This window comes from Elephas maximus, chromosome 4 (genome assembly GCF_024166365.1).
Source record: "Elephas maximus indicus isolate mEleMax1 chromosome 4, mEleMax1 primary haplotype, whole genome shotgun sequence".
Classification (NCBI taxonomy): Eukaryota; Metazoa; Chordata; class Mammalia; order Proboscidea; family Elephantidae; genus Elephas; species Elephas maximus.
This window is the reverse complement of record NC_064822.1, coordinates 52,647,844-52,771,381: the sequence shown is the minus strand read 5'-3', so window position 1 is coordinate 52,771,381 and position 123,538 is coordinate 52,647,844. Positions and strand designations below refer to the sequence as shown.

Sequence of the window (123,538 nt, the reverse complement as noted above, 5' to 3'; positions counted from 1 at the left end):
GTGCTCTTCTCAGTTTAAACTATTTCTCAAGATCTTATAATAGTGGTCTTATACAATATTTGTCCTTTTGCAACCAACTAATTTTTCTCAGCATGATGCCTTCCAGGTTTCTCCATGTTATGAAATGTTTCACAAATTCATCACTGTTCTTTATCGATGCATGGTATTCCATTATGTAAATATACCATAATTTATTTATCCATTCATCCTTTGATGGGCACCTTGGTTGGTTCCATCTTTTTTTCTATTGTAAACAGTGCTACAGTAAACATGCATGTGCATATATCTGTTTGTGTAAAGGCTCTTATTTCTCTAGGATATATTCCAAGGAGTGGGATTGCTGGATCGTATGGTAGTTCTATTTCTAACTTTTTAAGGAAGCGCCAAATCGATTTCCAAAGTGGTTGTACCATTTTACATTCCCACCAGCAGTGTATACGTGTTCCAATCTCTCCACAGCCTCTCCAACATTTATTATTTTGTGTTTTTTGGATTAATGTCAGCCTTGTTGGAGTGAGATGGAATCTCATTGTAGTTTTGATTTCCATTTCTCTAATGGCTAATGATCGAGAGGATTTCCTCATGTATCTGTTAGCCGCCTGAATGTCTTCCTTAGTGAAGTGTCTGTTCATATCCTCTGCCCATTTTTTAATTTGATTGTTTGTCTTTTTGTGGTTGACTTTTAGGACAGTAATACTACTCTGTTATGATCCTTTTTATTTCAGTTGGGTCCATTGTAATGTTCCCCATTTCATTTCTTATTAGGGTTGTTTGCATCCTCTTCTGTTTCTGTTTTGTCACGTTGTCCAAAGGTTTGTTAATATTGTTGATCCTTTCAAAGAACCAACTTTTGGTTTTGTTAATTCTATTGTTTTTCTATTCTCTATTTCATTTATTTCTGCCCTGATCTTTTTATTTCCTTTTTTCTGGTGGCTGTGGGCTTCTTTTGCTGTTCTCTTTCTATTTGTTTGAATTGTATAGCTAATGTTTTGATTTTATCACCATTCTTTTACTTTTAACTTTATTGTATCTTTGTGTTTAAAGTGGGTTTCTTGTAGTGAGACTATAGTTGGGTCTTGCTTTTTAAATCCAATCTGACAATCTCTGTCTGTTAATTGGGGTGTTTAGACAATTCATATTTAATGTGACTACTGATACGCCTGAGTTTAAAACCATCTTGCTATTTGTTTTTAATTTGTCCCATCTGTTCTTTGTTCCCTTTTCTTTTCTACGTTCTGTCAGGTTGAATATTTTTTATAATTTCTTTGTTGGTTTGTTAGCTATAACTCTTTGTTGTATTACTTTTAGTAGGTTGCCTGAGGGTTTTTACTATACATCCTTAAGTTATCATAATCTACCTTCAAGTGATATTATAACACTTCATGTATAATACGTTGTTGTTAGCTGCTGACAAGCCACCCCCAGCTCAAGGAGACCCCACGTAGAACGGAACCAAATGCTGCCTGGCCCTGTGCCACCCCATGATCAGTTGTGGATCTCACAATGTTTCTCCGTAGGGTTTTCAATGGCCGGTTTTTGGAAGTAGGCCACCAGAGCCTTCCTCCTAGTCCATCTTAGTCCGGAAGCTCCACTGAAACCTGGTCCGCATCATAGCAACGCGCAAGCCTCCACTAATAGACCGATGGTGGCTGCACGTGAAGTGCATTGGCTGGGAGTCAATTCTGGGTCTCCTGCATGTATAGTAAAAGGACTCTAAACTAGTATACTTCTGTTTTTCCCTCCCAGCCTTTGTCTTAGTGTTGTCATACATTTTATCTCTGCATATGTTATAGACCATCCTTTACATTATTATTATTTTCATTTAAATAGTCAGTTATCTTTTAAATAGCAAGAAAAAAACAATAATTTTACTCAAGTAATTACCATTTCCGCTGTTCTTCATTTTTTTTTTTTCATTCCTTTGTGAGATCTATTTTTTCTGGTACCACTTTCCTTCTGCAAGTTGTCAACTGAAGAACATCAAAGAAATCTTTCCATAACCTTAAAAATTCCTATATGCTAGTCCTAACCATTCTGTTGTCCACATTTTGTATCCTATTCACTTGAATGAGCTTTGACTTAATTCTTTCTAAGCTTTATAATAGTATTATTGATGTGAAGATTTAGGGTATTTCTCATAAAATAACACTTGTGTACAGGCTGTAAAGAAAAGTATGGTTGCTTCCCCCAACATCCATTCTCCTTCTCTTGGTAATGACCTAATTTTCATTTTTTCTGCCCCCCTCCCAAGTAGCCAATGAGGGAGGGTGATTCCACTCTTAGTTCTAGGGGTGGGGTATGTGGCTCAGGCCAAAGGAATAAATATCATCTCATCCTCTGTCCACAGTGCAGGAGTAGACATGAGACCTAATTTGACCCAGTAAGACTAGAGAAGACGTTTGCAGGGAGCTCCTGGGGGAGAAGCTGTTTCTATTTCTAGATGTGATGATCTGATAAAAATTCTAGAATATTTACAGCCTATTTGCCACCCTGAGGTTCTTTGAATATACCTGATATCACTGGAGGCAGAAAGGAAAGAGGAAAAAACAAAAGCCAGGTTCTTGGCAAGGTTGTTGAGCCATGAATGAAACCACCAATGAAAGCTACCTGGGTACATGAAACAGTTTGATTGGATTTTCTGTTGTTTGTTACTTAGAGTGCAAAGTGATACATTTGGTAATATGTCACTCAATAACTCTATTATCTTGTGATCTCGGATTTCTTCTCAAACCAACCCTCATATCAGTAGGATAGCTCAAAAAATATGTTTCTCAATACTGTAGACAAAGAGGACATGTGTTTGGCACTGCACTTCTTAAAAGGAGGAATGAAAATAACAAGGACTGGCTTTGAAAATCTCAGCAGCTCTCCCTTTCTCATTTCTGACTTAGCCAGAAAGTGCCATCTGATAAGAACATCTCCATGTGAGCCAACATTTTTGTAAAGCCTTCAGGAATATTGCGAATTGATTGCAATCATTCTTTGAGGATGAGTAAGACAGTAGTCAAATTAGTAAAGTCATTTATCTTGTATACTTATTTACCTCCTGGAGGGAACTTTTTTTGAAGATAATATTTATAGGACAGTAAAACATGTATTTATTTGAAAGTCTGTTAAGGTTGAATGCTTATTCTTGGTCCTATTTTCCACTGGAAAATGTTTTGATACTAATTTGACTGTATAAGCAAAATTGGGTGATGTATATGTATGGGGTTGGAATTAATTTAATAATGTATATATATATATATGATATCAGTAGTGGTGTTGATGAGTGTTATACAGTAAAACCTATGAGAGCTGGAATCTGTGTCAGGTGGAAGACTGTCAGAGAAGGAAAACTCAAATATTTTCCACTAAAATGAGTGATAATGAGACTGCACCCTGTCCAAGGTGGAAATCTTTTGAGATCCAGAAAAACAAGGTAGTCTCTTCGAGCTCTGGCTCTGACAAGTTTCACTGTAGTTAGAGTATTGGTTCAACTTCTCTAACACGGGCGAAAATCAGAGTGGCCTAAAGGGTTGTTTTTGTTAGTTGCTGTGGAGTGACTTTATGGATAAGAGAATGAACTGTTGCCCTGTCCTGTGTCATCTTCATGATCTTTGATATGTTTGAACCCATTTTTGAGGTTTTTGCTTCTATGAGTTATATGTAATGATACTTACAACATTTAGAAATTAAAACAGAAATTTAAAAAATATTATTTATTAATTCTTTAAAAATAACAGTAAATAAACTCACTATATATTAACACCAGAGCAATGGCATCATCACTTATCATGTAGCCCCTGGAAAGCTCCACAGTACACAGAGAAAGTGAAAAAGGTAAATAACGTCTTAATATTATTATGACAATAATTTTGATCTCACAGGCCCCCTTTCCCCCAAAATAGTAATGATAATTCAATTCAATTCAATTTTGTTCAAGTAAGATTTGTTTTTAAAATTTATGTCTGGTCTGAGATTCCTTTTAACTGTAGTTTACCCAGAAAGCATATATTTGGATGGGTGCAAGGGGTGTGGACAAGACAGTCTAGACTGACCTTGGCTGGTCACAGAAAAGAGAGCAAATGGTTCTTTAGTCTGGATCTGGACCCTGTATTAATCCCCTTAATCAAGTGATTTTATGAAAGTAGAACATCTGAGTTAACTTATTTGGGAAGAGAAATCTTTTTTGCAAGAGACCGAATAAACACCTGGAACTGAAGGTGTTCAGTAGAAAGTTGAGGATGTGGGTGGAGAAGGTATAATCCAGTGGTTCTCAAAGTGTGGTCTCAGACCAGCTGCGTCAGCATCACCTGGGAATGCATTAGAAATGCAAGTTCTCAGGCTCCCTACCAGACCTACAGATTCAAATGCTTTGTGGATGGGCCCAGCAGTGTGTTTTAACAAGCCCTCCAGGTGGTTCTGATTTGCTAACTTTTTTGCTAATGTTTGAGAACCGTTTTTATGACATTTTCCATAGTTACGTTCTGTCAGAATGATCTCCCTCCTCTGTCCCACGTCACTTCCTCCCTCTTTCTTTCCTTCCACAAACATTGAATGCATTGATGTCTTTTCGGTGTTTTTATGACACTTATCTGGAAATGTACACATGTGCACATCACGTGTCTATCTGTAAGCCTCACATTAGTGCAGCCCAAATTCAATGTATCAGGAATGTACAGGTAAAGACATTTTATGTATAATTCATTGCCTGATAGTTGATTTATCCTTTTGTTCCCAGCATTAACTCTAGGAAAACCCTTTCAAATGTTGAAGCTCTACAGTTCCAAGGGCTTGCCTGCCCTGTGTTAAGGGCTGCCCAAAGATCATTTTCCATGGTTATTGTATTTTAAAAATTCTAAATTAAAAGTTCAATAGAAGAGGGCTAGTTTAGAGGATTGAACTCAGGACAAAAAGATTCATAGTCACTAGTCCAGCGTTCTTAAAGGACATTCATTAGGAACGTGATCAGAAGAATGGGCTGGCCCACCAGAGGCTGGAGAAGGATTCTTATGGAACAAGGGACAAGGTCCACTTACATAGAATAGGAAGTGTGTGTGTCTATTTACATTAGTGCAAGGGCTTTACCTGGGGCAGAAGTGGTGATGAAATTAACATAAAGCTACTTCTTTTATTCTCTGTATAGTGTGGAGAGGGTTCCATGCCATTTATGCTTTTATGAACACATTACATATACACGAAAATAACACAGAGAGTTGTGTTTGTTCTTCTCTTTTCCTTCAATGGCCTTGGCATTGGAAGCAGGTAGATCTCACTCATTGACACTACAGAGCTGACTTAGAGATGGGGTTGCAGCTGCCTGTTGTTCTGTGATACAATTTCAGAGCTTTCCAAAACCCAAGGGATAGCAAGAAGTGCTTCTTGGATGAGTGTTTAAGTTCTTTGATTTTGTCTTGTGCTCCATGACTTCTATCGGCGTTCTTGGCTTCTCACCACTCTTGGTTTTCTAGATTGTTCTTCTACTCTTCCCCCTGTAAAGATATAATGAAGTCATAGCTGTATGTGTAATACTGCACCAAGAAAAATGTGGTTCCCACCCTAAACCAATGTGGTTAGAGCAGCCAACGTTACCCAATCGAACTGTTAACTTTAATTTCTACCCCAGGAGACTGTTACCTTCCCACATGTTAAAATGTGACCTCAAGGCTTCTCCATTCCTCCAGGGGCCAAGACTGACTGCCCCATCTTAGCCTCTGCTCTGTGGTTCTCACAGCATGATAATTCAAAGTGCAATAAGTGGATCTGAGAAAGAGCCTATGAAAGTCTGCCCATTTCCCTGTCAACTCAGGGCTGGATGGTTATAGATGTGAAGCTGAGGGACTGAATTATAGGATGTGCTCTGCTTTGCGGTTAATCACCAAAATAAGTTGCCGTTGAGTCTATTTCAACTCATGGCAACCCCACATGTGCAGAGTAGAACTGTGCTCCATAGGGTTTTCAGTGGTTGATTTTTTTGGAAGTAGCTCTTTGAGGCACCTCTGGATGGACTCGAACCTCCAACCATTTGGTTAGCAGCTGAGCACATTAACCATTTGTATCAATATTACTTGAGATCCTCACTTTAAGTTTCATTCTAGGATATAGTTACCACAGGGTCCCACTATCACACACATATTAAAACCTGGGAGGTATCTGTGACTCATCTCTCTTCCTTAACCCTCACTTCCAATCGGCCACCAAATTCTGCTAATTTTACCTTCTTTATATATTTCTTGATTTCTCCCCTCCTTTCTAACTTCTGTCCACTGACCTAGTTCAGGCTTTCGCTGTATCATGTGTGGAGTTATTCCATTGCAATGTAATCAAGCTGCCATCACTATTAAAAACCAAACCCATTGCCATCGAGTTGATTCTGACTCATGGCGACGCCATGTGTGACAGAGTAGAAGTACTCCATAGAGTTTTCTTGGCTATAATCTTTATGGAAGAAGCCCTGGTTGCATAGTGGTTAAGAGCTACAACTACTAACCAAAATGTTGGCAGTTTGAATCCACCAGGTGCTCCTTGGAAACTCTATGGGGAAGTTCTACTCTGTTCTATAGGGTCGCTATGAGTTGGAATTGACTTGATGACAACGGGTTTGGTTTTTTCGGTTTAATCTTTACGGAAGCAGTTTGCCAGGCCTTTCTTCTACAGTGCCGCTGGATGGGTTCAAACCACCAGCCTTTAGGTTAGTTGTTGAGTATAAAATGTTTGTACCACCCAGGGAGCTACCACTATTACTCACCTTAAACCCAGCCTCTATACTGCAGCCAGACCATCCAAACAGCCAATGTCACCATTTGCCTCATAAATAAAGAGTTCTGTGCGTCTCCATTGCCCTCAGGATAAAGTCTAAACTCCTCAGCCAGGCTGATCCTTGATGACTTGGCCACTGTCCACCCCTGCAGAATCATTGTCCCCACTGCTTCCATGCACTTCACCCCCTAGTTGTTTAGAACTGCTTGACTTTTCCCCAGTGGAGCATCACACTGGCTCAGGACTCCTTACCTGTCCTCACGCTTTTCCCTCTGCCTGGAAACCATTTCCTGCCCTTCTTTATCTGGCTGCAGGCATTTCAGGCACTATCTCCTCTAAAAGCTTTCTTTAGATCCTAAGTAGGGTTAAGTGTTCTTTCTCTTCTCTCCTATAACACCTTGATCTTACAGTCTCATTTTTTCTCTTTCTCCCCCACTAGTCTGTAAGCTCCTGAGAACAGGGGCTATGTTGTATTCATCTTTGGGCCACTAGCACAGTGCCTGCTACACAAGAGATGTTCTATAAATGTGTTTTGATCTGTGTAGAGGACACTAGCTGCAGAGCAAGAATAATAATAGCAACTAACTGTGCTGACTGTTTTTCATGTACCAGGAAAGTTCCTACCATCTCTGTCCTATAGACCTCTCTGCAGTGACGGGGATGTTTTTTTATCTGTGTTGTCCAATAAGGTAGCCACTCCCACCTGTAGCTACAGAACACTTGAAATGTAGCTGGTGCAACCAAGGAACTGAATTTTTGATTGTGTTTAATTTATTTAGACTTAAATTTAAATAGCCCATGTGGCTAGCTGCTACCGTATTGAACAGTACAGCCCTTTACTTTTCCCAGTGCTTATTTAGAGCACAGGATCATCTAGTTACTTCCTACCTTGTTCAGAGGTCCCATAGTACAGGGCTCCAAGCCGTAGTGTGTCGGCAAATGTTTAACAACCAGCTCTCTGAAAGAGTTCGCCTATTTCCATGGTGTAAATGCTCCCACCATGGCCCTTTTCAAGCTACAAATCACTGAACGCAGAGTTGGGAAGAGATGTACCATTGTAGAGCATTACCACTGTACGGACACAATAGATGTAAGTAACACTGAGAACAAAGATAATAGCAAATGTAGTAAAATCATTAGGAAGTGATTAGTTCTGAGTATTACATTTGTTTTTAATATAATTTACTTTGTTGTAAGTTTATATAATTTAATTTTTAATAATGGCTGTGTTTAACCACCATCTCACAGAATTTCTGAAAATTTCACACTTGGCTGTCGTGAGCCAGTGCGAACCTGCTCCAGCACATCATTGGCTCTTAATAGTTGCTGAAAAAAAATCTTAGGATACGGTGATCATTCAGGAATTCAAATGCAGGATTTCTGTTTGGCCACAGGAGGGCACCATCCGACGAAATTATATGCTAGCGGCAATTTTGGACAAACAGAGGGCTCATTCTGAGATTTATGTTCGAGTCTTGCGAAGATTGTAGTTCTGGGAGTCCTCGCGGGAGCGCCTATAGTTTCAAGCAGTTCTTTGTTTCACAACATAAACTCCAAACCGTTAAAAAAAAAAAAAAAAAACCGAACCCATCCCTGTCAAATCGATTCAGACGCATAGCGACTATATAGGCCAGAGTAGAACTGCCCCACAGGGTTTCCAAGGCCGTAAACCTTTACAGAAGCAGACTGCCACATCTTTTTCCTGTGGAGCGACTGGTGGGTTTGAACTGCCTACCTTTCTGTTAGCAGCCTAGTGCTTGACCACTGCACCACCACAGCTCCTTTTTCCAAACCATTACCGCTGCCCAATAGCTTAGTTCATCCCTTTGTGTCTGAAGGCCTTCAAGCTACCAAAACAAAGGATCTTTGATGGTATTTATTAAGCCTTGTCAGCTAGGGATGGAGAGGATCTAACAAGTATGGAGCACCTACAATGTCAGGCATTTTACCAACTTAATCTCATGTCATCCTAACATAACACTTTAGGAATCGGCTAACACCTTAGAAAAATTGGAAGACGGTCAGGCATGTGCATAATTTCTAATACAGTAACCCTGAAAGGCTCATCATTTCCATTGAAACAATTTGTACTTCTTAATTCACATGAGGAAAGTTAGAAGTATATTGTATTCCTAATGATAAATATAAGAACGGAAGATTTTTTCTCTCTTTTCTCTGCGGCTGGGCTAAATATAGCCGTATGTGGCTAGTTGCTATCCTATTGGACAGTGCAGTCCTAGACTTTTCCCACCCTTACTTAGCACACAGGAAAATCTGGTTACTTCCTACCTTGCTCAGAGCTCCCCTAGGGCACAGCTCCAAACGGTGGTGTTTTTGATGGGTGTGGATCTATGTTTTCTCAGAGTCTTACTGGAGGGTTTACACCAGGGTTGACCAGAGCACACTCTGGCAGAGGTAGGGCACCCTATGTAGTCAAGACAGTGACGTGGTAGGTCTCTGTAATTCTCTACAGGGTGGGAGAAATTCCAACTTTTCTTAATAAACCATGGCTTTCGTGAGATATTTTCACTCTCTTTTCTTGCTAATACTATTAGTCTACTGCAGTGGCTCTCAGAATTTAGTCCCTTGACTAGCAGCTTCAGTATCACTTGGGAATTTGTTAGGCATGCAAATTATTGTGCCCCACTCAAGACCTGCTGAATCAGGAACTCTGGGGATGGGGCACAGCCATCTGCGCTTTAATAAGCCTTCCTGGCGATTCTCATGTACACTGAAATTTAAGAACCTGGCCTAACGCAGAGTTGTGAAACCTAGCTACATATTAGACACCTCTGAGGAATTTTTAAAAAGTAGTGATGTTTGGGCCCCACTCCATAGATTCTAACTGGAGTCCAAGGGTTAGTACCTTAAAAAGTCTCTCCTGATTGTTCTACTATGCAGCCAGGACTGAGAACCCTAGTCAATGCCAATCAGGCCACACATGGGCTATGTTCCTGGTCAAAGGGGCTTTGACGGAAGTGTCTGCAGAGGTGGAGTGGGGAGCACAGGATAGGAAAAGCTCAGTAGAGGTGCTGCCTTTGGTTTCCTTCTAGCAAGGCGGAGGGCAGAAAGATCTTGGGATCTAGAGAACAATAGCAGTTTCAGCCTCTACTATATAATCTTGGTCAAGGTGCTTAATCTCTCAAAGGTATAGCTATTCTAAAGGTTATTGGGAACATAAATTGAAATAACGTACAGAAGATAAGCATTGAGCTTAGCACATAGACACTCAACAAATGTTAGTTTCCTTTGCTTTCCATTTCGCTGCTGTTTTAACTCTCTTTGAGAGACTCTGGTAATACATCGAGGGCTGGTTCTTTCTCTACTAATCCCCAAACAGCTAGTGGTTAGTAAGAGAATGGGGTGGACTGGGGGAAAGTTAGACCTGGTTCTTGCAGGTACTTTTCCTACATGTTCTTTGATGAAGTGCTGCACTCACAAGATTGGGCAAGTGCTTCTTTGAAGTAGCATTGGACTCACCATTTTCGTTGCCAGGTGAACACACTGAGAAGCAGGATACTGATCAGCAGGAAAACACAGCTGGCCACTGTCGACAGAGAGATTAACTCAGCAAAGAAGGGCCCTGGCCTTGGTGTTGAGGGTAGCAGGAATCTAGGTCCCCAATGCAGGCTGAGAAAATCCCCCAGATGGGCAAGGTTTTCCTGAAGGGGTGGGACTCTGCAGTATCTGCTTTCCTTTCTGAGAGTACAAGTCCCCCACAGAACTTCTTAGGAGACTTGCTCTGTCTTGAAGTAACTAGAGCTAGCATGGGGTGGGGTGTGGAGAGAGAGCCTTTGATTAAGAAAAAGGGGATGATGCCTTTCCTCAAGAGTCACTGTTCTTTCTGAGGGAGCAAACTGATGGGAGCTCTTCAGAAAAGTTCAGAGGCCTGGCCTCATTTAAAGAGGCAGTGTGTAATTCCTGGATCCGGTAAAAAAAAATTGAAACATAAAAATAAATGATAAACACATTAACATCTCTTAAAAGTGTTCATATTTCCCAAATTCTGCTTTCCAGTGGTACTAGAAAAAAAAAAAAATTTTTTTTTTTTTTTTGGAGATGTTGCCCAAAAGCCTGGTCTATCCCCCTACCAGGAAACAATTGCAGTGTTTATGGAATGTTATTTCTTTCTTTCCCAGGTTATACTGCATCCCTCCCTCTCTTGCCTCACCCCGTGCAACACACAGACATAGGGGTATTGTTCTTTAAGATCATTTCAGGAGAAACTGGTTGGGGCTGGTTTGAAATTTGGCTCACAACTTTCTAGAACTAAATTCTGTGATTTGGAGTTATGTTAACATCTGAATCAGTTCTTTACTCTTGTAAACATTATGTAGCATAAGGAGGGGGCCATTTTAAGTCAATCCGCCAACCAGCAAATATGTTCCACAGTCTCTGATGTACATTTTGCCAACAAAGAAAGTGACTCTGACCCACCTGCAATCTGATACTCTGTAGTAAATATAAACGTCTCTGTGGTTGTAACTGCTTCTGTATATTTTTGAGAAACTGTGAAAAAGAGAGAGCGGAAGAAGCTCAGTTATGTTAACTATAGGACATCACAAGGCTGGAGAGAGTTAGGGCACTTCAATGAATCAGAAACTCAGGAGACTGAAAGAAGGGGTGTGAAAGAGAAGCAGAGGCAAGTGGCAAACTTTATATTCTCCATCTTGAGATTTCCGTCCTCATTCTAGTCAATTCTTTTTCTTCTCTCTGAAACTTGACTCAGGCTATGCAGGTTTCTAAGAGTGAGGCTCCTGTTTTGGAGGAGATGGGAAGCTGTGGTGGTTGGTTTTTCTTCCCCCTTACTGCTTTTTTACATGTTGGAGGAGTGGTGGCCTGGTGAGTGATGTCTTTAACATTACAGATCAATTCTGGTGCATGTGCTAGAGAGCCTTACTTCGGACAATCGTTGTTCCTTTCTTGCATTGTGATTTAATGACCAAGCTTTTGTTTTCATAGAAACCCTAGCCATACCTGTTGTTACTGAGGGACAGGAAGCTTCACTCTCAGGAAGAGTGTCAGTGCTTGATTCAGCCTCTTCTTTACCTGGAGGAGAGAGTAAGCCATGCTTGTGAAACTTAAAGACTGAGTGCTCACATCTTTCCCCTCTCCCTCATCAGTTGGCCACAGAAACACTGTGTGAAACTTGAATCTTGGTTCTGGGAATATCTCACATGGTTCTACATCAAGGTCACAGGGAAGCGCTTACGTGGCCTCAGCAAAGCAGAGTGAGACTGAGTTCTACCCTGACCTTGACTTCCCGTGAAACTCCTAACAACTATTTCTCCCCATGGTTGCTACATGGCCCTGGTTTCCATCTGTCGAATAGGTAGCATCTTCTGAAACCAAAAAGTCAGAGAAAATGGGTCATAATAATAGAAATATGACTGAACCAACAAATGAAGTAAAAATGTATACGTATTAAAAAAAAAAAGAAGAAAAGTAGGTGATGAGGCTGCTTATGTACAGCCAAAAACCTCATGGGATTTGGTTCCTTGGTTTGGAGGTTTAGGGTCATGGTTTCATGTAACATCCCAGTTAATAGGCCTGATAACAGGTTTAGTGCTTCTCTTCTACCTCCTAGTTCATTGAGTAGTGCCTGGGACCTTAGAAGTTTGCAAGCAGTCATCCAAGGCACAACATTAGGTCGCTATTCACCTACAGCAACAGAGGAAGAAGGAGACTCAGGAATTAGGAGGAAGGTATGTGATATGTGGCCAGTTGCCTCCACGAACAACTGACTCTTTTGCAATAGGACCAGAAAAACTGAGTAGTGCCCAGCTACCATTACTGAACATTTTGATCAGAGATTCCATAGAAGAATTCTGATCAAAAGGGGGGAAATGCAGAACAGAATTTAAAATTCTCATGGACTCCAGACTTCCTGGAGTCATGAAGTTTGGATGGACCTCTGAAACTATTGCCCTGAGATAATCTTTAAACCTAAAACCAAAAATATTCCCTGAAGCCTTCTTAAAACCAAACAATAGTTTAATAAGTAAAAAAATGTCTGCCTTGAACATTATGTTCACTTAAGAATTATGTATATGGCATCAAATTGACAACAGCAACTTGAAAGATTAGATAGGAACCTTAGGGGGCAGTGAATTTATGTTGATGGGGAAAGAACAACTCAGAAAAGAAGGACGAGAATGGCTGCACAACTCGAAGAATGTCATCAAAGTCACTAAGTGATACATGTAGAAACTGTTGAATTGGTGCATGTTTTGCTGTGTATATTCTCAACAACAACAACATAAATGAAATTTTTTAAAAAATCATAAAAAAGTAGAGATGCACAAAATAATAGCCTAGTCTTATTATGTCTGTGTGTTAACACCTCCAGGATGCCTTTTAGCTGGCCTACCTTGGGGATCCTACTAGTTGGCTAGTGGTAGGAATGGTATTAGGATGGCACCTAATCTAGTTAGACGTTTTGCAGGAAGACAGTAGATTTAGGATGTCATCAATGTTCTGTTTTTCACTTTTGTGCAAAAAGTCCACTCAAAACTGGATTAGTATTTTGTTTTGATCGGAGCATTTTATGATTAGAAGAGTAAGAATCAATATTAAAAAAGATTTATACATCCTATTCCCCCTAAAAGAATTTCAGGGATTGGCTAAAATTTGAGGACTAAACATGCATCTGCTTCTCCCTGCCCCATCAAAACCCTAGCAATAACAGGAGAAAAATGTATTAATAAGAGAATAAATTCATAAGAGCACCCAAAAGCAAGAAACCGTGCCATCAGTAGATGAGAAATTTTGAGGATACCTTGAAAAAAGATATAACCAGATGGAGGAGGAAAACCACAGACCAAAATACAGGGTGGAGAAGAATGTTGGAAAAAGTGGCAATTATTTTAGGGGTACTCCAAGCTCAAAGGAAATAGATTCAAGGAACAGTAAAGACCATATGGAGTCCCTGGTGTGAATGATTAACGTGTTTGGCTGGTAACTGAAAGGTTGTCAGTTCAAGTTCACACAGAGGCACCTCTGAAGGAAGTCCTGGTGATCTATTTCTGAAAAATCAGTCACTGAAAACCCTACGGGGCACAGTTCTACTCTCAGGCACATGGGGTTGCCATGAGTCGAGGTCAATTCAAAGGTAACTGGTAGAGATGTAGGGAAATTCCTTGGCGAATGACATTGAGAGGAGCCAAGTGGTTTTCCCCACTTTGGGCCAAGCAGCAGGGGCATTTACCTCCAGCCTAGAGCAGTAACTGTGGCCACTTGAGCTGAAGAGGCAGGGCAGTGCCCTGGGTGACTGGCAACCCCTAGGAGGAATGGGGAACCTATGACAAAAGAAAATCTACTGACACACCCTGGCAATCAGCATGTCTTGTTTTTTCCTCACACTCACTGAAGGCAGGCTTTGGGAAAGAAACACAGTATTCCCAAAGAATCCAAGAGGAAGACAGGGGATATGAGAATTGGTGGTGATCAAACCAATAAGACTTACTGTTAAATGTAAGTAATTTTGATTGTAGAAATATATGTAAGGATCTTAGAATGAAAATGCCAGAATATCTCAACATGTGTGGGTTGTATGTATGCGTGGGTTGTATGTATGCATGAATGAGTGAGTGAGTGAGTGTTTGTGTGTGTGCTTGAGTAAGTAAAGAGAAAGAAAGTAAATGCATGCTGAAGTTTTTGTCCTGTTAGGTGAGGGATTATTGTGATTAACTCTGTATGTTGACACAAAATACATATTTAACTGTGTGTTTTTAAAATATAAGGGGAATCACTGGAAGAATAAAAATAGGATTATTAATTTCCAAGCCATTAGAGAAAAGAACTAAAACAAAGAAAACTCAATCCAATAAAAGGCAGAAAAAAAAAGTTGAAAAAGAAAGAATGATAAATAGAACACATACTATAAGGTGTCAAGAGTTAGTCTAATCACATTAGTTATTACAATAAACATGAATAATTTAAATTCCATTATTAAAAGACAGAAATTCTAAGATTGAGTTAACAAAGCATAACAAATTCCAGCTATAAGCTGTTTATGAGACACATCTAAAAAATGACATTTTTGTTGTTGTTAGTTGCAGTCAAGTCAATTACAATTCACAAAGAAAATTAAAAAAAAAAAACCATGGATCTTTAGGTACTTAACAGTGTAGACTTGAACTATGTAAAGCAAAACAGTGCTTAGAATTTCAAGGAGAAATTGACAAATATTCAATCCTTGTGGGACATTTTAGACTCTTTTAGACATTGACAAACCAAAATGAGATCTCTATCTATACCTACATATATCTATATATTATACATACAATATATACATGACAAAGAGTGAGAGAAAGTAAGGGAAAGAGAAAGGTATCACCATTATGTGCCCTTCACCTAGAACATTCACTGGTGTATACTTGTCACAGACTGTTTTTAATATTCATGAATGAATGAATAAAAAAGCATTCTCCTTCAGAAAGGATGCTGGGCGGTCAGGAGTAGACCCTGGTTTCCTCCTATTTATCTATTCCAGACACTGCCTCTTCCTACCTTCCTTCTAAAGCCTACTTTTCTGTCTCTTCCCTGCACATTTGCACTTTTATCAGGGATCCAAAACTCAAAACCAAACCTGTTGCCATGGAGTCGATTCTGACTTATGATGACCCCGTGTATTACAGAGTAGAACTGCTCCTTAGAGTTTTCTTGGCTGTAATCTTTATGGAAACAGTTTGACAGGCTTTTTTTTTTTCTGCAGTGCTACTGGGTGGATTTGAAATGCCAATCTTCAGGTTAGTAGTCAAGCGCAAACAGTTTGTGCTACCCAGGGACTTTTTTTTTTTTAATCAGAGGTCAGGTAGGGAAATTACACAAGAGGAAGGAGCCTACTAACAATGGAGCACTATACAAATAACGTATTTACGTTATATGTGAGTAAAAGTAGAAACCGTGTGTGGGGAGAATGGACTTTCCCTTTTGAACTAGAGGAAGCCTTGGTATCGGAGAGAATGAAGTGGAATTTCAGGATCTGCTAGAAAAGCATTATCCCCAGTGAGGCAGCACTTGAAAGAACTGTGCTCTTCTTTGGTATCTTACTCTTTATCCTCTGCCAGGGTATAGAGGGACCTTTGGGGGAGGAGACCTTCGAATTCACCTAGTCTATTTTGTGGAATGTGAAAAAACTGAGGCCCAGGGAGATTAAGTGGCTGTCCGAGGTCACATAGCTGGTGGAGTTAGGAATTTCACCCTGCTTGACCTGATGGAGGAAAGCAGTGTAGTGGACCCAAGAAGGGTGCCACAATACCTGGAAACAATACCTGGAATCACTTCATTTGTGCACGTGAGCCGGGGCTGTGTCCACCTCGTTTCCCCACAGATCACTCTGCAGGTGCTTTCGGCACGGCCTTTCCTTTGGGCCCTGTATCCCTTGATGCACTGGTATTGAACTGTCTGCCCCACCACAAAATGATACTTTCTCTCCATAGCTTCATGTTCCCATGGTGGAGGCTCCCTGCAGTGACCTGGAAGAGGAAAGAAAATTCTGAAGGTAAGTTGGGAAATGCACTGTGAGTGAATCCAAAGAGACTTATTCTTTTGTTCCTTCATCCATTCATTCATTTTTTTCATTCAGCAAGTACATATTGAGAACTTTGCTAGGCGATATGGCACAAAGACCAAAGACTCAGCCACTCCCGTAAGGAGCTGACATTCAGTTGGGTAAGAAAGACATATGGAGGCAGAACGTGGTGAGCGTTATCACTGAGGAGCAGATTCTTGCTATGGGAACACAGAGGAATGAATGATTAATTTTGATTGGTGGTACCCTGAAACAGAAAGCATTGATCTGGCCCTTGAAAGATGATGAGGTACTTCATGGGTGGACAGGAGTGGGAAGTGTGGTCTAAGCTGAGGAAGAAGGGTGGGTCCAAGTCTGTTTGGGCCAATGATATGTGAAGAGCACCTGGGGTTTCCACTGGATAAGCGGGGAAGCACGTTCTCCATTTGTGGCTGGTGGCCATCTTATAATCAAGGGAGAAGGACTAGGGTCAAAGCTAAAGCCCTGAAAAGGGAAGAGCTGAGAGAATCTCAGAGAAACGGAGCCTGATCTTTGAGCAAGCCAAGCCTGAAGCTTGACCCACATGAGCCCTGTCAAAGCCTCTGAAAATTCTCCATGCCCATTAACTTTCCATTCACCCTACTAAAACACCAGAGACCATGTCCTGCTCTGATTTAATCTCAGAATTTGCTCCGTCCTTGCATTTGCAACATCTGTACTCATGAAACTGCAACACCCTCTGACCCCAGACATGTGCAACTGCATGTACGCTCTGACTTTCCACAACCCTAGTACCCAAAGACCCTATGTAACCTCCCTGCCCCGGCCGGGGGCTGAGCAGTCCTGATATGACTATCTCCTGTACTGTCAAGCCAAGTCGGTTGCCGTGGAGTCAATTCCGACTCCTACTGACCCTATAGGACAGAGCAGAACTGCCCCATACAGTTTCCAAGGTGGATTTGAACTATCAACCTTTTGGTTAGCAGCCAAACTCTTAAACACTATGCCACCAGAACTCCAGAAGCTTCCTAGACATATCCAAACACCTTGAGGGATCGAGTTACTGGGGCTGAGGGCTGAGAACCATGGTCTTGGGGGACATCTACGTCAACTGGCATAACATAGTTCATAAGGAAAATGTTCTACATCCTTCTTTGATGAGTAGCATCTTGGATTCTAAAAGCTTGCAAGAAGCCATCTAAGATACATCTGTTAGTCCTATCCCATCCAGAGCAAAGAATAATGAAGAAAACCAAAGATACAAGGAAAATATTAGCCTGAAGAACTAAGGGACCACATGGACCATAGCCTCCACCAGCCTTAGCCTAGAAGAACTAGATGGTGCCGAGCTACTATCATCGAAGACTCTGACAGGGATCATAATAGAGGGTCTCAGACACAGCGGGAGAAAAATATAGAACAAAATTCAAATTCCTCACACACAAAAAAACAAACAAACCCAGACTTATTGGTCTGACAGAAACTGGAGGAGCCCCCGAGACTATGCCCCCTGACATTTTGCTAACTCAGAACTGAAGCCACTCCTGAAGTCACCTTTCAGCCAAAGATTACCATAAAATTAGACAGGCCTATAAAACAAACAATAACACACATGAGGAACGTGCTTCTTAGTTCAATCCAGTATGTGAGACCAAATGGGCAACATCTGTCCAAAAGCAAAGCCGAGAAGGCATAAAGAGACAGGAAAACTGGACTAATGGACATGGGGAACCCGGGGTGGAAAGAGGGAGGGTACTGACACAATACGAGGATTGCAACCAATGTCGCAAAATAATTTGTGTATAAATATTTGAATAAGAAACTAATATTCACTGTAAACTTTCACCTAAAACCAATGAAATATTTTTAAAAAGTACTGGATTATAAATCAAAGTATGAAATATATACCCATGTGTCCATACTGATAAAAATGATTGAATAAATAAATAACGGCAATAGACATGAAGAAGAATTCATGCATAAGAATCCAAATAATTTCAGTAGCTACTTTACCCTCAGTGACATGGAGCATAACTCCTCACTTCTTAAATGTGGGCTGCACATAAGGACTTTCTTCGCAAGAGCACAGTATGGAAAGGGGGTGTGGGGAAGATAACTTTACAGTGGAGAAATCTGATAAACACTACTTCAAACCAGGTAATAAGGTTAACATCCACAGTGATAAACCGTATTGACAGTATGTACCCTTGAAATCTACCACCTATCTGTGGGTTTGTTCTACTGTGGTGGCTTGAGTGTTGCTGTGATGCTGGAAGCTATGCCACTGGTATTTCAAAAACCAGCAGGGTCACCCATGATGATGGATTGGTTTTAGCCGTGCTTCAAGGCTAAGACCAACTAGGAAGAAAAACCGGCAATCTAATTCTAAAAATTAACAGATGAAAACACTATGGGTCACAGAACATTGTTTGAGACTTCAACTCGCTTTCTTTGGATATCTCATAGGGAGGGACCAATCACTGGAGAAGGGCATCATGTTTGGTAAAGTGGAGTGCCAGCAAAGTCGAGGAAAACCCTCAATGAGATGGATTGACACACTGGCTGCAAGAATGTGCTCAAACATGCCAATGATCATGAAGATGGTGCAAGACCAGCAAAGTTACGTTCTGTTATGTATGGGGTCGCTATGAACCAGAGCTGATGCAATGGTGACTAATAACAACAACATCTTTGAAATGATGTGATGAAAATTGCATTTTACCTCTGTGGTCTTCCCCCGGAAAAACAAAACAAAACTTTACCCCATTCTTATTGTGAGAACAACATCAGACAAATCCCACTGAGGGACATGCTATGAAACACCTGACTAGTACTCCTTAAAATTGTCAAAGTCAACAAAAGCAAGGAATATCTAAGAAACTGTCACAACCAAGAGGAGCCTAAGGAGATGTATTCATCTCCTGGAACAAAAAAAAAAGGACAATAAGGAAAAGCTGAGAATATTCAAATGAAGTAAGGACCTCAGTTAATTAAAAAAAAAAAATGCTATGGAGCACAGTTCTACTGTGATGCACATAGGGCCACGTGACTCGAAGACAACTGTTTTTTGTTTGTTTGTTTTGGAGGTGTTATTCCTGTTCTATTATGTGAGCTTAGCCAAGTCTTGTAACTTCTTCGTGTCACAGTTTCTTCATCAGTAAATGGGAATAGTATTTCCTGCTCCCTGACTCATTGGGTTGTGAGGCTCAAATGAGAGTATCTATGATAAGATAATGCTCTTTGTTAAGTTACAAAATTAGCATAGGGCTGTAGGGTCTCAGGAGCCCTGGTTGCACAGTGGTTAATAGCTTTGGCTGCTAAACAAAAGGTTGGCAGATCAAATCCACCAGCTGCTTCTTGGAAACCCTATGGGGCAATTCTACTCTGTCCTATAGGTTCGCTATGAGTTGGATTTGACTTGATGGCTATGAGTTTCGGGTTTTGCTTTCTTTTTTTGGCTACAGGGTCTCTTAAGGGTTGCTGGTCCCCAAAAAGCTCAGGTTTTCCTAACAGGCTGTCTTACTCCCTGACATTAGGACTTAAACATTAGTCATTTTGGAGAGGAGTGGGCAGGCCAGGTGGTAGTCACAGTGCTCACTCTTGCACAGCGCATTAGCTAGGAGCTATTTGTCTGCAGTTTTTCAGAATCCCCAGCACAGCACAATTTACAATCAGGACCTGAAAGAAACACCTGAAAGAAATTGTTCTGCTTGCAGTTCATTGTCTTGTACTTAGGGAAAAATACAGAGGGTTTCCTTGAGGGAAAGGACTGTTGTTCTATTCCTATTTGTATCTTCTGTCTACAGTGCCTGGCATGCAGTTAGTCCCAACACAAGCTTTTTGAATGGAATTGAGTTGAATTCTACTCGGCCAGCTCCCAAAGCTATGAAGTATGCAATACCTTCAGGAAAAAGAAGCCCTGAGCCCAAGTTGGCTGCCGTGAGAGTGGTTTGAGATGCTGAGAAAATAGCCAGCAGACACTCTCGAATAGATCTTGTCTACCTGATAGCCTTAGAAAATGACTTTCCTCCTTTGGGAAACACTATGACACACATGCAAGAGAAGGGTCAGTTCTGAGGAGTCAGGCAAAGGACAGTTTGAAATCCATGTCTTACCTAGAAGCTTTACTTGGTCCAGGAGCTGCATCTGACTTTGCATTTCCGAGCTTTTTCTTTCCTCTTGTTGTTCAGGTTTAGATGTAACTTGTTTCTCTGTGTACCAAGGGGCTAGAGAATATGTGTAGAATGAAGCAAATAACTTCACAAACGTTAAAAATAAAAAACACTGTTCATTCATTTATTCACTCAAAAAGAGTGTCTATCTAGTATCTGGGAAGTGCCAGGCAATGTCTGGGTGCTGGTTACAAAGATGAGCCATGCCCTAGGGGTGCTCTCAGTGGGGCCTGCTCCCACCCAGCTCAGCACTGGCCTCTTGATATTCATGTGCATAATTGCAATGCCTACAATATGTTTCAGAAAGAATGAACGCTTTTCTGGTAGAAGTGTGTGTGTGTGTCCCCAAAAAGAACTCTGTTCTTTTTTCATCAATTCTGTCAATATTGTGCATGGGTATGTGGCTGATGGCAATTAGGAGTGGTCTGGTTCAATGACCCACTGGCTCCTTTGCTCCCCTAAAGCAGTTCAGAACTTAAAAAGTTAGAGAGATACAGTCTTAAAGCAATGACAAGAAAACTTATCCTGTAACATGTCTCTATTGTGGTATTTGGCAAAGGAGTTGGATATTGGCACCACAGTGAAATGGAGATCAGAATTCCAACTTAGTGTGAGAGAGGGGACCTGCTAGCAAAGAGTGATAATGCAATGCTTCAAATTTTGCAGTCCATACACGGTTTGGAAACCCTGGTAGCATAGTGTTAAGTGCTACGGCTGCTAACCAAAATGTTGGCAATTCAAATCCACCAGGTGCTCCTCGGAAACTCTGTGGGGCAGTTCTACTCTGTCCTATAGGGTTGCTATAAGTCAGAATTGATTTGGCAGCAACGGGTTTGGTTTGGTTTTTACATGGTTTGGGTAGGACAAAGATACCAAGGCTCACTGACATCGTCTTACAAAATAAAAAGACGGATGAATTTACCACTGTTCACTACATTCTAATACCACACAATGAATAAGAGACCTAGTGGGGAAATGGAACTTATGTCACAGAGCTTCTGGGATTAAAGGAAGAAGGCTCAACAGCAAATCATGGTATCAGATAAACTTAGATTTAGAAGGTGTCTTTAGAAGGGGTCATTCAAGGGAGGAAACATACCTACACTATTTGAATACGTGATCCCGCCATCTCTGCTTGCCTTTACCAGCAACCATGATGTTTGGGGTTCTTAGTGTTGGCAGCCACTAAGCTGTCCTTTAGTCCTTTCATATGCGCTAGTTCTGCCTTCTCCCCTGTCTGTAAACTCCTTGAGGGCAGATATCAAGACAAATGTCTAACATTTTTATCTACCATAATATTGGGCATGGAGACAGACATATAGCAGGTGCTGGATGCTTGTTGTTTATTTACTTGGGAAACACCATCTGAAGCAGTGATTTGCAACCTTGACAAAGCATTGGAATCTCTGATGGGGCTACTTGTGCCCTAACCCTAGGAATTCTGATTCGTCAGGTCAGGATTAATCCTTGGACAGGTGTACTTTAAAAAATCTCCACTGACGATTCCAATTACATCCAGCATTGAGGACCATGGTCTAAGGCTCTTAAGCTATGTTTTGATGTCCATAAATAAATAAAAGTTAACCACCTTTTCTGCTTTGCTGTTTTCCTCCTGCTGATTTGGAGCCCAAATAGCAGTTTGATCTGCCTGTGGGCTTGTCGCTTCCCTCTCTGTCCTCCCAAATCTCACCTTCGCTCCCTCCCTCCAGCACCCAAAGGATTCCTGCTGGACTGGAACAATAAGCAGCAGCCTTTTTGGGGATATAGGGTATTTGGATATATTCCTCATGCTCCGGAAAGCCAGTTTCTGACATGGGGCTGGGGAAAGTCCTGCACTGACAATACTTGACAATGCTTTCTCCTGGACAGTACATTTTTTTCCCCAAAGAAATCCCTGAAAGGTGTCACAGAACCAGAGTGAAAAATATTGGTAATAGATAAACCAAAACCAAACCCATTGCTGTCGAGTCGATTCCAACTCATAGCAACCCAATAGGGCAGAGTAGAACTGCCCCATAGGGTTTCCAAGGAAAGGCTGGTAGATTTGAATTGCCAACATTTGGTTAGCAACCAAGCTCTTAACCACTGTGCCACCAGGGCTCCATGGTAATAGATAAGACCTCAGAATTTAGAAGAATGATCTTTTCCTCTCTTTATACTCATTAAGGGAGAAAATGCCTCTCTCATTGCCTCCTTCTTTCTACCCAGAACTTATTCCATAGTTCAGAGATGGTTATTGAAAAGGGGATGGGTGGAGGGGGAGAATGGGAAATTCTTAGGAATTCACACTGTCATGCTGTTCAGGGATAGAGCTGGGATATAAATGGTATGATGTGTGAGCTTTGAAAACCAAAAAATAAAAAAGTTAACTCAGCCTTATAGGTCAGTATTTTTCACTAGAACTATTTTCAAATTGTTTTGTAATTTTTAGTGTGATGTCTTTCCCCTGGCCCCTGAAATGTAAACTTCTTGAGGGCTATCCCTATTGTATCTCCAGGTCCTAGAACAGTCCTTGGGAACTAATAAACAAAACCCATTGCTGTTGAGTTGATTCTGACTCATAGCAACCCTGTAGGACTGAGTATAGAACTGTCCCACAGGAACAAATAAATGCTCATTAAATATTTGTTTAATGACTAAATATTCCAGGAAGTACTAAAATTAGTTATCATCTGTGTGTAGAGTATAATGTTAACTTTTCTGAGGGAGAGTGAACAAGCCAATTTTTGTCTATGGGGCTGAGTCAACAAAAGCTGAAGCAGTATCTGTGTGTTACAGTTCTCCTTCCCTGGGTAGTTACAAAAGGAATCACTTACAATTACTCATGCATTGACATTTGTTTTCCCAGGAAACATGACTAGAATTTCCTGTACAAAGAATATACGGTGATCCATGTCTTATTCTGCGAAAACCTCTCTTGCATTCACAGTTGAGTATGGTGCCATTCTTGTATGTGTGGGCTTTGAAAGTGGCATATCTGATCTCTGGTGGACCGTCGTAACAAAACTCTGCAAAGGAAAAAAAAAAACTTATTAGGAGTTCAGAAGGTTCCCATCAAACACTCACAGATCTACTCATGTAATTATTTAATCACATATTTCTTCCCTGTATTTAAAATATTTATATATAACCTACCATCTCCTAGAAGGGAACTAAGGCTATTACCACTGTTCTTTAGAAGCCTTTGTACCATAGATAGTTCAAAAGTTAACCAAAATAAAGAGAGAAAATGAAGAATAGAAGGATAAAAGAGCAGAGGTCTCAATTAGGAAACAGGTATCTACAAGGTAGACCTAGATCCAACCATATCAATAGTTACCTTAAATGTAAATGGACAAGGCACATAATTTAAAAGGTAGAGATTTTCAGACTAGATAAAGCAGCAGGACCCAACTATATGCTCCCTACAAGAGAATACACTTTAAATGCAAAGAAAATGCTAGGTTAAAGTAAAAGGATAGAAAAAAGATATATCATGTAAAAGTAAACATAAAAAACCTGTGTTGCTATATTGATGTCGGAAAGCAGCTTTAAGATAAAAAGTACTAAAAAGGATAAAGAGGAACATTTCATTATAAAAGTCTCAACTCACCAGGAAGCAAAACAATCCTAAATGTCTGTGCATCTTAATAATAGAGTTTCAAAGTTCATAAAGGAAAAAATTGACAGGATTAAAGGGAAACAGATAAATCCACATTGGTAAAAAATTTTAACACGATTCTCTCAATAATTGACACACCAACTAAATAAAAATCAGTAAGCTATAGATTTAATCATTATTAACCAACTTAAAAAAATCTTTTAACCAACTTTATTAATTTCCATTTATAAAATATTGTATCCAAAAAATGCAGAATATCTTTCTTTTCAAGTGCACATGGGACATCTACTAAGATAACTAAATGGTGGCCCTTAAAATGTCTAAATAAATTTCAAAAGATTGAAATCTTAGAGAGTATGTCCTTTGACCAGAGTGAATAAAATTTAAAATAAACAAGATATCTAGAATATACCAAATATTTGAAAATTTAAAAATACAATTTTAAATAACCCCTTAGGTCAGAGAATAAGTCACAAAGAAAAGTAGAAGATGGTTCCAAATGAATTATAATGAAAATACAACACATCAAAATTTGTTGGATGTAGCTAAAGCAGGGCTTAGAGAGAAATTTATAATTTTAAATAATTTTGAATGTTTATATTAGAAAAAATGAATCAGTGATCTATGCTTTGATGTTAAGAAGCTGGAAAATATAAGCAAATTAAACTCAGAGTAGTAGAAAGAAGAAAATAAAAAGGAAATTAATAAAATATAAAACAGGCAAACAATAGAGAAAACTAACAAAGCCAAGAGTTGGTTCTTCGAAATGATTAATAAAATTGATAAACTCTTCGCAAAACTGAAGAGGGAAGGAGGAAAGGAGGAAGAGTAGGGGGAGAGAGAGAAACAGAGAGAACAAATAACCAATATCAGGAATGAAAAGAACATCACTATAGAGTCTAGAGATATGAAAAGATAAGGCAATACTATGAGCATATGTATGTAAATAAATTTGACAACTTAGATGAAATGAACAAATTCAATGAAAAGTAATATTTCCCAAAATGACACAAAAAGAATTAGAAAACAATAACAGCATTGTATCTATTAAAGTAATTGAATTCATAACCAAAAACATTCCCACGAAGAAAATTACATGTCCAAATGATTTCACTGATTAATTCTACCAAATATTTAAGAAATAAATAGTGTCACTCTTATGCAAACTTCTTCAGGAAATAGAGGGGAAGTGGACACTTGCTAACTAATTTTATGAAGCCAGTAAAATTCTGATATCAAAACTTGACTCAGACATTGCAAGAAAAAAAATTACTGATCACTATTCTTTATGAACATAGATGCAAAATTCATTAAAAAGTATTTGCAAATCATACATAAAACAAAAACCCAGTGCCGTCGAGTTTCACTACAGAGTTCTACCAAACTTTCAGAGATGAGTTAACACCACTACTACTAAAGGTATTTCAGAGCATAGAAAAGGATGGAATACTCCCAAACCCATTTTATGAAGCCAGCATATCACTGTTACTAAAACCAGGTAAAGACTACAAAAAAACAAAATTACAGACCTATATCCCTGATGAACTTAGATGCAATAATCTTCAACAAAATTCTAGCCAATAGAAATCAACAAGATATCAAAAAAAATAATTCACCATGACACAGTGGGTTTCATACCAGGTGTGCAGGGATGGTTCAACATTAGAAAAACAATCATTGCAATCCATCATTTAAATAAAACAAAAGACAAGAACCACATGATTTGATCAATCGATGCAGAAAAGGCATTTTACAAAGTTCAACACCTATTCGTGATAAAAACTCTCAGCAAAATAGGAATAGAAGGAAAATTCCTCAACATAGTAAGGGGCATTTACACAAAAACAACAGCCAACATCACCCTCAATGGAAAGAGCCTGAAAGCATTCCCCTTGAGATCAGGAACCAGACAAGGATGCCCTTTATCACCACTCTTATTCAACATTGTGCTTGAGGTCCTAGCCAGAGCAATTAGGCTAGATAAAGAAATAAAGGGCATCCAGATTGGTAAGGAAGAAGTAAAAGTATCTCTATTTGCAGATGACATGATTTTATACACAGAAAACCCTAAGGAATCCTCAAGAAAACTACTGAAACTAATAGAGGAGTTCAGCAGAGTATCGGGATACAAGACAAACATACAAAAATCAGTTGGATTCCTCTACACCAACAAGAAGAACATCGAAGAGGAAATCACAGAATAAATACCATTTACGGTAGCTCCCAAGAAGATAAAATATTTAGGAATAAATCTTACCAGAGACGTAAAAGATGTATACAAAGAAAACTACAAGACACTACTGCAAGAAACCAAAAGAGGCTTACATAATCGGAAAAACATATCTTATTCATGGATAGGAAGGCCTAACATTGTAAAAATGTCTATTCTACAAAAAGCCATCTATAGATACAATGCAATTCCCATCGAAATTCCAAAGACATTTTTTAATGAGATGGAGAAACAAATCACCAACTTCATACAGAAGGGAAAGAGGCCCCGGGTAAGTAAAGCATTACTGAAAAAGAAGAACAAAGTGGGAGGCCTCACTCTACCTGGTTTTAGAACCTAATATACTGCCACAGTAGTCAAAACAGCCTGGTACTGGTACAACAACAGATACATAGACCAATGGAACAGAATTGAGAATCCAGACATAAATCCATCCACATATAAGCTGCTGATATTTGACAAAGGCCCAAAAATCAGTTAAATGGGAAAAGACAGTCTTTTTAACAAATGGTGCTGGCATAACTAGATATCCATCTGAAAAAAAAATGAAACAAGATCCATACCTCACACCATGCACAAAAACTAACTCAAAATAGATCAAAGACCTAAATATAAAATCTAAATTGATAAAGATCGTGGAAGAAAAAATGGGGACAGAGCTAGGAGCCCTAACACTTGACATAAACAGTATACGAAACATTACTAACAATGCAGAAGAGAAACTAGATAACCGGGAGCTCCTAACAATCAAACACCTGCGCTCACCCAAAGACTTCACCAAAAGCGTGAAAAGATTACCTACAGACTGGGAAAAAGTTTTTAGCTATGACGTTTCCGATCAGCATCTGATCTCCAAAATCTACATGATATTGCAAAAACTCAACTACGAACAGACAAAAAACTCAATTAAAAAATGGGCAAAAGATATGAACAGGCACTTCACTAATGAAGACATTCAGGTGGCTGACAGATACATGAGGAAATGCTCACAATCATTATCCATTAAAGAAATGCAAATCAAAACTACAATGAGATTCCATCTCACTCCAACAAGGCTGCCATTAATCCAAAAGACACAAAATAATAAATGTTGGAGAGGTTGTGGAGAGACTGGAGCACTTATACACTGCTGGTGGGAATGTCAAATGGTACAACCACTTTGGAAATTGATTTGGCGCTTCCTTAAAAAACTAGAAATAGAACTACCATACGATCCAGCAATTCCACTCCTTGAAATATATCCTAGAGAAATAAGAGCCTTTACACGGACAGATATATGCACACCCATGTTCATTGCAGCACTGTTTACAATAGCAAAAAGTTGGAAGCAACCAAGGTGCCCATTAAAGGATGAATGGATAAGTAAATTATGGTATATTCACACAATGGAATATTAGACATCGATAAAAAACAATGATGAATCCGTGAAACATTTCATAACATGGAGGAATCTGGAAGGCATTATCCTGAGTGAAATTAGTCAGCTGCAAAAGGACAAATATTGTATAAGACCACTGTTGTAAGAACTCAAGAAATAGTTTAAACAGAGAAGAGTATATTCTTTGATGGTTATGAGAGAGGGGAGGGAGGAAGAGAGGAAGAGGGGTTTTCACTTATTAGAGTAGATAAGAACTATTTTAGGTGAAGGGAAAGACAACACACAATACAGGAAGGGTCAACATAACTGGACTAAACCAAAAGCAAAGAAGTTTCCTGAATAAACTGAAGGCATTGAAGGTCAGCGTAGCAGGGGGAGGGGTTTGGGGACCATGGTTTCAGGGAACATCTAAGTCAATTGGCATAAGAAAATCTATTAAGAGAACATTCTGCATCCCACTTTGTTGTCTTAAACGCCAGCAAGTGGTCATTCTAAGATGCATCAATTCGTCTCAACCTACCTGGAGGAAAGAAGAATGAAGAACACCAAAGACACAAGGTAATTATGAGCCCAAGAGACAGAAAGGGCCATATAAACCAGAGACTACATCAGCCTGAGACCAAAAGAACTAGATGGTGCCCAGCTACCACCGATGACTGCCCCGACAGGGAACACAACAGAGATCCCCTGAGGGAGCAGGAGAGCAGTGGGATGCAGACCCCAAATTCTCGTAAAAAGACCAGACTTAATGGTCTGGCTGAGACTAGAAGGACCCTGGAGGTCATGGTCCCCAGACTTACTGTTAGCCCAAGACAGGAACCATTCCGAAAGCTAACTCTTCAGACAAGGTTTGGACTAGACTATGGGGTAGACAATGATACTTGTGAAGAATGAGCTTCTTGGATCAAGTAGACACATAAGACTGTGTTGGCATCTCCTGTCTGAAGGGGAAATGAGAGGGTAGTGAGGGTCAGAATCTGGCTCGATGGACATGAAAAGAAATAGAGGAGGTAAGGAGTGTGCTGTCTCATTAGGGGGAGCACAGTTAGGAGTATATAGCAATGTGCTTGTTAATTTTTGTATGACAGTCCGACTTGATTTGTAAACTTTCATTAAAAAACAATAAAAATTTTTTAAAAAAGAGCCATTAGGGATAAAAGAAAAGTCATCTACAAAGGCGAGCTGATAAGAATAAGCTTTGACTACTCAGCAGAAACCATGCAGGCAAGAAGGCACTGGGATGACATATAGAAAGCCTTGAAAGAGAAAAATTGTCTGTCAAGAATTATATATCCAACAGATATATGCACACCTATTTTCATTGCAACACTGTTTACAACAGCAAAAAGGTGGATGCAACAAAGGTGCCCATCAACAGATGAATGGATAAATAAATAATAGTATATTCACACAATGGAATACTATGCATCAATAAAGAACAATGATGAATCCGTGAAACATTTCATAACATGGAGGAATCTGGAAGGTATTATGCTGAGTGAAATTAGTCAGTTGCAAAAGCACAAATATTGTATAAGGCCACTATTAGAATAACTGGAGAAATAGTTTAAACACAGAACAAAATATTCTTTGATGGTTACGAGAGGAGGGAGGGAGGGAGTGAGGGAGAGGATTTTTCACTAATTAGATAGTAGATAAGAATTATTTTAGGTGAAGGGAAAAACAACACACAATACAGGTGAGGTCAGCACAACTGGACTAAACAAAAACCAGTGAAGTTTCCTGAATAAATTGACCTCTTCAAAGGCCAATGTAGCAGGGGCGGGGGTTTAGGGACCATGGTTTCGGGGGACGTGTAAGTCAATTGGCATAAGAAAATCTATTAAGAAAACATTCTGCATCCCACTTTGGAGAGTGGCATCTGGGGTCTTAAACACTGGCAATCGGCCGTCTAAAATGCATCAATGGGTCTCAGCCCACCTGGAGCAAGAGAGAATGAAGAATACCAAAGACACAAGGTAATTATGAGCTGAAGAGACAGAAAAGATCACATAAACCAGAGACTGCATCGCCCTGAGACATGAAGAGCTAGATGGTGCCTGGATACAACCAATGACTGCCCTGACAGGGAGTGCGATGGAGAGCCCCTGAGGGAGCAAGAGAGTAGTTGGATGCAGACCCCAAATTCTCATAAAGGGACAAGAGTTGATGGTCTGACTGGGACTAGAGAGACCCCAGACGTCACAGTCCCTGAACCTTCTGTTACCCCTGAACAGGAGCCATTCCCGGGGCCAGCTCTTCAGACAGAGATTGGACTGGACTATGGGATGGAAAATGATATTGGTGAAGAGCTTCTTGGATCAAGTAGACACACAAAACTATGTTGGCATCTCCTGTCTGGAGGGGAGAGGGGAGAGTGGAGGGGGTCAGAGGCTGGCTGAGTGGACATGAGAGTGGAAGGTGGAGGGGGTGAGTGTGCTGTCTCATTGGGGGGAGAGCAATTGGGAGAGTGTGGCAGGGTGTATATAAATTTTTGTATGAGAGACTGAATTGATTTGTAGACTTACACTTAAAGTGCAATGGAAATTAAAAAAAAAATTTATATATCCAGCAAAACTGTTTCTGAAATATGATGGCAAAATTAGGGCATTTCCGGATAAACAGAAGATTAGGAAATTTCTAAAAACAAAACCAAAATTACAAGAAATACTAAAAGGAGTCCTCTGGTTAAAAAATCAGTAATACCAGATACTAACCCAAGACTAGAACACAGGACAGAACAACCAGATATCAATCCATATAGGGAAGTCACAAATAAATCAAAGCTAAAACATTGAAAAAAGGGAGACAGAGATGTCAATATGTAAAACATGACAACATTAAAACAAAAAAGAGGGACTAAATAATGTAGTCATAGATCTTTCATATGGAGAGGAAATCAAGGCGATATAAAGAAGTAAAAGATTTGTTTAAACTTAGAAAAATAGTGGTAAATATTAAGGTAACTACAAAGGAAACTAACAATTCTACAAATAAAAATAAAAAACAAGAAAAACATAAAGATTCAGCAGATACAAAACCAACAACGATGAAAAGGATGAAAAGAAAATACATAAAGAAAAACAACTCAGCAAAGAAAATTAAGTGGAACAAAGAAACTGTCATCAACACAAAATATACATCAAAATGACAGAACTAAAACTCATACGTATCAATAATTAGGCTGAATGTAAATGGGCTAAATGCACCAATAAAAAGACAGAGAGTGGCAGAATGGATAAAAAGATATAATCAATCTATATGCTGCCCACAAGAGACACATCTCAGACTTAGACACAAACTAAAACTCAAAGGATGGAAAAAAATATATCAAGCAAACAACAATCAAAAAAAAAAGAGCAGAAGCGGCAATATTAATCTCTGACAAAATAGACTTTAAAGCAAAGTCTACCACAGAGGATATGGAAGGACACTATGTAATGATTAAAGGGTCAGTACACCAGGAGGACATAACCATAATAAATATTTACGCACCCAATGACAGGGCGCCAAAATACATAAAACAAACTCTAACAGCATTGAAAAAGAAATAGACAGCTCCATAATAATAGGAGGAGACTTCAACACACCACTTTTGATGAAGGACAGAACATCCAGAAAGAAGCTCAGTAAAGACAGGGAAGTCCTAAATGCCACAATCAACCAACTTGACCCCATAGACATATACAGAACACGCCACCCAACAGCAGTCAAGTATACTTTCTTTCCCAACACACATGGAATATTCTCCAGAATAGACCACATATTAGGCCACAAAGCAAGCCTTAACAGAATCCAAAGCACTGAAATATTACAAAGCATCTTTTCTAACCATAAAGCCATAAAAGTAGAAATCAATATCAGAAAAAGCAAGGAAAAAAAAACCAAGCATCTGGAAACTGAACAACACCTTTCTCAAAAACTACTGGGTTATAGAAGAAATTAAGGACAGAATAAAGAAATTTACAGGATCAAATAAGGATGAAAGCGCATCCTACCAGAACCTTTGTGACACAGCAAAAACAGTGCTCAGAGGTCAATTTATAGCAATAAATGCACACATACAAAAAAAGGGGGCCAAATTCAAAACATAATTTTAACAAATGGACAGCAGCAAAAGAAGCCCTTGGGCATCTGAAGAAAACAAATAATAAAAATTAGAGGAGAATTAAATGAAATAGAGAATAGAAAACAACTGAAAGAGTTAACGAGACCAAAAGCTAGTTGTTTGAAAAGATCAACAAAATCGATAAACCACTGGCCAAACTGATAAAAGAAAAACAGGAGAGGAAGCAAATAACCCAAATAAGAAATGAGATGGGCGATATCACAACAGACCCAAATGAAATTAAAGGAATAACAGAATAGTATGAAAAATTGTATTTCAACAAAGTTGAAAACCCAGAGGAAATGGAGAATTTTCTAGAAACACACTACCTACCTAAACTAACACAAACAGAGATAGAACAACTAAATAAACGTATAACCTAAGAAGAGATAGAAAAGGTAATTAAAAAACTCACAACAAAAAAAAGCCCTGGCCGTGACAGCTTCACTGGAGAATTCTACCAGTTTTAGAGAAGAGTTAACACCACTACTACTAAAGGTATTTCAGAGCATACAAAATGATGGTATGCTCCCAAGCTCATTCTATGAAGCCAGCATAACCCTGATACCAAAACCAGGTAAAGACACCACAAAAAAAAAAGAAAATCACAGACCAATACCTCTCATGAACATAGATACAAAAACCCTCAACAAAATTCTAGCCAATACAATTCAACAACATATAAAAAAAAAAAAACAACGACAAAAAACCGTGACCAAATGGGATTCATATAAAAAAAAAAAAATAGGAAAACAATTAATGTGCTCCATCATATAAATAAAACAAAAGACAACAACCACTTGACCCTATCAATTGATGCAGAAAAGGCATTTGACGAAGTCCAACACCCACTCAGGATAAAAACTCTTAGCAAAATAGGAATGGAAGGGAAATTCTCCACAATAATAAAGGGCATGCCTTGGTCATCTAGTGCTGCTATAGCAGAAATACCACAAGTGGATGGCTTTAACAAAGAGAAGTTTATTCTCTCACGGTCTAGTAAATTAGAAGTCAGAACTCAGGGCACTAGCTCCAAGGGAAGATTTTATCTCTCTGTGGCTCTGGAGGAAGGTCCTTGTCTTCAATCTTCCCCTGGTCGAGGAGCTTCTCAGGTGCAGGGACCCTAGGTCCAAAGGATGCTCTCTGCTCCTGGCACTGCTTTCTTGGTGGTATGAGGTCCCCAACTCTCTGCTTAGTTCCCTTTCCTTTTATCTCTTGAGAGATAAGAGGTTGGTGCAGGCCACACCCCAAGGAAACTCCCTTTATATTGGATTAGGGATGTGACCTGGTGAGGGTGTTACAATCCCACCCTACTCCTCTTTAACATAAAATTACAATCACAAAATGGAGGACAACCACAGAATACTGGGAATTATGGCCTAACCAAGTTAATATACACAATTTTGAGGGGGACATAATTCAATCCATAGCAGGGCATTTATACAAAACCAACAGCTAACATTGTCCTAAATGGATAGAGTCTGAAATCATTCCCTTTGAGAACAGGAATGAGATAAGTATGCTCTTTATCACCACTCTTATTCAACATTGTGCTGGAAGTCCTAGCCAGAGCAATTAGGCTAGAAAAAGAAATAAAGGCATCCAAATTGGTAAGGAAGAAGTGAAAGTACCCCTATTTGCAGATGATATGATCTTATACACAGAAAACCTGAAAGAATCCACAAGAAAACAACTGGAACTAATAGAAGAGTTCAGCAAAGTATCAGTACACATGATAAACATACAAAAATCAGTTGGATTCCTCTACACCGACAAACAGAACTTTGAAGTGGAAATCACCAAATCGATGCCATTTACAATAGCCACCAAGAACATAAAATAATTAGGAATAAATCTAACCAGAGATATAAAAAACCTATACAAAGAAAACTAAAAGACACTACTGCAAGAAACCAAAAGAGACCTACATAAGTGGAAAAACATACCTTGCTCATGGATAGGAAGACTTAACATTGTAAAAATGTAAGTTCTACCCAAAGTGATCTACAGATACAATGCAATCTTGATCCAAATTCCAACAGCATTTTTTAATGAGATGGAGAAACAAATCACCAACTTCATATGGAAAGGGAAGAGGCCCCGGATAACTAAAGCATTAGTGAAAAAGAAGACCAATGTGGGAGGCCTCACAGTACCTGATTTTAGAACCCATTATATTGCCACACTAGTCCAAACTGCCTGGTACTGGTACAACAACAGATACATAGACCAATGGAACAGAATTGAGAATCCAAACATAAATGCATCCACCTATGAGCAGCTGATATTTGACAAAGGCCCAAAGTCCATTATATGGGGAAAGGGCAGTCTCTTTAACAAATGGTGCTGGCATAGCTGGAAATTCATTTGCAAAACAATGAAACAAGACCCATACCTCATGCCATGCACAAAAACTAACTCCAAATGGATGAAAGACCTAAATATAAAATCTAAAATGATAAAAATCATAAAAGAAAAAAATAGAGACAATGCTAGGAGCCTTAATACATGATGTAACAGAATACAAAACATTACTAACAATGAACAAACACCAGAAGAGAAACTAGATAACTGGGAGCTCCTAAAAATCAAACACTTATACTCATCGAAAGACTTCACCAAAAGAATAAAAAGGCAACCTATGGAATGGGAAAAAATGTTTGGGTACAATATATCCAGTCAGGGCCTAATCTCTAAAATCTACAAAATACTGCAAAACCTCAACAACAAAAAGACAAATAGCCCAGTTAAAACATGGGCAGAGGATATGAACAGGCACTTTACCAAAGAAGACATTCAGGTGGCTAACAGATACATGAGGGAATGCTCATGATCATTAGCCATTAGAGAAATGAAAATCAAAACTACAATAAGATTCCATCTCACCACAACAAGGCTGGCATTAATCCAAAAAACACAAAATAATAAATGTTGGGGAGGTTGTGGAGAGATTGGAACACCTATACACTGCTGGTGGGAATGTAAAATGGCATGACCACTTTGGAAATCGATTTGGTGCTTTCTTAAAAAGCTAGAAATAGAACTACCACATAATCCAGCAATCCCACTCTTTGGAACATATCCTAGAGAAGTAAGAGCCTTTACACAAACAGATATATATACCCACACCCATGTTCATTGGAGCACTGTGTACAATACCAAAAAGATAGAAGCAACCAAGGTGCCCATTATGCATGAATGGATAAACAATTATGGTATATTCACACAACGTAATACTATGCAACAATAAAGAACAATGATGAATCTGTGAAACATCTCAGAACATGGTGGAATGTGGAAGGCAATATGCTGAGTGAAATTAGTCAGTCACAAAAGGACAAATATTGTATGAGACCACTATTATAAGAACTGAAGAAAAGGTTTAAACACAGGAGAAAACATTCTTTGATGGTTATGAGGATGGGGAAGAAGGGAGAGGTATATTCACTAACTAGATAGCAGACAATATTTATCTTAGGTGAAGGGAAGGACAACCCACAATACAGGAGAAGTCATCACAACTGGACTAAACCAAAAGCCAAGAAGTTTCCTGACTATAACCAAACACTTTGAGGGTCAGAGTAGCAGGGGCAGGGGACTGGGGACAACAGTTTCAGGGGGCAAGTCTAGGTCAATTGGCATAACAAAGTTTATTAAGAAAATGTTATGGATAGGTGGGGCCAATATGGCAGAAGCCAGATGCTTCCTGTGAACTGGAAGACCCGAAAAAACGAGTGAAATGATTATACTTATGACAACATAGGAGCCCTGAACATCAAAGGCAAAGTTAGAAAATGGACTGAGTGGAAGGGTGAGAGATAGTTCAGAAGCAGAGGGGAGTTGCTGGACCTGAATCGCTGGGAGCCCTCAGGCACCATTCCCGGGAGCGGCTGCGGCAGGCCAGAAGTAGCGTTTGGCCGTGGTTTCTGCAAGGAGAAGCAGCCAGCCACACAGTCTACTCACACCTCCAGAACCAGAGAATAACGGCGCTCTCGGCAAAAACAAAGTACTCGGCCATATTTTACTGCGCCCCTCACCCCCAAGCCGGCTTCAGAGGTTGTTGACACCTGGAGCCATCCTCCCAGCCTTGGAGAAGAAATAAATTTGCAATTGGAGGAAAAGATAATTTGCCAACTCCACTAATCTAGGAGCTCAGGACAGAAGCACCTCCTGTCCAGGCATAAACAGTCCATGGACTTTGAATACCTTTCCCCCTGCATGGACCTGTGTGGGCCTATTTCAGGAGAATAGGCCCTTGTTGGCAGACTCCAACCATTTCAGCTGTGCGGTGGAGAGGTGGGTGTTTGATGTTTGACATTGCTTTGCCTATTAAACAGGGCCCTCACCTACCCACATCAGGGGCCTAAGGACTGGTGGCTCTACTCAGGTCACCCAGGCACCCATGACAGGGGTCCAAGGATAACCCGTACCTCCCAGTCCTTACAACTAAAAACATTGGCTGCCCACCCACCTGTACGCTGTAGGGAAGAGGGATGTGCTTTCTTCAGAGACACTTGGGGGACTGTTCTCAGCCCCCTGCCTTGTTCAGAGCATGACCCCCTGCTGCAACCAGATACCGGTACCTACACCCATCACCCCCACCTCTCTAAGACTGTAGGACAGAGCCTATACCACACACTTGATGATCAGCTACCTGGACATCTGAGCTGAATTCATACAAGAAAAGTGAATGGACATACCTGATAGCAGCTCTAGCCATCTGGTGACAGGATGTCAGAGCTCCAAAGGCAAAAATAATCAAGCTAGCTCGCTCAAGCAACCCATCTGGGCATATCAAAACAACACAAAGTGAGAAACTAGGATACAGTAAACAAACAAAATAAACTAATATAGTAACTTATAGGTGGCTCGGAGACAACAGTCAATATAAAGAAACAGACCATGATCACCTCAACAAGCTCTCAGAAAAAGAATCAACTAATCTTCTGGATGAAGGTCCCTTCCTGGAATTACCAGATGCAGAATTCAAAAGATTAATATGCAGAACTCTTCAAGAAATCAGGAATGAAATTAAGAAGGAGATCAGGCGATATGCAGAACAAGCCAAGGAAAACACAGATAAAGTAGTCGAAGAAAATAAAAAGGTTATTCAAGAACATAATGAAAAATTGAATAAGCTGCAAGAATCTATAAAGAGACAGCAATCAGCAATTCAGAAGATTAACAATAAAATTATAGAATTAGACAACTCAGTAGAAAGTCAGAGGAGCAGAATTGAGCAAGTGGAAGGCAGAATTGGTGAACCTGAAGATAAAGTACTTGGCACCAATATATTTGAAGAAAAATCAGGTTAAAATGTTCTGCATCCCACTTCGGTGAGTGGTGTATGGGGTCTTAAAAGCTAGCAAGTGGCCTTCTAAGATGCATCCATTGGTCCCAACCCACCTGGCGCAAAGGACAACGAAGAACACCAAAGACACAAGAAAAATATGAGCCCAAGAGACAGAAAGGGCTACATAAACCAGAGACCCCATCAGCCTGAGACCAGAAGAACTAGATGGTGCCTGGCTACCACTGATGACCGCCCTGACAGAGAACACAACAGAGAGTCCCTGACGGAGCAGGAGAAAAGTGGGGTGCAGAACTCAAATTCTAGTAAAAAGACCAGATTTATGGTCTGACAAACTGGAGGAACCCCAGAAGACCTGGTCCCCGGACTCTCTGTTAACCCAGAACAAAAACCATTCCTGAAGTCAGCTCTTCAGATAAAGATTAGATTGGACTATAAGACATAAAATGACACTCTTGAAGAGTGTGCTTCTTAGTTCAAGTAGATACATGAGACTAACTGGGCAGCTCCTGATACAGGAGAGATGAGAGGGCAGAAAGGGAGGAGCTGGTTGTATGGACACGGGAAATCTGGGGTGGAAAGGAGGAGTGTGCTGTAACATTATAAGGGATAACAACTAGGTTCACATAACAATATGTGTATACTTTTTTGTATGAGAAACTAACTTGAGCTGTAAACTTTCACTTAGAGCACAATTAAAAAAAAAAGAACGAAAAAAACCTCTCAACAAACTATAAATAGAAGAGAATGTCCTCATAAATATTATGTATGAAGAACCTACTGCCAGCATTGCATTTAATGGTGAAGGACTGAATGCTTTTTCCCTATGATCAGGAACAAGGCAAGAATGTCTGGTCTTACCACTTCTAATCAACATTGTACGGAAGATTCTAGCCAGTCCACCAAGATAAGAAAAGGAAATAAAGTCATACATATATTGGACAGGAAGAAGTAAACTGTCACAATTGTTTATATAAAATTTCAGAAATATCTACAAGGCTACTACAAATTGGCAAATTTAACACTTTTTATACAAAAATTAATTGTAGTTAGTTCTATATATCGGAAGGAAACAATTTGGAAAAAAAATTCAACTTACAAGAGCATCAGAACCAGAAAATACTCACAAATAAGTGTACCTCAAAATTTGCAAAATCTCTAAACTGAAAACTCTGAAACATTGCTGAGATAAAGGAGAAATGTATAAATGTTTATAGATTGGGAGATTTAATTTTTAAAAAATGTTGCTTTAAATTAATCTTCAAATTCAATGCAATTCCAATAAAAATCCAACACACTTTTTGATAGAAATTGGTAAGTAGATTCTAAAACCTCCTGGAAAAGCAAAGGGTCTAGAATATCTAAAGCAGTCTTTAAAAGAAGTACAAAGTTAAAGGATTCATCACACTGTCTGATACCAAGGCTTCTTATAAAGCTACACTGTCCAAGACAGTATAGTATTGACATAAAGTTAGGAAAAGTAATGGAACAGAATAGAAAGTCCAGAGATACACTCACATGTATTATCAATCGATAATTTATAAAAGGGTTAAGGCAATTCAATAAGGCAAGGAAAATCTTCCCAACAAATGCTTCTGGAATGACTGAACAAATGTATGGGGAGAAAAGAACCTCAGCTTGTATAAAAATTATTGCTTTAGAGACCTAAACACAAACTATCCATACACTAGATCTATGTTGTTATTGTCAGGTGCCGTTCAGCTGGCTCCAACCTGTAGGGACCTCACGGACGTGTTGCTGGGTCCTGCACCATCCTCACAGTGTTGCTATGTTGAAGCCCATTGTTGGAGCCACTGTGTCAGTCCATCTCATTGAGGGTTTCCCTCTTTTTTGCTGACCCTCCAAGCATGATATCCTTCTCCAGCAATTGGTCCCTCCTGATGATATGTCCAAAATAAGGGAGTTGAAGTCTCATTCTCACTTCTAAGGAGCATTCTGGTATACTTCCTTCAAGACAGATTTGTTCGTTCTTCTGATAATTCTTCACTACTGTCACAATTCAAATGCGTCAATTCTCCTTCGGTCTTCCTTTTTCGTTATCCAGCTTTCACATGCATGTGAGACAATTGGAAATACCGTTGCTAGGGTTTAGGCCCACGTTAGCTCTCGAAGTGACGTCTTTGCTTTTTAACACTTTAAAAAGGTCTTTTGCAGCTGATTTGCCCAATGCAATATGTCGTTTGATTTCTTGACTGATGCTTCAGTGGGCTTTGATTGTGGATCCAAGAAGAATGAAATCCTTGACAACTTCAATTTCTTCACCATTTGTCATGATGTTATTTATTGGTCCAGTCGTAAGGATTTTTGTTTTCTTTATGTTGAGGCGTAAGGCTGTAGTCTTTTATTTCATCAGCAAGTGCTTCAACTTATCTTCATTTTTGGCAAGCAAGGTTGTGTCATCTGCATATCTCATGTTGTTGATAAATCTTCCCCATTCTGATCCAGCTTCTTGGATTATTTGTCCAGCATATACATTGAATAAGTAAGGTGAAAAGACACAAACTTGCCACACACCTTTTCCAATTTTAAACCACACAGTATTCCCTTTTTCTGTTTGAATGACTGCCTATTGATTCACATTCAGATTCCATGTGAGCTCAATTAATTGTTCTCGAATTTCCATTCTTCGCAATGTTACCTGTAATTTGTTATAATCCACACAATCAAATGCCTTTACATAGTTGATGAAACGCGGGTTAGCACCTTTCTGATATTCTTTGCTTTTGGCAAAGATCCATCTGACATCAGCAATGATATCCCTTGTCCCATGTCCTCTTCTGAATCCAGCTTGAACTTCTGGCAATTCCTTGTTGATGTATGGTTATAGCTGTTTTTGAATTATCTTCAAAAAAAACTTTGCTAGCATGTGATATTAATGATATCGTTCAATAAGTTCTGCATTCTGTTGGATCACCTTTCTTTGGAATGGGCAGGAATATGAATTTCATCCAGTCAGTTGGCTGGATAGCTGTCTTCCAAATTTCTTGACATAGATGAGTAAGTGCTCCCAGTGTTGCATCTGTTTGTTGAAACGTTTCAATAGGTATTTCATGAATTCCTGAGTCTTGTTTTTTTTTTTTTTTTGCAAATACCTTCAGTGTGGCTTGCACATTATAGATAGAAACATAAAATCTCCTAAAAGAAAATAAAAGGCAAATAGCTTCGCATAATGGAGGTAGGCAAAAATTTCTTAGGAAATGAAATGCACTAATCATAAAAGAAAATAAAAGCAAAACTTTTGCTTATTAAAAGACATTAAGAAAGTGAAAAAGCAAGTCGGAGACTTGGAGAAAATATTTGTAACACACACACACATACATATTTATGTATATATGTCTGTATTTTATTACTGTTGTTTCCTGTTCCCTCCTGCCTTCTAGTCCTTGCCACTGGGCTGGTGTGCCCCTTCAGTCTCATTTTGTTTTATGGGTCTGTCTAATCTTTGGCTGAAAGGTGAACCTCAGGAGTGACTTCACTACAGAGTTAAAAGTGTGTTCGGGGGCCATACTCTCAGGGTTTCTCCAGTCTCTGTCAGGCCAATAAGTCTGGCCCCTTTTTGTGAGTCAGAATTTTATTCTGTATTTTTCTCCAGCTCTGTCCAGAACCCTCTATTGTGATTCCTGTCAGAGCAGTCAGTGGTAGTAGCTGGGCACCATCTAGTTGTACTGGACTCAGTCTGGTGGAGGATGTGGTAGTTGTGACCCATTAGTCCTTTGGACTAATCTTTCCCTGTGTCTTTGGTTTTCTTCATTTTCCCTTGCTTCCGATGGGGTGAGACCAGTGGGGAGTATCTTAGATGGCCGCTCACAAACTTTTAAGACCCCAGACGCTACTCACCAAAGTACAATGTACAACATTTTCTTTATAAACTATGTTATGCCAATTGAACTAGATGTTCCCTGAGACCATGGTGCCCACAGCCCTCAGCCCGGTAATTCAGTCCCTCAGGAAGTTTGGATATGTCTATAGAGCTTCCATGACCTTGCCTTGTACAAGTTGTGCTGGCTTCCCCAGTATTGTGCACTCTTACCCTTCACCAAAGCATAACACATATTTGACAAAAGACTTGTGTCCAGAACATAAAAACAAACAAAAAAGCTGCAGATGAATACTAAATGGCAAACAATCCAATACATAAATGAGTGATAACTTAAACAAACAATTCTCAAAAGAAGATATATGGTTGTCAATATGGGTACTCAACACCATCAGACAAGATAATACAAATTGAAAACCACCATGAAATAACCAATTAGAATGGATAAAATTGATAAAAGTCTGAGAACATCTACTGTTGGAGAGGATGTAGAGGTACTAAAACACTTATATTATTGATGGGAGTGTAACATAATACAACTACTTTGGAAAATTGTTTGAAAATTTTTTATGATCTATGATCCAGCAATTCCATTCCTAGATATTTTTCTAAGACAAGTGAAAGCTGTATCTACAAAAAGACTTGTACAAAATATTTATAGTAGCTTTATTAATTGAAAAAAAAAAAGAGACCCTTTGCTGTCAAGTTGATTTCTGATTCATAGTGACCCTAGAGGACAGGGTAGAACTGCCACATAGGGTTTCCAAGGAGCAGCTGGTGGGTTTGAACAGTGGACCTTTTGGTTAGCTGCTGAGCTCTTAACCGCTTTATTAGAAGTAACAAGAAATAGGAAAAGTTCAAATATACATCATTGAGAGAAGAGAGAAACATTTTATTATATATTCATACACTAGAATACTACTCAACAGTAAAAAAAAAAAAAAAAAAAAGAATGAACTACTAATAAAACAACATGGATAAATCTCAAAAACATTCAACAGAAGAAGCCAGACACAAAATAGTACATAATGTATGATTCCATTGATAAGAAGTTCAAGAAAAGACAAACCTAATATGCAGAGAAAAAAATCAGAATAGTGGTTGCTTTATGTGGGTTAAGATTGATTGAAAGGGGCAATGAGGTAATAGAAATGTGATTATATGGGTGTATCAATTTATCAGAACTCATCAAATTGTACACTTAAGATCTGTGCATTTCATTGTAAGTCTACTCCATAAAAAATAATAAAAATACTTATATAATTTTTGATTATCCATGAGCACAAATAAGAATTGACCTCAGACGCATTCAAAATCTGATATCTGAACCACAAGCAAGAAAGTTTCTAAATGCATAAACTTGAAAAGAGAAAGACAAATTGCTCTTGAGGCAACTTCTTGCCCTTCAAAATTCTTTAATTACACGATAGTATGTTTTTCTAGGCACAGCCATGGAAATTCCCAGAGTTACCATAAATTAGCTTGTATCTGAAGAGGTCATGTAGGGACAAGGGAAAGTTCCAGACCTTCTTACTCTCACAGACTTTCCTTTCATAAAAGTATCCTTCCTGGAATTTAGAAGCACTGAAACTTCTAAGTATATAGCTAAGAACCAGTCAGCACCTTGGCTACAGTCTTTTTCCTTGGAAGTCCTTGCCAAGGGTATCCCAAGAGTCACCTGATGGAAGTGGGAAGCAGAAAAGTCTGAGGGAAAGGTAGCTCTGGAGGTTTGTTTCTTTTTAATCTAATAGGAATAAATCCGGGGTATTTTTTGGCCTTTCTGAGCATGATATCACCAAAGAAACAGCAGGACAACGTTCACAAAAAGAATCAAAAATCGATTTGTCTATCCTGAAGTCTTTCAGAGAGGTAGCAAAGGAGAATTCCATTTATAACATCCAGCTAAATATCATTAAATCCTCTTTCCCTATATTATCACTTTTTTTTTTTTGTGCAACATGGCAGTTGCCCTATTCTCTAGTTTTACTTCTTAAAAACTCTCCAAATTCCATTCTCTGTCTTTATCCTTGCTCCTCCCTTTCCAGATCGATTTCTTGCTTCTACCAGTTGCTTGACTTTTTAACGTAAGTCATTCTGACCTCCCAGCCTCTCCAGTTCTCGACTTCACCTATTACTTCAGCTCATACCACAGTGGGCAGGAAATTCAACAGGCAAACACAGAATTTTCTTTGGAAGATGGGAAAAGAAGAATTTTTCTCCCTGTAATTTTAAAGTATAGGTAGAATTCTGGATTTAGATGTAATTTTCTCTACTGAGAGTATTTAAAATGTCTGCTGCTTCTGGGTTGGAGAAATAATGTTAGATTACTTAACTTTGTATTGCGAAGTTGGGGCAACTGCTCAGAGCTTGGAAAGTGGGGCTCTGAGAAGGAGAGAACTGCCATAGTCTCAGAGGTACATTGATGTAGCCTTGCTTTTAGCTTTTGTACCTTTATGTGGGCAGAGGGAAAAAGAGGCAGCCAGCAGGTATTATTAACCTTGAAAATCCGAAGGGCTTAGACCTGGGACATGCATTCAGAGAGATTTAAACCAAGCCTTCCTGATGCAGAAAGTTGTTTCACAGCTTATTTCAGACTTTTGCTATGGATGGTGTTACAGGTTGAATTATATCTGCCCGCCCCCCCCCCCCCCACAAAAGGTATGCTGAAGTCCTAACCCCTGGCACCTGTGGTTAGGCAAAAGAGTCTTTGAAGATGTTATAAGTTAACACGAGGTCATATAAGAGTAAGGCGGGTCCTAGTTCACTACGACTGGTGCCATGATAAAAAGAGAAGAGACACAAACACAAAGGGAAGATGGCGGCAGAGATTGGAGTAATGCATCTACAAGCCAAGGAATCCAAGGATTGCCAGGAACCACCAGAAGCTGGAAGAGGCAAGGAGTGATCTTCCCCTAGAGCCTTCACAGAGAGCATGGCTCTGCTGACACCTTGATTTTGGACTTCTAGCCTCCTCCCCAGCTGGCACAAATGGTTAAGTGCTTGACCACTAGTTGAAAGGTTGGTGGTTGGAGCCCACCCAGAGTCACTTTGGAAGACAGGCCTGGCAATCTGCTTCCAAAAGGTCACAGCCTTGAAAACCCTACAGAGCATAATTCTACTCTGACATACAGGAGGTCACCATGAGTTAGAATTGACTCGAAGGCAACTCACAACAATAGCCACCAGAAACGTGAGAGAATAAATTTCTGTTGTTTTCAACCACCCAGTTTTTGGTCCTTTGTTACTGCAGCACAAGGAAACTAATACAGATGGTAATTTGACAGACACAGGCAGGAACCCATTAAAAAAACACTTATCTTTCCATTCCTTCCCACGCTGTGTCTCTACCACTGTGCCTGAAATACTACCAATGGTGCCTTTTTCCCTGGGATCCGTTGTAGATTCGTTGCCTCCAGGAGTTCCCTGCTCAACCGGAGGGCAACACCCCTTAGGAGCTTTTGGCTTCCTCAGCTGACACATTGGCAAATATCAGTGACAGTAACTGAGACAATAGCTTCCTCTGGAGTAGGTGAAAGTGAGGGAACTCTTCTTTCAACTGTTTTTATTCCCTCCAGGGCAGGCTAGAGACTCGACTTCTCCATCTCACCATGTCCAGGCATTTGTAGCTCTCATTTCGTAGATGACAGGAATGACTTAACCAAGGACCAACAGCAAAAGATTTAGGAATTCAAACCAGCTTTGTGGTTTCCAGACATCTGCTCTCTCCTTTAGAATATTAGATCATACTATCAGCCATCTGTCACTATTCCAGAAGGGCAAATGTGCAGCCTCTACTTCTGGGGTTTCAAACAAATGAAGAGAAATTTCATGAAATGAGGTCGTCTTTACTTTCTGTCTTGCCCTCTTTTCTTCATGATAAGTGGCCACATTGCACAATAACAAATGTAACGAGCAAGGTATGCGGACCAGTGGTTCTTAATCTGATTTGGGATTGTGATACATTTTTATTTTGTTTCACCATATGCCCTCAATTCCACTCTTTGAGTATAAAGGTTATCCCTTTATTTTTGACCCCTGCATTTTAGAAGGGTAATAGAACAAAAAATATACAGATTTTGCTGTGAAATATATTTGTGTCCTTTGAGTTAACCAGAAACACAACCAATATGTCACAAAGTAAACAGGCAGAGAATGTAGCTGGTCGTTTCATCAGTTAGCTACTCACTGCTGACCGAATGTATCTAAGTTGGATTCTCTACAACTGCCAGAACTGATGGTTGGATTGTTTTCAGCAGAGCTTGTCAAATTTTAATGTGCATACAAATCAGATGGGAATCAGACCACACTTTAAAGGGTTTAGAGTGACTGAAGCCCTGGCTGCTGATCCTCCCTCTCTACCCGTCCCCTTCCTAAGGATCCACATGCCTACCTGTATACAGGGAGTAGGGACCCTGGGTTAGCTGCTGAATTTGCTTACAGTTTTGTACCCAGGTGCTTTGCTCAGTATCTGCTAGGGTGCAGTAGAGCCTTCGCTGCCTGGAGGAAAGGAGGAAAGGTAGGTGGGTGAAAAAACATTTGAGGGCCGGATGAATTTTTTTTTTTTTTTTGGTTTTTCTCTGATGCTATTCAAAATAAGAGAAAGCGCCTCTGCCTCTTGTGGCCGGTATGAGTAACATGAAAGACACAGAAAAGGAACGGGCTTCAGAAGGTTGTGAAGTGAGTCTGAGATAAATTTCTTTGTTCTGTGGATGAATCAAGGGCAAGTTATGTTCACCCACAGCCCAGGCAGCATTAAGTAAATACCTTCATCTTTTGCGTCTCCTTTTCCCCATCTGTGTAATAGGGATTGAGGTTGAACATTGGAATAACTTAATAAGCACAGAAACGTCTAGATGTTGATTTACTAAGCATTACATCAGAGACTTGGGGCATCTGGTAAAGAAGTGATCTGTTATTTTCCCTAAAGCCATTCATCTGCTATGTCAGGGCCAATAAGAATCCAAAAGATACACTAATGTCAAAGACAGTCCCCCCACTTCCTTGGGGAACCCAAACCAGGAGTCTGGGCTTTATAGAAAGTAAGTGGATTTGGTGCAAAATAGAACATGTTCAATTTTCCGTTTCTCAGACTCGTAGAATCCTAGTGTTGGGTGAGATCATTTAGGTTGGCCTCCACATTTTATACATGAGGAAACTGAGGCTGTGGCCATTCGGCGAGTTTGTGACAAACCTGGGATTAGAGCCAGGTCCCCTGACTCCCAGTTCAGTGCTAATCTTCAGGAAATGGTGTGCTTTTCACTCATCTCCTGAAGGTTATCTCTCCCTAAGAAGTAGAGCTATATCTCGACTATCTGGGTCACTGGGAGGTGCTTATGAAATGTTGTGGTTTAATTCAGATCATTATCTTCGAAGAAGTCAGCTAGCTCAGATCTTCCATTTGGGGCTATTTATATAATAATAGTGGTGCTGTCTGAGCCGTGCTTATGTGCTGCCTCTTTGTTATACTATCTTTAATATTCACTGCAACCCCAAAAGGTAGACATTCTCATCCCCACTTTGCATAGGAGGAGTTGGAGGTTCAGAGAGATTCAGTAAATTACATAAAACCACACAGCTGGTAGTGAGGCAGGAATCATGTGAGAGCCTACTATTGCTGCCCTCGTTTCTGCCTTTTTTTTAGTCTCAGTTTTTACTTTCAGGAAATTATTTCAAATAGCAAAATCAAATATATTAGGAGGAAGTGAGGATGAAGAGGAAAAAAGATTTCCCTGAACTCAGTTTACCATAGAAGCTCAGGGAGCAGTGAAGTTGGTTTCTCTGCAAGAGCAAGATTCAAAATATTTAACGAGTAGCATATGGCTTCATGATCCATCCTTCAGGGACACCAAGGTAGGGATGACCTGAAGGTCCTGGAGCCCCCCGTGGCCCAGGTATTAACCCTTTAGTTGCTGGTGTGTGGGAGGTCTGAAGCCTCCAGTTGGAGGGACCTGGGTAATGGGTATGAAAGGGGTCATTCAAGAGGCTCAAGGCAACAGATATTTACTAGCAAGTTTGGAAGTATTTCAGTTTTTTTAGCTGGTTGCTAAAAATTTGGCTAGGTTGTGGCTATGTCAGCGGTTCTCAAAATATTTAATCTCAGGATGCCTTTATACTCTTAAAAGCTATTGAGACTCCCAAAAGCTTTTGTGGTTATATCACTCATGGCTTACCATATTAGAAATTAAAACTGAGAAATTTAAAATTTATTGATGTATTAATTAATTTAAAAATAAACCAAAACCAAACCAAACCCATTGGTGTTGAGCCCATTCTGACTCATAGCGATCCTACAGGACAGAGCAGAACTGCCCCATAGGGCTTCCACAACTGTAATCTTTACAGAAACAGACTGCCACAGCTTTCTCCAGCAGAGCGGCTAATGGGTTGGAGCTGCTGATCTTTTGGTCAGCAGCTGAGTACCTAACCACTGTGGCACCAGGGCTAAATCCTTTATACTGTTAACATAAACAACATATCGTTATGTTAACTAAATTTTACAAAAAAAAAAAAAAAAAACTAGCAAAAAGAATGGTATTGTTCTACGCTTTTGCAAATTTATTCAATATCTGATTTAATAGAAGACAACTGGTTTCTCAAATTTGCTCCTGCATTCAATCTATTGAAATATGTTGTTTCAATTTAAGTACATGAAGGAAATGCAGCCTAATATTGTTGGAAAAGAGAAAAGCATTTTAATAGCCTTCTCAGATAATTGTAGGTATTTAATACTATACCAATACTCGACAAGTGGTAGTTTCTTAATTGTTAATTGCATGTCAATGAACTTTTCGTACTTTGTTACATTAAAACCCATTAATCTATCTTGCACTTTAATGGCTCTTTTTACCCATCCATGATTTTGTAACACCGTGCATCAGCCTTTTGGAAAGGAATGGTTCACAGTTATGCAGATCTTCCAAATACTGACACGTTTCATTATGTATATTGAAAAAATCATATTTGCTAATATCACCTCTAATCACATCAGAAAAATCTTTACATCTGTCAACTCGCAGTGGCACTACAAGTTTTCCAAAATTCTAATTTTTGCTTGAAAGCTCAAATTGTATCATTGACAATAAATACTGTCAGTTGTTTTCCTTGAAGTGACAGGCTCACTGTTCATTTTCAAAAAGTGTCTGCTAACCATACTTTAAGAACCACCACACTAGGGTATACCAGATGCACATAAGCCATGCTCCTTGATTTCTAGAACACCCTTGCTGGAAATGGCTAGGACTAGAGCTAGTTCCAAGATTCAGATATATCAGGTTGTAAAAACCTGTTCTGTTCTGTTCTGCTATGTGTTTGCTCCAGCATGTGGATTATATATAAATACAACTCTGTCCCTTAAAAGAGCTAAGGTCTATGTTCCTTGACAAGATAACAAATTAACATGAATTCTGGCTCCCTCCTACAAACCCAACCCTGGAGTGTCACAAGAGTAAAAGGGCAATTTAGAGATCTGAGAAACTAACATAGACATGGCAGAAGGTGGTTGAGTCTCTGTATGCGTGTGTGTATGTATGTGTGTTATAAGGGTGAGGCCACAAAGATTGGGGAGGATATAAAGCCATGCTTTGGGAGGCAGGGTTTCTAATTGCATTCGTATTGCTTCCCTGCACTCCCTACTCTATCACTGCAGTAAAGCAGAAAATTAGCAGAGCTAATCCAGCACTATAATCCAGCACTAAGGAACCCTGCTGGAGCAGTGGTTAAGGGCTTGGCTGTTAACCAAAAGGTCGGTGATTCGAACCTGCCAACCACATCATGGGAGAAAGATGTGGCCATCTGCTTCCATAAAGCTTACAGCCTTGGAAACCCTGTGGGGCAGTTCTACTCTGTCCTACAGGGTCAACATGAGTCAGAATTGACTCCACGGCAATAGAATTTTTTTAGTCTAGCACTGAGGAGTGCTGGGGGTGCAATGGTGAAGTGCTCAGCCGCTAATCAAAAGGCCAGAGTTTCAAACCTACCTAGCAGTTCCATGAGAGAAAAGACCTGGCAATCTGCTCCCAAAACGAATATAGCCTGGAAAGCTCTGTGGGGCAGTTCTACTCTGTCCTATAGGGTCACTATGACTTGGAATCAACTTGACGCTACACAACAACAGCAACAATCCGCCACTAATTCCTGGGTACTGCAAATGGTTAAGGTGCTTAACTGCTAATCAAAAAGTTGGTGGTCCCAGTCTACCCAGACGCATCTCAGAAAAAAGACTTGGCAATCTACTTCCAAAAAATCAGCCATTGAAAACTCTGTGGAACACGGTTCTACTTTGTCACAGGTGGGGCCATCATGAATCGGAACCCAGTCAACAGCAACTGGTTTTTAATTCAGCACCAGCAGCAGGCAGTGGACTTATACCATGGCAATTTTAAGGTTGCCTGGATGGTTAGGTTGACATCAACAGATACAGGGGACTGGCTAGTCCCTGGACATTCTTTCTTCCTGCTGCTCCCCAGTTTGTGTCCAAGGCTAGGTGACTACCACGAGAGAGACAACCTTGGGAAAAGAGCAGGATCCGTTCTCCAGGAGGGTGCCCACAGGCGAGGGTGGTGGTGTGGCAAATAGGGGAGGCAGGGGCACAGACAGCAGCAACAGCCCTCTCTGGCCTGAGGAATGTCCTGTTTTCTCCCAGTTGCAAACTGAGCAGCTGGGCCATATCCAGGACTCAGCCTTTAGCCTCTTGCATAGGACATCTGGGTTGACATCCCCAGGAGCAGTGACCTCAGAAGGGAAAATAACAAAACAAGTGAGGAATGCAACCAGTAGGAAAGAAACAACAACAGACTGAAAAGCGTGTACCTACCAAAGCAGAATCAAGAGACCAGGAAAAAAAAAAGTTTTTTTTAAATAAACTTTTTATGTCCTAAAAGAGGTGAAAGAGAATACAGAAAGGATGAGGCAAGGACAAGAAAGCCTAGAGATTAGTTAAAATAACTGAAACAAAGAACACAAGAGATGGGTTGAACAGGAATACGGCAGAGGCATGGATTAGGAATCTGGCATACCACACTGAGAAAATTTCAAAAAGCACCAGGAAGGGATAAAGAGATGGAAAATAGACAAAATGGTTAGGCAATGTGGTGGCTAGAACTAGATGTCAGCACATTCTAGATTTTGGTGTCAACATCTAGGCAGGTATCACCATCTCTAGATGTGTAAATCTGTCCTTGTTCTGTTAATATTTGCTCATTTTGAAGCTATATTACTGGGTACATAAAAGTGTAGAATTTTTACATTTTTTCTGGTGTATTAAACCTTTATCAATCTGTTCTAACCTTTGAGTTTCTAGTTATATTAATATGAGACTTCAAGGCAAAAGCATCAATAGAAATCACTACAGTCAGTACAGATAATGGTATCTGCTAAGAAAATCCAGGAATCAGCAAACAATTATCCCCAATATTAAGTACCGAGAATATTAAAGAACTCTCACAAATGAATAAGTACAAAAGAAAACAACTCAATAGAAAAAGGGACAAAAGATACCAACAAGCAGGTCACCAAGGAGGAGGAAGCCCTATGACCCATATAGCATGTAAAAGCATGCTCAATATCACCAGCCATCGATGAAACTTAAAATAGTAATGAAACTTCATTTCATTCTATCAGGTTAGCCAGAAATTGTTAGGTTTCCCAATACTAAATGATGGTGGGAAATATGTGAGGAAATGGGGGAATCTCATAAATTGATGGTAAGTGTAAATTAATGAAGCTACTTCAAAGAGAAATTTGAAAATATAGTAGAAAAAGTGAAGGTGTACAGTTCTACGAACTAACAGTTCCATTTCTAGGTAGATTCCCTGGAGAAGCTCTAGCAGCTTGTGCACATGTTCAGTGCTGTTGATTAGAGCATTGCTTGTAACACCCATAAAATTCGAAACAATCTAACCCTCCACTAGTAGGAGGTTAGATTAAGAAACTTTGGCAGAATTGCACATAAAATACTATACAGGAGTTAAAAAGAATAAACATGCACTATCAAGAACAAATGGTGCAGTGGTTAAGAGCTACGGCTGCTAAGGAAAAGGTCAGCAAATCCATGGGGTGGCCCTGGGAAACCCTACGGGGCAGTTCTACTCCGTCCTATAGGGCCGCTATGAGTTAGAATTGACTTGATGGCAATGGTTTTTTTTTTTTTTTTTTTTTTTTAAATCAAGAATAAATCTCTAAAACAGTGTTGAGTGAAAAAAGTAAGATACGGAAGAAAAAAATAATATTTATGAATATTCAAAAAGTGACACACACAAAAACAGTACTGTAGATTGCATCAGAAGATGCACCGTGAGTTCCAGAAAGCAATTATTTGGGAGGAAGAATGAATTTGGGTAGATACAGAGGGAGCTCCACTATCTCTCTAACGTTATTAAAAATTAACAAAAAACAACACTTGGAGCAAACAAAGTAAACTGAACATGTATTGAATCCTGATGGTGGGCACGTGATTGTTTGCTGTATTAATCTCTGTATTATTTGAGATTTGAATACAGGTAGTCCCCAATTTACGACGGGGCTGTGTTCCGAAGACTCCCTGGTAAGTCGGTTCTGATGTAAGTTGATTACCTCTTTTTTATTATTATTTTTGCCTTTTATTATCGGTCTCTTTATAAATTTGATCTTTGAACATCTGGGAGTGGACATCTGAAAATAATAACATCAGCAAATTACGTGCTACGACATTATATGTGTAGTACATATTACTAATCATACGATATACAAAAAAAAAAAAAAAACGGTTGTTTAAGTGTGATTCATAGTAACTCAAATACGTCGTAAGTTGGGGACTACCTGTAATTTAAAACATTTGTTGAACAAATGGGTTTTCTTGCCAAGTTCTCAGATAACTAATTCTTCCCTAAAGCTTCTGCTGAAGGAAGTGACGGAGTCAGAGCCTTTCCCTTCCATTTGTGGTTACAGAAATTTATCAGAGGAAGACACACCCACCCCCACCCCCCACTCAGGTTAGGCCTCCACCGCAGGAAATAAAAGCTGCAAAAAAAAAAAAAAATTTTTTTTTTTATGTCTTATTCCCAGTTTTATTTCTCATTTCTATGGTCTCCATCCCCTTTTTCAGTCCTCAGCGACTGAATTCAGTGTGAAGCTTCCTAGAGGAAGCATTAAGAGGACTTCTAAAAAATTGCATAATGACAGCTATATAAAATATTATATATGTCCTGGAGACGAAGTGGTTAATAGCTCAGGCTGCTAACCAAAAGGTCAGCGGTTTGAATCCACCAGCCGCTCTTTGGAAACCCTGTGGGGCAAGTCTCTCTGTCCTATAGGGTTGCTATGAGTCAGAATCGACTGGGCGGCAGCAGGTTCGATTTGGTTTGGTTATGTGCCCATTGAAAAGAACGACAACAAAAATAGGATAGAGCAAAATACAAACGGTGGTATGAGGACCTCACCCTCCCACCCAGTATCTCAGGCTAGATCAGTATCCAAGAACAGAAAATATGTCTTGTCTGACTTTGTAGCTCTTTTTGAACATGCCCTGCATTAATAAGTACATGGGCATATTTGCACTGGTAATACTATCAACTCACTAATTTATTCATTCAAACAGATATCCATTAATTTATTCATTCAAATGGATATCCGTCTTCATTCTTTCATTCATTAAGGATAAATGCTGAGGGAAATGTGGCAGAAGCAGAGTGGAATGGGGTGGGGGGAACGAAAGTTAACACGGATTGAATTATGTCCCCCCAAAAATGTATTAATTTGGTTAGGCCATGATTCCCAGTATTCTGTGGTTGTCCTCCATTTTGTGATTGTAATTTTATGTTAAAGAGGATTAGGGTGGGATTGTAACACCCTTACTGGGTCACATCCCTGATCCAATACAAAGGAGTTTCCCTGGGGTGTGGGTTGCACTGCCTTTTATCTCTGAAGAGAGAAAAGGAAAGGGAAGTAAGCAGAGAGTTGGGGACCTCATACCACCAAGAAAGCAGTGCTGAGAACAGAGTGCTTCCTTTGGACCTCAGGTTCCTGCGCTGAGGTGCTCCCAGACAAAGGGAAGATTGATGACAAGGACATTCCTCGAGAGCCTGCAGAGAAAGAAAGCCTTCCGCCTGGAGCCCGTGCCCTGAATTCAGACTTCTAGCCTACTGGACTGTGAGAAAATAAACTTACCTTTGTTAAAGCCATCCACTTAGATGACTGAAACAGCTGCCCATTGGAAACCGCATGGGGCAGTTCTACTCTGTCCTATAGGTCGCTATGAGTTGGAATTGACTTGATGGCAATGGGTTTTTTTTTTTTTTAATCTAGAATAAATCTCAAAAACAGTACTGAGTGAAAAAAGTAAGCTACAGAAGAAAAAAATATTATTTATGAATATTCAAAAACAGACACACGCGAAAACAGAGGTGCAGATTGCATCCGAAGATGCACCATAAGTTCAAGAGAGCAATTATTTGGGAGGAAGAATGAATTTGGGTAGATACAGAGGGAGCTCCACTATCTCTCTAATGTTATTAAAAATTAAAAAAACAAAACAAAACACTTGGAGCGAACAAAGTAAACTGTAAACATTTATTGTTATAGCCATTAAAGAAAAGGCGCCTGATGGGGAATCAGAGAAGAGGCAGCGTGCTTGAGGGAGAAGATATCAGCATAACTGGACACACTTTTGTAGGAATTAGCACTGATCAACTCTCATTCAGGACCTCAGTTATTTGTGTTACCTCACCCACAGTTTCCGGAGCCAGGCTGCCCCTGGCTGGGTCAAATGGTCAGGTTTCCTGTGTTCCATTCCATGACCCAAGAATGAGTGACTCATAGGCTGACAGGCTGTTGGAGAATAACTTGTCCCTTAATCAACACTGGTTTTTTTTTTTTTTTTTTTTAAAAGGATCCAGTTATGTCCTTTTTACCTTGGGAGGAAAAAAGGAGTCAGGGAACCAAAAATAATCCCCCCAACTGCTGTCTTTAAATCTAATCTCTCATGTTTTGGAATCTCAAATACATTTTCAAATGAAATGTGGGGGGCTGTTTTTTTTTCTATCCCTGGGAGACTTCACAGTTGATAGTGGCTTCTAAACAAGTTTCTGTACATGAAAAGTTAACCACAAGTTTACCACAGAATGTCAACCTGATGAAAATTAAAGGGTTATCAGATTAAAAAAACAGGGGGTAGAAATATACTCTTGTTCTTTCTCCAAAATCTAAGAACAGTTTTCCCTCAAACCTTTGAAACTTCTTCCTTGGGACAGAGTGATATTTTTGGTATAAATATGCTAAATCGGTGAATCCCACCCACAGTGTTCTGGAAGGCAAGAGTCTTCTGAGAAATTAGACAATAGACCTGAGGAGATTTTCAACTGGATAGCAATGGAATTTCCCCTGAGATTAAAAAAAAAAAAAAGACTTAATAGGTAAACATAATGCTGGATGGAAACTTAAGACCAGAAAGCAAAACATAGAAAATAAGGAAAAAGTCCTGCTAGCAGTGCTGTGATCATATGCAGTCTGAGGGAGTGATGAGACAAAGTATTTCTCCTCAGAACTGTAGCCTAGCCCGGGAGTTGGGCAACGACTGATAGTGTTGACACAGGTCCTAATCATGTCAGACACACCAAGTTCATATGTACTGAATCTGAGATGTCCCTGGGTAGAATGTTCCCAATAGCCAGGGTCCCCTCTCTGCCATTTTTCACATCCCTTTCTCTGGGAGTGCCTCTTTGTATCCCGCACTTTAAGGCAGCCAGCACCATCTCAACCATTTTTACTTCCTGCTGTCAAGAATTCACTCGATTTTAAACACAAGAGTTGTATACTCTATCCATTTTTGATAGAGGTCAAATCCTTTAATGTAGAATGACAGTCCAAGCATGGAAGTTAGACCACAAACCACCTGAGGAAGGGAGAATTGATTTAAGTTCTGAGGTTCTTGGTGATTTAGATCTAGCCCTAAACAGATGATCTGCTTCTCTACTGTGACTGTGCTTAAGATGGATTCTGTATAAACAGCAGCATGGAAGTTCTCCAGAAATCCACATGTTGACAAGTGCTCACCAAATATGTTTTTGTTAGTTGCTCTCATATTGGTGACCTTATGTACAACAGAACAAAACATTACCTGATCCTTTGTCATCTTCATGATCGTTGGTACGCTTCAGTCCATTGTTGCAGTCACTGTATATTTTGAATGTCTTCCAACCTAGGGGCTCATCTTCCAGCACTATATCAGACAGTATTCTGTTGTGATCCATAGAGTTTTTGTTGGCTAATTTTTGGAAGTAGATCACCAGGCCTTCCTTTCTAGTCTGTCTTAGTCTCTAAGCTCTACTGAAACCTGCCCACTTTGGATGACCCTGCTGGTATTTGAAATACTGGTAGCATAGCTTTCAGTGTCATAGCAACACACAAGTGACCACAGAACAACAAACTGACAGAGAGGGGCGGTGGACACCAAATACGAGTGAAGGATAATGGCATTTCAGGTGTGGGTGGGATTGGTAGGGTGGGCAACACAGAAGAGGCAGAAGGTTATATTAAGACTATGTTAAGAAAATGACACCGAAAGCCCTCCTGTGAGCTCCAGGGACTGTCTTCAGAAAAACAAAGACCAACTTAGATGCTTTTGTTGAGTTCAGTCTATGTAATCAGAGTGAGCTGATCAAGAACTCCTGTTTGCACCAAACACCTCCTGGGATTTATTACCTTGGTTTGAAGGTTTAGGACCATAGTCTGATGGGACATCTCAGTCAATTGACATAATACGGTTCACAAAGTTTATGTACTACATCTTAGTCTGGTAAGTACTGTCTGGGATCTTAAAAGTGTGTGAGAGAACATCTAAGATACAAATATTTGTCTCTGTTCATCCAGAGAAAACCAGAAAGAAGGAAACCAAAGACTCAAAGAAGAAACTAGTCTACAAGACTAATAATCTACAGGAACCATGGTTTATCTACTCCGAGACCAGAGCCAGATGGTGCCCGGCTACCACTAATGACTGTTGCAATCAAGGCCACAATAGATGAACCCTGATAGAATGGGAGAAAAATGTGGAACAGAACCTCAAATTCGTTTAAAAAAAAAACACACTCACTATACTGGTTGAGACTGGAGGATTCCCCGAGACTCTCGGCCTGAGATACTCTTTAAACCTTGAAACAAAACTAGCCCTTGAAGTCACCTTTTAGCTGAATAATGGATTGGCTCACAAAATAAAGAATATCACTCATGAGTGCTGTGCTCCTTTAAAAAATCACCTACCTAAGACCAAATGGTCAACAATTACTTTAAAACAAAGACGAGAATGTAAGGGGGCAAGGAAACTAGATTAATGGAAACGGAACAACCAGAACAGAAATAATGAGAGTGTTAGTGCATTGTGAAGAGTGTAACCAATGTCACTGAACAAGTTGTGTAGAAATTGTTGAATGGGAACCTAAACTGCTGTGTAACCTTCACTGAAAATGCAATAAAATATTATTTAAACAAACAAACAAACAAACAAACAAAAAAAGCTCCTGTTAGCTGAGCTGGCATCCTTCTCCCTCAGCCAATGTGAAAAGAATCATATTACATTTTCCCCAGAGCTCACTTTTCAAGTTTTGGCTGTAAATTCTCCCTGCCTTATGTAAATTCTTAGCTTACATGTGAAATCATTATCTCTGATCATCTCAGATAAATGGGTCCTATCTTTCCAATAGACACCTGAAAGTTAGTAACGTGACCACAGATAACACTCCTGTCGTGGTGGTTAATGTTGGGCTTATTATGAAATTTAAAACCAAAGTGGCCATATTTTTCAAATTCATAAGAATTTAAGATCTTTTGTCATCATTTACTGGAAATTGCTTTGTGCTAAAAAGTGAAAAATAGGAATTGGTATGGATGCTAACCAAAGGGTCAGCAGTTTAAATCCGCCAGGCGCTTCTTGAAAACTCTACGAGGCAGCTCTACTCTGCCCTATAGAGTCGCTATGAGTCGGAATCGACTCGAGGACACTGGTTGGGTATGGATGTAGTAATTACACCATGAACTAAATATACTTCTCAGGCTTGAACCAATACATTCAGTGTTCTGCTTGTGAACTAGATGCAAGTAGGGGAGTTGTGAGGAGCCCTGCTGGTGCAGTGGTTAAGTGCTTGGCTGCTAACCGAAAGGTTGGCAGTTTGAACCCATCAGACGCTTCACTGCAGAAAGATGTTGAAATCTGCTTCCATAAAGATTACAATCTTGGAAACTCTACGGGGCAATTTTACTCTGCGCTATAGGGTTGCTTTGAGTCGGAACTGACTCGATGGCACACAATAACAACCAGGGGTGCTTGCTGTCCTGCTGAGAGGGTAATGACTTAGTCAATATGGTATTGAAGAGATATTGCTTTTTCATCAGCTATAGGGTAAGTCTGGAGTCCCTGGTAGCACAAATGATTAAGCACTCCACTACTAGCCTAAAGGTTGGTGATTTGAACCCACTCAGAGGCACCTTGGAAGACAGGCCTACAGATCTGCTTCCGAAAGCCTTGAAAACCCCATGGGGCAGTTCTACACCACACACAGGGGCAGCCATGACTTGGAATCAACTCAACCACAACTAACAACATAGAGCGAGTATAGGAATCCTCGGGTGGTGCAAAAGGTTAAGCTCTGGGCTACTAACCTCTGAGTCCATCCAGAGGTGCCTTGGAAGAAATGCCTGGCGGTCTACTTCTGAAAAAATCCATTGGAAACCTTATGCAACACAGTTCTATTCGGAAGCACGCGGGGCTGCCATGAGTCAGAATCGACTCAACAGCAATGCGTTTGGTTTTGGGGTTAGAGCAAGTATTTATTAAAATACAGAATGTTATAGATGAAAGGAGTCATAAAAACCCTCTATATCGGTCTTCTCACTTATACAGAGAAAGTGAATGCTTTTTCCAAAGCCTCTCATTGTTCCTGGAGGTCCACCATGTATGTCCCTGCATGGTGTAAGCCCTGCCAGGGGGTGCAAAGACTCCACTTACAGGACCCTCGCTGATCAGAAGAAGGGGATAATGGTGGGGCACCATCACAGCAGGCACAGGGAACAATTAGTGCACAGGTTCGCTACCGTGCTAACAGCATTATATTCTAACATAGAAAAGGGCACTACATGATACAATTAGAGGACAGGAATATGACATATACTACACTAATTGCTCAGGACAAAGTACAAGAGAAACAAGAGCTTGGTGAGAGATTATTTGACATCGAGAGGGTGTCAGAAGTGATGATACCTGAGTAAAGTCCAGGGGTCACTCTTGCTCCGAAGCCTTTTCTAAGACTGCCATGCCTACTCCCAACCTGTTCCACTGGACCACTGATATCAACAATAATATTAACTAAAATTTGACACTTACTGCATGCCAGGCACTGTTCTAGGTACTTCACATACACTAACTTCTCTAATCATCCCAGCCACCCTATGAAGTAGGTGCAATTATTATCACCTCTGTTTTCTAGATGAAGGCACTAAGTCACATAGCCAGTCAGTGGTGAAGCCAGGATTTGGACCCAGGTGGCCTGATTCGAGTCCGTGCTCTTAGCCACTTTTCTTCCAACCTTTCTTTCGTCTGTGTACTGGCTCCGTCCTGCTCCTGTGGTTACTGTGGCCTGGGATCTTTCATGGCATTTGTTACAGCTCTGCTCCTGTACCTGGGGAGGACATAGAAAGCTTGGCAGGAAGTGATGAAAATGTACATGGAGACGGTGACAGTGAGCATGAAGAGAGATTCCTAACGTTAAGAAATTTCAAGGGTTGGAATCTCCAGGAATTGGGGCCTGATTGGGTATGTGAGTTGAGCAAAAGGGAAGAAACAAGGATTTTGCACAGGTTTCTTGGGCGATTGGGTGGATTGTGGTACCATTCATTGAGATAGGAAATATAAGAGAAAGAGTAGTCCTGGGGGAACAGTTTTGGATGCATGGAGTTTGAGAAGCCTGCTGAGATATCCGTGTGAAAAGGTCTGCTGGGTCTTCGGCTATGTGGATTAGAGACCTGGCATGTCATGTTTATTGAGCACCTACTGTATCCTGGTTACTTAAGACAGGCAATCTTATTTAACGTCCCTGGGTGGTGCAAACTGTTAAGCACTGGGCTACTAACTGAGAGGCTGGCAGTTCAAACCCACCCAGAGGTGTCCAGGAAGAAGGCTCTGGCAGCCTGCTTCTGAGAAGTCACAATCATGAAGACCCCGTGGAGCAGTTCTACTCTGACACGCACGAGTGTGCCACGAGTCAGAATCAACTGGATGGCGACTGTTTTTGTTTGTTTTAAATCTTATTTAACCTTACAGTAAGTGGCGTGTTATTTTCATTTTATGCCAATAGAAACCAAGGCCCGCAGACGTTTAAAGAACCTGCCTGCTATCAGCTCTCACCTAGGTTAAAAAGCAGTGCCTTTTAATTTTGCCCGTCTGCCTCCTGTCTCGTCTGTCTTCAACTGTTCTTCATATTGAAGAATCTGAAGCACAAGATGTAAAGCACAAACTATCATGCCATTCGGTCCCTGTCTCAAACGCCTCCAAGGTGTTCCATTCCTCTTGGGATACAGCCTAAGCCCCTTTACATGGCAAGGCCTCCGTGGCATAGCTCACGCCCCAGCCTCGAAGATCTCTACTTCCTGCCTCACAACTGGACTCTCGGGCCTTGCAGAACTGCGTGCAGGGCTTGGAACTCACCATGTTGCTTGTCTTTGGCCTTGCTCATGCTGTGCTCACTGTTTAGTTTCCACCTTCTTATTTCCTGCTTGGTGTAGTCGTTAAGAGCTATATAGCTGCTAACCAAAAGGTCATCAGTTCGAATCCACCAGGTGTTCCATGGAAACCCTGTGGGGTAGTTCTGCTCTGTCCTGTAGGGGCACTATGAGTCAGAATCGACTCGACGGCAACGGGTTTAGTTTTTTTTTTTCTCCTTGCTTGTCCTGCAGCCCTCCCCTTAGTGGTCATTTTCGCTAGGAAGCCTTCTGGAACCTTCCCCAGCCTCAGTTTTGTGGCATTCCTCTGCACTCCTAGACCATCTTGCCATTTCTTCACATGGCACTTACCATACTGGATCCATTGTACCCCCACCCACCTTGCTAGTTAGTGCCTGCAGAAAACAGACCCTCAAAGATTGTTTAAAGGAAAGTCCAAGCTAGGATTTGAATTCAAGTCTATCAGACTCCTAACTTGATGAGCCCTTTCTATTACCCCAGGATGCTTTCCAGTTGGGAAGAATTCCACTAAGCAGATGAGATTTGGAAGATTATTTCAGTAGGTGGGAAGGGTGCCCAGAGGAGTCAAGCTTTGAAATCACAGGTGAGGAAGTTGCGTTTGAAGCACAGAAGACCTGCAGCTGGGGTGCATGTTATTGCACAGAGGGCTTACATGTCATTACACAGCCCAGACTGTCAGGCAGAGGAGACTGCAATGTGCCCTATGGGCCATGGAGAATGACTGGAGCTCTTGGAAAGGAGAAAGACATAATCAAGATTACTTTTAAGGGAGATTAATTTGGGAATGGATGAAAGAATGACAAAATGAAAGACTGAAGTCTTGCCTAAGAAACCCATGGGAATGAATGATACCTGCTGACAGCTTGCTTCCTTTGAGTGCACGTAGGAAGAGTCACCATGTGTACAGGGTTGAAAGCATGGTTTCTGGTCAAGTGGACCAGCTCCATCACTTTCTTGGGCAAGTGAGTTATTGCTTCGCAACCTCAGTTTCCTCATATGTAAAATGGGAATGATGATAATAGTACCCATCTCACAGGGTTGTTGGGGTGATTTGGTGAAATACTAGATGCAAAGTGCACAGTGTGGTTAAATGCTCAGCAGCTGCAGTTCCATTACTGTGGTGTGATGGTGAGGAAGGCAGAGTGATTTGGAGGCACTGGCACGCTCCGGCTCACAGCTCTTCGGCACTGTTGTCAGCTGCTGCCAAGTTGACTCCCACTCATTGTGGCCTCATGTGTGCAGAGTAGAACTGCTCCATAGGGTTTTCAAGGCTGTCAACTTTTTTCTTTTTAAACTGCGAACCTTTAGTAGTGAGTACCAACTGTTTGTGCCACCCAAGGACCTTAATGTACATAAAACGTTCAGTACCTTTTAAGTGCTCAGAAAATGTTATTTGTGGCTGCTGTTGCTGTTATTAACCTTAGGTCCAAACTTCAGGTCACAATGACTCCTAAGCTAACTAAGCCCTCAGCTTCTTTCCCCCAAGTCTCTCACCCTAGCCTCAGTGGTGTCACTACGGTTGGTGTCACCCAGTGTGGTAACTCATGGTGTCACCCCCCCCATGCTAACACCACAGTAAACTCACCCCACCCACTGCCGTCAAGTCAATTTTGATATTGTAGCTAAAACACCAAAAGAATTGACAAAATCAGCGACTATAAAAATTCAGAAGCAATGAAAACGATAGTGAGTGGTTGCAGCACTTGCAGAAAAAAACATGTGATTTGTAATTGGGTAATAATGACAGCTGTGACTGGAGCCCGTTAGAAGGTTCAAAAAGTAAATTAGCAAAGAGTTTTAGCCTTGTAGGTATATCGATGCATGTTAGCTGGCTTTATGAAAAATGCTTTTGTTGTTATATCTAACTACAGGGATATTTTAATTTAAAAAATAAGTTTCTGCTGAAACACTGCACAAAAATTTTATAGACATTTTGGTGTCATCCCCTCTGATGGTGTCACCCAGTGCGACCTGCACCCCTGCACCCCCTTAGTGATGCCACTGCCTCAGCTCCCGTCCAGGTTAGACTGCATTTGCTCTCCCATCATGATTTTTCAAGGCCGTGAACTTTTGGAAGAAGATTGCCAGGCCTGTCTTCCAAGGCGCCACAGGGCAGGATCGAACCACCAACCCTCAGGCTAGCAGTGGAGCACTTAACCACTTGCACCACCCAGGGACCATTCCTCTGCGCCAGCTCATTAAAAACTCGGGCCAGAGAAGTAAAACTCAGGAAGAGGGAAAGTGAAACTAATGGGTCTGGTGAGTGAAAGGCGGTGAAAGCCAAAAGTGAAATAAGCGCCAAAATGATTGAACATCAAGAGCTTAAATGTTAACCCTTTGCGGTCTCAGTGATCGCCTGTGGGTTAGCAGGATGTCTGAGGAAATTGTCTTTATTTTTAAAAAGGGGGGATTTTTTTTGGTTGCTGTTTGTTTTGCTTTCCACTTAAAATAATGAGTTTTCTCTTTATAAAGGTCCTTTTATTCTAAATCAGGTTCTTAACAGAGGTGTCTACCACAGGGCCGGAAGTAGATACCACACCAGTGCTCAGCTGGGTTTGAAGGCGTTGCTCATTTCATCAGAGGGGAAGCCTACTGAAAGCCCCACCTACAGCTGGAAAGTGGTCAGATAGGCGGCTCTCTGAAAGTCACAGTCCCCAAAAACTCCCAGGAAACTTACAGAGCTCCGGAACAGAAAGAAGCTGACATAAACTTACATTTGAGGACTTCAGACAACTTAGAAATGATTCCTTTGTTTTTTAACTAGTTGCCTGTTGAGCTGACTCCAACTCATGGCAACTCATGTGTGTCGGAGTAGAGCTGTGCTCCATAGGATTTTCAATGCCTGACTTTTCGAGAGCAGATCTCCAGGCCTTTCTTCCAAGGCTTGAACCTCCAATTTTTGGTTAGCAGCTGAGCATGTTAACAGTTTGCACCACCCAGGGACTCCTCCTTGTTCTTTACTAGGTAATGAAATAAACTGATCTTTCTCTGAAGAGTTGGGGCACATGGCTTCTCAGGGACCATTTCATAAAATTATATATATATATATTTATGGAACATCGTTGTTTTGCTTCTAAATACATAATAACTTAAGCTGGACTAAGGAGGTTCATTCATTCATTCCTTGGAGAGGTCACAGACATTTAGGATGGGTAGGACACGTGACAATTGCTTAGTATTGTCTATAAATACTTGGAGGCTATGGAAGCCACCAAACAACTGTTCTTAAAGGAATACGAATACTTCCACCTGGAATGATTCCATGATCTCTGTAAAGGAGTTTCTTAAGCAAAAGAAAATCCCAATGTGTCTTCTGTCTCTATTATTCTAAATTCAAAATTAGTGGCATTTGATTTTAATAATTTTATTACTTCGACATGACAAAGCAAAGCACTCGGCTCTCCTCTCTGTCCCAAATGTTAGTATAAACACGAGGCAGTTGCTGATTTGAGATGTGCTGGGTCTTGCAGTGATTAAGACCCAACTGCTAGCCAATAGGTTGGGAGTTCGCATCCACTAGCAGCTCCTTGGAAACCCTATGGGGCAGTTCTACTCTGTCCTATAGGGTCGCTATGAGTCAGAATTGACTTAATGGTAACTGGTTTGATTTGGTTGGTTTGGGTCTTGCAGTAGTCATGCACGTCTGTGTGTTCCATCAATTGTCTTCAAACTTCTATTTTAGCACCTAACTTGTGTTATACATTTCTCTCCTACTAGATGGTGAACTCCTGGAGACCAAGGGCTGGGTCTTAGTTGTCTTTGTATCTCTAACCCTGTATCTGACACATAGTAATTGCTCAATAAATAAGAACAAATGAATGACTGGAAGTCCTGCCCCTGAGCAAGATTGTTCCCAATCACCTGCATTCCCCCTTCCACCTGTCACACCCACCCCTTCTGTTGACAATACTGCTGCAGTAACTCTTTTACCCTGAAAATCGTCACACGAGAGAAAACTCCCACCTCATGCCTTAGAGGTGCACACCTATCTTTGACTTTGTTTTTTTATTGCTGAGAGTAGAGTGAAGAGTGGGGCTTCTGAAGGAGGTATCTATTTCAGTCCCAAACAGAAAAGAGTGGGTGATTCCGTGGGCAGAGATGGCAATTCCTGAACACGGGGTGGTGACTCATGCCCAGAAGTACTCAGAATTTCCTCTGTTTTGTGGGCTGCTGGGGCAGACTTGAGTCGACTGCAAAGCTTTCTTTGAAGCACAGTCAAATGCAAGAAAGACACCCAAAGCTGCTCTCCGAGGGTAGAAAGAGGACTGGAGGGAAGCAGCAGGATGCAGAGAACCAAGACTCCAAGGACCAGATGCGGCTTTAAGATTCTACAAGAGGTCAATCACTAAAGTCAATTAAGGAGCTGCTATATGGCCATGGGGAGTCCATGAGCGGTGCAAATGGTTAATATGCTCAGCTGCTTACAGAAAGGTTGGAGGTCTAAGTCCACCCAGAGGCACCTTGGAAGAAAGGCCTGGCAATATACTTCTGAAAAAAAAAAATCAACCCTTTGAAAGCCCTATGGAACACTGTTCTACTCTCACATGTATAAGGTCACCATGAGTTGAAATTGACTTGATGGCAACTGGTGTATGGCCACGGTGGTAGGGGTCCTGTAGGCATGGGCACTCTTAATTTATGCACAGCTATATGAGCAGCAGAGTATATACTTCATAGTGTACTTGAACTTTTTAGAAGGCAAAAATAAACTTTCTTATTAACTCAGCATGTATATCTTTGACCTTTAACAGTGGTTTAGAATAGTAGTAAAGAATGCTGGCTCTGGAATTAGACTGTTATTGTTCTTGTGTGTCATCAAGTCGATTTGGACTCATAGAAACCCTATATGACAGATTAGAACTGCTCCATAGTGTTTTCTAGGCTCTAGTCTTTCCAGGAGCAGATCGCCAAGTCTTTTGTCCTGTGGAATGGCTGGTGGGTTCAAACCGCCAACCTTTCGATCAGCAGTGGAGAGATTAACCACTGCGCCACCAGGGCTCCTTGGAATGAGACTGCCTGGGTTCAAATCCTAGCACCTTCTAGGGTGTGTTACATTGGGGAACTTACTTAACCTCTGTAAGCCTCAATTCTCCAGCTGCGAAATGGGGATTATAATGAGACATAACTTAATATGAGGATTAAATAAAGTAATACTGTTTTAACATAGTACCTGGAAGACAGCATATATACAATAAATACTAGCCCTGTTATCATTAGTGTTTAAAATGCTTCCTGCAACAAGGCCTAAAACAAATAAGCCTCAGAGGGGGAAAAAAATAGGTATTAGCATCACTATTTGGGCATGGGCTGGTTTTACAGTTCACAGTTTTGATCATCTTTCTCACCTACAGGAGATCAGTTCCTGTTAGAGCCTTGTCTATTTCCCTTGCTCTTTAGGTTAAAGGACCAATTGCTTCCTTATAACTTCCTTTTTATTTTTTTTAAACACTCTGCTCTTTCTTCTTCCTTTGGGAATAACTACTCAATTGCTCCTAGACTCATGACACAAGACTGCTTTTCCTTTGCATCCAGCTTGAGGGGAAAGCCTTGCAAAAGGACAGAAAGCAGCTCAGCAAGCACATCTGACTAACCTGGTCTGTGCCCTCACCCACGGGCAGGCCTGCAGCGGCAAAGGAAGGGAGATTTCTGATCAGTATCTTGCTCCTTCCGCTCCTTCTGTTCCCTCCACTTATCTTCCTCCCAGGACCTTTTCTGTTCAGCTCCGCCAACCCATGTCACCCAGAGTTTGGTGCCTTAGAGTTTTCTGCTGCCTGAAATTCTTCTGTACTCAGGATACCTAGTCCTGGGTCGAGAGCTATAAGCAGACCTGGATCAAAAGCCCCACAAATCGTGTGGCTCAGTTACAAAAGTGGGCAGTCAGGATGGAAGCTTTGCGGTATGTGGTTCACTGGAGTTAAGTCAGGGGTAGAAGTCAGGGAAATCGGATCCAGGACTTCTTTGATTATTACCAGCTGCCAATGGGTCGATTCTAGCTCATGGCAACCCCACACGTGTCAGAATAGAACTGTGCCTCACAGGGCTTTCAGTGGCTGATTTTTCAGAAGCAGATCACCAAGCAAAGGCATCTCTGGGCACACTTGAACTTCCAACCTTTTGATTAGCAGCTAAGCAGGTTAATTGTTTTACACTACCTAGGGACTCCTTGGGGTATTTTGTTACCCAGGAGGTACTGGTGATACTGATTCAATGGTCCATCATGTCAAGGAATCTATCAGAGACCAGGGACATCCATAGACACTGGGGATTAAGATGAGATGAGGAACACTTGAAGCCTTTTTGTCTGAGCAAAAGCATTAGTTGTCGTCATTTGAGTGCTAGCCTTTTTGGGCCTCATTTCAACTCGGCATAAACACAAAATGTTTATATATATGAAATATGGGTCATTTATTTAATGGTCCTAGAAGCTCCTCGGTTTTCAGAGTTGGTTACTCATGGAGCATGGTCCATGTATACAGCTTTAGCAAAGTCAATAGGAAAGACTTCCCTTCGGTCTGTCTCAAGATATTCAGAAGCACCACTCAGAGCCAGCATGTCGATGGGCCATCTTCTCCAAGAAGCCTTTCCTACCTGTCTAGGTAGCATTGTGCCCCCTATACTGACCACCTATGACATTAATCAGCTTTGTCTTTCTAAGATTTGTTTTCTTCCATCTTTCTAAGATTTGTTTTCCATTTTAGTTGTACGTTCTGGTTGGGTAGCAGCAATGCGTATTTTTTCTTCCATCCTAGCCTTGCTACCTGAAATGTGGTCCGCGTACCAGAACACAGGCCTGATGTAGGAGCCTATTAGAAATGCAGAATCTCAGGTCCTGCCCCAACGTTCTGAGTCAGAATCTGCACTGTAAAGAGGTTCCCAGGACATCTGTAAACACGTTAAAATTTGAGAAGTACTACACCTGGGCACTGATTCTTAGTGCATAGAGATGAATAATGGAACCAGATCAACTGTGGAAATCATCATTGTGTCTCTCTAACTGGTAGCTATCAGTCCTAACTGCATCTTAAATCATTTGAAGCACTTAAAATAACAATGTCTGTTTCTCGTCAGAGATTTTTATTTAATTGGTCTTGATTTGGCTTGGGCATCATTTTTTAGGGCATCCCTGATACACATGCTCATATGCAGCTGGTGTTGGGAACTGCTGCTTTACATACATTTCCCAGGGGGACTTGTGTTCTCTTCTTGATGGATGCAAATCTCAGAATAACCTTAAATCAGTTCAAGAGCCCCCCAAAAAATCAGAGTAAACTTAGAGTGGAAAATACCTAAAATCCCTAGAGATGATGATGTTAATTGTTTTCCCCTAAATGGGTGATTTACGTGAAAGGGCAATGGGGGATTCAGTGAAGGGCTGTTGACTCATTGGCTAACACTGTTGGCTTTCCTTTGGCAGGCTTCTCTTGCTCAGCAGATGTTTTGTCTCCATCGTTAACCACGAGCCGTTTGAGGGCAAGGACTGTGACCTTTTTCATCTCTGTAATCCTAGTATGCGGCAAAGTTCCTAGTCCAGAGTAAAAGTGCATACATGTTTTTGGAAAGAATAAATAGATGAATGCATGAGTCGCTGGATGAATGACTATATCACTGAGAGTTATTGTAAAGATATGCAAGGAATATTGGACTAGAATTTGAGAGGCCTGGGTTCTAGTCCTGGCTCTGCCACTTCTCTCATTTGCCTAGTGTACTTGGTTTGTCTTGGGTACCCTTTTCCTGCTATCCTCCCTAATAACCCAGACCTTTTATATTGCCCTTGCCAAGCCACCTTAGTTCTCCTTCTAGGGAGGGTAACTTCCAGTGTCTCATCTTCTCAGCCTTTATGCTCTCTGCTCATGACTGTGGTTGTTAATACATTAAAAAGCATGATCAGAGGTCTTACCTAGGGGTCTGGTTTATAAGAAGACTATAACCCCAAGAATTGTATACAAAATTTTGCGTGTATGTACATTTTTCTTGGAAACCCTGGTGGCGTAGTGGTTAAGCGCTACGGCTGCTAACCAAAAGGTCAGCAGTTCGAATCCACTGGGCGCTCCTTGGAAACTCTATGGGACAGTTCTACTCTGTCCTGTAGGGTCGCTATGAGTCAGAATCAACTTGATGGCAATGGGTTTGGTTTTTTGGTTTTGGTACATTTTTCTTAAGACACAGTGAATAGATATAAAATTTTTTCAAGGGCTCATCACCAAAAAAAAGATTAAGAACCAAAAAGCTAAGTAGATTCTTGCTAACATATTGCTTTTCCTGTTGAGAATTTCAGGCTGTGTGTATAGGGCTGATATAGCGAGGTTCTCTGGGCCATTTTTTTTTTTTTTTTTTTTTGCCCCCTCAGTGCTACCAGGGACAGCAACTGACCCCACCTAATTAGAACTCCCTGAAGAAATTATTAGAAAGGGTCACCAAGGAGAAAGACAAGGGAGGAGGGAAATCTTCGAATCTTTAAATTCTCCAAACTTTCCTCATCTAATATCTGCCTGTAAGAAGAGCTAAGTAGAAAGAGGGCCACAGGGAGGGTTTAGAGATCTCCCATACGTAGCCTTAGAGGGTCCTTGGGTAGGCCATAGATTGATGCTGAGGTGACATGCATTGCCAGCCCAGCAAGAAGGAATCAGATTCCAAGCCTGAAGGAATCAGAGGCTATCACTTCTGCCTCCAGCCCGGTATAGGGAAATCTTTGCAACCCTTTTGACAAATAGTCCTTCGGGCCCTGTTTAAACACTTCCAGAGAAAGGAAGCCAATGACTTGGGGAGAAAAAAAGGATGGAGGAACTCTTTACTCTGAATGCTTGGCTATCGGAAGCTCACCAAGCACAAATAAAGCCATAGTTCAAGTTTTACCTTTTCACTTGATTCCCCTCACCCAGCCTCAGTTACCACTGTCATTCAAATTCTCTTTCCTTTTGAGCTTCTCATTGTTTCCCAAAGTTTGGGTCAGGGATAGACAGTGGACTGGGTCATGTTTTCCATTTTAAGCATTATTTGGTCTAGAATGCACACTTGTGGATCTGGGTGCTTCTTCGACTGAAAAGTATGAAAATCACGTATCACTAGTTTTATCGGCTGTTACCCAAAAGGTCGGCAGTTTTAATACACCACCTGTTCTTTGGAAACCCAATGGGGCAGTCCCACTCTGTCCCATAGAGTCACTATGAGTTGGAATCGACTCTATGGCAATAGTTAATGGGTAATTTTACTACCTTGGAGAGGAAGTATAAAGTAGAGATTGGAAAATAGGAGAGGAGAACCAGAATGGATAGCTTGGAAGGAGCCCAGAATGCCGTCCAGTTCATCTCCCCAGCCAGCATGGTCATTCCTCTATGGTGCCCCAGGAAGTGGCCATACAGCTTCTATTTAAACGTTTTAAGGATGAGGGGGCTTACAACTCTTTGAAGCAGTCCATTGAGTTAAGGTCCTCAAGCCCTGATGGTGCAGTGGTTAAGAGCTTGGCTGCTAGCCAAAAGGTCGGCAGTTCAAATATAACAGCTGCTCCTTGGAAAGCCTATGTGGCAGTTCTACTCTGTCCCATAGGGCCCCTATGAGTTGGAATTGACTCGATGGTAACGAGTTTGGTTTGGTTTTTTTGGATCCCTTTCTTGAAGTCCCTGGGTGGTACAAAATGTTAACGTACTCAGCTGCTAGGAGATTCTAGTCTACCCAGAGGCACCTTGGAAGAAAAGCCTGGCAATGTACTTCTGAAAAATTGGCCATTGAAAATGCTATGGAGCACAGTTCTACTTCTGGCACACAAGTGCTAACCAGGAGTTGGAATTGACTTGATGGCAACTGTCACCCCCCGCCCCCCGCCTTCTCACAATGGAACGGCCTGGTATAAAGAGAAGAGAGACAGGTTTCCACTCACATAAGAATTCTCCTGAGGGAAACAAAGAAATTGTTGGAGGGTAAAAATTCCCTGAACAGGCAAACAAAGAGCAGAAGTCCTCAGCAACGGTTGGTGGTGTTTTTGTCTTGACATCTACAACTGCAGCGGTTACGGAAGCAGTGGGTCATGCATGAGCACAGTGCAGTACCTTTTAAAAGTTGGAAATAACCTACAGTGAGATATCAGGCTTTGGTGCTTTGACACTCAAAGGTCTCTGCACCCAGACCCTGCCTTGTAAATCTTGAGTTTGGAAACTTTTTCATCCAAAAGTACCCCAGCTTGAAAATGCCTTTTAAGCAGAGCTTATTTTATTTCCTTTTCAGAATTCTTAACATAGAGTGGTGAAACAGGAAGGGGGGTTAAAGATCATGTAGGTCAACCTTCTCATCTTATAGGGAGAAACTGAGGCTCGAGTAGTACAGCAGTTTGTCAAAGGTCACACTCTTTGCAAGTCTTTTCTACAGTTCTCCGACGATGTTAGTTAGGAGGTGCCTTGGCACACTTTCAGCTTCCTCCAAGGTTTAGTTTCCTCCTAATTCTGCTCCTCACTGAACTCAAGTGACTTCCTAAGGGAAATCTCTGTTTACTTGTGAAGTTCCTACATTGGGAATGAATGGAGCAGAGAACTTCAATACCTTAAATGGCCACAGTGCTGAGGCATAGCCCTACTAAATGGTGACTATAGCTATTACAGGAATGACTTCAACAAGAAATTACACATAACAATACCCAAGGCTTTAGCAAGTGAATGCCAAAAAAGTGTAAGGCTACTTCTTTTTGGGAAGAGTACATTTAAGTGGTAGAGTTGTGGATCCCACTGACCATTCTATACAAACATCTCCCACTCATTAGTGAAGTCAGTTCTATTTGTGCCTCAGTTTCCTCAAATCTAAAAAGGAACACATGTACAGGTGATATTTAGCACTGCCTACTTAATACATACAAGGAGCCCTGGTGGCATAACGGTCAAGTGCTTGGTTGCTAACCGAAAGGTCGATATCTGCCGTGCAGGAGAAAAGACCTGGCAATCTGCTCCCCGGAAGATTAAAAACGTATGGGGAAGCTCTACTCTGTCGTAAAGTGTCACTATGAGTTGGAATCGACTCAACGGTACAAAACAACAACAATAACTTAAGACGTACAGTTTTAAAGACAGTAGTGACTGTTTTACCAGATACTTCCTATACTTACCAAAGCCCTACCTCTGCAAGGCTTATCTTGAAAATAAGCAAGGTAATAGCAGTAATAATGCTATGGGACCTGGATAAATTGAATGATCAAATGTGAAGAGTTAAATTTTGTGTTTTAATTGTCATTAAAACACAAATGTGAAGGTGGGAAATTCCAGTGTGGGCAGCAGTCTTTACAAGAAGGGATAATTTAGACAAAAATATCATCGTTATAGGTTTCCACACTTTGTTTTTTTTTTGAATCTAGGAGCTGAAGATTTGATCACAGAATTCCTAGAATGAAAGAAAGATGATCAAGGGACAGATAAACTCTCAGAATTTCCACAATTCTGAGAAAGGTAGCTTCAATAACGTGCCGTGTTGGCAACATCAGGAGAATTCTCTTTTTAACCACATCCCAGGACCCAGTAATATAGAGACTAAAAAATAGCCAAGTTGACTAATACACCCACCCCCCCCCCACACCACCACCCCTCACAATTTTAAATCGTGGCTTTGGAAATTTTCAGAATGAAAATCTGCCTTATGAATCAGCTAGAAATTGCATCTGTTGACAGTCTGTTTGATTTCTTTAGAGAACTCCCACCCCTTGAGGAATAAAAAGACTTGTTTATATAAAGACTTGTCCCCTCTTGGATGAAAAAGGCTGAGACGAAATTATTTCTTACCCTGGAATGGTTCCTAGGCCACATGTTGAGCCTATGTCATTCTCTCTGCCCGCTATGGTCCTCATTTGTCTCTTGAGTGGACCATTTCAAGGACTTCGTGCCATGTCTTATGAGTCCCTGGGTGGCACAAACAGCTAAGTGCTCAGCTACTAACTGGAAGATTGGTGGTTTGAACTCACCCAGAGGTCCCTCAGAAGACAGGCCTGGTGATCTACTGCCAAAAGATCACAGCCATCAAAATGGTATGGTGCCATTCTGCTCTGCACACATGGGGTCACCATGAATCAGAATCGACTCAATGGCAATGGTTGGTTATTCCACATCTCTGTGCATCTTATCTCTCACCTCTCTATGACATCTTCATAAAGCTCTGACCCTGTCTGCAGAGTGAACAGAATGAGCACAAGCCAGAGGGACCTGAGTTTGAACCCTGGCTCTGTCACTGCCCGTGTGACTTCTGAGTTTTGGTTTTTTCATCTAATGGGGTTCATGACTTCATATCGTAAAGTGGTTAAAAGGATTAAAATAAGACTTACCTGTCTGTCACATAGAAGATACTCTATAAATGGTAACTTTTTAATAGTTCTTTATTGCCTACCAAATAAAGTTTTAAAATGTTGGACTTGATATACAAGGACTTGTATCATTCCTTTGATCCTATTGTGCCTTTCCAGTCTTAATTTCTAGCATCTCCATTTACCCAACCCATGTTGTAGCACAGTAGACCACATGCTGTTCCCTAATGCACTACTGATGGGTGTGGGGGTGGTTCAGTGGTAGCGCTCCTGCCTTCTGTGAGGAGACCTGAGTTTGATTTTCAGCCAATGCACCTGTCATGGATTGAATTGTGTCCCCCTGAAAATATGTGTCAGCTTGGTTAGGCCATGATTCCTAGTATTGTGTGGTTGTCCTCCATTTTGTGATTGATATAATTTTCCTATATGTTGTAAATCCTAATCTCCTCCTGTGGTTTAATGAGGCAAGATTGGATTATGTCAAGGAGGGTTAGGGTGGGATGTAACACCCTTGCTCAGGTCGCATCCTTGATCCAGTGTAAGAGAAGTTTAGCGGGGGTGTGGCCTGCACCACCTTTTATCTTACAAGAGATAAAAGGAGAGGGGATTGAGCAAAGATGAGGGACGTCATACCACCAAGAAAGCAGCACCAGAAGCAGAGCACGTCCTTTGGACCAGGGGTCCCTGTGCCTGAGAAGCTCCTTGACCATGGCAATATTGATGCCAAGGACCTTCCTCCAGAGCCGACAAAGAGAGAAAGGCTTCCCCTGGAGCTGATGCCCTGAATTTGGACGTCTAGTCTACTAAAACCCAAAAAACCAAACCCTTTGCTATCAAATCAATTCCAACTCGTAGGGACCCTATCGGACAGAGTAGAACTGCCCCACAGAGTTTCCAAGGAGTGCCTGGTGGATTCAAACTGCTGACCTTTTGGTTAGCAGCTGTATCACTTAACCACTACACCACTACTAGACTATGAGAAAATAAATTTCTCTTTATTAAAGCCATCCACTTGTGGTATTTCTGTTACAGCAGCACTAGATAACTAAGACAGCGCCTCATGTGCAGACACCACTGGCCCATCAGTGGGGGCTTGTGTGTTGCTGTGATGCTGAATAGGTTTCAGGAGAGTTCTTAGGCTAAGACAGACTAGAAAGAAAGGCCTGGTGATCTATTTCTGAAAATCAGCCAGTAAAAACCATGTGGACCACAATGGTTTGATCAGTAACCAATAATGGGAATGGCACAGGACTGTCCAGCATTCTGTCGTGCATGGAGTTGCCATGAGTAAGGGGTGAACTCAATGGCAGCTACCAACAACAATGCATTGTTGTGTCTTTGCTCCTATGGTTTCTCTCTCTCTCTTTCTGGAATCTCCACTTAGAGACATTCTACTAGCCCCTCAAGGCTCTGTTTGCATGCCTCCTCCATAAAGCCTTCTCTGATAGCCCCAGTCTCTCATAGCTTTTAGTACATTCCAACTTGTATTACTGTTATTATATCTGTGCCTTTCTCCCCCTCACTATGTTATAAACCTCTTAAGGATCAGGACTATGCCTTGCTCATTTTTGTATTTCCTATAATGTTGAAAAGTGACATCCTAAGTACCAGATGGATTTTTGGAGAACTGAAGTGAAAGAGCCCATGTGTTATCTCCATTTGCTCCACTGACACGAGAGACAACTCAACTCCTCAGATAAAGTTGCCAAGGCTAGTAATTACATAGGTTTATTTGAAATGGGTTTCCCAGAGACAGGGCATGATTAACTGTAGAGATTTTGCTGTTCTGGTTTAGACTGACCTCCTACTTGCCAAAAATCTTGTGACAGCTAAGGCAGAAATCACACCACAAGCCTTCCAGAAATCAGCCTGGCTTTAATTCCAGAAAGAAGAAATTCCTACACCTGGGTCAGTACATAGTCCAATATAACTTGGCTACTTCCCCCAAACAAGCTAACAGACTCTTACACATCATCATGTTTCACTTCTTCTTCTTTTCTTTTTTTTTTTTTTTTTTGTAGACAGTTGACAATTCCTAAATATAAGGACTAAAAATTAAGTATATGAAATTACAGAACTTTTAAATCTTATCTGTCTTCCTGGGTCAGAAAGGAAAAAAGTTACCAGAAAGTTCACATCGAATTAGGAAGAGCGGTTTGAGGTAGAAGTTGGTGATTTTTTTTTTTCTTAAAAAAAAAAAAAAAAAAACTTTGCGAAAACCCATTTGAAAGGATGAATGAAATTCAAATTTGCGTATGTATGATTATACACACAAACACACACATATATGTATATATAGATACACATAAAACAGAGGACAAAATAATTTTCTGAAAGTGATTATCCTTAGATTTTCTAAAATGTCTATGAAGTTGCAGTTAGACTGGTAAGGAGCTTCCTAGGTATTATTTCCTAATGCAGTAAAAACAAAGTATACATCCTTGAAGCTAAACTTTTTGGACACATTAAATTATCACAGTGTTTTATGTAACATTTACTGATATTTCAGGTACATTAACCTGGAGTCAGATTCCTAATAGTTTTTTTTAGTATTTTCTTATAGCCAGTGAGGGTAGGAAAAAAAAAAAATTAATTGAAGAATAAAAGAGAATTTCTTGAGGAATATGCTCATCAGTATTCTGTCAACATTCAAATATCATGTCATTTCATTTTTCACAAAATTAATCCTCAAAGACTTTAAATGACAGAGAGCCTACAACCATGCCAAGCTAGCTTTACAGATTAGGGCCCACTGAGGCAGAAAATGGGGCCCCGTGGGTCATGGACATGCCTTTCCACGAACTTTCTACTTAGTTGCCCCCTCTCTGGTCTGTGGCTAGGAAACATAACATCCATCAGCCTTCTCAATATTCCAGAGGTATCCCTTGGCCCCTTACCTGCCACGTAGCCAGTTACCATGGTGAATGTCAATAATCCGCACACCAGCAAGCTTGGCTTCATCTTCCTGGGACCTGGGACTGGCTGCCTATTTGGGAGCAGTGAAGAAAAGATGTTTTTTCTGCAGAATGCTGGATTTGCCTGTCAGCCTCTTCTTTCCATTGTGCCGGAAGGGTGGGGAAGAGAGGATCAATCCATTCAGGTTGTCACCCTTGCCGGTCCATCCAGTCTCTATAACAGTCAAGTGTTGCTCTCTTTAAGTATTAGAATGGTTTGCTCAGCCAGGAAATCGTGCCTGCCACTCTCTTCTTTGGCCTCAAGTATAGGAAGTGGTTTTTTGATGACAACATAGTTTGTGGTAATTTTTCAGACCAGGGTTTTTTTCAAGTTCAATTGCTGGGAGGTGTGGGCTGGGGTTGGTGAGAGGGATTGAGCTTCATTTCTGAATCCTTTCTGCGCTTCACCCAGAAAAGGAAAGGGAGATTCCCCTGCCGTTGAAGGAGAGGTGAGCAAGCACTTCTTGGCAGTGGTCTCATCTGGCTTTTCATAAACTGACGTCACCATAAAAAGAGGTCCTTCCCCAATTTCACAGCTCCCTGTAGTGTCAACAAGTACCACACAGGACACAGGAGCAAGACCGTGCCAAGAATGTCTTGGCCATAGGCGGGCATTTCCTTAAGTTGTCTGACCATGTCGTTGCCATTGTTAGCTGCCGTCAAGTCAACCCCTGTGACCACCATGCATAAGGGGATTGAACTGTTGTGATCCACAGGGTTTTCATGGCTGATCCATTGGGTTTTCATGGTTGATCGCCAAGCCTTTCTTCCTAGCCCGTCTTAGTCTGGAAGCTCTGCTGAAGCCTATTCAGCATCAAAGCAAAACTCAAGCCTCCATTGACAGATGGGTGGTGGTTGAGCTTAAGGTGCATTGACCGTGAATCAAACCTGAGTCTCCTGCATGGAAGGCAAGAATTCTACCACTGAACCACCACTGCCCTCTGTCTGACTATAAACCAAAAAAAAAAACAAAACCTGTTGCCATCAAGTCAATTCCAACTCATAGTAATGCCATGTGACAGAGTAGAGCTGTCCCCCATAGGGTTTTCTTAGCTGTAATCTTTACGGAAACAGATTGCCAGGCCTTTCACAGCAACAATAGGTGGGTTTGAACAGTCAATCTTTGGGTTCGAAGTTGAACACAAATCATTTGTGCCACTCAGGAGTCGTACTTAGATTCCTTTAAAATGTCTAGCGTGCTGCAAGGCTGGGTCTCCAACATTCAGGTATGAGTTGACTGACTGATATCCAGAATTTGTGAATAATCTCAGGTTTGAAATTGGTACTAACCATAATTTCACGACGATGTCCTGGGTTCCTGAAAGTGATTTGTCATTTTATAAGATAATTTGCCTCCAGGTTTGTCTTTCTCTAAAGGAATCATACTAAAAGTGGGCTTTGGTTTTAAACTTTGGACTTTTTTTAATAAATGAAATCTTATTTATTTAATGATCAGAGCTGTATTCTGGTTTTCATGAAATCATTGACTGTTTTGCTATCTGGAAGTTTGTATGCCCATTTTGAATCATATAGTCATAGTACAAAACAACTTTAAAAATATTAGAAAGCAAACAAAGATATTGGCAAAAGGAAGACCAGCTGGACAATCCAAAGCAGGTCATGGCTCCAACAAGCATTGCTCTCACCCCTAACATAAATCTCTCAGGAAGGCAATATCTCTAAAAAGAGTCTTAGAGTTCTAAAAATGAACTGAGTGGTCTCCAGGTTCCAGAGTTTGCAGACAAAAACAGTGATCTCTTTCAGGGGATGAGGGTACTTCAAAAATGTGAGATTACCTTTCAACATTTCCAAGTAGATACAGCCTCATTGCTAGAAACATTTTCAACTGCAGCAATTCCTATTACCCTCAGGGCCTGTCCCAGTTATTAAGCTGGAGATCTTTCCTAGCTATTGTTACCATCATATAATTTTGAAAAAATCACAAATTTACAGAAAAATTAGGAGAATAACACAAATAACTTTTTTCCCTAAACCATTTTGAAAGTAAATTGCCAATGTGATGTTTATCGCCCCTGAATAATGTGTATTTACTACAAACAAGAACATTGTCCAATGTCACTACAACTATAAAAAAATCATGAAATAACATTAATGCATTAAACCTGTTGCTGTCAAGTCGAATCCAACTCATAGCGACCCTATAGAACAGAGTAGAACTGCCCCATAGGGTTTCCAAGGAATAGATGATAGATTTGAACTGCCAATTTTTGGGTTAGCAGCCATTTAAATTTTTTTTTTTTTTAGCCATAGTTCTTAACCACTGTACCAAGGCTCCACCGATGCATTACTACCATTCAGTCCTCATACCCAGGTGTCTCTAGTGTTCTCCATAGTCTTTCACTCAACAGATCCTTTCAAAAGGATCCAGTTCAGAATAACTTGTTGCACTTAGTTTTCACGTTATCTTTAGCCTCCTTCAGTCTAGAACAGTTCCTCTATTTTTCCTCAACTTTCATAACCTCAACACTTTTGAAGAAGTTGGATCATCTTTTTTGTTTTCTCATGATTAGGTTCAGGTTTTGCACCTTTGGCAGGAACAACACAGAAGTGGTGCTGTGTTCTCTTCATTGCGTTCATTGTGTTCTTTCACAATTTTAGTTTATCCTATCGTTGATGATGTTCACTTTCATCACTTGATTAAAGTGGTGTCTCCCCAGTGCCTTCTCTTTCAAGTTACTCTTTTCCCCTGTGTAATAAATATTTTGTGAAGTTATGCAAATATCCCCTTGCTCAAACTTTTAATTTACTCATTTGCTTATTTATATCTGTATGGACTCATGATTTTCTATTTTATTCGATGGGTGATAATCTATTATTAAAGTTCTTTATTTCAATGTTTAAATTGTCTCCTGTTTGTCCAGTGGGAGCCCATGTCCACGAGAGCTGGCTTTTGTGTCCTTTTGGCATATCCTCATTATTCTTTGAGTACTTCTTTGCTTTGGAAGCACAAAAAGATTTTTCAGGCTCATCTTGAACTTTCTGGAACCAGTCATTTTTTACGAAGAATCTTGGTTCCTTTAGAGGAAAACGGCCTTTAGAAGCCAAGACCTGGGCACTAGCTGTATTCATTGCTATTGAGGTGTCACTGCTCCTAGTCTCTCCCTGTGGGCATAGCTAGGTAATACACTTGCATGCGTGTGCGCGCACACACACACACACACAGCTTTACACCTATATTTGTTTCTAGATCCATCTGTCTTAGTTATTTAATGCTGCTATAACAGAAGTACCACAAGTGAATGGCTTTAACAAACAGAAATTTATTCTCTCACAGTTTAGGGGGCTAGAAGTCTGAATTCAGCACACCAGCTCTAGGGGAATGCTTTCTCTCTCTTTGTTGGCTCTGGGGGAAGGTCCTCGACTCCTTTCAACATCGTGGGCCTGGCGTTCCTTGGAGCTCTCCATGTATCTTGCCATCAATCTTCCCCTGGATCTAGGAGGTTCTGGTAGCAGGGATCCAGAGTCCAAAGGATGTGCTCTATTCCAGGCACTTTTTTTTTGGTGGCAGTGGGGTTCCCCTCTCTCTGCTTACTTCCCTCTCCTTTTACCCTTTGTAAGATAAAAGGTGATGCAGGCTATACCCAAAGCAAACTCCCCTTACAGCAGATCTGGGCTGTGACCTGATTAAGGGTGTTGCATCCCACTCTAATTCTCTTTAACATAATCTAATCTTGCCTCATCAACTATAGGCAGAGATTAGGATTTACAATACACAGGACAATTACATCACATCACAAAATGGAGGACAAGCACACAATTCTGGGAATTATGGCCTAGCCATGTTGACACATATTTTAGGGGACACAATTCAATCCATGACACTATCTATATTGGAAGCCATGAATTCACATGAATATATCCCAGCATCCCCATTCTAATCCAGCACCACAGGGTTGAATGCTAGTGTTTTCTTCTGTATTTGTAACTCTTTTCCCTGACAGTGAGAAATTTGACTTTCATTATCACTAATATATTTACTTATTCGATCAATACCCCTATGTTACCAATCTCCTATCTCTATCACCACCCCCTTCCCCGTGCAGATACCCTTCTTCTGTCTGCTCAGGCTGATGCTCTCTTCTGGGCCAACTCCCAACCCTAAGCGAATGGCCTCCTCACCCTAAGGCTCCATGCCAGGCTAGCCATCCACCCCCACATGGACATCCTTCTGACCTTGCTCAGGCACTGAATCCCCATGCTGAGCCATCCCCCCTGTGGATGACCTGCTCAATTTGCTTAAGTTCTGATACCCTTGCCAACTCATCCCTATGCATCGACACCCTCCCCACCCTACTTGAGGGATACCCCTTTTCTACCTGCCAGTCTGTGTGGATCCTAACAGGTCTGACTTCCTACACTAGATTACCCTCCTTTGGGAACCCTTTTCACTCAGCTTAGATCTGACTTCTCATTCTAGACTGTCTCCCCACAGTGACACCCTCTTTACCTGTTTGGGCTGTGACACCCCACTCTGAGCTACAGCATCCCCTTCTACCAGAACACAACAGATACCTCCCTTGCTTTACTCCTCTTAACAGTTTTAGGACTGAATTTTTCAGAAAGGGAAAGAGAAGGGAAGGCTAGTGACCACCATTCATGAGTAAGGAAATAAAAGGAAAATGAGGCCAAAATTTGAAATTCAGACCAGCTCAGAGAATCAGCACATATGTTCACCGTAATGAAGAAGCAAGGAAAGCAAAACAATAATGATTTCCAAGCTTTTAATGTATTTCATTAAGTTTTTAAACTCTAAAGGGTATTAGGAATTCATATTTCTTATTGTTAAGTAACCTTGTTTGCTGAAAGTGATGAGGACTTGAAGCACTTACTGATGAAGACCAAAGACCACAGCCTTCAGTATGGATTACACCACAACATAAAGAAAACAAAAATCCTCACAACTTGACCAATAAGCAACATCATGATAAATAGAGAAAAGATTGAAGTCGTCAAGGATTTCATTTTACTTGGATCCACAATTGACACTCTTGGAAGCAAAAGTCAAGAAACCAAAAGATGCATTGCATTGGGTAAATCTCAGCAAACGACCTCTTTAAAGTGTTAAAAAGCAAACATATCACTTTGAAGACTAAGGTGCACCTGACCCAAGACATGGTGTTTTTAATTGCCTCATATGCATGTGAAAGCTAGACGAAGGATAAGGAAGACTGAAGAAGAATTGATGCCTTTGAATTGTGGCATTGGCAAAGAATTGAATATACCATGGACTGCCAAAAGAATGAACAAATCTGTCTTGAAAGAAGTACAACCAGAATGTTCATTAGAAGCAACGATGGCGAGACTACGTCTCACATGCTTTGGACATGTTATCGGGAGGGATCAGTCCCTGAAGAAAGACATCATTCTTGGTAAAGTAGAGGATCAGCAAAAAATACAAAGACGCTCAACAAGATGCATTGACACAGTGGCTGCAACAACGGGCTTATGGATAACAACAATTGTGAGAATGGCACAGGACCAGACAGCGTTTCATTCTGTTGTACATAGGGTCACCATGAGTCAGAACCAACTTGATGGCACTTAACAACAACAACAACAACATTGTTAAGTAACAGTTACATGAAATTCAGTAATGCTTTCAGTTTTGTATGTTTCTTTTTCTTCTAGTAAGTTTAAGTAAAATTAAATTCAACATTCTCTACTGAAAATTTGGGAGGGATCACAGAAACACTAACCAGAACTTATGAGGTATACTTGTATTAAAGAAGGCAGCAAAATTAATTTCACAAATTAATTTATTGCTATACAAAATAATCTGAGTATGAATCATGATTTTTGTATTGCTTTACAAAAATGCCTCCCTCAACTCCTCCTCATAATGATTGGAAAAGTTAAATCAATTTTATTTTATTTTATTAGTAACAAAATAATGAAATATTAGCAAAATAGGTTAAATGCCTTTTATTTTACATTTTAAAATTATTAACAATGAAATACAAACCATTAAAATGAAAATAGTAATTTTGGGTTTTTTTTTAAATCAAATAACGGTTTAATTTTTGAATGATGTTGCTGAGTTAGAGCCTTGTGTCGGAGGCCACATTAGACAATCCTTACATTCCATTCTGCACAGGTATATTAGCAGAAAGATTGTAGAAATTGCATATTTTCAATGTTTTTATACTGCTCAAAAAATTTATCAGTTGATTTACTTTCGAGAGTTCACTTCTCAATTTTTCAGAACTTGCAGGCTGGAGTTTTCATTTTCACTTTGAAATGTTAGGACTTGTTGCTTGTTCAAGTCAGTCCCAGCTGAAGAAGCCTGAGACTGCTTTTTGTTTAAAATTCTTTTTTTCAGTCAGAGAGCCAAGTCAACCATGATTATATGGTACAAATGTTGGATATTTGTTAAACAAAATAATATCACAAATACATGAAATTAAATACACAAGAAATTAAAACTTCAGTTACATAACGTACACCAAATCAAGTACTACTTGCCATCAAGTTGACTCTGACTCATGGTGATCCCATACGTGTTGGAGTACAACTGTGTTTATAGGGTTTTTAGTGGCAGCTTTTTTGGAAGTAGATCTCCAGGCCTTTCTTTCGAGGCAACCCTGGGTGGATTCGAGCCTCCATCCTTTTGGTTAGCAGCTGGTTGTATTAACTGTTTGCACCAACCTGACACAGATTTAAAAAACTAAACCCATCACCGTCAAGTTGAGTCTGACTCATAGTGACCCTATAGGACAGAGTAGAACTTCCCCATAGGGTTTCCAAGGAGGAGCTGGTGGATTCGAACTGCCAACTTTTTGGTCAGCAGCTGAGCTCTTAACCACTGTGCCACTGGGGCTCCTAACACAAACCAGGGACTAATAAATTGACAGCTGCAAAATGAAACTTGGTGTGATGGAGACTGCCAACAGTCCACCAAAACTGTTGTTCCTTTTTGTCTTAGGTACATGAATAGGATACATTTGTTAGCCTTCCCTAGCTTAGTGTGGTCATATAATGAACTTCTTGCCAAGAAACGTTAGTGTAAATGATGTTTAGCACTTCTGCCTTGCTTGCTCTCTGGGAATCCTTGGCTTTTCCTCTTTCCTGCTGGCTAGAATGGCCATGACCAGAGCGATTCCGGAAGCCAGGTGTTAAAAATGGCAGTTCTGTGCTCAGCCAGGGTTCCTGAATGACTGCAACATAGCTACCTATGACCTGGAATACATAACTCAAGTTGGTAATATGAGGAAGAAGTAAACTTTTTTTGTGCTTTAAGCCACATTATTGCTGGGCCATTTGTTACAGCAGAGTCCCTGGGTGGTGTAAACAGCTAATGAACTCAATTGCTAACTTTAAGGTTGGAGGTTTGAGTCCACCCAGGGGCACCTTAGAAGAAAGGCCTTAGTGATCTACTTCCAAAAAAATCAGCCATTGAAAACTGTGGAGCACGATTCTATTGTGACACATATGGGGTCACCATGAGTCCGAATTGACTTGACAGCAGCTGGTATCATACATCTTGCCCCACTGTATTGTAATTCGCTATTTACATGCCTTTTCTTCCTCTAGTCTAGTAGTTGTTAACCTTTTCTGGAATTAAGGATCCTTATGAGAATCTGGTGAAATCTGTGGTTCTTCCCTTGGAAAAAATTCACGTCAGTATACACCCAGTAATTCTGTAGGCAGTTTCATAGACACTTTGAACCAGAGGGTCCAAGGGCCTCAGGTTAAAGACATCTGTGCCAGACTGTGGGACTCTAGAGCACAGGTCTATGTCCAATATGTCTTTAAACTCGTGTCACCTAACACAATATATAACACATAAGGGTGTCCAACAGCTATTTGTTAAGTAAGACACATGCACATGAAAAATACAACTAACAGATATTAAAGCAATTTCAGACAAATTTTTCGTCAGTACCTGTAAAGATTTTGTTTCATATTTGCTGCAAGGAGGTGATATCCAAAAGGTCCAGGTCAAAGATTTCTTTCCTGGTAGAGAGTTTTTAGGAAGAAAAGGTAGCTTGAAAACACTGATGGATTAGGTTCAAGAAAGAAACATTTTGTTAAAGGTAACTGTCTTAGGCAGGGTTCGCTAGAGGAGCAAAACCAGTGAAGTGTAGATATATATACATACGTAGAGAGATTTAGTTCAAGGAAATGGCTTATGGAGTTGTGGAGGCTGGCAAGTCCCAAATCTGTGTGTTAAGCATCAGGCTGGAGGCTTCTCTTGATTCACGTGGTTGCAGGGGCTGATAAGGCCAATATCTGTGGGAGTCAGCGAATCCCAAAATCTGCAGGTCAGATGGCAAGCTGCTGGCTCATATCCCAAGAACCAGAGGTCAGAGGTTGATGAGTTGGATGCAGAATCAAGAGAGAGCGAGTTTTGCCAGAATATCCATGTATATTGGATGCAGGCCACACACCCAAGGAAATTCTCCTTTCAACTGATCAGCTGCTCACATCAGATCCCAAAATGGAGGGTGATTACATAATATCTGCCAAACCATGGAGAACCATGGTCTAGCCAAGTTGACCATAACCTTAGCCATCACAGTAACTAAGTTCCTCCTGGGACAGACGGTCAATTGTGCAGGTTGAGTCTCAGTTTATCAGGAAATTGCTCACCCTGATTATCAGAAATGCTTGGTGCTTCCTAGAAGAAGCTATTCATTACATCAGACGACAAATTTTCTGACCCAGTCTGTCTTATCTTAGATTTGAAATAATTTCCTTGCAGTAAAAGTCAGTTGCTGTAGTTGATTCTGACTCATGGTAACCCTATGTGTATCAGAATAGAAATGTGTTCCATAGGGTTTTCAAAGGCTGATTTGTCAAATGTAGATCACCAGGCCTTTCTTCCAAAGGGCCTTTGGGTGGACTAGAACCTCCAACCTTTCATTTAGCAGCTGAATGCCTTAACTGTTTGTATTATCCAGTGACTTGGAAAATGCTAACAATCATGATAAGAACAGGAACTCAGTACTGGGCTGATATGGTCAAGAAAGGTGTAAGAATTGCTTTGAAGGGTGGATGTGGGCTTTGTAGATGGATCCTGAGGTAGCAAGCATGGCCTACAATTGACCAGAAGTAGAGTTGGGGACATAGGTAATAGTAGTTAAGGGTAGAAAAATCTGTTGGATTCAGAGTAGGGTAGACTTTGAAGGACAGAATAAGATGTTTGGACTGCAGCCACTGAAGATGTCTAAAGAGGAATGGGACATAATACAGGTGATGTCATAGTAAGCCTGAGCTGTTGACATGCGCAGGAGAGAGCAAAGGTACAAGGACGTAGGAGGCTTAGAGACACGTCAGGATGTTCTCCAGCATGAATTAATGAGTTAATAAGGAGTTGAATGAAATGATGCAAATTGGAATGGCAAGGAGGGTTGATGTCAGAATATCTTGCAAAGGAAAACTGCAGTTTTAATAAAGAGCAGAAGTTGTGAGTTTTGGCAGAGGTAAAATTCACTGATTTGAGTTTTAACTTTTCCTTTCCATGAACATTCCCTGGCCCAGATGCTAGTAAACATGCAATGGAGAAAACAACACGGGGAGAGAGGAGAAGACAACACGTGATTGAATCCAGAAACATGAAGCTGAGGTAAGGTGAAGGTACGATTAGTGTGTAAGAGTTAGTTGTTCACTTTTGTGTATTCTCTCGTTCCCACTATATTTGATGGTACTTGAAGATAGAACTTAGTTTTTGGCATTTCTTATCCAGACTACTTTAAACCTTGGCTCCCCATTCCATTGATGAATTGTTGGCTTGTAACAGAAACAGTTCGTATTTGTCAGAGTCTAGGTTGGGAAGAAAGGAAGAAAAGAAGAGGAGTCGTAGGGGAAAGGGCGAGTCCCTGGATGGTGTAAACAGTTAACACACTTGGCTGCTAACCAAAAGGTTGGAGGTTGTAATCCACCCAGAGGTGCCTCTGTGGTGATCTGCTTCCAAAAAAATCAGTCATTGAAAACCCTACAGAGCACCGTTCTACTCTGATACACATGAGGTTGCCATGAGTCAGTCAATTCCACTGCAACTGGGGGGAGGGGGTAAAGCGGATAGGTGAGGAGAAATAAATCATCTTCCTTACCTTTTCTTTCATCTTCCTTTGTGGCTTGTCGATGATCATTTCAACAATGTCCCTAGTCCCAAATGGCACAGATGTAACAAAAAAATTTGGATGAAAGGAAGATGAAAGAAATGGATCATGATTGAGAGGATGCAGAAATAAAGAGTAAGGAGAAAAAAGAGGATAAGGAAAAAAGAGATAAGAAAGAAGTGAACACAGTGAGAAATGGTGAGTCCTCCTTGCTAATGGGTACCACAGCTTACTAACTCCTCATCATGGGAAGATGGTGTCACACTGGAGACTAAAGGTCGCTAAGACGAGCTCTTTATTGAATACACTTATTACTGTTGTCAGGTATTAAACACTGGTTTGCCAAGGCATGCTTGACATTGAGGGGTTACAGAGGCTCTATAGCAGAAAAGAAATGGTGGACAATGGAGAGGTGGAATTGGAGGAAAGTGACAGGATAAAGTAAAAAGACAAGAGAAATTTTGGGGAAACAGTAGGAGAGCATAAAAACAATTTAAAAAATCATTTGAAAAATAATAGTTAGCAATTCACTTTGAAATGTTAATCCTTTCCCCTAACATTCAAAAAAAAGCTTGAGTAAAATTCATGACAAGGAGGGTTGATGTCAGAATATCTTGCAAAGGAAAACTGCAGTTTTAATAAAGAACAGATGTTGTGAGTTTTGGCAGAGGTAAAATTCACTGATCTGAGTGAATTAACTTTGAGGTGTTAAAATGCTGAGCACAGCTTTCTCTGTGAACTAGGGACAAGAGGGAAGGCTGTTTATCCCAGGAATCACGTGAGTTTTCTCCTCTCTTTCCTGCTGCTGTCCTGTTACCACTTCAGTGCTTACTAGCGTCTTCACCAGGGAAATCCATGGGAAGGGAAAGCCGAAACTCAGATAAAAGAATTTCACTTCTGTCAAGTAGTCCATCAACAAATGTTGACTGAGTACCTGCAATTAAAAAAAGCATGCTAGGATCTGGAGTGAGATCCAAAACATGAAGACACGGTCCCTCCTCTGAGGATGCTCACAATTGACTCCAAGAGAAAAAGAGATAGGACTTGAAAAGGGAAATGGCTGATCAGTTCTGCAGGGAACCTTTAAAGAGGCCAGCCCTGCCCTACCCAGCTGGCACCACATAAAAGCAGCCTCACCCTCTCATGTCACCGTCTCATTTCTCTAGAAGAGTAAGGCACTGAGCTGTCGCCTCAGGGTCAAAATCTAAAGAGAGGAAAAGCCTTTGCTTTCTTGGACAGTGGCAGTATACTGACCGAAGTATTAATAGTTGCAGAGACCTGGTGTTTACGTATTTGACATTCTTGTTAGCTTCAGTAATAGAGGTTGTTGTCCAAGCCTGTGGTATCCCAGGCCTTTCTGTTCTTTATCCCTTAGATCTGGACCTGAAACCTCCATCTGAGGTTCCGTAATTTACTTTTTACAAAGCTCATGTGCTCTTCGTGTTTCCTTTATAGCTAGATAGCTCCCCTCAAGTTGACTCTGACTCATGACAACTTTATGTACAACGAAATGAAACATAGCCTGGTCCTGTGTCACTTCCACAGTTGCTGGCACGTTCAAGTCCATCATTGCGGCTGTTGTGCCAATCCATCTCTCTGAGTGTCTCTCTCCCCTTCCCTCCCTGGCCCTTTACTTCACCACCAAACAGGATGTCCTTCTCCAACGATTGATCTGTCCCAATGATGTGTCCAAAGCAAGCAAGTTGAACAGTGTTCTGTTGTGATCCACAGGTTAATTTTTGGCCTTTCTTCCTAGTTTGTCTTAGTCTGAAAGCTCTGCTGAGACCTGTCCACCATGGGCTACTCTGCTGGTATTTGACATACCAGTGGCAGAGCCTGCAGCATCATGGCAACACGTAAGCCACCATAGTACGACAAACTGACTTCACGGTAGTAGGCATATCCTTTAGTATAATTCAATGCGATGAATACCTATTGAGGATCCAGGAACTAGGCAACCATCCAGGGTCTGGCAGATGCAAAAACAAATAAAAAAGGGTTCCCGCTCTCAAAGAGTCTGCAATCTAATTGTGGGTGTTGGGGAACAGAAAAGTCTGTAACTGCAAACACATATGTCAAATTGATGATCCCAAGAATAGTAAATAAATCATGCTTTCAATAAAACTGTTCTTCAATACACATTAAGTGGGTGGCTGGGTAGATGGATGGACAGTATCTACGGTGACAGATACCTTCCATCATTTGCAAGCATGTAAGAACCCTTCAGGTTTTGCCCCAGTTGGTGCTGTGCAAACAGTCTCATTTCTCTCAAACACCGGTTGAGAACGCTGCTGCCAATTCTACGAACCTACAGGTGCATCCTGTTATTGTGACTCTGAGTTGAATTTCTACAGTTTGTAATTTCCACTAGATTTTACCAGATGGGGCACAGGGGTCCTGTGGAAAACTGAAATCCACAATGAACCAGACAACTTCCTCCCCTACTGAAATGTCTAGCTCCCAAGGAGCTATTTGACTGTTGTGAATTGCCCCGCCCATGAAATACCACAAAGGCAACCATTTGGGAGAAAAGGAGGACAGTTGGTTTGTATGAATCATAAGCTAAGTGTTCAGTCCCTAACAGTTGAAAATTGACTTTGACTTTGCCATCATTTTGTAGCTTACAGTGACCATTCCTGTTGGACATTGTCAAAACGTCAGGTTCCTTTACCCCATTGCCATTCAAGAGAAGGATGTGTTTGCTGAATGGATACCTCGCCTCTTCCATCTGGCTCTAGTTCAGAAATGGTGACTATATTTCTCCTCTCAAGCCAACACTGATCATTTACTAACGGCTGTCTGGGGTAAAGACTGAGGCACTAGCTGAGCTCAGTGGGCCGTAGGTGTTCAGAAGCGGGTGTGAAGACAAGACTGTATCACTCTTTGTCTAGACTTCTACAATCACTTTCCAACTGGCTTCCCTGACTCAACTGTATCTCCCCCCACCTCCATAATTCTTATACATTGTTTCCGGTTTAATCTTCCTGAAGTACAAACGTAATTTTGTTCCTCTCCTTATCCAAAACTAAGTGTCTTTGGAAAGTCTGTGTCTTTGGAATGAAGCCCCAATCCCTTAGCTTGGCATTCAAGACCCTCCACAACATGCTCTAACCTATCTTTTTTAACATTAACTCTCCACTATTCTCGTTCAGCCCTGGTGGCACAAAAGATTAAGTCCTCAGCCACTAACCAAAACTTTGGCAGCTTGAACCTACCCAGAGGTACCTAGGAAGAAAAGCCTGGCAATCTGCTTCCAAAATGTCACAACCATGAAAAACCTATGGAGTGCAGTTCTACTCTACACTTAAATCAGAATCAACTCGATGGCAACTGGTTTATTCTTCATAGAGTCCAGAGTCCATAGGTGGTGCAGACAGTTGGCACTCAGCTGCTAACAGGAAGGTTAGAGGTTCAGCTTCACTCAGAGGTGCCTGGGAAGAAAGGCCTGATGATCTACTTCTGAAAAATCAGCCATTGAAAACTCTGTGGCGCACAGTTCTATTCTGACACACATGGGGGTAGCCATGAGTCAGAGCCGACTAGGCAACAACTGGTTTTATTCTCCTTCATGCTGTCTTTGCTGTAGAAAACAAACAAACAAAAAACCCTAAAAAAAAAAAAAAAAGACCTGCTCGGTATCCCCCCACTATGCCTTCCTCTTCCTTTGTCCTCTCTGCCAAATCCGTAAATCCAAATCTAACTTACTCAAATGCTACCTCCTAAAAGTCATCTGCCCTCTACCTCCACCTGAGTGCTCTCACTCCTCTGAACTGTTACCCTATCTGCATCTCAGTAATGTAGTAATCACTAGTCAGAATCTACTTGACAGCAAAGTGTGTTTGTGTGCGTGCGTGTGTGTGTGTGTGTGTGTGTAGCATTGATTTTGGCACAGTGGTTAAGAGCTTGGCTGCTAACCAAAAGGTCGGCAGTTTGAATCCACCAGGTGCCCCTCGGAAACCCTATGGGGCAGTTCTACTCTGTCCCGTAGGGTCAGTATGAGTCAGGATTGACTCGAGGGCAAAATACATATATATACATGTGTATATACATTTTTAATATATATATATATGGCAGACACTGTGCTAAGCATTTGACATGTGTGATCCCATTGACTTCTCACAGCAATCTGCTGAGGTAGGTGTACACTCACAATTTCCATTTTGCAAACGAAGACGTTGAGTTTCACTGTGGTTGTGGAACTTGCCCACATTCACGTAATTAGTAAGGGGTGGAGTCCTGTCTGATTCCCCAGGTCTTTCTAACTCTTAAACCTGCCACTGTCACATTGCTGTCAGAGCATATACCCATTCATAAGTGTGTTGTAGCTCTCTGGAGACAAGTCTGATTAGTGCAACTTGACTGCAAGCGTCTTTAGAGGCAGGATATGCGCTTAAATCACCTTTTTATCCCCAGTGCCTTGTGTAGTACTTTGCATATAAATAGACACCTAGTAAGCATCTGTTGAATGAAGGATTGTGTGGAGAACCCTTTATGGCTCTGATTTTGGGAAACAAGACTAGTATGGCATCAACCTTAACTATTTTTCATCAGGCTTTTTACCTTATGGAATAGGATTTGAGGAAAAATCATTCGATTGTGGTATAGCTGAGTCTGTTGTGTTGTTAGGTGCCATGCGGTAGAGTCAATTTTCAAATCATAGCGATCCCATGTGACAGAATAGAACTTCCCCATAGGGTTTTCAAGGCTGTAGTCTTTACAAGACCAGATCACTAGCTCTTTTTCCCATGGAGTGGCTGGGTGGGTTCTAACTGCCAACCTTTTGGTTAGCAGCTGAGCGCGTAACCGTTGTACCACCAGGGTTCCTATATCCGAGCCTAGAGTCTATAATTATGCATTATATTACAAAGAGTTTAATTGTAATTGCACTTCAGTTTCAATAGGCAAGAACAGCCTGTATTCTCAACTACAAAATCAAAAGAATTGGATGCAATTAGCCGGCTGAGGTAAGCCCCTCTCTTTTAGGAGCAGGCTGTTCTCTTTGATTCTGGACTTGCCTCTCCTTAAGATCAGTTAGACCTCCAGAACTGAGCTGAGTAACCCTGTCTTCTGAGTATATGAGGCAATGAAGGGTGAGGAGGGGGAAGTATAACATTTTGCTTATTTTAGGTCCTGAGCAACTCTGGCCCCCTCCATTAAAACTCACAGCTTTTTCCACAATTCTTCCCGGCAGCTTCTAGTTTCAAAACTTGAGTGGGAAAAAAAATTCAACAGGGATTTCCTGGGTAATGAGGCCAGAGGATTATTTACATATAGACAAATTTTTTCACATGACGTCTGAAGGGTTAAACTAGAACAGAGGAGCCAGCCACCTATAAAGAGGTCTGAAGAACCTAGAAATGACATTAACAAGTGGCTAAATTCATGGAATTCAAGTATCTGTTTCATCAGCCTTGCCCAGATGGGGTATTCACAATACCTGGAATTGACGAAATTGATTTTTCTGAGAAGTTCAAAACTTTTTGTGTGAGGAGCCTCATTTTTTTCCCTCCCCAACCCACTGTGAAATACGCTGTTCCTTCTTTGACAGATGAAGAGATTGAGATCTGTTGATACTAGATGAATTTCACCCAGTGGTAGAATGGGAGTAATATCTAACTTTCTCACCTCCCTTTTACTGAAAAGCCCCATCTCTATTCTATTGTTAAACGTACTTCCTCACATTGGTAATTGGTCTGTTTTATATGAAGAAGGTAATTCCTAATTCTCTGCTGAGATCAATTTTGGCGCTCTGTTACAACTATTTATTGAGTACCTACTATGTGCCAGGCACATAAATACTGAGACTATAGTAAGAACAAAGTAGACAAAATCCTTACCTTTATGGAGCTTGCATTTTGATGAGGCAGACTGACTATAAGCAAATTAACAAATCGGTGTATAATGTACTATTCCATGGTGATAAGTGTTACAAAGAAAAACAATGGAGGCAAGTAAAACATGCCAGGCATGGGGGTAGAGAAGATTATGTTTTAGGTGGAGAGGTCAGGAAAAACCCCTCTGAGGTGGTGACATTGGGCAGAGATCTGAAAGAAGTGAGGCAATAAGCTATTTGGGTGAAAGGCATCCCTGTAGCAGGAATGAGCTTGATGTCCTAGAAACAACAGGCTGGTGTGAGTGGAGTCAGCCAGGGGACAGAGAAGTAAGAGATGTAGGACTGAACAGTGAGTAGAGACTAGATTGTTTAAGAAACTGTAGAACAGGTAAGGAGTTTGAGACTTTAAAGAGCGTGATGGGAAGCCACTGGAAGGATGAGAGCGGGGGAGCAAAGTAACAGGTTATTGCAGTTGTCTAAGCAAGGAGATAGTGGTTTGGACTGGGAGGATCACAGCGGAAGTGTGAGAAGTAGCCAATTTTGGGATGCAGTTTAAAACTAGAATCCACAGAACTTGCTTGATTGTTTGGTTGAGGAGTGTAAGGAAAATAGAAGAATCAAGTATGACTCAGATTTTTGGCCTGAGTATTGAACAAAAGATGTTGCCATTTACTGAGTAGGGAAACCAAGATCAAACCAAACCCAGTGCCATGAGTAGAAGTGTTTCATAGAGTTTTCAAGAAGCGCCTGGTAGATTCCAACTACCGACCCTTTGGTTAGCAGCTGTAGCACTTAACCACTAGGCCACCAGGGTTTCCCTGAGTAGGGAAGCTGGGTAGAAAGAAAGTGATTTAGTATTATGGGAGACAGGTGGAGTCAAGAGTTCTGTTTTGACCATTGTAATTGACATCTAAGCAGAGATGTCGTTTTAGACAGTTGGAAAAACAAGTTGTTTGAGGAGTTGTGCTCTAAAAAGGAACAGAGAATATAGGGCAGTAGCTGGAAGGAGTTGTGGAGGACTAGGAAGTTTTTTGCTTCTTTGTTTGTTTTCTAAAGAGTTATTATAGTGTAGCGGTATGCTGGTGGCAATGCTGAAGAGAGGGGATAGTTGGGAGTAGGGAGTGGGCAGGACAGTGGGGGTGGGTTAGGGGTGGGAATAATGGGGGTGGGGATGGGGTGATTTACTACACTGGGTGATGGGTGACACCAACCCTAGTGACACCACTGCCTTGGTGGCTCCTTCCCCAGTGGTGCTGGACTGCCCACTGCCATTGCAGACCCTGGGGTCATTTTAGTGTCACCCCCTCTGACAGTGTCAAGGAGTGCGATGTGCACTCCAGCACCCTCCTAGTGACTCCGCTGGACCAAGGCAGCTTTGGGAGCTTTGTGGGAAAGTATGGGCTGTCAATTTAATGAACCAGCTTTGCATGACTCTCTCCACAATTCTCAGTTTCTTGTTGTCAATGCATGTTCTCAAGAGAGCATCTGATTGGCCATAGGCAAACAATGAATTGAATTTCCTTAAGATGGAAACCCTGGTGCTGTAATGATTAAGTGCTACAGTTGCTAACCAAAAGTTTGGCAGTTTGAATCCACCGGGCGCTCCTTGGAAACTCTATGAGGCAATTCTACTCTGTCCTATGGGGTTGCTATGAGTCAGAATCGACTTGACGGCAGTGGGTTTGGTTTTGGTTTAAGATGGGTCCATTTCTTGACCAATCAACTCTGCCAGGGGGCCATGGTCACATAGTATGATTATGGCAATGGGGGTTAGTTCTGGAAGATGGTAATCCTTGGCTGAGTAGGAATCCCAAAAGAGAATAAGATTATCTCAGAAATGTAAAAGGGAGAATATTGAAAGAATGAATTAATTAGGATATGTGGCACTATCAACAACTCTTGCTTCTACATTTGATGAATTTCTACAGCAATTTTATAATCTCAGCTTGGCTTCTTTCTGGCACTAAACGTGCTTCTTTGAGACTGTCTTCCTTGCAGTTAATTATTTTAAACAGAAAAACTCAAACTATCGGAATAAACATAATAAAAACATAGATGAGAATTATATCTCCTGCAAAATATTGTATTCAGAATATATAAAAGCTCACTAAACATGATGATTTTGTTGTTTCCTGTTTTATATACTTGTTCCCCTGATGGTTCACGTACACACATCTCTTCCTCACTCCAGCCCCTCTGTGAAATAGAAGACCTTATAATTTATTTGAAGAAATGATACATTCATACGTATAACTGGCTTAAGAACCATAACACTGATATATAGGGAAGTTTTTAAGAAGAGAATGGAAACTGACTACATCCATGTTAATAGAAAGCCAAGTAAAGTCAGGAGCTACTTTCAGAAGGCACAGAAACTGGGAGTAACTTGGGTCACAGTAACTTAATAAGCCTCTTGAACTAAAAGAGTGAGAAGTAGAGGGCTGAGAATCAGGCTAGTGACGTCCATTTTGCTCTGCAGTTTTCTATGTGGGCTATAGGCCTTTTATGAAGAGCATTTTCAGAAGAATGCCAGTGATATAAGTAACTTCTGATTAATAATAATGGTAACGACTAGGCATGCGTTATTTCAGACATTTGGTACCTGTCCCACCTTTGGGTCATGCCTAAGCCTTCCTAGACAGACATGCATTTCAGTTATTTAACCTAATGGTCTTCAAACACTCTTAAAGCAGGAAAATTTCCTTCTTCTTTTTCTTCTTGAAAATTATATGCTGTAGAATTACAACATTTAAACTTGGATAAAAGCAGAGTCACTCTAGTTGAGATGGGTGTAGAAGGACCCAAAGCACTCCCACTCAGCCTTCCCCTATCCCCTGTGGTGTTTGCTAAGGCACCATCACAACATCTGGGGCTCAGCAGAATATTTTGGAAATCTACTGAGGGTGAGTGACTTGGTGAAGTATGCAGAAGCAGCTGCATAAAATCAACAGATAGACACTTAAGATTAGAATATAGCACTGAAAGGGCATACTCAATTCTATGCCCCCCTTAGGAGGGGAGAAAGAATCTTGCAATATGTCAAGGTGTATATCTGCATGAAAAGGTATCACACTAGGAATAGAAAGAGCCAGGAAATATTTGAATGAAGATAAAAACCACATAGAGGCTGCATACATTCTAATAAAGGAATATCTTTTAGAAACCTCATTATTCAGAGGAAGGGCCAAGATGGCAGAGTAGTCAGATGCTTCCAGCGGTCCCTCTTACAACAAAGACCTGAAAAAAAAAGTGAATCAATTATATATGAAAATCTAGGGGCCCTGAACAAAGGCAAAGTTGAGGAATCAGACTGAGGGGCAAGGGGAGGTAGAGACAATTCAGAAGCAGCAAGGTGTTGCTAGACCTGACTCAGTGGGAATGGACACCCCACAGGCCGGATCCGTTGGCGTGAGCACAGTGAAACAAGCAGAGGCATTCGGGACACGTTTTCCACACTGGGAGAGACCGAGGAGCAGAGAGTTTGCTCACGTCTCCAGAATCAGCAAAAAGCAGTACTCTTGGCAAAAGATAAGTACTTGCGTCTAATCTACCATGTGGACAAAAAAACACCCCTTTGGAAAAAATTCTCTCGCATTTAGCTGACCCTTCCCTACTCTGCACCAGGTCCCAAGCTGGCTTCAGTGATGGCCTCTTTCCCTGTGCTGGAAGTAAAACCTGTTGTGCGCCTGAGCCATCCACCCGGTCTTGGAGAAGGAACAAATTAACGAATAGGGGGGAAAACTAATCTGCCAGCTCCCCTAAGTGGGTAACTCAGGGCAGAAACAGCTCCTTTGCCTAGGCACATGTATAAGCAGTCCAGGGCCTTTGAGTGCCTTGCACCCTTGCATAGACCTGTGTGGGCCAATTTCAACAGTGTAGGCCCTCATTAGCACAGTACAACAGGATATATAACTGAAGTCTAGCTTCAACTGTTTCAGCTATATGGTGGAAAGGCAGGTTTGTGACATTTGCCACAGCTCTGCCTATTAAGCAGGGACTTTACCTACCCACATCAGGGGCCTGAGAACTTGTAGCTTCACCCATGCCACCTAGACACCCTCCATAGGGGTCCAAGAAAAAGTGGTGCCTCCCACTCTTACAGCCAACAGCACTGGGTGCCCATAGTCTGGCTGCAAAACCCACACACCAAGGTGCTTTAGGGAAAAGGGACATGCTTTCCTCATAGACGCTCAGGGGCAGTTGTCAGTCCCCTGCCTTTCTCAGCACGTGGTCCCCTACTGCAGCCAGATACCTGTGCCTATACCAATCACACCTGCTCACCTAAAATTGCAAGTCAGAGTCTGCTCCACACACTTGGTGACTGACTCCTGGACACATGAGCTGAATCTCTACAAGAAACGTAAATGGACTCCTGGACTCATATACCTAGTAACAGATTTAGCCACCTGGTGACAGGACACTAGAGCTTCAAAGGCACCAATAATCAAACTAGCTCACTGAAGCAGCCTATTTGGACATATCAAAACAAAACAAAACAAAACAAGAAGCTAGGACATAGTAAACAAACATAAAATAAATATATACAATAACTTATTGATGGCTCAGAGACAACGGTCAATATCAAATCACATAAAGGGGCAGACCATGATGACTCCAGCAAGCTCTCAAAACAAAGAATCAAGAATTCTTCCAGATGAAGACAACTTTCGGGAACTATGAGAGGTAGAATACAAAAGATTAATATACAGAACTCTTCAAGAGGTCGGGAAGGAGATCAGGCAAAATGCAGAACAAGCCAAGGAATGCACAGGCATGTTATTAGAGGAACTTATGAAGATTAGAAAAGAGCATAATGACAAATTTAATAGACTGCAAGAACCCATAGAGAGACAGCAAACAGAAATTCGGAAGATTAACAATAAAATTTCATAATTACACAGCTCAATAGACAGTCTTAGGAGCAGAACTGAGGAACTGGAAGTTAGAATTAGTAAGACTGAAGATAAAGCACTTGACACAAACATATTTGAGGAAAAGTCAGATAAAAGAATTTTAAAAAATGAAGAAGCCCTAAGAATTATATGGGGCTCTATCAAGAGAAATAACCTATAAGTAATTGGAGTACCAGAACAGGGGGGGATAACAGAAAATACAGAGAGAATTGTTGAAGATCTGTTGGCAGAAAACTTCTCTGATATCATGGAAGATGAGAAGACATCTATTCAAGATATCCATCGACCCCACACAAGGTAGATCCCAAAAGAAAGTCACCAGGACATATTATAATCAAACTTGCCAAAACCAAACAAACACAGAGAATTTTAAAAGCGGCTAGGGATAAATGAAAAGTCACCTACAAAAGAGAGTCAAAAGGAATAAGCTCAGACTACTCAGCAGAGACCATGCAGGAAAGAAGACAATGGGATGAAATATGTAAAGCCTTGAAGGAAAAAAACTGCCAGCCAAGAATCATACATCCAGCAAAGCTGTCTCTCAAATATGAGGGTGAAAGTAAGATATTTCCAGATAAACAAAAATTTAGAAAATTTGCAGAAACCAAACCAAAATTACAAGAAATACTAAAGGGAGTCCTCCAGTTAGAAAATCAATAACATCGGGTGACAACCCAAGACTAGAACACAGGACAGAACAACCAGATATCAACTCAGATAGGGAAATCACAAAAATAAATCACGATTAAAAAAAAATGCTGAAAAGATGAAAACATTAAATCAATAAAGAGGGACTAAAAAATGTAGTCATAGGTCATTCATACGGACAGGAAGTCAAGGTGATATAAAGAAATAAAAGTTTGGTTTAAACTTAGAAAAATAGGGGTAAATAATAAGGTAATCACAAAGGAGACTAACAACCCTACACATCAAAATAAAACACAAGAAAAACATAAAGACTCAGCGAAAACAAAACCAACGACAATGAAAAGGAGGAAAAGACAATATATAAAAAAAACCTACTCAGCACAGAAAATTAAATGGAACAAAGAAACTGTCAACAACACACAAAAAAAGACATCAAAATGGCAGCACTATACCTATCAATAATTGTCCCAAATGTAAATGGACTACAGGCACCAATAAAGAGACAGAGAGTGGCAGAATGGATAAAAAAAAAAAAAACATGATCTGCCTATATGCTGCCTACAAAAGACACACCTTAGACTTAAAGGCACAAACTAAAACTCAAAGGATGGGAAATAATATGTCAAGCAAACAACAATCAAAAAAAGAGCAGGAATGGCAATATTAATCTCTGACAAAATAGACTTTAAAGCAGAACCCACCACAGAGGATAAGGAAGGACACTATATAATGGTTAAATGGTCAGTACACCAGGAGGACATAACCATAATAAATATTTATGCACCCAACGACAAGGCGACAAAATACATAAAACAAACTCTATCAGCATTGAAAAGAGAGATAGCACCACAATAATAGTAGGAGACTTCAACAAACCACTTTTGGTGAAAGACAGAATATTCAGAAAGTAGCTCAGTAAAGACACGGAAGATCTAAATGCCACAGTCAACCAACTTGACCTCATAGACATATACAGAACACTCCACCCAACAGCAGCCACATATACTTTCTTTTCCAATGCACATGGAACATTCTTCAGAATAGACCACATATTAGGTCAAAAAGCAAGGCTTAACAGAATCCAAAACAATGAAATATTACAAAGCATCTTTTCTAACCATAAAGCCATAAAAGTAGAAATCAATAAAAAGGGCGGGGGGGGAATCAAATGCATGGGAACTGAAAAACACCTTGCTCAAAAACTACTGGGTATTCTTTTACCTAGTGTTGCCCAACTATAGCTGTCCTATTCCTCAATAAAACTCATTTCTTTTCTTAAAAAAAAAAAAAAAAAAAAAAAACTACTGGGTTATAGAAGAAAATAAGATCAGAATAAAGAAATTCAGAGAATCAAAAGAGAATGAAAACTCTTCCTATCAGAATGTTTGGGACACAGCAAAAGCAGTGCTCAGAAGTCAATTAAGAGCAATAAATGCACACATTCAAAAAGAAGAAAGGGCCAAAATCAAAGAGTTATCCGTACAACTCAAACAAATGGAAAGAGAGCAGCAAAAGAACCCCTCGGGCACCAGAAGAAAGCAAATAATAAAAATTAGAGCAGAACTGAATGAAATAGAGAACAGAAGAAGAATTGAAAGAATTAACAAGACCAAAAGCTGGTTCTTTGAAAAGATCAACAAAATTGACAAAACATTGGCCATACTGACAAAAGAAAAACAGAAGAGGAAGCAAAAAACACAAATAAGAAATGGGCAATATTACAACAGACGCAACTGAAGTTGAAATAATCATATCAGATTACTATGAAAAATTGTACTCTAAAAATTTGAAAAGCTAGAGGAAATGGACAAATTTCTAGAAACACACTACCTACCTAAACTAACGCAAACAGAAGTAGAATAACTAAATAAACCCATGACAAAAGAAGAGATTGAAAAGGTAGTTCAAAAACTCACAACAAAAAAAAGCCCTGGCCCTGACGGCTTCACTGGAGAATTCTACCAAACTTTCAGAGAAGAGTTAACACCACCACTACTATAGGTTTTTGAGAGCATAGAAAAGGATGGAATACTCCCAAGCTCATTCTATGAAACCAACATATCCCTGATATCAAAACTAGGAAAAGACACCACAAAAAGAGAAAATTACAGACTTATATCCCTCATGAACTTAATGCAAAAATTCACAACAAAATTCTAGCCAACAGAATTCAACAACATATCAAAAAAATAATTCACCATGACCAAGTGAGATACATATCAGGTATGCAGGGATGGTTTAACATTAGAAAAACAATCAATGTAATCCATCATACAAATAAAACAAAAAACGAGAGCCATGTGATCTCATCAATTGATGCAGAAAAGGCATTTGACAAAGTCCAACACCCATTCATGATAAAAACTCTCAACAAAATAGGAATAGAAGGGAAATTCTTCAACATAATAAAAGGCATTTATACAAAGCCAATAGCCGACATCATCCTAAATAGAGAGAGTCTGAAAACATTCCCCTTGAAAATGGGAACCAGAAAAGGATGCCCTTTATCACCACTCTTATTCAACATTTGTACTGGAGGTCCTAGCCGAGCAAGAAGGCTAGAAAAAGAAATACGGGGTATCCAAATTGGTGAGGAAGAAGTAAAAGTATTTCCATTTGCAGAGGATACAATCCGATACACAGAAAACCCTAAAGAATCCACAAGAAAACTACTGGAACTAATATAAGAGTTCAGCAAACTATCAGGATATAAGATAAACATACAAAAATCAGTTGGATTGCTCCACAACAACAAAGACAACTTTGAAGAGGAAATCACCAATTTAAAATAGCCCCCAAGATGATAAAATATTTAGGAATAAATGTAACCAGAGACTTAAAAGACCTATACAAAGAAAACTACAAGACACTACCGCAAGAAACCAAAAGAGATCTACATAAGTGAAAAAATATAACTTGCTCATGGATAGGAAGACTTAACATTGTGAAAATGTCTGTTCTACCCAAAGGGATCTATAGATACAATGCAATCCCAATCCAAATTCCAATGGCTTTTTTTAATGAGATGGAGAAACAAATCATCAATTTCATATGGAAAGGGAAGAGGTCCTGAATAACTAAAGCATTACTGAAAAAGAAGAACAAAGTGGGGGGCCTCACGCTACCTGATTTTAGAACCTGTTACACCACCACACTAGTTAAAACAGCCTGGTACTGGTACAACAACAGATACATAGACCAATCGAACAGAATTGAGAATCCAGACATAAATCCATCCACATATGAGCAGCTGATATTTGACAAAGGCCCAAATTCAGTTAAATAGGGGAAAAGACAGTCTTTTTAACAAACGGTGCTGGCATAACTGGATATCCATCTGCAAAAAAAAAAATGAAACAAGACCCATACCTCACACCATGCACAAAAACGAGCTCAAAATGGATCAAAGACCTAAATATAAAATCTAAAACGATAAAGATCATGGAAGAAAAAAATAGGGACAACACTAGAAGCCCTCATACATGGTGTAAACAGTATACAAAACAATACTAACAATGCACAAACACCAGAAGAGAAACTAGATAACTGGGAGCTCCTAAAAATCAAACACCTATGCTCATCCAAAGACTTCACCAAAAGAGTAAAAAGACAACCTACAGACTGGGAAAAAATTTATGGTTACGACAAATTCCAATCAGCATCTAATCTCTAAAATCTAGAAGATACTGCAAAACCTCAACAACAAAAAGACAAATAGCCCAATTAAAATACGGGCAAAGAATATGAACAGGCATGTCTCCAAAGAAGACATTCAGGCAGCTAACAGATACATGAGGAAATGCTCACGGTTATTAGCCATTAGAGAAATGCAAATCAAAACTACAATGAGATACCATCTCACTACATGAATAGATACATGCACACCCATGCTCATTGCAGCCCTGTTTCAATAGCAAAAAGGTAGAAGCAACCAAGGTCCCCATCAACGGATGAATGGATAAACAAATTATGGTATATTCACAAAATGGAATACTAAGCAAAGATAAAGAACAAAGATGAACATGGAGGAATCTGGAAGGCATTATGCTGAGTGAAATTAGGCAGTTGTAAAAGGACAAATATTGTATTAGACCACTGTTATAAGACCTCAAGAAAAGGTTTAAACACAGGAGAAAACATTCTTTGACGGTTAAGAGGGTGGGGAGGGAGGAAGAAGGGTATTCACTAATTAGATAAAAAAAAATTTATTTTAAGTGAAGGGAAGGACAACACATAATACAGGGAAGTCAGCACAACTGGATCAACCCAAAAGCTAAGAAGTTTCCTGAATACAACCAAACACTTCAAGGGACAGAGTATCAGGGGCAGGGGTCTGGGGACCATGGTTTCAGGGGACATCTGGGTCAATCGGCATAACAAAATGTATTAAGAAAATGTTCTACATCCCACTTTGGTGAGTGGCATCTGGGGTTTAAAAGCTAGAAAGTGGCCATGTGAGATGCATCAACTGATCTCAACCCACCTGGAGTGAAAGAGAATGAAGAATACCAAAGACACAAGGAAAATGTAAGCCCAAGAGACAGAAAGGGCCACATAAACCAGAGACTCCATCTGCCTGAGATCAGAAGAACTAGGTGGTGCCCAGCTACCACCAATGACTGCCCTGACAGGGAACACAACAGAGAATCCCTCATGGAGCAGGAGAAAAGTGGGATGCAGACCTCAAATTCTAGTAAAAAGACCAGACTTAATGGTCTGACTGAGATTGGAGGGACCCCAGAGGTTATGGCCTCCGTACTGTCTGCTAACCCCAAAGTAAAACTATTCCTGAAGCCAACTCTTCAGACAAAGATTAGACTGGACTATAAGACTTAAAATGATACTGGTGAGGAGTGAGCTTCTTAGCTCAAGTAGATATGTGAGACTGTGTGGGTGGCTCCTCTCTGGAGGTGAGATGAGAAAGCAGAGGGGGACAGGAGTGGGTTGAATGGACATGGGAAATACAGGGTGGAGAGGAGTGTGCTGTCACATCTTAGGAAGAGCAACTATGGTTACATAACAATGTGTGTATAAGTTTTTGTCTGAGAAAATGACTTGAATTGTAAACTTTCTCTTAGAGCACAGTTAAAAAAAAAACTTTTTTTTTTTTTAAATGAGAACTGGTGTAATTCTATCCTCTACTTCAGTGGTTCTCAAACTTCTGCGTGGATCAGGATCACCTGGAGGGGTTGTTAAAACACAGACTGCTGGGTACTGTCTTCAGAGTTTCTGATTTCCTAGGTCTGATGTGGGACCAGAAATTTGCATTTCTAAAAGTTCCTAGGTGGTGCTGATGCTGTTGGTCTGGGACAACACTGAGACTCTTTGCTCTACGTAATTCTAATTGAGAAGAAATAATTGGATAATGGTAAAAGTAGCAGGAACGAATCCTTAATCCACATACGTTAACCTTTAGAAATGAATATTTCAAAATGTTCACAAAAATACAGGCAAAATTAGATGACATAAGATTGGGAGAGGAAAGATGGCATGAGAAACTCCGGAAGCAAAAGCATTTCATTTCTGATGGCATAGTTCAAATAATGATGCCAACAAGAAAGGAAAATTAAATAACTGAACAGGAAATTCTGAAAGCTAAGATTTCAAAAGTATATGCATACATAATAGGAAAAGGGTATTCATACATGCATTGTCTGGAAAACCAGACACTGATAATTACAAGATTGTGGCACAGGTCTGTGGAACAGTGTGGTAAAGCTATAATCTAAATCGAACTGAAGTTTTAAAGAAGAAAGAGAAGTACAACCAAAAGAGCTTTGCACTGTTTTGCAAAAAATGCTAAGAGACTAATTTTGTCCAGGAAATCTTGTCCTTTTTCGAGGAAAAAGAGTATTGTATTTCTAAGAGAAAGAGATGGTTCTAGTTAACTTCTTTTAATGAGTAAAATCCCCTGGGGTACAGCAAGAATTAGTAAATAAGATTTCAAAACTGTATCACAGATCTTTAATAAACTAAGAAAACCAGGGCTGTTTCTCTAACAATATGTTATCGTCTATAGATTAAAAAAAAGTGCCTAATTTCCAAGATTTATAACATTATTTCACTTCCTTGTCTTACTGCTTAGCTAGAACTTAACAATATTTAATGACAGTGGTGAGGGTAGGCATCTTTGTCTTGTTCCTGAATTTTAATGATTTTAAGATTATTCATCATTTAGTGTGATGTTTTATTGTATTTTTAGTAAGTGCTCCTTATCATATTTATTTTCTTTCTATTTTCATTTTATTTAGAGACTTTTTGGTGTATTTTTTTTGTACTTTATAAATGAGTGTTGTTCTGTTTTTGTTGTTGTTTTAATGTAGCTTTCACAATATTATCTAATATACAGACCAAGACGGTGAGTGAGCCCAAAACTGTTCATCTGAGAGAAGGTGGAATATGAGAACAGTCTGAAAGTATATCTGAAAGCTGACGGGCTGTTAAGTGGAAGAGAGATTATTTATTCTAAAAAGCGCCAATGAATAAAACAGGGAGAATAGAGCAGAAGCCACAATATTATGGATTTTAGTTTCACCTAAGGAATTTTCTAGAGGCCACAACTGTCCAAATATGAACAGCCTCAGGATAATGAGTTCCTGGTACTAAAAAAAAAACAAAAACAAAAAGCCAAACCTGTTGCCGTTGAGTAGATTCCTATTCCTAGCGACCCTACAGGACAGAGTAGAACTGCCCCATTGAATTTCCAAGGAACGCCTGGTGGATTCGAACTGCCAACCTTTTGGTTAGCAGCCATAACACTTAATCACTATGCCACCAGGGTTTCCACTCCTGACTATTACTGAGTATAAATTGCTACCTTCTTTCAACCCTGGCTGGCTTTTCCCCCAGAGAGATGCATGATCCCCTGATGGGTGAGGTGTCATAGTCCAGCAGGCATTGGTCTTTGTTACTGTACTCAACAGGGTTAGTGTGTTAGAAGTTCTCTCTTATACTCTTCCTGCCCAGAGAAGGTATAAGGCAGGCCACTCCCTCTGCACAGTGGCTGGGCAAGTGTCTGTTCTGCATACTCAACTCTCCCTCAAACCCACTGCCCTCTCCAAACTCCCTTTACCATCAGGAAAACTAATATTTTGATCCCTATGTGCCCCCTTCCCTTATCCTTCCCTTATTTCTCAATAGGTTCAGTGTCCAGAGGCAGAGAGATGGAATTAATTAGCTGTCTCAAAGCCCAACAATTTGGGTATAAATAGGAAATATGTATTTAAGCACTGAATTAGGTGATGGGGGTTAGATGGTATATAAATGAGTTGCCATCATGCCTCTTCCAATTTGCGGTGATCCTGTGTGTGTCAGAGTAGAACTGTGCTTGATAGCATTTTCAATGGCTGATTTTTTAGAAGTAGATCACCAGGCTTTTCTTCCGAGGTGCCTCTGGGTGGACACAAACCTCTGACTTTTCAGTTAGCAGCTAAGCATGTTAACCGTTTGCACCACCCAGAGACTCCAGATGGTGTAGAGTTCCTTTCGACCCTAAGAGTATATAATTCTATAATGGCTTTTCAATCCATTCCCTTCTCTGACTCGAGAAAGGAGAGGTATCCAGTCAGTCACTTTACGGCTTTTGACAAGAGGATGACACCAACCACGGCTGAAAGAAGATGTTTCAGGGTCACTTTCTTTTCCGGGAGGATGTTCAGGTCCAGACAAACATAATGCCTTTTCTCAGAGCAGGGAAAAGCAACTATCACAGAAGAGGAAAGCAAATGTATAGAAACAAATTAAACTGTCTTCCAATTTTTTTGTAATAGAGAGACGCTGTATTTGCTTTTGCTCGAGGAAGAGGTCTTAGATATAAAGGAAATGAGAGCGAGCGAGAGAGAAAATACCTGTGAAAAAAACAAGAAATTCATGGGCACTTCTTGTTCTGTCTCTTTGAAGGTCACAATTACAGGTATTTTGATAAAGACATCCTTTTTGGTGAGTAGAGATACGGTCGCACTGTGGTAGATACACTTGGTACTGTTTCGTCACAGAGCTGCTATCTTACCTTGAAATGTGGTGGAAATGAGGTGAGGTGGAACAGAAGAAACGGTTTCTCATTTTACTTCAAGTTATCATCTTTGCCCTCCTAATTACACATGTATATATACTGCACATTTTCATGCTGGTCCTTGTGACCCCTTTTTGGAAACAATCCTCTGGTGCAAAAGCGTCAGTGCTTTGTGGTGTGAATGGAATGTGGGGAATCATTATTTAGAATTGTTGTTGTTGTTGTGTGCCATCGCGTAGGTTTCCACTAAGAGCGACCCTATGGACAACAGAATGAAACACTGCCCCGTCCTGCGCCATCCTCACAATCATTGTTATGCTTGAGCCCATCGTTGCAGCCACTGTGTTAAACCATCTCATTGAGGCTCTTCCTCTTTTTCACTGCCCCTCTACTTTACCAAGGATGATGTCCTTCTCCAGGGAGTGATCCCTCCTGAAAACATGTCCAAAGTATGTGAGACGAAGTCTTGCCATCCTTGCCTCTAAGGAGCATTCTGGCTGTACTTACTCCAAGACATTTGCTCGCTCTTCTGGTAGTACCTGGTGTATGCAGTATTCTTCACCAACACCGTAATTCAAAGGCATCAATTCTTCTTTGGTCTTCTTTATTCATACATAGCCCAGCAAATGCAGCGAATGAAAACACCATGGCTTGGGTCAGGTGCACCTTAGTCCTCAAAGCTACGTCTTTGCTTTTTAACATTTTAACGAGGACTTTTGCAGCAGCTTTGCCTAATGCAATATGTCATTTGATTTTTTTTTTTAATTTTTATTGTGCTCAGTGAAAGTTTACAAATCGAGTCAGTCTCTCACACAAGAACTTATACACGCCTTGCTACCTACGCCCAATTGCTCTCCCCCTAATGAGACAGCCCACTCCCTCCCTCCAGTGTCTCTTTTCGTGTCCATTTCACTAGCTTCTAACCCCCTCTACCCTCTCCCCTCCAGGCAGGAGATGCCAACATAGTCTCAAGTGTCCACCTGACCCAAGAAGCTCACTCCTCACCAGCATCCCTCTCCATCCCCTTGTCCAGTCCAATCCCTGTCTGAAGAGTTAGCTTTGGGAATGGATCCTGTCCTGGGCCAACAGTAGGTCTGGGGGCCATGACCACCGGGGTCCTTCTAGTCTCAGTCAGACCATTAAGTCTGGTCTTTTTTTATGAGAATTTGGGTCTGCATCCCACCACTCTTCTACTCCCTCAGGGGATCTCTGTTGTGTTCCCTGTCAGGGCAGTCATCGTTTGTGGCCAGGCCACCTCTAGTTCTTCTGGTCTCAGGCCGATGTGGTCTCTGGTTTATGTGGCCCTTTCTGTTTCTTGGGCTCGTAATTACCTTGTGTCTTGGTATTCTTCATTCTCCTTTGGTCCAGGTGGGTTGAGACCAATTGATACACCTTAGATGGCCACTTGCTAGCATTTAAGACCCCAGATGCCACTCTCCAAAGTGGGATGCAGAATATTTTCTTAATAGATTTTATCATGCCAATTGTCTTAGATGTACCCTGAAACCGTGGTCTCCAAACCGCCGCCCCTGCTATGCTGGGCTTCGAAACGTTCAATTTATTCAGGAAGCTTCTCTGCTTTTGGTTTAGTCCAGTTGTGCTGACCTCGCCTGTATTGTGTGTTGTCTTTCCCATCACCTAAAGTAGTTCTTATCTACTATCTAGTTAGTGAATACCACTCTTCTACTCTCCCTCCCTCACCCCTCTCCTAACCATCAAAGAATATTTTGTTCTCTGTTTAAACTATTTCTCGAGTTCTTATATTAGTGGTCTTATACAATATTTGTCCTTCTGCAACTGACTAATTTCACTCAGCATAATGCCTTCCAGATTCCCCCATGTTATGAAATGTTTCACAGATTCATCACCGTTCTTTATCAATGCATAGTATTCCATTGTGTGAATATATCATAATTTATTTATCCATTCATCCGTTGCTGGGCACCTTGGTTGCTTCCATCGTTTTGCTATTGTAAACAGTGCTGCAGTGAACATGCGTGTGCATATATCTGTTTGTGTAAAGGCTCTTGTTTCTCTAGGATATATTCCGAGGAGTGGAATTGCTGGATCGTACGGTAGTTCTATTTCAAGCTTTTGAAGGAAGTGCCAAATTGATTTCCAAAGTGGTTGTACTATTTTACATTCCCACTAGCAGTGTATAAGTGTTCCAGTCTCTCCATGACCTCTCAAACATTCATTACTCTGTGTTTTTTGGACTAATGCCAGTCTTGTTGGAGTGAGATGGAAACTCATTGTAGTTTTGATTTGCATTTCTCTAATGGGTAATGATGGTGAGCATTTCCTCATGTATCTGTTAGCTACCTGAATGCCTTCTTCAGTGAAGTGTCTGTTCATACCTTTTGCCCATTTTTAATTGGGTCATTTGTCTTTTTGTAGTTGAGTTTTTGCAATATCATGTAGATTTTAGAGGTCAGGTGCTGATCGGAAATGTCATAGCTAAAAACTTTTTCCCCGTCTGTAGGTAATCTTTTCACTCTTTTGGTGAAGTCTTCGGATGAGTGTAGGTGTTTGATTTCTAGGAGCTCCCAGTTATCTAGTTCTTCTTCTACGTACGTTATAATGTTTTCTATACTATTTATGTCATGTATTAGGGCTCCTAACGTTGTCCCTATTTTTTCTTCCATGACCTTTATCATTTTAGATTTTATATTTAGGTCTTTGATCCATTTTGAGCTCTTTTTTGTGCATGGTGTGAGGTATGGGTCTTGTTTCATTTTTTTGCAGATGGATATCCAGTTATGCCAGCACCATTTGTTAAAAAGACTGTCTTTTCCCATTTAACTGTTTTGGGGCCTTTGTCAAATATCAACTGCTCATATGTGGATGGATTTATGTCTGGATTCTCAATTCTCTTCCATTGGTCTATGTATCTGTTGTTGTACCAGTACCACGATGTTTTGACTACTGTGGCGGTATAATAGGTTCTAAAATCAGGCAGAGTGAAGCCTCCCACTTTGTTCTTCTTTTTCAATAATGCTTTGCTTATTTGGGGCCTCTAGCCCTTCTGTATGAAGTTGGTGATTTTTTTCTCCATCTCATTAAAAAATATCATTGGAATTTGGATCAGAATTGCATTAAATCTATAGATCACTTTTGGAAGAATAGATATTTTTACAATGTTAAGTCTTCCTATCCATGAGCGAGGTATGTTTCTCCACTTACATAGGTCTCTTTTGGTTTCTTGCAGAAGTGTTTTGTAGTTTTTCTTTGTATAAGCCTTTTACATCTCTGGTAAAATTTATTCCTAAGTATTTTATCTCCTTGGGGGCAACTGTAAATGGTATTGATTTGGTGGCTTCCTCTTCAATGTTCTTTTTCTTGATGTAGAGGAATCCAACTGATTTTTGTATGTTTATCTTGTATCCTGATACTCTGCTGAACTCTTTTATTAGTTTCAGTAGTTTTCTTGAGGATTCCTTAGTGTTCTCTGTGTATAATATCATGTCATCTGCAAACAGAAATACTTTGACTTCTTCCTTGCCAATGCGGTTGCCCTTTATTTCTTCATCTAGCCTAATTGCTCTGGCTAGGACCTCCAGCACAATGTTGAATAAGAGTGGTGACAAAGAGCATCCTTGTCGGGTTCCCGATCTCAAGGGGAATGCTTTCAGGCTCTCTACATTTAGGATGATGCTGGCTGTTGGCTTTGTATAAATGCCCTTTATTTCTATTTTCCTGAGAGTATTCATCATGAAAGGGTGTTGAACTTTGTCAAATGCCTTTTTGCATTAATTGATAAAATCATGTGATTCTGTTTTATTTATATGATGGATTACATTAATTGTTTTTCTAATGTTGAACCATCCCTGCATACCTGGTATGAATGCCACTTGGTCATGGTGAATTATTTTTTTGATACATTGTTGAATTCTATTGGCTAGAATTTTGTTTAGGATTTTTTTTTTGTATCTAAGTTCATGAGGGATATAGGTCTGTAATTTTCTTTTGGGGCGGGTGTCTTTAGCTGGTTTTGGTATCAGTGATGTGCTGGCTTCATAGAATGAGTTTGGAGTGTTCCGTCCTTTTCTATGCTCTGAAATACCTTTAGTAGTAGTGGTCTTAACTTTTCTCTGAAAGTTTAGTAGGACTCCGCAGTGAAGCCGTCTGGGCCTAGGCTTTTTTGTTGTTGTTGTTGTTGGGAGTTTTTTTTTTTTTTTTATTTCCTTTTCAATCTCTTCTTTTGTTATGGGTCTATTTAGTTGTTCTACCTCTGTGTTAGTTTAGATAGGTAGTGTGTTTCTAGGAATTCATCCATTTCCTCTCGGTTTTCAAATTTGTTAGAGTACAATTTTTCATAGCAATCTCATATGATTCGTTTAATTTCTTTTGGGTCTGCTGTAATATCGCCCATCTGATTTCTTATTCGCATCATTTGCTTCCTCTTCTGTTTTTCTTTTGTCAGTTTGGCCAATGGTTTATCAATTTTGTTGATTTTTTCAAGGAACCAGCTTTTGGTCTTGTTAATTATTTCAATTGTTTTTCTGTTTCATTTAGTTCAGCTCTAATTTTTATTATTTGTTTTCTTCTGGTACCTGAGGGTTTCTTTTGTTGCTCTCTTTCTATTTGTTCAAGTTGTAGGGATAATGCTTTAATTCTGGCCCTTTCTTCTTTTTGGATGTATGCGTTTATTGATATAAATTGACCTCTGAGCACTGCTTTCGCTGTGTCCCAAAGGTTCTGTTAGGAAGTGTTTTCGTTCTCATTGGATTCTATGAATTTCTTTATTCCATCCTTAATGTCTTCTATAATCCAGTCTTTTTTGAGCAGGGTATTGTTCAGTTTCCAAGTGTTTGATTTCTTTTCCCTGCTTTTTCTGCTATTGATTTCCACTTTTATGGCCCTGTGGTCAGAGAAGATGCTTTGTAATATTTCAGTGTTTTGGATCCTGCTAAGGCTTGCTTTATGACCTAATATGTGGTCTATTCTAGAGAATGTTCCATGTACACTAGAAAAGAAAGTATACTTGGCTGCTGTTGGGTGGAGTTTTCTGTATATGTCTATGAGGCTGAGTTGGTTTATTGTGGCATTTAGATCTTCCGTGTCTTTACTGAGCTTTTTTCTGGATGGTCTGTCCTTCACCGAAAGTGGTGTGTTGAAATCTCCTACTATTACTGTGGAGTTATCTCACTTTTCAATGCCGATAGAGTTTGTTTTATGTATCTTGCAGCCCTGTCATTGGGTGCATAAATATTTAATATGGTTATATATTCTGGGTATATTGTCCCTTTAATCGTTATATAGTGTCCTTCCTTATTCTTTGTGGTGGATTTAACTTTAAAGTCTATTTTGTCAGAAATTAATATTGCCACCCCTGCTTTTTTGATTGTTGTTTGCTTGATATAGTTTTCCCATCCTTTGAGTTTTAGTTTGTTTTTGTCTCTAAGTCTAAGGTGTGTCTCTTCTAGGTGGCATATAGATGGATCGTGTTTTTTAATCCATTCTGCCATTCTTTGTCTCTTTTTGGTGCATTTAGTCCATTTACAATCAGGGTGATTATGGATAGGTATGAATTTAGTGCTATCATTTTGATGTCTTTTTTTTGTGTGTTGTTGACGGTTTCTTTTTCACACTTACTTTCTTGTGCTGAGTAGCTTATCTTTATATATTGTCCTTTCCTCATATTCGTTGTTGTTGATTTTGTTTCTGCTGAGTCTATTTTTTTCTTGTTTTATTTTGTTGTGTAGGATAGTTTGTCTCCTTTGTGGTTGCCTTATTATTTACCTCTATTTTTCTTAAATTTAAATGTAACTTTTATTTTTTGCATCACCTTGTCTTCCTCTCCATATGAAAGATCTATGACTACATTTCTTCGTCCCTCTTTATTGTTTTAATGTTGTCTTCTTTTACATAATAACATCTCTGTTTCCCTTTTTTGAGCTTTTTTATCTTGATTTATTTTTGTGATTTCCCTGTCTGGGTTGACTTCTGATTGCTCTGCCCAGTGTTCTACTCTTGGATTGATACCTGATATTATTGATTTTCTAACCAAAGAACTCCCTTTAGTATTTCTTGTAGTTTTGGTTTGGTTTTCACAAATTCCCTAACCTTCTGTTTATCTGGAAATATCCTAATTTCACCTTCATATTTGAGAGACAGTTTTGCTGGATATAAGATTCTTGACCGGCATTTTTTTTTCCTTCAATTTTTTATATAAGTCATCCCATTGCCTTCTTGCCTGCATGGTTTCCGCCAAGTAATCCAAGCTTATTCTTATTGACTCTCCTTTGTAGATGACTTTTTGCTTATCCCTAGCTGCTCTTTAAGTTCTCTCTTTATCTTTGGTTTTGGCAAGTTTGATTATAATATGTCTTGGTGACTTTCTTTTAAAATCTACCTTATATGGAGTTCGATGAGCATCTTGGATAGATACCTTCTCATCTTTCATGATATCAGAGAAGTTTTCTGCCAACAAATCTTCAACAATTCTCTCTGTATTTTCTGTTATCCCTCCCTGTTCTGGTACTCCAATCACTTGCAGGTTATTTCTCTTGATAGAGTCCCACATGATTCTTAAGGTTTCTTCATTTTTTTAAATTCTTTTATCTGATTTTTCTTCAAATATATTAGTGCCAAGTGATTTATCTTCAAGTTCAGATATTCTAGCTTGTACTTGCTCAATTCTGCTCCTCTGACTTTCTATTGAGTTGTCTACTTTTGTAATTTTATTGTTAACCTTCTGAATTTCTGATTGCTGTCTGTCTGTGGATTCTTGCAGCTTCTTCAATTTTTCATTATGTTCTTGAATAACCTTTTTAATTTCTTCGACTACCTTATCTGTGTTTTCCTTGGCTTGTTCTGGGTAATGCCTCATTTCCTTCCTGATGTCTTAAAGTATTCTGTATATTAGTCTTTTGTATTCTGCTTTTGGTAATTCCAGGAAGGCACTTTCATCTAGAAGATCCCTTGTTTCTTTGTTTTGAGTGCTTGTTGAGGCGATCATGGTCTGTTTCTTTATGTGACTTGATATTGACTGTTGTCTCCAAGCCATCTATAAGTTATTGTATTAGTTTACTTTATGTTTGCTTACAGTGTCATAGCTTCTTGCTTTGTTTTGCTCTGATATGCCCAAATGGATTGCTTAAGTGAGCTAGCTTGATTATTTTTGCCTTTGGAGCTCTGACGTCCTGTCCCCATATTGCTAGAGCTATTATCAAGTATATTGGTCTAGGAGTCCATTCACTTTTTTTGTATGAATTCAGCTCAGTTGTCCAGGTAGCTGATCATCAAGTGTGTAGCATAGGCTTTGTCCTACAGTCTTAGAGGGGCAGGGATGATTGGTATAGATACCAGTATCTGGTTGCACCAGGGGGTCACACTCTGAACAAGGCAGGGGGCTAAGAATCATCCCCCGAGTGTCTCTGAGGAAAGAATGTCCCTGTTCCCTAGAGCGTATAGGTGGGTGGGTTCTGCAAACGGACCATGGGCACCCAATGTATTTGATTGTAAGGACTGGGAGGTACCAGTTATCCTTGGAACCCTGTCGTGGGTGGCTGGGTGACCTGAGTGGAGCCACCAGTCCTTAGGCCCCTGATGTGGGTAGGTGAGGACCCTGTTTAATAGGCAAAGCAATGTCAAACATCAAACACCCACCTCTGCACCACACGGCTGAAATGGTTGGAGTTTGCCAACAAGGGCCTATTCTCCTGAAATGGGCCCACACAGGTCCATGCAGAGGGGAGCAGTATTCAAAGTCCATGGACCGTCTATGCCTGGACAGCAACCGCTTCTGTCCTGAGCTTCCCTGGTTAGTGGAGCTGGAAAATTACCTTTGCTCCAAATTGCAAATTTATTCCTTCTCCAAGGCTGGGAGGATGGCTCTAGGCTCTCAACAGGGCCTATCTCAAGCTCAGTGAAATCAGCCACTGAAGCCAGCTTGGGAGTGGCACACAGTAAAATATACGCAAGTACTTAGGTTTTGTCGAGAGTGCCGTTCTTCTCTGGTTCCGGAGGTGTGGGTAGACTGTGTGGCTGGCTGCTTCTCCCTGAGGAAACTGCAGCTGAACGCTAGTAACAGCCCGCTGCCACCACTCCTGGGAATGGTGCCTGAGGGCTCCCCGCAATTCAGGTCCGGTAACTCCTCTCCACTTCTGAACCGTCTCTTTCTCCCCCTGCCCTTCAGTTCATTTTCTAGGCTTGCCTTTGATATTCAGGTCTCCTAGCTTGTCATAAATATACTTGTTTCACTTGTTTTTTCGGGTTTTTGCTGTAAGAGGGCTCACCGGAAGTGTCTGTCTATTCCGCCATCTTGGCTCCGCCTCCGTGGTCATTTGGTGTTTTGATTGCTGCTTCCATGGGGGTTGATTGTGGATCCAAGAAAAATGAAATCCTTGACAGCTTCAATCTTTTCTCAGTTTATAATGATGTTGCTTATTGGCCCAGTTGTGAGGATTTTTGTTTTCTTTATGTTAAGGTATAATCCATACTGAAGACTGTGGTCTTTGATCTTCACCAGTAAGTGCTTCAAGTCCTCTTCACTTTCCTCAAGAAGGTCATGTCATCTGCATATTGCAGGTTGTTAGTCTTCCTCCAATTTTGATGCCCCGTTCTTCTTCACATAGTCCACCTTCTCAGATTATTTGCTCAGCATACAGATTGAATAGATACAGTGAAAGTATACAACCCTGATGCACACCTTGCCTGACTTTAAACCACGCACCTATCTCCTTGTTATGTTGAACAACTGCCTCTTGATCTTCGTACAGGTTCCTCATGAATACAATTAAGTGTTCTGGAATTCCCATTCTTCTCAATGTTATCCATAATTTGTTATGATCCACACAGTTGAATGCCTTTGCATAGTCAATAAAACTCAGGTAAACATCTTTCTGGTATTCTGTGCTTTCGGCCAAGATCCATCTGATATTAGCTATGATATCGCTTGTTATACAACCTCTTCTGAATCCAGCTTGAATTTCTGGCAGTTTCCTGTCGGTGTACTGCTGCAACCGCTTTTGAATGATCTTCAGCAAAATTTCACATGGGTGTAATGTTAATGATTAAGAAAAAAAAATTCTTTTTTTTCTTAATGTCAATGATATTGTTCAAAGATTTCTGCATTTTGTTGGATCACCTTTGTTTAGAATGGACACAAATATGGATCTCTTTCAGTCCTTCCTAACAAGTTGTCAGCTGCTGCAAGGATACTTACAATGCAGTTCCTTTCCTCTAGCCTGCCTCTGTCACAGACAGCTTCCTACACAAGGGTTATTCCTCATCCATCCCACCTCCCTTGCTTCTCCTAAGTTCCAAACACAGTCCAGAAACACTCCCTCCCTTGGCCTGCACACCCCATTTCTATTGGTTCAGACAAGGAATGAATTTGCTCGTTGAATTAAGCTTCTGTGTAAGAGTTGTGTTCTTCTGGAGTCTGAGATGTTCAGCTGCAGAGAGAACTGTCCTGCACCTTGTTTAGCCTTCCCTGCACATGGCAGCCCTTTCTTGTAGACCAGAGTCAGAGATATCTTCTGGTTAAAGGTGGAGTTTACACTTCTGTTTTTTATCACATCGGTGGTTTTATGGTGATATCTCAGATATCACCCAGTCTACCTTTCCCTTTTAAAACTGGAGGGTTTTTTAATCCTGCTTTTGATATTCAAAGCCAAAGAAAGTTCTTAATTTCTGAAGTACAATACTGATCTAGGATGAGTTCTAAGAAACTGGACTCAAAAACTCTAAGTTGGAATTGAATAAAATCTAAGAATTCATCTAAAATTTTACGCCATACCGGAATGTTGTTATAAATGTTTTTTACTGTATATCCATATTAAAAAAAAAAATCTATCATAGTGAGATTGGTCTTTGCCTACATTTACTAGGTGGAGTAAAGAGTAGAGATTAAGAGAACAGGCTTTGGAACCAGGGAGCTCTGGATTCAAGTATTTAAGGGCCTTGGGCAAATAATTTCTCTAAGCTGCAATTCCTTCATCTATAAATGGGGATGATTATAGCCACCTTAAAGGGCTGTTGTAAAGAATAAATTAGATAATACGTGTAAGTTGCTCACCCTAGAACCTGGTACATAGAAAGAGCTTGATAAATGGTATGGTTTATCAGATGGGGATGATGGGAGCGACCATTGGGGGTGTGGAGACAAACCTGTAGGATCCTAGAGAGGTGTCTGATGGTAGCACCATGGTACCACTCATTTGTTAAATTACCTCCACATCATGAAGCAGCTTAATATATTAAAAAGCCCACTAACCTCAGTCAGACAAGCCTAGATTCTCACTGCAGTTCACCCATTTGCAAGTTGTGTAACTTCAGCAACTTACCTAACTTCTTTGAGCCTCAGTTTCCTATTCTGAAAAATGGCCATAATAACTGTACCATTGGGTTGGAGTCCCAGGGTGGTATGAAGAGTGAACTTGCTTGGCTACTAACTGAAAGGTGGTTGAGTTCACCCACAGACACCTTGGAAGAAAGGCCTGGCAGTCTATTTCCAATAAAATCAGCCATCGAAATCCCAATGGAGCATAGAGTTCTACTGTGACACACATGGGGTGGCCATGAGTCAAAGTTGACTTGGTGGCAACTGTTTTTTTTTTTTCTCTCTTATCATTGAGTTATTAGGAGTGAATGCAATGGTTTATGTTAAAACTCCTAGCATATGGTTGGCACTAGTTCTCCTCTACAATTCTATGAGTGTATTCTTTTCCTGTGCTTTTGCAAAACCTTCTCCTTTTATTTACCTGCTAAGAATCTATTCACTCTTACCACCTTCAGGGCTGGAGGAGACTGCGGATAGAGCGGGTGGGGGCTATTACTAATGGTGTGCCTCTTTCTCAAATAAACAGAAATCTCTTCACACTTATTAATTTCTCCTGGCATGGTGGGTTGAAATAAGATTTGGTGAGGGAAAGGTGGCTTAAAGAGAAATTTGAGGACCATCATCCTGTGGTCATGGACCCTGAGGTTGTGTTCTCTCATCACCTGGCCTCCCCAGATGTTTTACCTCAGTGTTAAGCTGTCATTGCTGCTCCTTTCACAGTTTTGCTTGACAGAGAGAGAAGTTGAAAGGGTTACTAATCCCTCAAAACCCTCTGATGACAGATAATCTTATTTCCCGATCCTGCCACGTAAGTCATTTATCAACTTTGATGATCCAGTCACACAGTGAGGACCACATTAAGGTCTCCACTCAAAGTTGTATTCATGATGAAAGTCTTGGAGCCAGGTTTGCCTTCTGCCGACGTACTCTGGGGGTGGCACTACAGGACATGATGGAAGAGATAACAGCCCACCAAGGAGTCATCACTCAGATATGGTTAACAGAGCTTTTGATTTCACTGCTTGAAGAGTGGGAACCTCACAGCTGGAAAGTGATAAAGATACCTTATAATTTTGTTGGCCATTTTAGGTGTGTATATGTAGACTTGGCATTTAAAAAATACCCACTTAGTGTGCTGTCACATTATAGGGAGAGCAACTACAGTCACATAACAATGTATGTATAAATTTTTGTATGGGAAACTAACTTGAGCTGTAAACTTTCACTTAAAGCACAATTAAAGAAAGTTATCCACTTAAAGTCATTAGGCACGCACAAAAACTCAGTTTTAAAAATGTGAATTTCTTATTTAAATGCTTGGCTTTCAACCAATGAACACAATTTAAAATTTTATGAAAATAAGATCAAATGGAACAGACATCATTGTTGAAAATGACTTAAAACTTTTTTAGAACTTTAGAAAATCCTACATACTTTTAAAAAATTCTGTTTCATTATTTTTAGTCTTAAAGCAATGCAACCATATTACCAAAAAATCCAAATCCATTGCCATTGAGTCGATTTCAACTTGTAGTGACCCTATCGGACAGAGTAGAGCTACCCTCTAGGGTTTCCAAGGCTGAAATCTTTATGGAAGCAGACTGCCACATCTTTCTCCCATGAAAGTATATTATTGGGACATAAAAGATAACACAAACAAACAAAAACTATATAAATAAAAAACCCTAAAATCCCATCTAGCAATAGAAAGCCAGATAGGCAAATACCCTTTAGATTCTTTCTCTGTATGTGTTTACACACTTCAAAAACAAAAATGAGATCTCTCCATGTAAATTATTTGTTCCCCAACATAATTGATTTCACTGTCTTTTTTTTTTTTAACTAGTTTGTTTCTAAGTATTTGTTATTATAAACATTATAGAGCAAGAATAACTGTGGAGAATGGTATAAAAAGAAAAAAATGAGGGACAAAACCTGAATAAAAGCCTAAAAAAGAGATAAAAACTATTTAGAGACATATAAAAGGAAACAAAAATCACCCCCCATAGTATATCAAAAGTGTCACCACATACAGAGTACCCGGAGATAATCATTTTTTATCAAATTATAATTTCTTTTTTGTAATTGTGCTTCAAGTGGAAGTTTACAAATCAAGACAGTCTCTCATTCAAAAATATATATACATCTTACTATGTACTCCCAGTTTTTCTTCCCCTAATGAGGCAGCGGAGACCCTGGTGGCATAGTGGTTAAGTGCTATGGCTGCTAACCAAAAGGTCAGCACTTCGAATCCACCAGGTGCTCCTTGGAAACTCTATGGGGAAGTTCTTTTCTGTCCTATAGGGTCACTATGAGTTGGAATTGACTCAATGGCAATGGGTTTGGTTTTGGTTAATGAGGCAGCATACTCCTTCTCTACACCCTGTATTCCCTGTGACCATTCAGCCAGCTTCTGTCCCCCACTGCCTTCTCATCTCCACTCCAGACAGGAGTTGCCCACATAGTCTCATGTGTGTACTTGAGCCAAGAAGCTCACTCCTCACCAGCATCATTTTCTGTCTTATAGTCCAGCCCAATCCCTGTCTGAAGAGTTGGCTTTGGGAATGGTTCCGATCTTGGGCTAACAGAAGATCCTGGGACCACAACCTCCAGAGTCCTTCTAGTCTCGGTCAGACCATTAAATCTGGTCTTTTTATGAGAATTTGAGGTCTGCACCCCACTGCTCTTCTGCTCCATTAGGGATTCTCTGTTGTGTTCCCTGTCAGGGCAGTCATCAATTATAGCTGGGCACCATCTAGTTCTTCTGGTTTCAGGATGATGTAGTCTCTGATTCGTGTGGCCCTTTCTGTCTCTTGGGCTCATAATTACCTTGTGTCTTTGGTGTTCTTCATTTTTCTTTGCTCCAGGTGGGTTGAGACCAACTGATGCATCTTAGATGGCCGCTTGCTAGCATTTAAGACCCCAGATGCCACTTACCAAAGTGGTATGCAGAATGGTTTCTTAACACATTTTGTTATGCCAGTTGACCTAGATGTCCCCTGAAACCATGATCCCCAAGCCCCTGCTACTCTGGCCTTCAAAGCATTCGGTTTATTCAAGGAACTTCTTTGCTTTTGGTTTAGTCCAGTTGTGCTGACCTCTCCTGTATTGTGTGTTGTCTTTCCCTTCACCTAAAATAGTTCTTGTCTATCTAATTAGTGAATACCCCCTCCCTCTTTCCCTCCCTCCCCACCCTTGTAACCATCAAAGAATATTTCCTTCTGTGTTTAAACTATTCCTTGAGTTCTTATAATAGTGGTCTCATATGATCAAATTATAATTTCAATCAAACTGTCGTCTTAGCTAACTTGCTTTCCATGCAGCATATCTTCTTGATTTTTACCCCTCCAGCCTCCTCCAGTTTCTGTCCAAACTGTATGCTCTGGTGTTTCATTTCAGCCACTCTTCTGCCAGCCCCAACACCTCCCCATCCCCTTTCTTTCTAGAACGTCTATTCTGCTAATTTCTAATTTTTTATTAATTTTGCCTTCTGCCTTCTGCCCTCCTCCCCCCAGGCTGCAGAGCACTGCTTGAAAAAAATCATAGGACTTGTTTAGCTAGATGTCACTACAAATATTTGTTCTCCAGCCTCATCTGGGTCCCCTGTGCCTCTTGCCTTTTAAATTGTTCCTTGTCATGTTCCTCTGCCAAGCCTCCACAATTTTGTTTATCCTAGATACATGGCCTAGGTTAGATTCCTCCATCTCAGTAATTCCCAGATTCTCTCTCAGTTTGTAAAATAAAGGTAGTATTATTACCATTGACAGGAAATGAAGCAATAGTAATTCTTCTTATATACTAAGAGATGAGGGAAATAAAATTTCTCCCTGAGAATTAAATTAGAAAATGCCCAGACAATGGATGTGATTGCATCTATGGTCTGTAAACCAAAAATTGTCTGTAAATGTGTGCCTGAATGATTTGGGAACAGCCAGAACTCCAAGCAAAAGGAAGAGAGTGTGGTAGCAAACAGGCTGCAATCTGGAGCCCTCAAGAAGTTTGACTAGGGTTGGTAGACAGCAAGAATTCCTGGGTGGTGCAATTGGTTAACATGCTCACCTGTTAAACATAAAGTTTGAAGGTTCGAGTCCACACAAAGGCACCTGGGAAGAAAGACCTGCTGCTGAAAAATCAGCCATGGAAAACACTATGGAACACAGTTCTACTCTGACACACATGGGGTTGCCATGAATTGGAATCAAATTGATGGACTGGTTTTGGTAGCTAGCAGATTCAACTTGGAAAGGTTCTCTGAGGAATCTCTGGGCCTCAGAATCAGGGGCTTAACACACTCACCTGTGCTTTGACCAGTGGGTGGGGAGAGACCCACTTCAGACACTTTTGTCTTTGTCCCTTCACCTCTTCTCTTTCAGAGCTTGGTAAACATCCAGGAATTATAGGATACACTCGATAATGTTATTTTACTTCTTAAATAAAGGTATCTTATTTTCAAAATAACTTCACCTCTTCCTTTCCATGAATCAAATCATAAGTCTCCCTAAAAGCCTAGCCCAAGACTCACTTATTCTCTTAGTGTCAGCTGAGGCAGAGTGCAGACTTTGGAACCAGAGAGAGGTGTGTTTATGTCATGGCTGTGCTGCTTGCCAGCTATGTGCTCACGGGAAATCATTTTACCTCACTAAGCATCATGTATCCCCCACGTGTCTGTCAGTTTGTCATACAGTGGGGGCTTGCATGTTGCTGTGATGCTGGAAGTTATGCCACTGGTATTCAGATTCCAGCAGAGTCACCCATGGAGGACAGGTTTCAGCTGAGCTTCCAGACTAGACAGACTAAGAAGACAGACCCGGCAGTCTACTTCTGAAAAGCATTACTCATTGAAAACCTTATGAATAGCGGCATGAACATTGTCTGATATAGTGCTGGAAGATGAGCCCCCCAGGTTGGAAGGCACTCAAAAGATGACTGGGGAAGAGCTGCCTCCTCAAAGTAGAGTTGACCTTAATGTGGATGGAATAAAGCTTTAAGGACCTTCATTTGCTGATGTGGCATGACTCAAAATGAGAAGAAACAGCTGCAAACATCCATTAACAATCGGAACCTGGAATGTACAAAGTATGAATCCAGGAAAATTGGAAATCGTCAAAAATGAAATGGAATGCATAAACATCGATATCCTAGGCATTAGTAAGCTGAAATGGACTGGTATTGGCCGTTTTGAATTGGACAACCATATTCCCATACAATGCTGGGAATGACAACTTGAAGAGGAATGGTGTTGCATTCATCGTCAAAAAGAACATTTCAAGATCTATCCTGAAGTACAACGCTGTCAGTGACAGAATAATATCCATACGCCTACAAGTAAGACCAGTTAATACGACTATTATTCAAATTTATGCACCAACCACTAGGGCCAAAGATGAAAAAATAGAAGATTTTTATCAGCTGCTGCAGTCTGAAATTGATCGAACATGCAATCAAGATCCATTGATAACTACTGGCAATTGGAATGCAAAAGTTGGAAACAAAGAAGAAGTATCGGTAGTTGGAAAATATGGCCCTGGTGATAGAAACAATACTGGAGATCGAATGATAGAATTTTGCAAGGCCAACTACTTCTTCATTATAAATACCTTCTTTCACCAACATAAACGGCGACTATATACATGGACCTTGCCAGATGGAACACACAGAAATCAAATTGACTACATCTGTGGAGAGAGACGATGGAAAAGCTCGATATCATCAGTCAGAACAAGGCCAGGGGCCAATTGTGGAACAGACCATCAATTGCTCATATGCAAGTTCAAGCTCAAACTGAAGAAAATCAGAGCAAGTCCAGGAGAGCCAAAATATGACCTTGAGTACATCCCAACTGAATTTAGAGACCATCTGAAGAATAGATTTGACTCATTGAACACTAGTGACTGAAGACCAGACGAGTTGTGGAATGACATCGAGGACATTATACATGAAGAAAGTAAGAGATGATTAAAAAGACAGGAAAGAAAGAAAAGACCAAGACGGATGTCAGAGAAGACTCTGAAACTTGCTCTCGAACATCAAGCAGTTAAAGCAAAAAGAAGAATTGATGAAGTAAAAGAACTGAACAGAAGATTTCAAAGGGCGTCTTGAGAAGACAAAGTATTATAATGACATGTGCAAAGAGCTGGAGATGGAAAACCAAAAGGGAAGAACACACTCGGCCTTTCTCAAGCTGAAAGAACTGAAGAAAAAATTCAAGCCTCGAGTTGCAATAGTGAAGGATTCCATGGGGAAAATATTAAACAATGCAGGAAGCACCAAAAGAAGATGGAAGGAATACACAGAGTCATTATTCCAAAAAGAATTAGTTGATATTCAACCATTTCAAGAGGTGGCATATGATCAGGAACCGATGGTACTGAAGGAAGAAGTCCAAGCTGCTCTGAAGGCATTGGCGAAAAACAAGGCTCCAGGAATTGATGGAATATCAATTGAGATGTTTCAACAAACAGATGCAGTGCTGGAGGTGCTCACTGGTCTATGCCAAGAAATACGGAAGACAGCTTCCTGGCCAACTGACTGGAAGTGATCCATATTTATGCCTCTTCCCAAGAAAGGTGATCCAACTGAATGTGGAAATTATAGAACAATATCATTAATATCATATGCAAGCGAAATTTTGCTGAAGATCATGCAAAGACGGCTGCCACAGTATATCCACAGGGAACTGCCAGAAATCCAGGCTGGTTTCAGAAGAGGACGTGGAACCAGGGATATCATCGCTGATGTCAGATGGATCCTGGCTGAAAGCAGAAAATACCAGAAGGATGTTTACCTGTGTTTTATTGACTATGCAAAGGCATTCAACTGTGTGGATCATAACAAATTATGGATAACATTACGAAGAATGGGAATTCCAGAAGACTGAATTGTACTCATGAGGAACCTTTACATAGATCAAGAGGCAGTCATTGGGACAGAACAAGGGGATACTGATTGGTTTAAAGTTAGGAAAGGTGTGCGTCAGGGTTGTATTCTTTCACCTTACCTATTCAAGCTGTACGCTGAGCAAATAATACGAGAAGCTGGACTATATGAAGAAGAATGGGGCATCAGGATTGTAGGAAGACTCATTCACAACCTGCGTTATGCAGATGACACAACCTTGCTTGCTGAAAGTGAAGAGGACTTGAAGCACTTACTAATGAAGATCAAAGACCACAGCCTTCAGTATGGATTGCACCTCAACATAAAGAAAATAGAAATCCTCACAACTGGACCAATGAGCAACATCATGATAAACGGAGAAAAGATTGAAGTTGTCAAGGATTTCATTTTACTTGGATCCACAATCAACACCTATGGAAGCAGCAGTCACGAAATCAAAAGACGCGTTGCATTGGGCAAATCTGCTGCAAAGGACCTCTTGAAAGTGTTGAAGAGCAAAGATGTCACCTTGAAGACTAAGGTGCGCCTGACCCAAGCCGTGGTATTTTCAATGGCATCATATGCATGTGAAAGCTGGACAATGAATAAGACCGAAGAAGAATTGATGCCTTTGAATTGTGGTGTTGGCCAAGAATACTGAATATACCATGGACTGCCAAAAGAATGAACAAATCTGTCTTACAAGAAGTACAGCCAGAATGCTCCTTAGAAGCAAGGATGGCTAGACTGCATCTTATATACTTTGGACATGTTGTCAGGAGGGATCAGTCCCTGGTGAAGGACATCATGCTTGGCAGAGTACAGGGTCAGCGGAAAAGAGGAAGACCCTCAACGAGGTGGATTGACACAGTGGCTGCAACAATGAGCTTAAGCATAACAATGATTGTGAGGATGGCTTACGACCTGGCGGTGTTTTGTTCTGTTGTGCACAGGGTCGCTATGAATCAGAACCAACTCGATGGCTCCTAACAACAACAATAAGCATCATGTATAAAATGAGGATAATCGTACAACCTCACAGAATTGTTAAGTACATTTCTGAATAAATGCCAGAGCCTCACCAGGCCCAGTTTATGTGTGAGGTAACAAAGGGTCAGCAGACCTTTTCAGAAACAATGGCAAAAAAGTAGATTGCTAGTGTTATCACCCTTCTAAGGGGATGGTGCAAAGTTTTACATTGTATTACATGGAAAGTTTCCTCCGACTCCAGTATAGATATCTCTTCCTTTCTGCAGTGTTTCCTGCAGAGAGAAACCACTAAAATCTTTCCTTCTCTCACCACAGCACTGCTCTTAGCCCCTCCCTACTGGAAGTTGTCTCCGGGACTTCGGCACCCACACACTGGCCACGCCAGGCTGTTGAGGGCAGAGAGAAGCCTCAATAGCCCATGCTTCCTGTATCTCCCTTACTCCTCTCAAGCAGAAAAATCTAGAGCCCCTGAGAAATGTGGTTCTTTCTCACTCATTGCTTTTTTTGGCAATTTTTGTGGGGAGTTTCAAATAAATGTAATTCTCCACCATGTTACACAAGGACTAAGATGAGGTTATGTGAGTAAAAGGAACCCTGGTGGAGCAATGGTTAAGTGATCAGCTGCTAACCAAAAGGATAGCAGTTCAAACCCACCAGAGGCTCTGCAGGAGAAGAGACCTGGTGATCTGCTCCCATAAAGGTTACGGCCTAGGAAACCCTGTGGGGCAGCTCTACCCTGTCCTATAGGGTTGCTATGAGTTGGAATTAACTCCATGGCATACAATAACAACGATGTGAGTAAAATGCCAGTAAACATAAGTAAATATTAGGTCCATACAAGCGGGATTCTGAATCACACTTGTAACAAAGGAATTGGTAGAGTTGTTTAACCAGAAAAGCTACGAGAATAATCTGTTTCCTTGTAGAAATCTGCCTCCTTCAGTTCATGAGGGTCTTTGCTCTACCTGTCTCCATTTATGTGGATTTTAGGATGCAGTGTGTAATGAGAAGATTTGCTTCCTTTTTTCCAGGCTTCTAGCTGCAGATAGGAGCCCTGGTGGCACAGTAGTTATAGCTCCT

General features: G+C 40.5%; 1 protein-coding gene across 3 annotated transcripts; it reads right to left on the bottom strand.

Annotated features, from left to right (window-relative positions):
- Positions 1-3,686: 3,686 nt before the first annotated feature.
- On the bottom strand, positions 3,687-75,203 carry IL2RA (interleukin 2 receptor subunit alpha). 3 transcript variants are annotated; one of them, XM_049882040.1, is made up of 8 exons: positions 74,761-75,203; positions 23,244-23,435; positions 20,371-20,481; positions 16,017-16,220; positions 11,719-11,790; positions 11,179-11,250; positions 10,222-10,288; positions 3,687-5,474 (listed from the first exon to the last, which is right to left on the bottom strand). In XM_049882040.1, the coding sequence occupies exons 1-8, from the start codon at positions 74,822-74,824 to the stop codon at positions 5,450-5,452; spliced, it is 807 nt and encodes a 268-aa protein (XP_049737997.1). In that variant the 5' UTR covers positions 74,825-75,203; the 3' UTR covers positions 3,687-5,449. The 3 variants fall into 3 exon arrangements, with proteins under 3 accessions (XP_049737997.1, XP_049737998.1, XP_049737999.1); XM_049882041.1 differs by lacking the exon at positions 11,179-11,250 and having other exon boundaries at positions 74,761-75,202; XM_049882042.1 differs by lacking the exons at positions 10,222-10,288; positions 11,179-11,250 and having other exon boundaries at positions 74,761-75,200.
- Between the last annotated feature and the right edge of the window lie 48,335 nt (positions 75,204-123,538).

Coding starts and splice junctions, on each gene's coding strand:
- IL2RA (XM_049882040.1), bottom strand. CDS start 74,824: ATGAAGCCAAGCTTGCTGGTGTGCGGATTATTGACATTCACCATGGTA. Junction 11,791..16,016: donor CACAAATGAAGTGATTCCAG/GTATTGTTTCCA, acceptor TCTCTCCTCCAG/GTAAAGAAGAGGCTGAATCA. Junction 10,289..11,178: donor TACAGAGTATCAGATTGCAG/GTGGGTCAGAGT, acceptor CTCTGTCGACAG/TGGCCAGCTGTGTTTTCCTG.